This window comes from Empidonax traillii, unplaced genomic scaffold, assembly GCF_003031625.1.
Source record: "Empidonax traillii isolate 1590-97213 ecotype Southwest subspecies unplaced genomic scaffold, ASM303162v1 scaffold135:size1941959, whole genome shotgun sequence".
In the NCBI taxonomy this organism is placed as follows: domain Eukaryota; kingdom Metazoa; phylum Chordata; class Aves; order Passeriformes; family Tyrannidae; genus Empidonax; species Empidonax traillii.
The window spans coordinates 371521-491906 of NW_020955328.1; the positions used below are offsets into that span (position 1 = coordinate 371521).

Consider the following 120386-nt stretch of genomic DNA (forward strand, 5'->3'; position numbering starts at 1 on the left):
TGGGAAGAGATGACGTTTCAGCAGTTTCCCATAACAACACCATGGCCAGACACAGCTCCTGGCTGCTGGAATCTGCCTTTGTCACAAACAGCTTTGCAATAAAGGCACGTGGTATGGATGGGCACAGCCCTACGGATCAATCAGTAACCCAGGGAAGGCAAAAGGCAGCAGCAAATGGGAAAGTCGATGTCACAGCTATCACAAACAGTTCTTTGCAAGCTCACCCTGAGGGAGGTTGGAGGCAGTTTTCCCTGCTTTTGCAGGGCAGGCTTGGTTTTGATCTGCAGTCTGAATGCCCCGGTCATTTGGGCCTTGTGAATATTCAATTCTTCTTAATTGCTTCAGTGGCAAGGAGCTTTCTCTTGCTGCACTTCCTTCCCCGCTGAATCTGGTTAAAGAAGGAAAAAGGACGTCCTTTATCACCCAGAGACCGCAGAACATGGGCTGCTGGTTGGGATCCTACAGTGATATCTTGGGAAAGAGGGTTGAACCCTTGTATCTGTCTGCCTCCCATGTGTCTATCCAAGCCATTACTAGATCTGGGCAAATGATTATGCACAAACTTTTTATTTTTTTTTAATTAGTCTTGACCATTTTCTCACTCCTTTTACATGGGGTTTTCACTCCTGTGACTCAGTTCTACAAGCTCTGTTTACTATCAGAGTATTCACTGAAGCAGCAAATTGTACATGATTATTGGAAATTATTCATCAAGAGTGAAGTGATAAATGAATGATTAATTCTCATTATTAACACTGTTTTCCTGATGCCTGGAGGCTTCCCTGAAATCAGGATCCCATTTTTTTAGGTACTGTGCAAGCACATAGGGGCAGACAGTTCTTGCTACCAAAGGAACCCCAGTCTGGAGAGGCAACATAGCTCAGAGTAAAGAGCAAAGAGACAGGACAACTTGCTCAGAGCCCTCAGGAGTTCCAAACCACCTCCAGCAGACAGGCTCTCACCAGGCTGAAGGCACACACTACTTCCCTGCTGGGTAAAGGCTTCCTCTCTCCCCTCCCAAAAACCTTTACTCATCTTGCAGCTCCACAAGTAAGAATTGCCACAACTTCTTGGCTGCTCTTGGTACCAGTCACGTCACATCCTCCAGCTGAGGCAGTGCTGCTCTTCCACACAGAGCCTGGACCCCAAGCTGCTGGGAAACCACAGCTGCATTTGGGAGACCAGATGCAGCCTCATCAGACATTATCACATCACTGCCCCAAACTCAGCATCTGATGACAAAAATACAGCTGAACATCTAGAGCCAGACCTCTGGACCTGGGCTAAGGTTCATACCAGCCCTTGGTGACAGGCTCCAGCACAGCATGGTTACTGCTGCTGTGTCTCATCTCTGTGCCAGTATTCCTGACTGTTCCAGGTTCACAGAAACTCAAGTGCCTAAATGGAGGTGAAATTAAAGAGGGCCCTTCTGGGTAAGAGCTGCACCTGGGGGAGGAGAGCACCCAAGGTGGATCCTTTTCTGTGGCTCTGGGGTGACAGCAGCTCACATCCCCTGGGGGCAGGTGGGCAGCAGTGTCAGGTGAGTATTGATAGGATAAAACATGGTACAGTCACACTCTTTCTTCTTGAGAAATGCTGCATTAGCCATTAATTTTATATGAGTGCTTTCTAATATCGTATTGTTGAACTAAATTGAATCTGTCCACTGGCAAATGGCCTAAAACCAAAGCAAGTGGAGTGTGTGGGACCATTCCAAACTCCATCCACATTCCCAAGTGAAGATGTGCTGTGAAACAGGTCTAGATGCTTCATTTAGATTGACAGAAAGAGATCTGATAACAACAAAAAGGAGGAACAGAGTCTCCAAGCTGCTGTCTTTCTCTCTGTGGAAGACATGTTACTAGCCCCCAGAAGAAAATATTTTAATTCATACAAGTCTGCAAATACCCAAGTAGCTGCCAGACCCTCCTGCTGCCGTTTTGTGAACCCTCATTAGCACACTGCTCACTCCAAATTTGTGACAAGCTCTCTGCTGTGTTTTGTTCTGCCTCTCATGCCTATTGTAAATGCCCTGGCAGCCAAGGATTTCACATGTAAATCCCATTTTAAAATATCTTTTAGCCTAGAGCTATACCTAAGGCATAAACAGACCAATGAAATGCAGATGTTGATTTTCATCTGTGCTGCAAGTTTGCAGGTGTGAAGGATGTGAGTGCTTCAACCCTCACTGCAGGAACCAGCCCAGCACGAGCTCCGATACCCACGGCCACGCAGGTTTTCCTCACACAGAGCAACAACAAGAAAGGCACTATTCACCCACAGTATATCCTTATTATATGTAGTGCTGACTGATAGTAGGAATGACACTTCAATCAATATTAATAACATTTAACATCAGCACTAATAGGCCCCATTATTTTTCCAGCATAAAATGCTGTAAGAAATAAACATCCTTTTCCATCACATTTGCTGTTCTACACTCAACACAAGAGGGAAATAAAGTAAATCTCCAGACAAACCTAACAGAAGTTTATTCAGTCTTGAATTGAGTTCATGGTTTAGCTGCTCCCCACCATCTCTTGCTGAACAGACTAGATGTTTCTAACCTTTCTGGGTAAAAGCTTTGTGCCATATGTGCAGCTTCTGCTGAGATAGACATAAATCCTATGCAGGAAAAGCTTGCATGTTTTAGGAGGCCTGGGCTCTAATATCATTATCTGCAAACATAAGAAATTACACTTTTCCACTCCCTGGGGGCAAAAAGAAAAATGAACTAATGCCCCTGTACAACATGTGAGTGCCTTCAAAGCAGCACTGCCACTGAGCTGCACACACTCTGCTGAGGGCCAGCTGGCCTTTCCTCTACCACTGAACTTCAAACCAAACTCAGACTGGGTGTCTGCTCCTGTTCCACAGCCCTCAGACAGCTTCCTTCTGTGCCACAGGCAGGTCTGGGTTTGGGAAAGGTACTGCACCTTAAAAAGGTGCTGATAGGTGTTGTGCTGGGGCAGCCTGGTGGATTCTGCATTGAAGAGATGACCAGAGACTCCCTCATTTCTTTTGTCTGTTGGGTTGGAAGGATGCTTCCTGCTCCCCTGATGAGCTCATCACCCCTTATTCACACTCCTACAATGACAAACACCAGTGACTCTCAATGTCTTGTCACTAACCAGCACCTCCTGCAACTCTACTGATTTATCCGTGGCCATGTTATTTCTTTGGCCTGTTCTGATCTTGGGCTCAGAGGTTTTCTGAGCCTCAGCTCCAACTTACAAGTCAGGAAAGTGAAATGCAGGTGCTGAAGCTGCCAGAGAAAAGGCAGGAAGGAGGGAAATCCTCACAGGGAAAAGAGTTTCCCCCCTCCTGCTTGGGTTGCAGTTTGCAGAAGGTGATCAGTGTGATGTGTAACTGTGGAACGCCCCCAAAAGTACACAAATAAAACAGGGAGGGTACCCTGTAAAATATGTTGGGGGAGGAAAACAAATAATCTCTGTCAACTATTTAAAAGCAATCCAGTAATGTGAACAATCAGAAGTGAAGAAAAATCGATACACTTCTCATGGTGCAGAAATGGAAAACAAGTGGGATTTTACTCCTGCAAAATCCATGCAAACAGAACCCAACAAATTAATTCTGCTTGTCGATGAATATGGTCCTGTCTTCAGCAGCAGAACCACCTCCCTGAGCACTCTCTTCAGCCACAGCACTGTGTGAGTGATGTGGTGGAAATCCCCACTGGTGCCAGTGATACACAACGGAGTTTACACAAGAATTATGAACAATTGTGTGTTATTCCCAACACATTTCATTCGTCTAATAAACAATTCCTCCAGGAAGGCTTCAAGCAAAGCAAACAGAGAGATAACAGAGCACAGCAGACATAGCCCAGTTCCTACTCCTGCACCCAAAATGCAGACAGAGAAGCAGAGCAAAGCAGAGCAGCACAGTCTCTATTGGACAGGCAGAGGCATGACTGGAGTGTCCCTAAGTGGCCATTTCTACACTCCAAATCGTAGCCAACATCTGACTTCAGGTAACAAAAGGGAAGTAGGGTTGAGAGTAAAGGAAGAAGTTTCTGTAGCAGCTCAGAAGGTGTGGGGACCTTTCCCAGAAAGAACTTGATGGAAATTGGAATCTGAGAATGTGTACTGTGGGGAAGAATTCAAGGGGAGGTGGATCAGGGGGTAGAACACAGTCTTACAGCACTTCACTGAGCCCCGGAATTTTTCTTATAGGTCTCAGGATTAGGCATGCACAGGGACAGATCTATTAGTTTTCCTTTCCAAACTTTCCTCTCCTATCAAACACATGAAATAGAGCCAGAAACAGCCTGGAAATGAAAGACTGCGGCACCAGTTGTAAGACAGGGAACTGACAGTTGTTCAGCCAGCTCACAAACCTCGGCCAAACCTGTGCTTGGCATGACTGAAGTTCACAACCATTCAGCAACCTTCCCTATGTATCCCAGCAGCCAGGGCCATGACCAGCTCTACCTGAGATGGGACATGAAGTAACATAGGAAGGACTTCTGGCAAGCCTAATAAATTCCTTCTCATTAGGACAAAAATTCTTTTCAATTGTTGCATTTGGTAAAGTTGTAACAGAAGCAATAATAACACAATGAACACAAATGCACCTTTTGCAGCTGAGCTTCTCCCAACAGCAGCTGCTCTTGTCCCCAAGGGCTGCTGCAGGGCATGAATTTGAGGTGTCCTGCAGCACCTCCAACACTGCAAAAATAAGATTTTCCCATTTTAGTCAAGTATGTGAACACCAAGCTCCTACAACTACACATATTCATTTATTTTTAGGTTACCTTCAGAATCTATGTTCCGTGGCATGCTCAGCTCTTCTTTTCTGAGCCAGTGCATCTCTGCTGAGGCGATACTGCCACTCTGTGGCTCCCGCAGAGCTAACACATCACCGAGGCTCCAGGCACATCACCTTCCTCTGGTTTGCATGGCTCCCACCACCCACAGAGCTTCCATCAGCTGCAAGAGCTCACCCTGCCTGCGGTGAGCTGGCCTCAGGTCCTGCATGTTTGCTGGAGGGGCAGCTGTGAGGGGAACCTTCATCGAGGGATCCACATAGGGAGGAGGAGATGCCTCTTGGTCACTTGGCCAGGGACACCAGTGCACCCAGCACGCCCCTAATGCCAGTGCAGCCCCCCAGCAGCTTCCTCCTCAATAGCACCAAGAGGAACTGGGAAGGAGATGGTGCTTGTCAGCTCTCAGACTGTGTCTCACTGTCCTGAACTTTCAGGCTCTGACAATTCCCGGACCCCACTTCATCTCTGGGGCCCAGACACGTTTTCAGTATGTTCTGTGGTAACTTCCATCAGCATCTGTGGCTTGTTCAGAGCTCAGTGGGTACAGGCTGGACAAACCCTACACTGCACGGACCTGCCAGCCACAGCGCTGTTGGGCTGGGACCCAGAGCACACCCAGCACATCAGTAATTCCCTCCCAAGTCAGTGCTAGTCACCTGATAAATAAAGAGGCAGAATGGGACCTTTGTGACTGAGAAAGAGGGAACTTTCCTGTTCCTGAAGGTGAGACACCCTCTGACAAGGTGTTACCCTGACACAAGCCTGTTTGTAAAGGCAAGCAGAGGATTGTGCTTCATTCCTGCATTTCCAGTGCCACCTTCTGTACAAAACAAGGAAACCTCTGAGTTCAGTAGCTCCAAGGAATGAAACTGGAAAATTCTTTCCCACCCATGTGGGAACTCAAACACTACTGAAATTAAACAGTGAAGAAATTACATTATCAGTAGCTTAACAGCACACTGAGTAGTATGCTTGAGACACCCACAAGTGCCAAAACCTGCTAATTTTACAAAGTAAGTACATCAGCTCACTATGTGTTTGCCATAAATTCATGCAGCTTCTGTGATGGGATGTAATAGATGAGAGAAATAAACATCCATTATTATAAAAAAAAAAAAAGAGAAGCATAAGTCTGGCTATAAATATTAAAAGTATGCAACCAGGGAGTGCTGTTATTCTTCTCTATGTCATTCCAAGCTCTCACAGAGATTTTTAGTCCCAGACTGTTGGGGACCCACTGTGCCCTGACTGGGCCATGGGAATGTACACCTCATCCTCGAAAACTCCACTGCATCCAATCATACAGACAAATGACTCTGGTAAACAGTTGCTGTGAATAGTTTTCTCATATTGTATCGAGAGTTCACAGGCATAAAAAGAAAATCAGATTTTCTTGTTGCTAATCACAAATTTAAATATTAAGACTGAATCTGATTTTTATAGGGTACTTCAATTGGTTCAGCTGCACAGAACCATTGTCAGAGCTGGGGGTTGAGTAGCTGATCTTTAAACTTCCCTCCCAACCCAAAGCATTCTGTGATTTCATTCTTCATTCTACTCTCCTATACTGCCTAGAAAATTACTTGATAAATTACATCCAGGAAGTTTTCCACTGAGCAGTATTCAGCATGATTATCTGGTTCCTCCAGACTTTCATTAAAGAGACAGACAAGGTCTTATCAGCTTCCCTAATAGCTGTTTCACGGCTGCCCTGCCAGATCTGATAAGCTCTGAAGATGATTCGGAACAGCCTTAGAACATGCAACCACTTTTAATTGGGGTTGGTGTCTTCACATCTGCAGCTGCTCCTGTCACTGGATGATCAAATCACTCCCTTCTGTGATCAGGACCAGCAGTCTGTTGCAGAGTGAGCATACCTGCAGGAGGTGCTCAGGCAGTAAAATCATCCTCCTGTCATTCCCAACCTCCAAGCAAGATGAGTAACAAGCAGCAGCCACCCCGTCCTCAGCTCTGGCTCTGTACACATCTGCAATTCACTGGTAGAAGCAGTTGGGGGACTTTGCTCTTAGGGCTATGGAACACTGGAACCAAGTGAATGAAAGACTCCAAGCAAACTGGTAGTGTCTTGTAAAGCCCAGAGAAAGATCCTTTCCAGGTAGGAGAGTTGCTTTGAGCCTATAGGCAGTGGCATGTGCAAATAAACTATCTTAATTCAGTATGTAATCTAGGAATAAACCTCTAGTAGATAAATGCTGAAATGATTATTTACATTTGTCTCTTAAGCCTGGATTCAGGCTTGATTGGATCCTCTGTAGTTTGTAATAAAAGGGAAAGCAGCAGCGTTTCAAAGTGCCACTCATCATATGTGTCTGGATGTAGACAGACCTAAGAGAATTGGGATCCTGATTGGAGCATCTAAAGTTCAAAATGATGTGGAATAAGGCTGAGTTGTAAAATTGTGTACACAGCAGATTATAATTGCAGCTACTGCTGGAATAAATTATGACAAGTGTCTTAACTCCTCTAGTGCTGAGCTGAAGCAGGTTCCCCAGCTAAGATAAAAGAAATCATAAAATAACCCCAGACAGTGCTCTGTGACCTCTCAGGACCAGGATCTGCAGTTTGAGCTTGTGTTTCACCTAAAGAGTAACCATCACAGCAGCAGAGTGCTCTCAAGAACATTATTTAACAATTTAGTCCATCTCCGCTATAGAAGCAAAGAATTAACTCAATTGCCATCCCCAAATCCTCTAAAACCTGGATTTAGATGGTTATTTCCACAACACACAGTTTGTTTAAACGTAAGTGAAGCAATTCTGGCTGAGAGGCCTGTCTGGAATTGTTTTCCAGTTGTCTGAAGAATTTGAGTCTCCCTCCCACCAAATTTTAGATTCCAGATTCTTTGGGAAACTTTCCAAGTTCTGGTTGGAATACTTAATCATTAATTCCCAACTTGCCCATCTGCCAGGTCTAGAAAAGATTTCTGTTAAATCCTTTAAATCATATGTCTAAACTCCTTGTTTATCTGTCAACATTATCTGACGCTACTTAAAGCTGAACTTTTTAAACCTCTCACGGTTGATCCTGCTCTGAACACGAGGACCTGTCAGTAACTTTGCACCATGTAACTACTGCCTGTTGTACCAGACAGGCCATATTTGCTGTGCTATACCCACCAAACTGCTCAGATTCTCCCACAGAAGCGTTTTACACAAGGTCCTGTTAAAAAAAAAAAAAAAAAAAAAAAAAAAGAATGACTTACCACATCAGGAGCACTTTACTGGGGTGCCAGAGCCCTGCTACACCTAGACAGATAAAATGTGGCAGAAACCCAGCCTGAAAGCCAAGCAAAGGCCAGTCCTCCCCAAAATCCTCCTACCCAACCTCCCTGGGGTGCCCAGGGGCCTTTTATAGCCCTTGATAGCAGGTTAATTGGGCCACTTGGCTGACTTTCTTTTGCCCTCCAGAGCCTTGGGATGATCTTTAGCACTTCCCAGGGTTGAGGACACATGTACTCAGTCCCCTGTGTTTCCCACAACTTTTAGATTTGCAATGATTTCCAAAGCAACAGTCAGTGTGGTGGGAAGGAAATCATGGAATCACAGAATGGTGATTTAAAGATCACCCACTCCAACTGCTTGCCATGGGCAACACACACAGCCCTGCTGCTCGAGTCAGTCTGGGGAGCAGCAGCACACGTGTCCCTATTTACACCTCCCTGTGCTCTGATGCTCCTCTGCTTCCACTGCCTCAGTGTCTGACTCCATGTGAGCTCTGCCAGGCTCCCACTGGCCCCATGGCCTCACCTGCTTTTCATAGGAATGTTCTCAAAGAGCTCCTCTACAGCTGCCACTGTATAGACACACACACATGGAATACACATATGGACACAAAATATGTTATTTATTGTGAATTTTGCAAAGACACATTTAAGCAACAAAATATACATTTTTGAACCTTTAGTTTTATACATAACAAATACAATCTGCTACTATAGCAATAAATTAAATATACATTATTTACAACAGATAAGTCACCAGGAACTACAAAGCACCGCCTCTCTACATCAAAAATAAACTTTATCAGATACATTTCTTCAAGATTTATTTTCCCTCTATAAACTTTCTTCACATTCTCTGATACAAATCCAGCATTTCTCTGGGCAGGACATGCGCAGTGCTACATTCATTGAAGGTGATGAAAGCATGCTGGGGGGCTGGGGGCAGCCCCTGGCCAGCTCGGGGGGAGGCTGGAGCAGCATCAGCAGAGCAGTGAGTGTGCAGGTGGGACCCGCAGAGGTGCTGGGCTCTGCCCTGGTTTTGGGAGCTGCACCTCTCATAGCCAAGAGATCACAGCCCTGGGTACAGCCCATTCATGGCAGAGACGTATCTTGGCCCCTCATCTGCCATACCCTCAAATCTCCAGAAAGAAACTGAGTTTGTGCTTAGGTTCCCCCACTTCACCCAGGAGAAAGCACTTCTGTGTTGTGCTTAGGTGTGCACCCTGTGCTTGGCTCAGTGAGGTTCCAGAAGGATGCAAGTGCATGCCAAGTGCTCTCCTGAACAGAAGCCGAGCCAGAGTGGCAGCTCACTGCCAACCCTTAGCTGCACACAAGCTCCAGGGCTGATGCAGGTGATGCCGGTGGAGGGGAGAGGTTCCCCCCCTGCTCTGCATGAGGACCTGGAGATGGTGGCACCAGCGCTGGAGCTGTGGACCTGCACCTAACCTACTGCTGCCTCTCCCCGAGCCCAGGAGCTGGTCTGAGCCAGGCAGCAGCCCAGGGACAGCAGGAGCAAGTGGGGCACTGAAACTCCAGTGGGAAGGGGAGCAGACCCTGTGACAGGGGAGACCTCCCCACACAGTGAGAGCTCTCCCATCATCCCCCAACATGTTTCTGAGCCCCTTCTGCTCCCTCTGCAAAGTCACTTCCAAGTGTGGCAGAAGTTGTGTGCAAGGAAACAGTGGGATCAGAAAGGAAAATGCACTGCGCAGTAATTCTAGTGTCAGTTATGGATCCATTCTTTTATATATATATATATGTATGTATATATATATAAAAATCCCTTTTATATATGTATAGATGTGTATGTGTCACTTATAAGCACAAAACATTTTGCAAAATATATACAGGAACACCTTTACCCACTGCTGGAAGTGCAAAAGTCCCCGGGGTGTAACAAACCGCTGCTCAGACCCCAGAACCACAGGACAATCTGGGACATTCCAGGCTGGAAGGTGTGGGCCAGCACAGGCAGGAACCATGCCAAAGCCTGGCTGGGACAGGAGGGTCCAAAGCCCAGCTGCTGGGAAGGAGGTACAGCAGGTTTTACAGCCTATGGTGAGGAGTGAGTGCTGCTGAAAATGTCCCAGATCCCACAGGAGCTGCTGGTAAACCTCATGCCAGACCCCAGCTCCTGGCCCTGCTGCCATGCCAGCAGGCTGGCATGGAAGAGACAAGTCCAATACACTGCACGTCTCCCTAAGGCTTCACAATGTCCTGCCTGTTAGTCCCATTCCCAAATCAACCTAGATCAGAAAGGAAAGTCACAGTTTCAAGTGAAAAAAAACCACACCAACAAAATAACCAAGAATGACAAAAGAGCTGACAGTAGCCACTGAATCGTCTGCTGAAAGATCTCATGGAGATCAACACCCACAGGAATGACGTCTACAGAGCCAAGCGACTTCTCAGAGGAAAAAGCAAACCCAGCGCAGACCCTCGGAGCGAGTCATTGCATCAGTCAGCGTTTCACTGTGCAGCTTCAGGAAAGCAGACCAAAGCTTCCAAGAGAACTGGGGACGGGTTTGAAAGTGCGACTAAAGCATCATCAGACAAGTGCTGAACAGCAAAGTGTGTGATCCTGAGGCACCTACAGCTACGGCCTGGGCTGAACACACCACACACTTCTCTTCCAAAGGAAACTCAAGCTTTAAACTCTATTGAAATGCAACTGGCTGGGAGCAGGAGGGAGCATCCCCACGGGGGTTACTGGTATTTACTACTACACAGCGCTTAGTGCCAGTTAAACAGCCCCCTCCTTTTCACACATTCTCCTTCTTTAACCTGGCTCATGTCTCATCAGGGCTGCAGCCTTTCCACATGGATCCATTGCAGCACAAGGGGAGCACCTCTATGAACCGGATTGTAAGGCTGTTGGAGAGCATCTCCCTGTAGAGCCGGGGTAAGCAGAGCCGTTTCAGCTTGGCTGGGCTCCTCTCTGGCCTGGGGAGGTGATGGGGAGGAGGGGATGTGATGGTTGGATCCTACAAGCACTTGCCCCAGAGAGAGGGGAACAGGAGCAGCCACAGCCATGGCAGCTGCCCTGGGCTGCTCCAGGAGCACAATTCTGCCCCCGCCTCCTGACACACACTGTCAGGTACTTTGTTGCTCTTGGAGCACTGGCTGTGTGTAGATGACTTTGGCACTCAAAGTCCTATTTTCAGCAGGAATCACAAATTCTAAGATCTGTGTTCACTTGAGACTAAGAACCTGATTTCATGGGATTTTCCAAAGGTCACAGGCTGAGGGGGGCAGGGGAGCATCTCTGCAGCATCATGGCCTGTCTTCCAGAAAATGAGTAAGGGAAGTCCATGAGCAATGCAAAATTCATGGACAGGCTTCAGAAAACTTCAGAAGAAGTTCCATTAAAAAGAGCAAAAGGATTTCTTGGCATGTTGAGAGAGGTATTTTTGGGAAAGGGCATTACAGGAAACTCACCTTGCAGAATCCATAATCCTTATCTTTCAGAATAACAAGAACTCACTCAAAAGCAGCAGGACAGACTCTCCAAGGGCTGGAGCAGCCTAATGCCACCCAAATCACTGGAGTTTTATGCATTTGCTTGCCTGGTGATCCAAGCCACAGGGCAAAGCAGAGCCCACTGGGCAAATTCTCTCTGGTTTCAGTTTTAGTACTCAGGTACACCACAGCTTTAGTTTTGGGTCACCTTTTCCAGGCCTGTGCTCGGTGTCAGGCAGGGACAAAGCAGGGAGGCCAAAGCTGACAAGGGAGGATGAACTGGCCTTGGCCCCCAGCTCCGCTCCCTGGGCCAGTTTGCTCACCCACCTCTTGTGCAAGAAACTAAGTGTGGAGTCAGGGGCTGCCTCTGCCCTGAGGGTTTTGGGGTGTGGGTAGGAACTGGGGTGAGACAGCTGGGGGTGGCTGGAGAGACACTGCAAACCATGTGGTGGGGGATATTTTATCCTGTTGCCCCCAGAGAGGAGAGACAGAAAATGATGGCAGAAGGTCAACTGCCCTGGGGCCACTAACTCACTTTGCCCTGACCCCCTACCCCTCAAAAAACAAATATAAAACCTGCTTCCCCACTGATAACTGCAAATATAGCATGGAGGGAACTGAAGTGCATGGGGGTCTGTCCTGCTGCCCCCTCTGCCCAAGAAGAGCTGGCAGACAGACCAGGGAGGGGGGAGTGGACGGTGCCCACCAGCCACAGCACATGCAGGTGCCCACAGGGGGACCCAGCACAGCACCTGGAGGGGTCATGGCCCTGGCCAGACGTTAAGTTAAAGACACATCACCTCCTGCATGCAGAGCTGGGGGCACAGGGCATGTGCTGGACAGGGGTACGCCGGGTGGGAAGGTGGCTGCTCCCTGTCAGGGCAGGACTGTGGCAAGGTGAGAGCTCCTTCACAGGAGGGAGGCAGGTGTGGGCACCTCACTGCCCACGGCTGGGGCACACGTGGTCTTTGTGGGGTGTTGAAGAGTTTTCCCTTTGTTGAAACAAAAATTCTCTGCAAAGAAGAAAAGGATAAAAGTGTCAGAGACTCTGGAAGGAGAATATTCCCACCCCTGCAGTGATGGTTGTGCAGCACCTGTCCCAGGAAGAGAGCCAAAGCCAGGGCAGTGCCCATCCCTGAGGCACCAGGCATCCTGCCACTCCCAAGCTGGGGAAGAAGGAAACTCTGTGGTAGGGTGAAAATCCTGGCTTTTTGAGACCCATGCTTTCAGAAACAGAAATTCCTCTCATTTCAAATTCTATGGGCTCTTCTCAACTTGAGACTTCCTAATGATGCCCCTGATTTCATGACAGAAAAGGAGCCCAGGTGACTCCTGCTGCATTCCCTTCACCTCTGCCCACGAAACCCGCCTTGTGAATCTGCTGTTCCCCTCAGGGTTTTGGAATAGTAAGGACCTGCTCTGTTTTTCCACCCCCTGTGCCCAGAGGACAGTGCAGAAACCCTGTCGTCCCTGCGGAGATGAGCCTTTTTGCGCAGCATCGCAATATCAACACTCACCTGTGACAAGTTCATTACTTCCTCTTGCTAATGGCTCTGCATGAAAGAACAGAACACGGTGTGGGTTGCAAACGAAGGGGCAAGAAATCACAAAATCCCTTCCCTCCCTTTCAATCCCTCGTGGACCCCACAGCCTCTCCCAGAGCCCAGACTCCCCATGCCAGGCAGGGAGGACGTGCCCACAGTGTCCCATCAGCAAGAGCCCTGGCCCCTACCGTGTTGGAGCTGCCGTGGCTGAGCTTGTCAAAGCGAAACTTCAAGTTGGACCTTGGAGAGTTTCTGTTCTTTAGATCTGCTGGTAAGAGGGAAAAAACAAGAAACAAAAATAATAAACTGTGAACAAAAACATTTGCTATAGTGCTGGCTGCACTCACCCAGCCAGGCACTTCAATAGACTACCAGGAGTGCTACCAATGTTTAGTCTGCCTTGGCTGAATGTTTGGCAAAAACTGTACATTAAATGTTTGTGATGGAACAAATTGAGGCTTAATTATATTTCACAGTCTTCCTCCTGGAAATACCACTGAAAAGGCTACAAGGAATGACTGATCCGTTTAATGTATGGGTGGATTTTCATGTTCTTGGCAGGAAAAATACAAAATAAACAATTTAAACATTCAAAGGGTCTGATTTAAGAGTTCAGAAAATTACCAATGAAAACAAGGAGAAGGACCTGTGGGGTGCTGAGACATGAAAAGCCTGCCTATGCTCTGCAGCCTTGCTTTGCCAACAACACTCCCAGTTACGGAGCCGTTGGGCTGTATTTGTTTCACAAACAGCTCCTCAGCTGACAATGTTTTTCCATGTGAATGGTGGTGCCCTGTGGCAGGCTCTCTGTGGTTCAAGGAATCAGAGCCATGGGTATCTGCAGGTGAGGGGCGACTATGGCCATCCCCCAGCTCACCACACCATCATCATGCACTGGCAAAGGGCCATTCCTGCTGTTGAATTGCACCTCACTGTGCAAACTGTCCGACTGAAATGGATGGAGTTGGTGAGCAGGTTGGCAGGAGGGAAATGGAGCCAAGACCACGGGAAGCTGCTTGTTGATTAAATAACTGTGAGTCATGGCTCAGCCCCTGGAGACAGCGAGTTTCCACGACTACTGCACATGCCTGTCAGGGGACATGGAGGGAACAAAGCCACAGTAAGAGCCACCTCTGTGCTCTAATTGAGAGGGAAATAGTTCCCCACAGAAATACAGAACTAGAGCACATGGGACAATCTCTCCAGAACAGCCCTGTCAGGATGGGAGCTGCCCTGCACCCTGTGGATGCTCGTCCTGCCAGGGTGAGCGTGGCTGCTGCTTCGCCCTGGCACCTGAGCAAGGCCGGGAGAGGGCTTCTCCATCCCAGAGCCATGGACCCCATTCCAACCCACCATCACAGGAAGCTGGGGCTTCCAGGGGCTCCAGGGGCAGAGTCAGAGGCAGTGGCTCCTACCAGCCCTCCTGCAACCCACCTGTGGGGCTCCTGCTCATGATGACAGGGGTGGCCATGGCTCCCGCGCTGGGGCTCTCACCGCCAGATGAAGCACTGTAGACAAACACGTCCTGCTTGAATGGCGATGCAGTGGAGGGCTGGCTTCCCTGCTCAGAGAGATGGGAAACAACTTTTTCTCCAGCCAGCTCTTTTCCCCACACCCTGCTGATGCTTCACTGCCCCCCTGCCCGTCGGAGGCCCGCCACCAGCCGCTGGTGGGAAAGCTTGTCCTGATGGAGCAACCTCCCAGCCTGGGCACACTGAGCAGTGCCCAGGGCACGCCAAGGTTCACTGGGGTGTCACAGAATCACAGAATGGTTTGGGTTGGAAGGAACCTCAAAGACCATCTGGTCACATCCTCCCTGCCCCAGGCAAGAACACCTTCCACTAGACCAGGTTGCTCCAAGCCTTGCCCAGCCTGGCCTTGGACACTTCTGGGGTTGGGGCAGCCGTTACACCCTGATGTCCCACCAGGCACCCCAGCCCTCCTCCTCCCCACACCCAGAGATGGGATTAAGCCCCTCCAGTGCTAAGGAAGTATCTGGGGGCCTAGCAGACACTTCCCCCGCAGAGACCCCCCAGGGGTCAGGGGGCAGCAGGGAGCCAGGGACACGTGCGTCACGGGGTGGGTTTGGTACCTACCACACTGTCGTACTCCTCCAGGGTCTCGCTCTCCCCCGCTGTGCTGCTGAAGCTGCTGGTGCTGGAGGAGGAACGGGAGATGTTCGACCGCCCGTTCTCTTTCAGCTTGATAAATGGCCTGGGGAGAGGCGGAACGGAGGGAAGGGCGCAAGGCTGTCACTAGGGAAGCGTGTCCCTTGGACTGTGACAGTGGGACAGACCTTCCTGCCCCCTCGGAGCAAAGTGCTGCCGGAGGGATGAACCTTTAAGGTTGCTTCTCTACATAACCACATCAAAAGGTGTGGGATAAGGTGGTGGGTGGGTGGTCCAGCAGGAAGCCCAGGGTGCAGCTGACTTCCCCTTGGCAGAGAGGAATGGGTACTGCAGCCTCCCCAGCTCCTGTGCCCTGAGGATTTGGGCAGCCTCTGTCAAATACTGCTCCTGGCTCTTCTTTGTGAAGACCATAAGGGAGCTGTGTTTATGAGTCACGAGGATCTTTTCTCCCCTTAGTATCAAACTTATTTATAGTAAAACCCGGCGATGATTTTGTTTGACAAAGTCCCTGATGTCTGTAGGATGGACTCCTCCCGGCTCACCTGTCTTTGTTGGGGCATATTTCAGGGGAGCTAGGGTTGGATGAGGTTTCAGACTTCATCTCTTGGGAAGAATGTCCCAAATCTGGTGTCTTCTGGGCTCCAGAAACACTGTCACTGAAGGCACAAAGAGACAGGTTGCACGAGTTATACAAGAGACTTAAAAAGGATGGTCAAATTATACTCCCCAACACCAAATATAAACTGTGAGAGTGACAGATGCTCTATGGGTACCACCACTTTGATTTAAAACAGAGGGAAGGGATCCAAGGCGCAATTTCTCAAACATAGCAGAAGCAGCTCTTATTGCTGGTTCTGTGAAAAGGAGGGGCTGCATCCTGGCATAGATTTCTAGCACCCACCAACAGCTTTCCTCATGTTTAACACATGCAATAGGGTCCTTTAACCTTAGTGACAGGGCGATGACAAACTTACCACCTTGTCCTGCTCTCCACCTGGCTCTCCGACGTCGTGTGCAGGCGAGGGAACAGCCCTGACCGGCGCTTGATGGGGCTCCTGGACTGGTTCTTGGCAGCAGTGGCTGGTACAGGGGGCTGAAAGCAGAGAACAGTCTGGGTTGGAGAGCACAGCTCCCTCCTCAGAGCTCAGAAACTAAACAGCCTGCACAGAATTGTGCTGCCTGCGATTCCCAGCCTACACATCTAGAAAACATGCAATGTCAGAACTTCTATTCTATCTCCTTTGTACCTTGGGGCTGAAAATCTCAGAAAGCTCATCTTTGGTTCTTCCAAAAAACAAGCCAAACTTGAACAAGGCACCCAAACCCATGGTCTACTCAAGTGGTCCCCTCTCCTTTACCCTTGCTGCCCATGCAGGGGACTGCCAGACTGTCAGCACAGTGCCCCACTGAGCTGCAGTGGGCTGGACAGAGGAGGAACAGTGGGACAGAGGGACAGCAGGACAGAGGGACGTGTGGCTGCACTCACTGAGAAGGTGGTCTTGGTCACCTCGCCGCTGTTGTGTGCGATGCCCCCACTGAGGCTGCCCGGGATGCCACTGCCATGGTGCTTCTTCTGGCTGCCCACCATCGTCTCCATGGAGTGGCTGCGCACCCGGATGGCTCTCTGTGGCACAGGGGACAGCAGGTCATCACCACCCTGTGGGGTGCTGGCCCCAGAACCCCTCCCCAGCTCCAGGTCTCCCCCAGGCACATGGGAGAGCAACCTGTCTGGGCCTCCCCAAGAATCAGCACACCCCAACAACAACCCGACTGGTGACAGCAGCAGCCCTGGCAGGTGCCACCCTTGGGGAGCCCCACAGCCACCACAACATCAGATTTTTCCCCCCGTTGCTCCGTGATACCAAGGACTGCACCTATGGGACCAGGAGCAGCAGATACAAGCCCCACATCCAGCCTCCTGCCCGGTGCCTGACCAATGTTCCAGAACCCATCAGGAACGGGGAGCACAAGCGAATCGTAAGCCATGTTTGTGTGCACACCTCCCACGATTCTCCCTGGACTTGGAGAGGACAGATCCCACAGAGCCTCCAGCCCTGCCTGCACCTCTCCTGCACTGACAGACTTCTCCAGCCTGCCTCAGAACAGCTCCTGACCTGGAGGTTTCACAGCCACACGAAAGTGCTTCTGTTCTTCAGTGAGCTAATAGCTTGAGAATACATTCAACCTGAAGCTCTGCTGCAGGTTTGGTCCGTCCACCTCTGGAAGAGACCGGAGGTGAGCCTCCCAGCAGTGGCCCCACAGCAGCTGCAGACTCTCCCTGCTCCCTTTGATCTTCACATCTCCTCATCAAGCAGCCCCCTTCCCTCACTTTTCACAGCAGTCACCTTTCCCTGTTCCCTTTGCAGCTATTCCCTGTGCTGTGCCATCGCTGTGCCGTGGCTGCTGCTCCTCCAGCCCCTGAATCCCAGCCCAGTCCAAAGAGAAGAACTGAGCCATCACAGGCCAGATTGCTGAAGGTGCCAGCACTGCATCCACAGTGCACAGGCACCTGTTTACTGCTGGCCCTAGGGATCATGGAGCTGCAGGCAGACCCACACTGGGGTAAGTGGAAGCTGCAGCCCTGAGCTCTCACAGACCCCCCAGTGCTGGAGAGCACAGTCCCAACATTCCCTCCTACATATCCAATAACAAACACCAAGCCAGAGTCCATCAGACCAGATTTATTTGGGTTAGCAGCAATTCACACGTCATTTGACAGTGTTTGTAGGTAAAAGTGACCGGTTGCTTTGCTGCCAAGCAGTGCCTGTGGGTGTTCACACCCTGCAGGCTCCTGCCCTGAGCTGGAAAGCTCTGCAGGGTGCCCCAGCACCCTCTCCCTGCAGAGCAGTTCCTCTCCCTGCAGCAGAGGCAAAGGCACCTCTTGCTCCCTCCTGGCCCAGCAGAAATGTGCTCTGCTCACCTCTGAGAGCTGGTGCCCTGGTCGTCTGGCCAGGGGAATGGGGCTGCAAGCCGGGTTGTGGGTGTGAAGCATCGGGCAAAAAGGTATCACGAGGACCAGGTCTCACCCCTTCCAGCCCTCATCTACCGTCTGTATGTCCCTGGTCACTCCAACAACACACGGTGCAGGACATAAGCCAGCAGGCAGCCCAGCAGCGCGGGCCCAAGGCGGCCAGGCAGGTACAGCCCAGCACAGATCATGGGGCTCACCTCCCACCCCAGCACTCCCTGCAATGCCAAGAGAGCACAGTCTGTCTCCTCACACACACAAAGTGACTCAAAGCATGACTGTTTAACCTCAGTGCCAAGCCCCTGCTGTGAATGCTATGATGTACAACTGACTGCACAGAAGTTCCCTTCCTGTGTCTCACACTGAAACAGGACACACCTGAGCCTCCCCCCACTGCAGCAGGGTCTGGGGAGATGCACACTCCTCCTCCAGGTGCAGGATGAGGCGACTCATCTGCCAGTGCCCACTTCTCTGGGCTATAGATATCACTGTGCCTGTGAAGTAACTGCAGGAGCTGTCCCAGCAGAGCTGCAGCCAGGACAGCCCTCCTGTCCACACAGTGATGGCAGCTCTGCATCAGCCCCATCCCTGCTACGAGGCAGCTCCACCAGAGACACCTGCCAATGGCTCGTTACCCCAGACTCAGGTACTGCCTCTCCATCTCGAGGGATGTCCCCACTGCCCAGTCAATCACTGACCCTAAGGCCAATGGTTGCTCAGAGTTTCCTCCACAGCATTTTACCTCTCTTCCTTCTCCTCCAGCCCACACCATCTGCTCTACCTCACACTCACCCAGTCCCTCCAGCACACCCAGCACCCCTTCCCCTCTCTACCCCCCACCCAGTTTCATTCCACCTCCTCCTTTGAGCACAGTGACCACCACCTCCCCCTTGCTTGCCATGGTAGTCACCTCAGGAATCTCTCCTGCTCCCTGTCACATAACAGCATCCAGCAACTGGTGACAGGAGCAGGACATGCCATCACAGCAGAGCCCAGTGGCAGGCACAGCACGTGATGGGGTGTGGCCCTGGACTGACATCCCTCTGGACACATTAAAAATGCCACAGCACACCGGTGGAAGTGCTCAAGGGCTCCGGAGAGGTCACCACAATGGGGACACTCGCCACCAACAACAGAGATCACACCAGCCTGCATCTGCTCCCACTGGGGTCAGCTCAGGTGCTGGTGGACTGAGCAGGTGGTGGTGGCAGCAGCCTCCACCTCTTCCCACCACCCTATCCTCAGGGGATACCTCTTGTCCCCAACACTGCTCATCTGCGTCTCCCACCAACATGTGTTTTGCCAGCCCTGGATGCATTTTAGCTTTGCTCTTGGCAAGGGCAGGGCTTTACCTTGAAAGACTCCAGAAAGCCTCCATGACCCCCATTCTCCAGCTTGTCTTCCTCGGACCCCAGACCCAGCATGGTCTGTGTGTGCCCATGGAGCTCATCATGAAGGTTGTCCAACAAGGCAGCCCGTGTCCGGTCCTGCGAGAATGGGAAGGGACTCAGTCAGGGGCCCCGAGGGAGGAGCAGTGGCACTGACCCACTGCACAGTGGCACTGACCCACTGCACACTGCCCTCGAGGGCAGTGCCTGCCCCATGAGGCCTCAGGGCCGTCACGCTCCAGTCACTCATCCCTGCAAGCGCTGACCCATTTCAACAGGGAAAGGTGGCTTTGAGGAGGAATGGGGGAATTCCCCACACCTGCCACGGTGCTGGGAAGGGACACATGGGCAGCATTACCTCCAGCTTCGCAAACTTGTCAGACTTGCAGCAGGCGTTCTCGGCGTTGATGAGCTTGGTCAGCAGGAACTCTCGGAACTCAGGGCTCTGCAGGGACAGAGCCAAGGTGGGAAACACCTGCTATTGTAAGACTCTCCATATCCCTGGTGCTGTACCAACCCAAAACGTGAGCTCACAGCACCCTGAAGCCCCTCCAGATGTGGAAGCATTGGTGGAAAACCCCAGACAGGCTTGAGGTGCCCTTCTGCACCAACACAGATGCCCCGGCACCAGAGCCACCATTGCTGCCTTGTATGGGTGATGCCACGCACTGGAGCATGGCCACTCACCCTACCATAAACCCCAGGGCTTCACTGGAAACCAAGATCAATGCAGATCAGCTCCAGAAGTCACGTTTTCCCCAAGAAGGTGGAAATGCTTGGAAACATCTCGGACAAACACATCTACTTTTTTTATGTCTTGGAATGTGCTTCCCTCAGCTCCTACCTTCTGGAACACCGGCGGGTGCGGCAGGGGTGGGCCAAAGGAGGGCACATCTTCCCGGGCTGTGACTGACACCTGCAGAACCAAAAGACATGTTATGGGTGCAGCAGGATAACATGGTTTATGCTACCTACACCCAGGTGATGTGTCAGATGGATGTGAGCTGTTCCAAGGCACATTCAAACACCAAGGAGCATCAGAACTAACAAATGAGCTGTTACAGGAGCTGTTATACACACATGTATTTTATACACAGATGTCTGTACACACACATCACATAACAGTACATATGTAATACACCTGTGTGCATACACATGTGTGTTCAGCACAAGGTACGAGAGCCTGCCAGGCCTAACGCTGGTTGTGTCACTGAGCGTGGGGCAGGTGCTGGGCAGCTGCCTCCAGAACTCAGTCTGAGATCATCGATTTATGGAATGGGTTGGGTTGGAAGGGACATTAAAGACCATCTATTCACACACCCCTGCCACAGGCAGAGGTACTTTCCGCTAGCCCAGGTTGCTCCAAGCCGCATCCAACCTGGTCTTGAACAATTCCAGGGATGGGGCAGCCACAGCTTTTCTAGGCAACCTGTGCCAAGGCCTCACCACCCTCAGGGAAGAAGTTCCTTCTAATCTCTCTAATCTAACCCTGCTCTCTGTCAGTGGGAAGCCATTCCCCCTTGCCCTGTCACTCCATGCCCTTGTCAAAAGAAGCTGAAGAAAAAACAGGCACGTGCACGTTGGGATTGCCCTTACCCTGTACGTTGTGTTATCTGCCTCGGGGTTTTCCACCTGCACCACGATGTAGGCGTGCAGGAAGTTGGAGGCAATCATGTCTGGGACAAACGGCGTGTTCTCCTCTTGGAAGATAATTGCCACGATGTCATTGCCAATGTGCCTCTTCCTCTGGAGCTAAGCAGGAAGGAAGAACATCAGGTCGGTAATGCCAGGCGGTTCCACTCCCATGGAAGCAAATGCCAGCTTGGGCTGGGAAGCCAAACAACTGCTGCCACGGTGCTGTGGTGCTAGGGCTCGGCAGCACCCATGGCACCGGGCAGGGCAACGTCAGTGCATCCCCACCCAGACCCTTCTGTGCAAGGAAACTCATCTCTCTTACTTGTTGTGTGTCTCCTTCGGTAAAAGGCAGCTTTGTAGAGACATGAAACATTATCTCCCTGTCCCTGAACACCGTGTACACAGATTCTGCTCCCGTCTGCCCGTGGCTGACATCCAGGCCTCCTCGAAAACTGGAGATGAAGGGAAAGGCAGGGAGAAAGGAAGAAATATTAATTAAAAGCCCCAGAGAGAGTGCCAGCGGCTGTCAGGGGACAGGCTGATGGAACAGCCCAGCTCATTTATCTTTATCTAGAAGTGAGCAAACGGAAAGAACAAACCACGTCAACATGTTGTAACCAAGCATCGCCATCACCACCCTGAAATACAGGGTGTGCACAGAGCAAGGCCAGTCAGCCAGGGCTGACCATAGCTGTGGGTACCAGCTGTGGGACTGGTGGTCTCATTATCCCTCACCAGCAGCAGGGGTCTCTGCCCACACTGTGGCTGCTGCAGCAACCACCCTGGAGGCACCCACAGCTGAGCCACGACATTGGGCACAGCACAATTCCACACATAGTTCCTTCCATCTATGGCTGAACATAGCCAGATTTTATCACAACCTCAAAGCTGCAGGGAAATAAGTTTTTCTCTCTTGGCAGCTCCAATTTTTTTTTTTTTTTGAAAACTCCCCCAGCTTTGAAAAACAAGCCAAAGCTATATTTGCTTCTGCTCTGCATATCCCGCTCATGAGTGAGATGACTTCTGTTCTCGCACATAGATATTTTTACATATGACATAGTCTCTTGTTAATGTATTTGTAAAATCACTGTTTTTATCTAACTTACCCTTTGAAGTCCTGGAGTGTTATGGTGTCTCCCAGAAAACTTAGGAAGTTCTTGAAGGCAGTGCTCTCTTCATTATTGCCAAACAGCTCCTCCTCTTGGGTCTGCAAAACACAGGGTGCATCTGCTGACAGCCCCCATCTCCCTGCCTGTCCATCCCCTGCCACCTCCTGCTCCATCCACAGGGTCCCTGGGGTGTGACCAGCACCTTGTTCCAGGCCTCTCCCCACCTCTGCTCCCCAGCTGGCACCACCACACTAACCACTGGCCACCAGCACTGTGTGTGGGCTGTCACAGCCTGCTTGGCCCCCAGGACACTCCAGCGTAAAACTGCTGAGAGCTACTTCTGACCCGCAGCAAGGACCTTGGGATAACGTCCAGGAAATATCAAAACACAAGTGAATCCTCCACTGGAAAATCCAAGCCCTAATCACCCTCCACGTGCTGTATTTCAAACCAGTGAGACCCTAATTGTGGCCTTGCATGAGTCACTCAGTCAAATCCAAAATGCAATATGTAAGATAATTAGAGTGCCTGTCAGAATAATTCTTGGTGAGTTCTGAGGCTGAGCTGCCTCTGCACTCCCCATCCTGAGTCCCCCAGCTAATGACAGCGTTTTCAGCAAGTGCCTGTCTTCAGAGCCTACAGTCTCTCTAGACAAACATAGCTGTTTTGCTGTCTAAACATACATCTGATTAAAATACCACGCCTGCTAAAATCCATTTTTCACATCCGCTTTTCCCTACAGCAGCTTGTGGGCTGATTTCCATGCTGAGATTTTTCAGTCACATCATTTTTTAATGAGTAGGGAAAACATCCCAGCAACAAGAAACGCAGTCATTGAGGACACAGAGGTGCTGCATGTGGCAGAATTAACAACAGGGTGGAGTCTGTGCCCATGAAACACGGCTCCCTGGTGTGCAGGGACATGTTCCACGAGAGTGGCATTGAGGCAACTCACCTGCCTGAACTTCTGATAGATCACACCAAACTTGAATGTGTTGTTGACCTCATGTTCATCATACGACACTATCATCTGGGATGCCTGCAGGAAAGCAAAATAGCAATTCTTTCGCCAGGTAGTTCAAAAGGTGACAGCCAAAAGATCAAACCCACGGGCCGTGACACCACTCCTCATGGTGGAGGGTGGGGAGAGCCCACAGGAGCTGCAACAGGGTATGGCAATGGCTGGGCAGCACCAGGAGAGCAGAGAGGGGAAAGAAGTCAAATTCCCACATAATTAGGCCAAAGGTTTTCAACAGTGGCCCCAGGTGGGGTTCTCAACACCCCTGCTGGGCAGGTCACCTTACCTTGGGGTAGAGAACCGGGTTAAACTTCAGCCCAGAGGCATCATCACAGAAGGCCTGTGGGCAAAAGGAAAGAGCAGTCAGTGGTGGGTCCCTGGCCAAAACTTCACAGCAAGGCCATGAGTGTGTTATAAAGAAGCCAAAGCCAGCATCTGATTACAGGAGCTCCCTGCTTCACATCCTCTCGTTGGATGTCACCTGGCTGGCACCCAACTGAGGATGCAGCAAAACAAGTCTCAGGTCTCTCTGTGGGTCAAAGGTGGTGCCACTTTCTCATCTATTCTCCGAGATATCAACCAGTGACCTGCCTGGGATCAGCAGGAACTTAACAGCGGGGCCAGCATGTAGCACCACCCACGTGCCCCTTGACCTGAGAGCCAAGGCACTGCTGCCCAACGCTGTCCAACACATCCTCACACATCCCAACGCTGCCTGAGCTGCACTGGCACAGGCTTTGCTGCGGGTGCCCCAGCCCAGCTGGGCATTTTACCTTGGCAATCTGGGGGATGCTTGGAAGCTTGCTGAATCCTGCCAGTGGGATCCTTTCATGCAACGTCTTCACTTTAGACCTAGCAAAGAAGCAAGGAGCAGACAGATATCAGGGAATGCCCACAGCAAAGCCATGCCAGGTGTTGGGAAACTCCATTGCGCTCCATTTGTTGGCCTGGTTAGTGAGCAAAGGCTCAATTTGCCTTCTCATCTCTGCAGCTCTTCAAATATTCATAGTTTGGAGAGAAATGACAAAATGCTTCAGACATGCTGGGTCCTGTCAGCTTACAGAGGGATGGCGAGAGATGTGACTGGTGTTAGCACAGAGAGGATTAAACCTGCAGAGGTTTACACTCAGTTCCAGCGGGTTTAGCAACAGATCAAAGTCTCATGTTCATTATCAGGTTTGGGCAGTCCCAGCACAGAAACACAAGGACGCTGCCACTGCTTCCCATCCCACCCTGACCCCCTGCACGTTGCTGCCAGTCTGGCTCAAGCATTTGCTGTAGAAACCGGGGACTCCCAAAGAGAGAACATTTTGTTAAACAAGGCATTTTTTTCCATACCTGAGTATAACCCTTAAATATTCTGTGCCATCTGTCTCCTCACATTTAACAGAAAGGATCAGATTTCCAAGGCTGCTGGCTGTACAGTAGAAATTTAAATGATCCTAAAAATAGAAAAAAGCATGTTAGCAGCAGGGAAGCAGCTTACCGATGGCAAGGACGCTGCCCGGACACTCACCTGCCACCCTGCAACCCTCCCGACCCTAAGAGACACACACTCTCACCCCCTTGCCAGGACCAGGGCTGTAATCCCTCTGCCAGTGGACTTTAGCACCCTGCTCTCGGTGTGTTCAGAGGGCCAAAGAGGATTACAGGACTGTGAGCAAGAGGACAGGGGCTGCCATGCTGGGCCCGTGCAGCTGGTCAAGCCCAGGCTCCCCACAGCCAGGAGGCTCAGAGCCTGGTGTCCTGGGATCCCTGCAGCTGTGGGGCCAGGCTGAAGGCTCTGTGTGTGGCCATCACTGCAATGCTGGGAACCTTCTGGGGCCTTCACTCCTTGCAAAGGAGGAAGTTGCAAAATTTACCCATTTTGTTCACAACTGGAGAGTTTTTCTTGGGCAAGGGTGTGCCATTTTTAGCCCCGAGGGGTGGGGGCACCCACCTTCCCCAGGAAATGCTTGCGGTAGGCTCTGGCCTCTCCCTTGCACTCCAGCTTGTAGCCATAGGTGCTGGGGCTGAGGTTCTCCTCCTCCTCCTCACAGATGCTGCTGTCGGACGAAGTGGGCGTGCCAAGGTTTTCCGGGTCTTCGATCCAGTACCCCCCAAACTGGGGCAGGATGACCAATGGGTACGGCCTGCCCTTCTCTAGGATCTGGAGAGACATGTGCCATGACGGGTCAGACAGGACAGGGGCGTGGATGTGGGTGCAGAGCTCATTGCCCCACGTTCTTCCCCCTCCTGCAGCAGACCCTGGCACCGGGGAAAGGAGTCCAGCCCAGAAGGCATTTGGGGGGGTTCAGTGCACCCACCTCATCAATGCTGGGGTATGGGATGTAGTCTTCCTGGAAAAAACAACCAAAACACCATCTATGACCATATGTTCCCAACCAGCCATCTCTTCACCCCAGACTTGCACACACAACCTGGAGAGCATCTCCATCACCCACTGCTCTGGTCCCTCCCATCTTCCCAGTGCTGTGGCAAACCCCAACCCTTTGACATAGCTCAACACTGAAATGCTCTGGCCTGGACATAAAGCTGGATTAGGGATTTACAGGCACCGAATTCCCATCTTTGCAATTCAATCAGTGTCTTGTTTTCAGACAACATCTAAATCCTCTCCAGCCCTTTGAGTGACTGTCTTTGATGATCACATTAAACATCTAGGGGGGAGGGCACATGAAGAGATCCCCACAAGAAACAAAAATCAACCAACCTTGTGTTTCTGGCTTCCAGACCTCTGTTCTTCCAGTTTTGGTGCCTGTTTGGAACAAAATGAATGGATTCTATAACTGAGATGTTTTCAGCAACACAGGCAGTTGGCCCACCAACATGAGGGTATTTTGCCGCCTAGAGATAGCTCCGACCCAAGTGGCTGAAAGGGGAGCTTGTGCTCAGGATGAGCCTCCCAGCATGGTAATGTAGGAGATGCTGTGGGGCCTCTGCCCTCACAGGCTCTGCTGAGGGGAATATCCCACTATTCCTGGCATGCACACTGCTGCTCACCTGCATTTTTTCCAGCATTTCGAAGAATTCTGCCGACTGAAAAGAAAAGAAGGAAATTTCTTGTTTGATGAAGTGGACACAAGGCAAGCCAGCCCAAGCCACATCACAGCAGGGACACTGGATCCCCACCCCAGACCGGGCACCCTGGCTCTGGCCCTCGGCAGAAATGGGGAAGAGACTCCATCCATAACTGAGGGGGTGTGCCCTCAAGATACCCCGTCCAGTCCTGCTGCTGAGCAGAGCTGGGGCCTGCAGCATCCCACACACAGTGCCCCCCTGTACCACTGTGGACAGCACATGGATGAGTGAAGGGCAGCAGCTCCCTGACTACCCAAAGGCTCCTGCTCCACATTCCATTTCCAGGGAAGCCTGGGAAGAGGGGCTGAGCGAGGCCACGGCACTTGTCCTGCTCCCCATGCATGAGCAGGCAGCTGTGACCCCAGGAGCTCCTGTCCAGCCCAACTCAGAGGTCAGCATCACTGCTGGAGCTCCCTTTGCCAGCAGCCCTTGGCCCCTCAGCTCCCCAGTTGTGTGCATGATATGGTCAGTGATCTTGAGTCATTTCTTTTCCTAATCACAGCAGTGTTAGCGAAGCTGCTGCCAGCGGCACTGTGCTGCCTGGTGCGGGGTTAATCCCCACTCCCCTCTTGCCAGATGAACTAAAGAGATCAGTCAGCCTGACTCCAATTAGAAGTGCTGTGTGTGCCCTCTGCAGAGCACCAGTCCCACAGTCAGCCCATTCTGCTGCCTGGCTCAAGGGCTGTGGCTGCCCTGCCCGGCCAGTGCTGGGGGAGGACCCGCAGCCACCACACACACAGGGCACATGGCCCTGAGTCCTGGGTGATGTGTAGTGAGGGGGCCCAGGGACAAGAACCCAACCAGAGCTTGGACAGGCCATCATCACCTCTCCACGAGAGGTGCCAAAACCATGCTAGTCACTCAGCCACACTCTCACCCTTGGTGACAGGGTTCTTCAGGTAACCCCTTTCCCATGCTGATCTACCTGTGCTTCCCAGTGGGGCTCTGGTCCTGGTGGCAGCCACTGCGATGAGAAGCTACTCCAGGGCCACCCCTCCACCCCTTCAGCACAGCTGAACCTCAGCTAGACAATCCTTGCCCAGCTTTTCCTGCTCTCAGGTACACACAAATAAATTACCCACTCAAACTACAGCTGTAAATTGACAGGATTGCTCCCACAGGAAATGTTGTGGCACCCCCAGTAAAGCAGTAAGTGGCTTTTCTGGAGGTGTGACGCAGCAGCCCTGTCTCTCTATCATCCCTCCTCCCCTCTAACCCGTGTTTGCTCCTGGCCTCCCGCCCTGCTCCAGGTGCAGTAATCCCAGCTCACACGGCTGAGGAGAGGCTGGGCCATGGCAGACACTGCCAAGCTGGGTGGAGAGTAGAAAGCAGGATCAGCAGCTCCCATGCTACCAGCTATCAGAAAAGTCTGCAGGAGAGGGTTGTGCAATTTGGAGCAGAAGGGATCACGGTGAAAAGGGGGAAGGCCTGGGGGGTGATTTTTAGTGAACTCATAGAATGGACTGAATTTCTCAAAACACAAAAAAAAAAGAAGAAAAAAACAGAGGATGAGGTGAAAAAATAAAAATCAAAGGCCAAAGGAAAACCTGAGAGATGTTCCTTTAATAACTGTGGTGAGCGAAGGTCAAATTTACAGCAAGAGCAGTCTACAGCTGCTGGCACAGGTGGGGCAGCTGTGGCTCAGACACAGCCCTGGCCGTGTTCCCAGCTTAGACTAAGCCCACCCTTACCTACCACCCCTGCAGCAGTTAAAAAGAGCCTTGTCTCAGACAGCTCTGTGCCCACAGCTGGACACTCTTTAAAAAGGCTTTTTCTTAGTTTGAGCTTGGTTTGGATTTCATTTATCTCCAAGTTTAAATGTTCTTTGAGTCAATTTGGGTAGTTTCAGGTAGCCAGAGACAAGACCTGACCACCGTGGCACCAGATCCACCTGCTGCAGTGAGTCCCACAGAAAATGCCCACATGTACTGAACAAAACAGCAGCAGCCTGTGCTCTTCAGGGCATTGTGCATACTTGGCTTCACCAGGCCACAAACATTCTGGTAATTACAGTGTGTGCCTAATGACACCTTTGTGGTGCCGGCAAGAAGCCATGTCACCCACCGAGGGTACAGCCAGCACAAGGGATGACACTCACTGTGCTTGGGCTTTTGCTCCAAACTGAACCTGCACTGGCACCTGCAATGGCACCAAAGGCAGCCCAGAGCGTGCAGCACTGCCCTGCCACTTTCACAAGACAAACTTTGGCCTGTGTCCTGAGTTTAGTGGCGTATCCCTGTGAACAAGGAGCACTTGGAGAAGTTGCAGCTGGCAACTTCTGGCACTGGCAGTGGCCAGTAAGTGGTTGCTTCAGAGGTTTACAAATAAAATGATACCCAGAAAAACCCTGCATCAGGCAGGAGCTGCCACGGATGGAGGGCAGCGAGCAGAGCTGTGCCAGTACCCCTCCCCAGCACTCCCCCCCATATGTCCTAGCACTCACCAGCAATCCCAGAAGAAATTCATCACTTTCTCGGCATCAGCCCCCGCCTGCATCAGCCACGCAGCCACGACTGCTGCCGCAGCAAATCTTCCTCACGGGCACCCAGCAGGAGCGGCCGAGCACTAGCCCGGCCATCCCTGCCCAGCCCCACACCTCCCTTCGTTAATATTTCCCCAAGCCAAAGGCACGGCAGGACGGCTGCCTTGTTATTCCAAAGGGTGGCTCCCCTGGGAGGCAAAGTGCCTGGAACAGGTTGGGCAGGAAGCAGGGAGGGTTTGCAGAGGACGGGCAGGTGCCTGCTGGGATGCAATGCAAGGCTCCGCAGGCAGGATGTAAAGCCCCACGATGGGGATGCACGGCCCCACGGAGGGACTCATGGCCCTGCAGCAAGATGCACTGTGCCCCTCAGGTGGGCACTCTCCTGGGAGAGAGGCAGGAGAAACCAGGCACTGGACAAGAGCTAGAAAATCCCTCTCTTCCTGGAAATCTGTATGCACAAAAAAGCCAAAGCCATTCCAAACATGCTGAATGAATCCCAGATGTAAATCCATTCAGAGTCAGTGCAGGACAACCCATGCTGCTGGCTCAGGAGCTGCAGAATGGGCACCAGCACCAACAGGGCCTTCCCATCCCAGCAGCACCAGGGAGGAGGCAGAATGCAGCCTCTTTGGCCAGAATGCCTGCGTGGCTCTGACAAAGCACAAGCAGTCTCAGCTGGCAGTGATTTGCTCCTGTCCCAAAGCCCATGCCTATCCCCATCCCCCTCTGTGATACTAAGCCTTGCACAGATCTCTGGGAAGCACCTTAGAGTCTACCAAGAACAGAGCAGAGCAGGATGAGGACCAAGGACTTCAACTCAATGCATTCATGGTGTGCAGCATCTCATGGCAGGCTCAGCTTACGCCGGGGCCAAGTGACCACTCACATCCTCTGCACTGGCTGCCTCCACCAGAGAACCCAACCGACCCCTGAGAACCACATCTCCACTTCATAGTCACCTCAACTTTCCCTTCATCAAGCTGATGGCTCCTTAATCCCTGACATCTCCTGCCCCAGGCACCTTGAGGTCCAACTCTTAAATATCAGCAGATGCGTCCCACACACTGCCTGCCTTGAGCCAGTGGCAGGGAGACCAAAGTGGCAGCAGAGGCACTAGGAACCTCCAAACAAGGAGACACGCAAACAAACCCAGAGGCCCACAGACAACTCCCAGCCTGGAAAACACACGGCTTTATTTCTGTTTGGCATCTCTGGAGTTCCCTATGCCCGGCACAGCTTAGCAGTGGCCGAGTGGTCCCTGGCAGGAGGGAGCGGTAGGTTGGCCCCTGCAGCAGCGCCCACCTGCCAGGGACACACTGTCTGCCTCGTGCTGGCACAGAACCTCCCACCACGGTGCTTGGGGAGGGTTACTGGAAAGAAAACAGCACTGGAACTCAGCACCCTGCTTGGCATCGCTGCTCCCGATTGCATAATGTGAGCGGCAGCGCAGGATGGGCCGCTGGCATACATGCCCTGCCGCCACGGATGGGTAGATGGATGGTGTTGGAACAGGCTGCCGGCTGAATTCCAGAAACCACCTACTGCTGCTCCCGCGGGAACAGCCCTAATCCGTACAGCTGCTGCGTTGGAAGTGCCGTTCCTCACCAGCCTGGCTTTCCAAAAGCGGTGCCTCGGCTGGACTGCGCCCACGGCCCGGCCCGGCCCCGCGGGGCTGTGCACTCACCTTCATGGTCGGGGGGGCCGTCAGGGGGGGTGACAGCGGCCGCTCCGGGACGGTCACATCCGCACTGTTCAGCAGCTCCTGCTTCCTGGAAAACCAAACACAGGCGTGTCAGCTCTCCCCTGCCTGAGTCAGCATGCAAGGCAGGAGATAAGGGTTATCTCCCTTGGCAAAGCCATGGCATGTGGCTGCCTTTACAGTAATAGCTGGAATCTGAGAATAAACCCAACAGACAGCGTTAGAAAGGGATAAAAGGAACCAGAAAAGCCCCGTGCCCAGGGCGGGCTGTGAGCCCTCACTGCCCCTGTGTGGTGCTGGTGGTGCAGGGACAGCAAGGCTGGGTTCCTGTGACAGCCCATGCCTTCTGGCAGCAGAGGAACCCAGCTTGGTGACGCCCAGGGACACCCCAACGCGGGTTTGGAGGCACCCAGCCAAGGGCCCCTTTGACAACAGGGCACCTGGCACAGGCACTGTATTTGGAGGCAGCAAGAAGCATCAGGAAGATGCAAGACCACAGGGAAGCAGGGAGCAGACACCGTGCTACGGACAAAAGCCCCCTAAACCTCAGAAAGGCACGGCCTCAACCCTCCACTCAACAAAATCTCCATCCCTCTCACCCGGCAGTTCCTGGGCAGGCAGCCACTCTGTCACACAGCAGCACTGCCAGATGCTCCTCGGGGAGTCAGAAAATCAGAGATTTAATTTAGTTTCCTCTCGTCCCTGCCAGGTTAGTCCTGCAGAAACCGGGCCAAAATGTCCAACTGTTTATCTCACCATAACGAGGTTTGGTTCCCATGGCAGCCTGCCCTGGGATGGCTCCTCACAGCACAGTGTGCACAGCAGCGGGCACTGATGCCCGCTGAGGCCCCCTCCAAAACACGTAGTTCCTGCCAGAGGGTGCAGGAAACACTTGCCCTCACCACCAGCCCCACCATCCTGGGCCCTGCCCTCCCACTCACAATGTCCTCTCCTCCCAAGTCCCATCACTTGTGACAACAGGTGACAATCACCTGCCGGTCATGGGAGAAGCTCAGGTGGCTCCAGCCCCTCCTTGGCAAGGCCCTGTGTCACAGAGAAGCTGAGGAATGCTAAGGGGATGAAGTGGGGATGAAGCAGGGAGGCAGTGGGGATGCTGGGAAGGCAAAGTGGGACCAGCAACAGTGCCCCTCACAGCCACAAGGTACCAGGGGCTGCAGCACCACTTGGGCTGTGCCAGCAGTGCAGCCACAGCCAGAGCAACTGAGAGAAACACCCATCAGGTTGTGTCCAAACGTGAATCCAGACCAAGGACTGATGTTTCCCATTATATGAAACCAAAATACATCATCTTTTTTTTTTTTTTTTTTTTTGTCTCAAAGTAGGTTAAATTTACATTGTTATATCTCTTTTGAGCTCTTGGCAATTTTTCCATGCAAAAAATGAATTGAAGCAATGTGGGGCAATGGCAGAATTCCTCTCCTGCCCACCATACTGTTTATCTAGCTCCTTCCCTCTCTGCTCTCCTCAATCTCACCATGACTCCACTGCTGAAAAATGCCGAGGATGACAGATTTTCCCTGTTTGCTCTTTGACTTTCTAGGACACTAAAGCACACTCTGATCTGGAGCAAACCACTCATCCTCTGCTCTCCTTGCTTTGAACCCTGAGCTCTGCCTGATTGCACTCAGCTGCACAGCAGCCTCAAAGGCATAAAATGGATACGACTTTGCAAAGATTAAAGTTATAGGGATGTGCACAAATAATTTGATTTGATCTGGGATTTGTAGTGGGTTGCTATAGTATCGTATTCTAAGTATCATAAAATCACCCAACTTAACAACACGTTCCTCTGTCACATGCTGCTTCTTTGGGGCCAAACTGATGGAACTGCTCCTGCAGTTCTGGGAGAGCAAAACAAGCCCATCCCCAACCACCACTTGGAACAAGCCTCCACGCTGGGAACCTGTTACGCTGAAGCCCAATCACAGATGCCAGTGATTCAATCTGCCATCAGCGCTGGGGTCAAGGGCTAGTGGTCGATTTCCCAAACAGATTACCCTCAGAGGATGACAAATGAATCATGAGGAAGATCAGCACGTCTTTGTCTGTGCACCAGGGTACAATCCAAGGATCCCCTTGAAGTGACCCCAGAGCCAGCAGGGGCTCTTGGCAGCCCCACACTGAGACACAGCGCCCAGCTGGCACTGAGAACACAAGTGTGCAGAGCCCAAACCACAGCAAAGGTCACAGGTGCCCCTGCCAGCAAAGAATGAGGCTGGGGATGCAGAGCTCACCCTGCAGCTCGCCCTGCACTCACCTCTCGCTGGCACCACGGGAGATGTGCGGCTCCAGCATCCACAGTGCAACCAAAGGTCACAGCATTGTGCTCGCTTCCCAAGGGGGCACCTGGTGCCCAGCAGGCTCTGGCAGCCCCCAGTGCCCCTGCACCCACCCTGGCCATGGCCACAGCTGGGCACCAGCACACAGGATGGGTGAGAGCAGCCTCCAGAGCCGCAGGGCTGGACACTGGTCTCTCCAGAAGGAAGCACAGGCATCGCTTTAGTCATTTGATTTCTTTGTTTTTCTCATTAGGCAAATTAAGAAAGAAGGAAAAGAAAGAATTAGAATCCTGCATACTTAGTAAATCTAATTAAGGAAATACCTTAATGCAGTTATGCAGGGCTGACTGCAGGGTTTCCTAATGGAGACTGAGATCAGCTCTGCCATCCTGACGTGGTCCCATCCAGGACCCAGCTGTTGCCAGCTCCCAGGGAGGCAGAGCCCACCAGGCCAGGGCTGCTCCCCTGGCTTCTCCCAAAGTGGGAGAAAATGGGCATTTTTAACCCCATTTTGAATGCATGGGCATTGGTGAGCTCCCAGCAGAGTGAGGGTAGGTGAGGTCTTTCTCTTTAAAGCATCCCTGATCACATCCCGAAAGTACCTTTAAATTTATACACTAAATTTGGTAAACTCCACTGACATACTGAAATTCTGATTAAAAAGTCCTGTTGAGAAGAGAGCCAGAGCTGCCCGGACCCCCAAAGTGTTCCCAGACAGACTCTGACTCCAAGTACACACTTCCCTCCTGCTCTCTCAGCCCAAACCCTAATGAAAAACTCCTAATGTATCCCACCTTCTCATTTTGTCCATCTGATTTCCCAGATGGGCTCCAAATTGACACATTCATAGAAATCACACGTTGGAAGGGGAGATGTCAACATATTACCTGACACAGCAAAGTTCTCCACACTGAACAGTTGGCTCTACCTCTGTCACACTGTGGAAATGAGACAGGGGCATCCCAGGTTACCCTTATGCCTACACTTAATTCCACAGATCAAACCTGGCCTAAGGAGGTGCCAAACTCCTACAGCAACAAGTTCCGCCTGTCAGATGTTGCATCTTTGAGAAGGTCAGCAATGACTGTCCTGTAAATTAACAGCCTCTATTTCTGGACTCATCATTTTTTATCCTTGATGGGAATTACCTTGCCAGCTGCTTCTTTTTTAGTTTATTTAATATTCTGTGCCCAGTCTGTTAAGTTTTCAGAGGGGACCATGCTTCCACATTGCTTTCCATCCTCCCCCTCCCTGAGCTCAGCCCTGTCCGTGGCAGGCAGTGGGAGTGGGGAGCAGGCTGCTCACCCTCCCTCTACGAGGGCTCCTCTCCATCCCCCACACGGCTGGGACTGACCCCTGGCTCCCAGGACACAAGCACCTGCCGATACCCCAGGCAGAGCAGCAGTGGCCCAGGAACCCTCGGCAGCTGCTCACAAATTGCACAAAAATCATCCAACCAACACTGTGGATTTTTTGCAACATGGACAAGGGCACCTTGATGAGGGTTTACACCTGGAAATCTGCAGTGAGTGCCTGAACAAAGCACCTTGCCCTGACTTTGATCAGCTCTCCACCCAATCCCGGGATGCCAGGCAAGCAAGATCTCGCTGCATCATCACTCATCCCAGGGAGGACATAAGCAGAGGACACACACTGCTGCAGGCTTCCACCAAAGTCAGACAGACCCAAGGCCCTAGAAACCCCCCAGACCCGGGCTCCAGAGCCCCCCAAGACCTGGACTCCTGCCCGAGCAGCCAGTGCTGCAGAGCTGCCAGAGCACTGGGCAGAGCCCCTGCCACGGAACATCTTCCCTAAAAACTGATTTACCTTGCTATGTCCTGGCTCAGGATGGCCCTGCAGCATTACCTTCTCACACAGAAGCCTCAAGTCAGGGAAAAAAAAAAAAAAAAAAAAAAAGGTGCAGCATTTTCTGGTCCACATTTCTCTCAATAAATTACGTATTTGCAAACTGCCAGCCTGCACCTGCACACACACAGCATCACCAGTGCACCACCCCCAAACGGGCTCACCGCCAGGCTCGGAGCTAGGTGACATTTATCTGCCAATGGGGTTGGCTTTAATTACCCCTCGGAACAGAGAATAAACATTGTTGAAGAGTTCGGAGCGTCCCGCCCTTGTGCAGGCAGTGGATCCTTGCTGCCTGCACTGGCCATGGGAGTCCCAGCTGCCTCTGCTGGCCATGGGGGTCCCCTGCCCACACTGGCTGCGGGGTCCCAGCTGCCTCTGCTGGCCGTGGGGGTCCCTGCTGCACCACGGTGCTGCCCGTCCTGCTCGGGGTATGGTGAGGAGCTGACTCCTGCTTGGCCTGCACCCCTACAGCTACTGGAATCTTTCCAAGTGGCCAAGGACTTCTCACTGGGCCAAACCAGGACAGTAAAGCTTGATATGCAAGTAATGGTAGGAACAAGTTTTTATCTTTTACAAAATGTGCTGTCTGCTTTCCCTCGTAGGAGCAGAGAAAGTGGAGATTTTCTGTAGATCTGAGTAAATCAGCCAAGGCACATGCAGACGTTTTCAGAGCAGAAGGCTCGTCTGATCCTATTCCTGCCAAACCCGAGCCAGAAGCCTCGGGCAGCCGTTTCCAAGCTGATTCAATAATTTGCAAATTGCAGAGAACAGCTCCCAGAAACCTGCGTCTCTGAGCACCACGGGACTGATGCCAAAGGGCAAAGGGAGACTGTGAACGGAGGGGTGCCCCACACCGAGGCACCCACCCACCAGCTTTACTCCACAGACACCACTGCATCACCTCACTTGCACACAGGACATTCAGGAAAATTCGTTTAGATAGAAATACAGTCCAAATTCCAGATTTCCAGAGCAGAACAGGAGCCAGGAGGAGCCCACAGTAGCAGCCACCCCCCAGGGCTCCCTGCTGCTCCCCTCCCCTCAGCAGGGGAGGCACAGGTGGCAGATTGCAGGTGAAGGGGCAGGTAAGCATCACCCAGCTCTGTGAGGGGAGCCTGGTGAAGGTGGTGTGTTGAGCTGCACTTTGCTGGGTTGCTAACAAGAAAGGGACATGGGCCACCAGGGACTCTGCAGCTGCCACAGATCCTGCCAGGCTTGCATATGGCTCATGGAAAGCAAAATTCAATTGCAAATGCAGAACAAAGACTGAATGTAGGAGGGAAAAAAAAGCAAATAGGAGCAGGTGGAGGAACTGAGTCCCTTTTGACGATGCCGCTAGCAGTCCCTTCCTTTTCCTGCAGATTATGTCACTTTGATGACCCTGGCAGCTTGCATAAGATGAAGCAACCACCATAAAGCACTGCTTGAATTCTTGCAGTCACTCCCATGGAGGTTCCTCAGGCCACAGCAGACAGGAAAAAACCTCCTCAGGGTCTTGTTCTCCCCTTGAGATGTCTGTGTGATTCTTGCTGTGCTCACTAAACCCCACAGCAAGAACTGCACTGAGACAGTTTGTGCACAACATGATGCTGGAGAAAAAAATAAAAATAAAAACCAGACTTGCACATTGCAGGGCAGATTCCTGCGCAGAGTTCAGAGCCAGGTTTTTTCTCAGCCCTCCAGTGTCATGCTGAGCCCATTCATAGAAACCTGGTACCTGGGGGAAAGACAAGTCTGGGAAAGACTTTCTTGATGTGACTGGTAAGGCAGTCACTGGCCTCAAGGCAAACGCAGGACAGCCAACAGGTTGCAGTGGGGACAACATCCAGAGGAGCATTTGGACACTTGTGGCAGCACACACCTCCCTGGCACTCTGACACTCCACACACACAGCACATGAAAGTGGGAGAAGAGACTGCAGGCTGCCTCTGCAACCAGTCAGCCCCCCAAAACTTGCTGGCCCACAGCCAGAGCCCACGGTCCACGGACAGAACTATGGCAAGGGTGGGCCTGGGCTAAGACAAAACCCAAGGGAGCAACAGCAGGGACAGGAATGGTCAAGCCCACCAGTGAGCCCCAGTGCAGCCTCCACACCCCATCTCCCAGTCTGTGAAGGAGAGAGGTATAGGGATCCCAGCCATGGCTCAGCTTAGGTGCTAATCCATCACTGCTGCTCAGTCAGGGAAGTCAGGACCTGTAGGTTGTTCTTTTCCATCTGTTCAGCTTTGATGATCTACCTAAAACCCCAGAAAGAGAGAAAATATCCCAAAACAACAGTAACACATGAACTCCCTGGGAAGGCCACTGTTCAATCATTCAAGTATCACTGAAATCCTGCTCTCAAGGGCACCAGCTGTCCAAGGCAAAGTCCCTACGGCAGAAGCACCGAAAAATGGGGTACAGACCTGCAACCCACAACTGGGGATGGACAAAAAGCTTCCCTCCCAGCTGCCTTACTCTGATTTTTCATGTTCATAGATTAGGGAGTGGGAGGATACTTTACAATAACAGTTCTAAATAATCGATTCTTCATTCATATAGGTTTGATATAACATCACAAACTGAACCAAGAAAAAATAAACAAACAAAAGACGCCCTCAGTCTGCAGGAGTGCCCACATCACTTTCACCCCAAACTAGAGGTACACACACTCTGAGGTTTGGGTATATATTTCTGACTACGTTTAACACCGGAGTCGCCAGAGTAGCAGAGTCCTGGAGGAGAGAACTGCCTGCCCGAGGCAGCCCGCACAGATCAGCACGGGGTCAATCTCTGATGCCAACAGCAACTCCCGTGCAAAGCGGGGGGAGCGGAGCCCGCGGAGCAGATGCCAGCTCGCACAGTACTGCAAACAGGCCATTTCCTACGGCACAAAGTTGAACACGAAGTACAGCCCGTGGCTTCGGCAATGAAAGATGAAACCATTTGTCAGCTGTTCCCGGAGCAGACAAAGCTGCGGAGCCGAGTCACAGCAGTTCTGCCTGCACGGGCGCCCTGAGGACCGAGCGGGTCCTCCGGGGTGTGCGGCAGCAGTGGCAGCGGCAGTGGGTGCCGGGGCTCCCCTGGCTCGAGGAGGCTGGAACGCAGCCCCGCACACACGCACGGGCACGCGTCCCAAACGGGTCCCGGTTATCCCGGTGGCCGGCTCCCGGTTATCCCGGTGTCCGGCTCCCGGTACCGCTGCCGGCACACGGCGCACACCGTGAGCGGGTCACGGTTATCCCGCTGCCTGTTTTTCAGCTCCCGGTATCGCCGCCGGCACCCACCGCCCAGAAGCTCCATCCGCCGCTCCCGCCGCCGGCCCCGAGCCCCCACGCAGCCCCCGGTACCCAGCTCTCCCCGGTTCCACGCGTGTCACCTTCTCTCGCTGCTCTGCCGGGAGCGGTGCAGCAGCCCGATCAGCACCACGGCCGCCCGCACCCCCGCGCGCCGGGACCGCGTCCTGCCGCCCGCCCGGGACATCGCCGCTGTCACCGCCGCCACCGACCGAGCCCGAGCCCGGCACCGGCGCGTCCACGGCCGCGACCGCCCCCGCCCCGCGCGCCCGCGCGCGCCCCGCGCCGCCGGTAACGAGCGGAGCCCGCGGGGAGCGGCTGCGGAACAGATCGGCTCCCCTTCCCCTCGGGCCGTGCGTGTGTCCCCGCAGACCCCCGGACCGGCTGCCGGCGCTCCTAAGGGATGAAATGCCAGCACCGCCCCTTCAACCTGCACAGCAGGAGGACTTTCTCCTGCCCCCCAGATGTGTCCCTTACCGCAGCAAACCCCCCACGGGACACTTCCCCCCCCCAACGCTGGTCCCAGCCTGACCCTGCCATCCATCTGCAGGGCTGACCCTCTCTCCCCCCTGAGCCCAGGCTACAGCAGCAGGGCAGCACAGGCCCTTCAGCCTGTCCCTCACACCAGGAGCTGGCACGCAGCTCCCTCCAGGAAATGAGAGTTATTTCTTTTATTAAGTAAACTGTAAATGATCTACTTCTCACCTCAGAACCTTTCCCTGGAAGCCTGTGTTGCTGTGGTGATAAAACACTCGGGTCCCTTTGCCCCCCCTTGTCTCACCTTCCTCCTCTGCCAGTTTAATTTTCACAGAAATTAGGCACAGCACAAACTATAGCGCTTTGAGCAAGCTCCTTGTCTGAGGGATGAAAGCACCATCCATGCTGCCAGCATGTGTGGGAACACACATGAGAACATCCCCCCCAGCCCAGGACAGGACACTGGCCCTGCCCAAACCCCACTGGTGCTCCACATCCCTGCAGCCACCCAGATATAGTCGAAACAATCCTCCTGCATTTGGTCAAGCCCATGGAAGCATTCCCCGTGGGCGGGTTGAATCAGCCTGGTCTTAGAGCAGGGAGGGCAGAATCCTGCTGGCAGCAGGGCACCAGGGCACTTAGGCAATGATGGGGAGAACAGCCCCCTGCTCCCCACCCACAGAGCAACAGCCCGGCATGGAGCAGGAGCTGCCTGGAAACCCCCAGCTGGGGCAGTCAATCATTAACAGTGCATGGGGCTCCCCTGGCAAAGTCTGTAATTAATGTGTTTGCTCAGGAGAAACAGCTCACTAGAGGCCACAGACCACATCTGGCAGGGAGCAGCCGCTCGCTCCTGCTGCCTCCTCCTGCCTGTCACCCTCCTTCCTACCACTCCCCTCCCCTGCCAGCCATCCTTAAGGAGATCAACATAACCTCAGTTCTGACCATCTCTATCTAAGTGTTTCAGCACAATCTCCAATCAGATGGATTCTTTAAATTCAACAACAACCCCCCCATCATCACCGTAATCTCTTTCTGCATCATACTGTAAGTCAGATAAAAACAGGCGTGATGTTATTTTTGTCAACACAGTACACGAATTCACCCCAGATAAACCAGACAGCGGTTCAGTGTCACCACAGCACCCAGCCCAACCTACACTGTGCATGTAGAGCTCTCCAGAGAGTCAAGATCCAAACATAAACCCAAGATCAATATTTTTGTGTTTCACCAGATCCCGAGGTCCCTGGGGAGGCTGAGGCAGCACCACTTCCAGCAGACAGTTGTCAAGGTTCCCACTTCCCCACAGGGAAAAACCCAGCCCATTCTCCAAACACTCCAAAATGCATTTCTGCCCTTCAGAACAACATTAAATGATGCCCAACTGCGAGTAGCGGTGAGACAATGCGAGTGGGTAAGAGGATTAAACCTGGGTGCTACCTGCACCCTATGGCAGGGAAGAGCCCTTCACTCCCCTGCCAAGCCTCTCAGTAAAGTTTTTGGTGGATCAACAGATCTCTTCCTGCAGAAAATATCTGTCTGCTTCCTTTCAAGCAGAAACTATCAGTCTGTCAAATCTCTCAGGCACAAAAAAGAGAAAGAAAAAGAAATTAGGTCCCATTTCCCTGCCAAATTACACCAATTCTCCAGCACCTCATTAGCTTCCAGTTAATGGAGGGGGAGGGGGTTAATTTTAAACCTTTTACCTCTCACATTAAACAGGCAGATTCAAATTTCATTGAGTCTCTCTCTCTCTGGAGACATTTTCCACATCTCTCCTCCCCTTTTCCAGACAAGTTAAGTATTAATGTCCTCTTGGTTTATGCTGAAGTGGCTTTGTATTGATTTTTAAAGATGTTCAATTCTCTCCTATTTGGAAATAGAGAAACACTTTGAGCAGACACTCAGCCAGGTTCCCTCTCCACTCAAATGCTGTCCAGCCTGCGCTGGAAGCAATTGGTTCTGGACTCCTTGCAGCTGAGGGCAAGATAATAAATGGTGAGGGGCTGGAGGTGGGCTGGGCAGGGGGGAGGTGGTCATGGGTTCTCCTCCAAGGGCTGGATGCTCAGCCACTGGGCACACAGGTGAAAGGAAACCAAGGACACTGCCTGCAGCTGTGACAAGCCCTGCAGAAGCTGCCTTGTATTTCTTAGGTTCTGCTATCTGATGGCTGCTCCGGGATGGAGCAGGGCAGGGCCACAGTGAGGCCTGGGGAGGCAGACAAGGTGTCAGGGCTGGTGCACCTGAAAGCCCCCACCTCTGCCCTGTCAGTGCCAGCACTCCTGAAAGCCCTCCAGACATGCCAAAGGACATCTCCTCAGACAGAACATTACAGCTCAAGAGGCTCCAAGTCTTCATCTTTCCTTTAAAAAATTCAGTATCACCCCTTCAGTGACTAAATGATCTCCAGGGTAAGCAGCTGTCCCTGTTTTATGAAGAAATAAATACATCTCTAAAAATGCCCTGACATGTTTTTCCTCACAGAAACAGTTTGGCAGCAAAGGAGGAAGCCTGAGGGGCTGGAGGGAGCAGGTCAGGACAGTGACACATCACCTGGCTCGCTTGTGCAGAGCTCGACACTTTCTGCTGGACACTCTGCTAAGAAAGAATGATCTGAAAACACCAGATTGGGACAAGATTGAGCCTTCATCCCTGAGAGTACTGAATCTGCCACGAACAAATGACACAATTATAATGAAGCCATACATTTAGGTAACAACTGTGGCTTTTGTGCTGATGCTGCAATGACACGAAACCCCCCGTGTGTGAGTAGCACGCTGACCTTCCTCAGCTACCAGCAGGGCATTTCCACCCGTGGGGGACCCAGCCCCACTGTTCACACCTGAGCTGCAGGCGCAGCTGACCCCAGCTCCTCAGGAGTCCTTCAGCCAGAACCACAGTGCTGCCTCGTTAGATGACGCAGGATACGTCCCTGTCACCCTCTGTGCCTCCCTGTGCAGGAGATATTTCTGGTTCCCTCGCTCACGAGGGACAGCACCAAAAATACATGAGCTATGCCAGGCATTTGCCACAGCCTGGCTGGAGGCAGGCCAGCCCATCCCTGCAGTGGCTCACAGGAGCCCCGAGATCTGGCTGGGACCCTTCCCCACTACCCCAGGCATTCAGGCAGAGTCCCCCTAGGTGCTAACTACTACCTGAGCGTGGACATCTGCACTGCCCAGGTGGGAGAGCTGGGATGGGGCAGCTAGACCAGCACTGGGAACTGGGAGCCAGCGAGAAACAAAAGGAGACGATGCAACATGGACCAAAACCCAAAAATAGTAACCATTTCTCTGCAAAGGAGCAGTCACATCCCCATTTCCCTGGCATAGCAGAAACAGATTTGGGAGCTTGCAAACGAGGGAGAAAGCGATTATAGCATTTCAATCAGCACTGCAGGAAGAGGATAAGAGAGCATCCAGTTTTAGAGAAGTATCACAAGAAATAGAGCTTTAGATTATGTTACATTCAGCCCCAAGTAATCTGATTAGAAATTTATTTTATGCCTTCAGTTAGAAAGACACGGAGGAAATCCCAGGCAAACACAAAGCCGGCTCCTCCATGCAGGCAACGAGAGACAGAACACAAGTTTTTCTCCCTAGAAATAGTGTCAGACAGGTGACACTGCAGCAGCCACCCTGGCACCGTGACAATCCCCAGCGATCAGGCTGATGTGTGCAGCCCCAGGTTCCCAACCCCCACCCCACGCAGTCGGCAAGGCTCCCCCCACGCCGCAGTGCCCAGTGCTGGCAGCTCGCTGTGCCCCAGCACGGGGGCTCCCATATGGAAGGACAGCTTGAAGTGCAAGGAGAAATTGGCCTGTTGAGCTCAAGCAGGAGCCCAGGCCACAGGCTCAGCCCTGGCCAGAGCCCATCCCTATCACAGCCTTCTACCTGAGCTGGGGCTGAGCAGAGCCCACAGTGCCCAGCCCACAGAGCCCAGCACGACTCCCAGCCCTCACACGTGATAAGCAGAGCGAGCAGTCAAAGCCACAATGGAAGAACAAAAATGAAAGAACTTTCGCTGCAGGAGGGAGCTGAGGTCAGCCAGGTCCTGTCACCCTTCCCTGGGCAGGCAGAGCAGATGCCCAGGAACACAGCTAAGGAAGGTGCAGCAAGCAGCTCCTCCCTGCAGACCCCACACTGTCCCTGTTCAAGGCCACACAGAATTTGGAGCATCCCAATGAAATGGCTGATGGTTGAAGAGTGTGCAAGCGATGCCAAGCACCACATGTGATGGACACACTTAACCAGACCAACAACACTTTGGTACCAGCTCCAAAGGGGGTAGGGCCTGAGCCGTAGCCAGGAAAGCCACCAAGTTTCAGTGACTCAGGAGCATCAGCAACAGAAGCCTGGAACACTGACCATGCAATTAACACATGAATAGCAGGTGGTTTTCCAAGACTCATTTATCAAGGAACAAAGCAAGCTGTGGGTACAAGGAGTCTCCTACACACCTCTCCCATCCACCGTGTGCCATTTGGCTCCAGGCCAACCACCATCCCATAATTCCAACAGCTGAGTAAGACACCTCTGAGCCCTCCCTGCCCAGCAGTGTAGCTGCACAATGGCAACGGGGGCAGCATCAGCAGCTCCTTGGGGTAACTGTATAATTTCTGATGGGATAACAAGAACAAGGTAATCATGGCAATGACAGCAGCACGATTACAGGGAAATTGTATTCCTGATAATTTGGGGTATTTCTCCCTGTGAATGCAGGCATCCCGAAGAGATGAGCTCCAAGATTTCAGCATCCAATTAAATTAGATCAAATCAGAAGAGGAAATTAGTCTCTACAGCAGGAGCAGATCCTCTGAATTTCACTAGTAAATCAGTGAACTAAATGTCACCCTTCATCATTAAAATTACTAATACAGCCAGATTTGAGATGCACAGTCAGTGACATGCCCAACTCTTCCAGCACCACCAGCACCCTGTTCAGCCCCTGGTCCTTCCTCCGCTCCCCATGCAGAGCAGAGGTCATTCCTGAAATCATTATTCCAATTATCACCACTGGAATCCTGCTGGGAAGCTCAGGCTTAGGCACAGACTTTAACCTCAACCAAGCAATGCCCTCCCCAAGGATGCTGCGAGGGATGTGGGAGGAGGGGGCTGACCTCAGGCAGAGGCAGGGAAGAGCAGAGTGGGCTCAGGCAGGAGGCTCAGGCTGCCAGGCACTGCTGCTGAGACCAGCGTTCCAGGGGGATCTGCCCTCTGCCCTGCACTGGCTCTGATCAGCCACAGGCAGGGGGATGCGGGGAGAGGTGCGGGGCCAGCAGCTGCAGGCGGTGCTGACCTGTGTCTCGGAATCCTGTGGTTAAAGCCACCACCTCAGCCCCATCCCAGCGAGAACCAGCCTCAGAATAAACATCCCAAAGCACTCAGAGACAGCATGGGATGCAGCATGGTGGTACCAGTCCCACGCTGCACAGCTGAAACCCAGGCTTGGGTTTTGCTAACCCGGCCCCAGGAGCCACAGCTTCGCTGGGCATGACAGTGCCAGGCAGGGGTCCAGCGCAGATGGACTGCAGCGAGCCCTCCCACGAGCAGAGCAAGCAGGACTGATGGCTGCAAAGGCAGGTCCTGGTGGCAATGCTGGACACACAGCCAGGAGGGCTGCTCCTGCTCTGGAGAAGCACTAATCCCATTCCACAAAGAGGAGCCCAGCCGAGCATGCGCCTGGGCCTCTCTAATCCCCCTCCCAGCGGCTCTGCCGTCGCTCCTCTCCTGAGCCTCCACTGCCACAGTGGCACCCCTCGGCCCACCGTGGAGAGATGCCACGTAGGGAGAAACACCTTTTGCCTCCAGTCACCCCGAGGGGGCATGAGCAGTGATGGGGAGCACCAGGGGGTCATCAGCACGCGCAGGAACACGCCCTGGTGCCGCAGGGGGTGGCAGCTGGAGCGGCAGTGCCGGAGTCCCAGCGACTCCCCCAGGAGACGACACCGTCTGGATTACTCGCCTCCCTCAGACACCTTGTTTGATGTGAGAGCATCAATAGACATATAATTTGTGGAGCTAAAACATGGGTATTATCTCTGACACATCCATACCACAGGGAACATGCTGAAGTCAATCACATCCAGAAAGAGGTTTTTGTTGCTCTACAGCTTTTTTCTTGCCTCTTGCTCCAGATCAAAAAAAGATGGAAAATGAAGACGTTTTTAGCTGCAAACCCACGATCTTCCCCATCCAATCACCTCATGCTGTGCAACCTCATCAATGATCAGGAACAAGAGACCTGGATCAGCATGTCGGGATTTTGGGAAGTGCGCTCTGCATTCCAAACTGGAGAGGATTAACACCATACTGCTTGTAGGAAGAAGGAGCTGTTGTGGTCTCTGCTGTGACATCAGTACCATTTGAGAAGAATGAGACAGGACAGTGCCTGAAAGGACTGACCTTTTAGTCTCCACAGAGACTCAAAATGTAGCTCTGACCTATTCAAGTACCTGTCAAGCCTCTACGTCACTCCTGGGTGGGAGCCTGAGATGAGCCATGTTTTTACAACAGGCTTTGGAAGATGTGAGTTCCCTGGATATTGTATGGGTCCAATGCCAGTGTTTGCTCACCACGTGCAAAACCAGCATCACAAGTCACACCAGAAATAAAAGAGTAGAGATGGAGAGGGGCATTTCTAGCCCAGGTCCATGGGCCCTGCTAGCACCAAACCTTCCCAAGGCATAAGAATGCTGCTGGGTGCCAGCAGCTGCCCATCTCTGCCAGACCATAGGGCTCACCGGCACTGGAGGCAGCAGGAGGACAGGACCCCGCTGACTAACAGGAGAAGCGACAGCCGGCAGCAGCAGTACAGCAATTAACGAAATTATCATCAGGAACAAACCACAGGCTTTGGCAGAGTGCCTGCACGGCCACGCCGGCACTGCCTGCCCTGCTCCAGGCTGCTCACACTGCCCAGATCGCTCCCCAGTGGCGAGCAGGCACGTGGCCATGGCTGGGGGCAGCCAGTGGGCACGCCAAGCAAGGCAAGAGCTTCTCCAAGCCCTGCCTGGGTGAGATTTGTGACTCCTGCAGACAGGCCCGATCTCCTGCACCCGGACACAGGTAGATGGGACCACAATCACCGCAGCCATCACGTCTCCCTCCACCCATCATAACCATATTTACTCTCAGAGGGCGGTTGTTCTCTGAAGCAGCCACCCTTCAACTATCTGCAAACAGCTCCCAGCCTGACAGGCTGTAAATATGGCAGGAGGAAAGATGTATAAACCATCCCATTTTATTAGTTCTGAGACAGAGCTAAAAATAGACCCACGTGGGGCTGCTCAATCTTCTGGGCAGATGTAATTGTGGATAATCTAGCTTTAAATATGGGGAGGCTGTCTAACAGCAACAACAACATTTTAACATATGGACGGGGCGGCACACACGAGAACGCACCGCTGCGCCACCTCCAACGTCACCAGGAAGCAGCACTTGCATTGCCAGGTCCCAGCCCACCACTTCTACTCCATAACTGGGCCTTCTGCAGGAAGAAACCCTCCCATAAACCCAAATATACACAGTGAGACACTAATAGGAAAGCACGGAGTCAAATACCAAGGGGGAGCATCAGTGAAGCTGTGCCAGCACACATTTCCCCACCCTGAAATTTTATATAGCCAAGGCTTACCAGAATAAATGGCTGAAACACTGCAAGTCCTCAGAACTGACAGCACCTTCCTCCTCCTGGGAAAGTTTCCTCTGTCCCAAGCAGACTGTGGGCTGTGCTGGGAGGATGCTGCATCGGCGCAGGGCTGGGTGTCTGCGGGCAGCCAGGACGATAACCGCCCTTCCACGAAAGAGGGAAGTGCTCCTGCCTGCTCACCAGAGATAGCAGGGAGACGTTGGGACTGGCTGGATTTTATAAATCCCCCACCAGTCCTTGGGCTGGCCAGGGTAGGATGGACTGTGCCCCTGCCACTGTCCCAACAGGCAGCTCAGGCAGCAGAGGGGATGGTGGCAGACAGCGCCTGCAGCAGCAGCAGGAATGTGTCACCATCCTTGGCCACATGCCTGCAGTTCCTTGGCACTGTGAGGGGTTTCATCCTAGCAGGGACCCAGCACAAAACCTGCTGCCAACACAAGGACTCATTTTGCCCGGGATGCCATGCCCAGCCATGACTCTCCAAGCTGCCACAGCCCTGCACTCCTCTGGGTACCTGACAAACACCCACCCAGCACAGACCCATTGAGAGAGACAGCCTGGTTTTGCTCTGGCCCTCCAGCCCAGCACTGCTTTAACAGGGTTTAAAGTTTGCTCCAAGTCCCTGGGCACCCCTCCCACCCCAGCCCCACATGCTCAGTCCTTCCCTGGCATTTCTGCATCAGAGCTGGGATAACCCACCCCCCCAGGCTCTGGGAGGGGGTCACTGCCAAGGGTCCCACCAGGCTCCAGAACTGGGATAACCATCCCTAGGCACGTTGGCAGGCAGGGGTCACTGCTGGGGTTTCCACTGGGCTGGCCCCAGGCTCAGCAGCCTTGGAGAGAAGCAGTTCCAAAGCAAGGCAGATGGGAAGCCCACCTGCCTCCCTGTGTGCTGCACTGGTTTTAACCGTGTTTCCTTTGCATGTGCTACTCCAGCTAAGTATAATTGCAAAACATATATTTTCATGCAATTATCCATTTATAAAGTGCTAATAAGTCAAAGGAATTTACTTAGATGCAATCTGCTCGCCAGACCTTGTCCTCACAGGACCCAAATGCAAACCTCCAAGATTAGTGCAATAGTCAGAGCAGCCATTGCCAAGAAGCTAAATTATTCCCACATCTTCCCATTAACTCAGCTCCAGCCCATCAAATATTAAAGAGCCCTAAGCCTGGACACAGCTCATTTTATGAAGGTCAAGTAAATCTTTCATCTCTTCCCACCTTTATCTTCTTGATCCCATCAGCAGAGGAGCATCACATGCTCTTTCATGTGAGTTCTGACTGCACACACACTGACTCCCAGTAATTGCTGTAGAGGGCTCCTCCATTCCACGGAGACATGATTATTTCAGTGCTATTTTTGCTTTATAAGGCTAAAGGAAGAGGTGACTCTTTGCCTGAAGGAGGGAATTTTTTTACTGATTTTTTTTTGTTGTTGTTAAATATTCCAGGGTTTCTCAGTATATCCCACCAATACCAACGAGAAAATAACCAGTGTGCAGAGGCTGAAGAGCTCTCACCCAGCAGAGGGCTGGTAAACCCCCTCCAGGACACCACTCTGCCAGCTTGTTCCTGAGATGAGGAGGAAGGTCCTCACACGTTCGTCCTCATCAGAGGAAGGTCCCCATGGGTTTGTCCCCATTGCACCTTTTCACCTCCAGCATCCCCAATACAAGAATTTCCCAAGGCCTCGGGGGCCCAGGGGCCCCTGACTGCTCCTTTGGGAGCCCCTGCACCTGCTGAGCTGTCTGAGGTTAGCACAGGGCAGCTGTGAGAGGCAAACAAACCCACCTGGCTGGCTCACCTGGTATTTGACATGCACAGATCCTTTGCAGGGCTGATGTTTCCCTCCAGGGTGACCTTCCTGCTTGGGAAGTGGCTTTAGCTGCCATCTGGCTCAGCTCTTCCCTTCCCAGCAGCACAAGCTGACCTGAAGCCCCCCATGTTTGGCAAAGTCTGCAATGGAGCTGTTCCCCAAGGAGCACCCTGCGAACCCACGGATGCTGCCAGCTCCCTGCAGAGATTGCATGTGACACAAGAAAACACCAGCACCAATCAAAGGCTGGGGGGTTGCTTCTGGCTGTGATGCCCCTTTTGCCAGCTCAGGGGGTTCAGGTGCCCTCAGTGCTTTCACACGAAGTGTGTAAGGAATAAACAGATGTAACAGCAAAATGACAATGGAATTGGTCCAAACCAAAACCCAAAGTCCGCACGTGCCAAATCCCATTTACTGCCCAAGTGCCTCAGTCTCCATCCCGCAGCTCCCTGGGGCTGGCCCTGGTCCCAGTGGCTCTCAACAGCCCCAGCACAGCAGCACCAATGCCTGCTGCCACCCCTGGTGTCAGGTACCCCCAAAACCAGCAAGCAGGGTATCCCTAAGCCCTTTCCCCGACTCTCCATCCCCCATAGGCTGTCTTTGGTCTTTGTGAGACTCCCCCAGAGCAGCCCCTGCCCTGTGAGGGGGGAGCACGTCCCAGCTCCCCACAGCAGCCAGAGGCTCAGCTCCCTCTTGCCCCAGGACACTGGCTTCCAGAGCCAGGGCTGGCCCATGGCCAGGGCATCTTCAAACCCGAGTGGTGGGACAGGGCATGCCAGCTCCTGGCTGGGTGCCCATGGTCTCAGGTTCCTCTGCCCAGCAGTCACAGGCACAGCACAGCTCCTGGGGGAAAACCAGACCCAAAGTCACCAGAGCTTCCTGGGCATTTCAGAGTCCAAGTAGAGAGCGTGGCTGTTCAGCAGCAGACACCCATGGCTGCTTGAGTCATTGACAGCACCTTCCCTGCCCAAGTGCAGCACTGGCACCTCTGTCAGCACCCGTGACCAGAGGGGTCAGCCAAGGCCCTGCCCACGATGCCAGGGCTCCCCACCCATCATGTCCTCCAACACTCCCATTCTGCAGTGTCTACTGATGCTCTCCAGTCCCTCAGACATGCTCATGGTTACCATAGGAACTAATGAAACCCAAACTGAAGAAGAAAAAGGAGAGACAGTCAGAGAGAAAACTGCTTTGATGCTCCACCTGCATGGGTGAGTTCACCCTGACCCTGTGTGCTCGAGTTTATCCTGACAGAGGACAGGCAGGGATTGCCCTGCATCCTAGAGCCTCACTCAGCCCTCCTGCTGCCACGTTCTGTCCCTACAAACACCAGATTTGAGAGGCCACATCCACCACTGCACGCTGGTGTCCCCCCTGCCGTATTTCTGCGAGTCAGTGTTGATTATCTGCAGCAGCATGAGGCTCCCTGAGGTGCTCAGATTTTTGCTAGTAACTTATACAGGGAAAGAAAACTGCCCATGCTTGGTGCCTCTGTGCCGTGGGTTAAGCCATGACACTCAGGCAGCAGCTGCAGCAATAACAAGAGGGTGCTAGAAAACCAAAACTTTGGGTTTACTATATTTTTATAATTTTAAAAGCTTTTACAAATGTGGCTGGGCCACAATTGCAGAACCACTTAATGAAGCAAACTGCCCACAGATTAGAAGCATTATAGGTCTGTGGGAAGTATTAGCTGCAAAGAGCAGTGGATGTTCATCAAAAGCTCCAAGGAAACTCTTTTCACTGGCCAGGGCAGGAGGAGGCAGAGGGAGAGAAAAACATGGACACAGACCCTCACCCTGCCCAGGTGGGAGCGTGGCAAGCATGCCCACAGCACTTCCACGGCATTCCCAGTGCGGCACTAGTTGCCTGGCACAGTTAGGAGAGAAGGGTACACAGGGTTTCTGCAGCAGAACTGCTGCACCAGCCCTGGAAAAAAATCAGGGCACAGTGTATGGCAGAGTAGAAGCAGCAGCTCAGTCCTTCTCAGCTTCACAGGAAAAGGAAAGTCTGCAGAGAATTCCCTCCACTCCCCAAAGCGGTAAACATTGATTTAAACTTCTCATTAGTTGAGCACAACCAAGGATTCTGCTGTGCCATTTACAACAGGCATTTGCCAGCTCGTTCAGGCAGCAGCTCCCCCAGGCTTTCCAGATACTTTTCCATTAATGAATAATTTGCCCAAGTAATGATAATAAAGGGAAACCGCATGAGCTGTCACCCCACACACTGCCCGGAGCCCAGGGGAGGTTTGGGCAGAATGTCTGTATCAACACGGGGTGAAGCTGATAGCACTGGGGTCAGTGTGCTCACAGTGGGGAACCCCCGACCTGGGGAAGCTGATCCGGAACTCAGGAGAGGGGAGGATGCTCTGCAGTGGAAGGGAAGGAATTGGTGCCCCCAGTCTGGGAGGACAGAGCTGGTGGGAACAGGAAGCAGGTCCCAACAGCCATGAGTGCTGGGGGAGCAGAGAGCATCAGCACCACCATTCCCAGACCTTCCTCACCTGCTCTTCCCCATCAGCTGATGACATATCCCAGCAGGGGTGGTGACCCCACATGTCCTGCTCCATCACAGCACAGGACCTGGCCCAGCAACCGCCTTGCCAGAGCACCACAGTCCACACCACCAGTGCCCAACAAGTCTGTGGCAAATCCGAGATGGACCCACCAAGCGACACTGCCAGTCCAGAGACTCTCTTGGGCCCAAGCAACACCTCCACCCCCCCCAAAGTAGTGCCCAGAGTCCCCCAGCAGCACGGGAGAGGAGCTAGGTCACAAGCACTCACTCTCCCACTGACACCCAGCCCCTCCCCAGACTGCAAGATTGAAAAACAAAATATGAAACCCCCAGACTTCACTGGATTTACACCCAGAAGCTCAGTGCTGGCCCGTCCTGCCAATTCCCACCCCTACTACCCCCAAGGCAGAGTTGGTGCCCTGTGAGCTGGCCAGTGGCACACCTCAGCCCACTGATGTTACAGTGATCGTGCCACTGTATTTGTTATAATCTCCCAGTGTCTGATTCACCTTAGACTTTCAGAACAGGCTATGGGACATGCACAAATGTATGCCCTGGAATGGGTGAACATGGCTGGACTCCACTGAACCAGCTGAACCCATCTCCCAGGAAAGCATCCTCCACACACAGAGCCAGCTCCCAGCACCACGCAGGAACTCACGACGTGAGAGAAGAGTCAGGTACTCACTTGATCTTCAGGCTGGCCAGCATGGTCTTGTCAATCCTGGGGAGAGAGCAGAGGAGGGCATTAGTGAGGGCACAGGGGCTGCAGATGTAGCAGGAGGGGTTGGGTGCTGGGGTCTCCTGCCAAACAAAACCTCAGCATCTACTTCAGATGTGCCAGTGCTCTGGCTGACATGACAATCACCACAGAAGGACTTCATTAGAAAACAAATTCAGCCAAAGTTTAACCCAAAGTGAAAGCTGGCAGCAAGCAAGACAAAATCCCCCCAGTTCTTTCCTTGTGGTGACCAGTGCAGAACTGCTGCCTCCCCACCTGGAATGCCAGAGGTGGGTGAGCTGGGCAGCAAAGGAGAACATCACCCATGTCCTGGCTATCTCCAAAGCACAGCTCCCCTGAAACATGTATTTACACATGATAGACCCATGACAGCCCTGACGTGCTGGGAGGATCCCACCAAACCCCACAGACATGACCCTCCCTGGGGCACACAGGATACAGAGTGGCCACATTGATCCCAGCCCCACTGGCTCACGTGGAACCAGGAGCCCCAGTTCATTCATTCATTTCCTTGGCACCGTTAATGAGTGCCCATCTCCACAGAATCTTTATGGTTAAAGTCATATTAATATTAATTAATGCAAATCATAGTGGTCTCAAAATGCAAAACAATGTCTTTTGGCAGTCACTGCAAATGCTCTGTTATCTGCCACATGGAATCACTTCCACATCTCAAAAAAGACCAAACCGAAAAAAGAGCACGCTCAGCCCCCTCTTGTTTCGTGCTCTGATCACTGAGGGCACAGCACAGCCACAGAAACACAGCTTCCCCTCTGCTCACAGCTTTACCTTCCCCGCCCCTGGCTGGGCTCTGCTCTCAAGAGGTGACTGCACCCGAGGGTGAACCTGCACCCAAGGGTGAACCTGCACCCAAGGGTGAACCTGCACCCGAGGGTGAACCTGCACCCGAGGGTGACACAGCAGGGCCAGGTCCCCAGCACGCCGTGCCACAGGCTGAGCCTGACAGGGACCAGGGCAGAGGCACCATCACCCTTCCCAGGGTCCCTCTCTAGCACCATCACTGCACTCACAAAACCCCACAGCCACAGGAGCTCCATTCCAGGCACTTCCTCAAACATCAGCTCCCATGCTCTGCCCTGAAGAGCCAGGGCACTGCTGCTCCTAAAAATAGACCCAGGGCACCTGCTATTGTCACTTAATACCTAACAAGCCTGCCAGATCTTGTTGATCATTAAATCAGATTGAACATCAGAGAATTCTAGGTGGCAGAGCTGTTCCCTGACTTGGTGGTCGGTGCAAAGGAGCTCAGGGAGAGTGGGTGGCAGGGGCAGCGCCCGTGGGACCCGTGCCTGAGTGGAGGCTGCACAAGTGGCTCCATCTGGAACCACGGGAAGAAAAAACAGTTGTTATTTGGCCTCTTAGAGAGAGAAGAAAGAAAAAAAATCAAAACAAAAAAAGAAATACACAGGAAAGAAACTCCTCTGCTTGGGAAACCACAGTTGCACTATGACTACGAGAGCCGTTTGTCTGCCCTGCCCTGCTCCCAAGGAGGCAAAGTGAATCAGCCCGTGCCCGTGCTCTGGTACAGCCCTGGGGCTCCAGGGCCCTGGCAGCACCAGTGCCAGGGCAGCGCTCCCAATGGCTTTGCTCGCCATGTGCATCCCTACAGTCAATGTGGGGCACTACATCTGCCCCCCAAGACAAGCACGCTGCTCCAGGACCTCACCAGTAGCAGATGAAGCCAGTAGAGAGAAACAAAAAAGACATTTCCAGCCCAGCAGAGGTTGGAAATAGCAAGTGCAGCCACAGCGAGCAGCGGTTGGGCGTGCCCGGCCACCTCACACACGGTCCCACAGGAAGGGTGGGTCGGCTGGGGCCGTGAGAAGATGCAGGGGCAGGTACAGGGCTGGAGCAGGTCCCTATTTTCCCATACACGCCCAGGGAAAGGTTCTCCTGGCTCTGCACAGGAGCGTCTTCCCCAGGGACCCAGGAAGATGTGCAGCAACCCCCTTGGGAGCTCCCCTCAAACACACGGACAATGAGGCTCCTCCCCTGCACTCCCAGCCTGTACCTCTCACCATGCAGACACCAACACTGGTGTTTAAAGGAAAGCCCATGTCCTGTTCCCCCCAGCCCTGTGATGGTGGCACAGCTCAGCTGAACTCAGAGACCTGTGATGCTCTGCTAAGGACAGCCAAAGCAGCAAGAGAAAGGTGCAGGGACATAGAAGCTCTTGCAGGTGATGTGCCCACAGGAGCTCCCAAGGAGGTTTCCTCACTGCCTGGTGCCCACAGGGCACACAAGGCTTTGCTGGGTTGAAGCTGTGCTGGGCTTCCCATGGGCACAGAGGGAAGCAGGTCCTTCCCAACACCCACACACTCGTGTTGGCACAGGGCTATGGGAAAGGCTCTGCTATGAGGGCACAGCCACCACGTTCTGCAGCGTGTGGTGCTTCCTCCTTCGAAGCCACAGAAGGAAGAAAAGCTCCTCACATGGCTCCCAGCAGGGAGGGAGGGAAAGGGAAGGCACTCACCAGCCGTAGCCGCCGAAGGAGACGCTGCGCTTCCTCTGGAACATGACGATGGCTCAGCGCTGCCTGGGCACTGTGGGGGCAGCGGGGATGGGGCAGTGGCACTCACGTACCAGCTGTGCCAGGCATGGCCACAGCAGTGCTTCCTGCCAGGGTGAGGGAGCTGTGCTGGGGCGGGGGCACTCCAGCACCTCCTGGTCAGCTGCCCCCAGCACAGCAGCGCATGCACACACAGACACCACAAAAAAAGTCATTTCCTCTTCTTTTCGTGGCCACAGGCTTTTCGCAACCTCACACTGCAAATATCGTATTTCTCCTAATGGCAGGAGCCGCTGTGTGGGCCCCGGGGCTCAGCCACAGACATGTGGCACCCACAAACATGCCCTGGGCTGCCCCAGCCACCGAGGCCCAATCCGGAGGGTCCTGGTGGCAGCACCATTATCTGCCTCTTCCTCTCTGTCCCTGAAATGGTAGGGCTGCACTCACAGCACAAGGCTGGCTCCCTGGCAGGGGAACCTCCACCTGTCCCTCCAGTGCCCATCTGGGGACATCCTACTGGAGGCATCCAACCTCAGTAAGCAAAAATCCCATCACCTCATCTCTCATGGCACAGATCCCACTACCCAAGAGCCCAGCGAGCCATCTCCCACCAACTCCCACGCAGCTGCCTACAGCACACGTTTTCCCTTCTCTGGTTCCCCAGCAGCTCTGTAAAGCTGGAGTGGCATCTACAGCCTGATCACCACACAAACCCCCCATCAGCCGTGCTTCAGAAATCTCATGGAAATGGAAATGCTGACCTCTAGCTGGGTATGAGCTCCCATCCACCTCAAATCCCAAGAAAACAGAAACTGTTCCCGGCACCAGGCTTTGGGCATTGCAGGGCCCAGCGGAGCTGTGGGGAGGTGAGCCAAGTTCCAGAGGTGAGCATAGTGCCCAGGTGTCCTCACAACTTCCACTTCCCCAAACCAGCCAAGAGTGCCTGCCTGCATCCACTCGGGGCTGGGCTACACTGGGGGATCACCCTCCACCAGTCAAAAAGAAAGGGTGGAAATCCTGAGCACCCCTCAGCAGTCAAGGGGCAAGGGGAGCTTTCCTGAGGCCACAGCATGACACCAGAGCAGAGCCTGGCACCGCAGCCAGGAGGGGGGGAGCTGCTTGCCAGCGCATCAGCCACTCTGCTCACGGGAGCCAGGAGCCCAGAGCTCATGTCCCAAAGCTGCAGCAGCTCAAAGACCAGAGAAAGCCTCTCACTGCCAAGGTCTGACCAGGTCGGCGACGGAACAGTCACCTCCTACCCTGGTGATCCGAACAAACGTCTGGTGCAGACACAGAGCATCCCCTTGTCCTGGCACTCCAGGCAGTGCTGGCTCCAGGGGCTGAGGCAGCTCTAGCCCAATGCTCTCATCCAAGCACCCAAAAGCTTTAAATTGAGAGACATTTGAATTCTGTCTGATGTGTAAAAGGGGCGGGGTAGGGGGGGAACGACAGTATAGAGAGTTGGAGAGAGAAATCACTCAACTCCAGGGAAAAAACTTGGATTGAAATCCAGCTATTTCAACTCCTACTTTTCTGCCCACAGCCTTAAAGGGATGAAAGGATGGAAATACTTTGCATTTTGGAGCTCTTAAGGACGTTATTAAAAAAACAAAAAACAAGCCCAAAAAAATACAAAACAAAAAACCAAACAAAAACAAAACAAAACAAACAAAATCCCAAAACCAACCAACCAAACAAAAAAAAACCCAGGCTGCAGGCTTTGCATGGCTTTGCCATAATTCAGGTACTACAAAGCATCTGGAGCAGACATTTGCTTGCAGCACGTTTGCTCCTGCATGATCCTTGTCAAAGCTCTGCATCAACTGCAGTGTGACGCTATTCTCTCACTTCATCTTCCCCCAGGTCTCATATTCCTTACACTCAACCCAGCTGATTTCTGCCCAGCTCTACTGAGCTGCTCACAGTTTAAACATGCCTGAAAATAAAAGAAGGGAGCTTCCTGCACAGCCAGGCTCTGCCACACACGGGAATAACACCCAACATATCCACTTCAGTGCAGCCCTGCACACAGAGCTTTGGGACAGGGAGGGACAGCAGCCGAGGGAAGCACTGACCTTAGCTGGCACTATATTGAGAACAACTTGGAGAGTCCCAGGGAAACAGCCAGCTCTCCATTTAAACCTTTCCCATTGCAGCACCATCAGCACCAGCTACTACATCTTGTTCTGCCATTTCAGCCCCGTGTGAACTCGGGGTTGCTGGAGGTGACATGGAAGCAGGGAGGGCGACAGGGACACACACAGCAAGGCAGGGCCCAACTCCCCTCTGCTAGGAGGTCACCACAGTCAGTAGGTCAGAATCACTCCAACAGCTCTTCCTCATGTCTCATCTGTCCTAAATTATAGAGTAATCACACACCTCTCCCAGGATTTTGGAGCGCAGGACCCTGGTATGGCCTTAAGAACACATCTCCCTTTCCCACTGCCCAAAAGGGTGTGGGGCAGCCCCCACAGAAACCACCTCACCCCACACCAGTGCCCAGGGAAGGGTGGAAGCCTGCTCCCCATCCCCACATGTCTGGCAGCCCCCCAGGGCCATGTCAGCCACCACAGATACGGGTGACAAAGTACATTTGTACCAGGCAAAGGTTAAAAATACACTAAGGACCCAACCCCAGCTCCTCCAAAGCCAGCAGTCTCCCTTGCTCACAGGTACCACATCATCCCTTGCTCCTGGGTACCACAGCACCACCTGCCCAGCACCACCTGCCCAGCCTGCATGGGAGTGCATCCTGAAATAGTCTCTGCAATGACATTTTCTCACCTCCCCTCTTCCCCCTGAGGTATTTCACACAGTTGGGCTCAAAAACAAAAGGAAAAACAATCCCTCCCCCTTTCAGAGCAGGCATAGCCAAATCATAACCGAGCAGCCAAAATTAGGGAACAAAAGCCCTGGGGGAGGACAGCTCCTCAATACCATCTGCACCAGTCTAAATTAACATCTCTCAGGGACCTCTGCCAGAACCAGGATCCCATCACTCCAGCCCAAGCCAGTGAACAGCCTCAGCCCCCTGGGAACACTGGGTATGGGGCTGCTGCACCGCTGGTAACACCTCAGAGCAGGATGGTGCCCAGGAAGGGCAGCACAATCCTTTTTGTTACTGGGGTAAGAGACTGATTTCATCATTAGTGCTTTAATATCACCTGCAGCACTCTGAGGGCATTCAGCTTGCTATTATGATTCTAAGGAAGGTTGCGGGCACCCAGAAATATTAGATTTTGTCCTGGCAGGAAGAACACGCTGTGCACATCATCAGAGCAAAGGGAAACAGTGTCCAAATTAACTCTGACTCAGTCCATGGAATATTTTTAATGCTATTTTCTCCCCTTTATGGTGCTGCTAAAGTGAAAAGAGTAACTCAGTGTCTTAAATGCAGCTTCCCACAAACCCCAGCTTGCTCTCAGAGGCGGCTCTTTGCTGATCAACAGCATCATGTCAGCAGAACTCACTGGCCATCACAGGGCTCCCTCAGCCACCACGCTTGGGAGGGGACACTGTGTGTCACCCAAGAGGAGAGCTACAGCTAAAGGACAGGAAAGCCAAAGACAGCTTCTAGACAGACCTTCCTGAGACCAAGGTTGTGCACAGCCCACTCTGCAAACCACGCTCCAGCTCCTCTTCCACATCCTTGAGGAGCCACTGATGTCTCATGGACTCATCCCTACATCCAAAGCGATCTGATCCTGAAAAATGCCACTTCTCAGACAGTGGTACAGAGGGGTACACCCATGCAGGTGTGGCACCACCAGCATTCCCAGCAGCCTAGGGAGCACCCAGTACAGAGGAGGTCCTCACACACTGGGGACCACAGCATGGAGGAGGGGAACCCAGGAAAGCAACAGGTGCCAGCAGAGCCACCCCAGCATTGGCCTGTGCCCCCCAAAACCCTGCTGGTTTCTCTCAGCATCACATGATCCAGCTCTTTGCTGCAGAGGGACACAGATCGTGTCTCATCACAGCCCTGCGTGTAGAAACTCATCATACAGGCTCATTGAATTCTTCTCTGCACATTGTGAATTTAACATACAGAGTCGTTTGTTTTCTCACGTCCACCCATTTTAGAGCCCTCCCTTGCTAGTGAGGGCATGAAATTCTCTGGACAAGCTTTCTCTAGGAAAAGCCTGTTCAAGCACACAAATTTTCTCGTCCCCACCTCTTCCAACCATCCACTCCCTAAGCAAGTGGAGCCCAAGAGAGGATGCTTCAGGAGAGCAGCAGAGGCCTGCATCCACATGCACGGTGCCTCCCCAGAATCCAGCAGGAAGGTTGCTCTGTGCTCCATACGGTGCCCACGTGGGTGCCTTGCTCAGGATGATCCAGAGACAGGGCAGGCATCGCTGCTCCCACCCCGCTCCTCACTGTGCTGGGAGGCATCCCTGCTGCAGGCAGGCAAGCAGCTGCCACGCCAGCGCCAGGTCCCTGGGCACTGTCACCATGGCTACCTGCACATCCACTGCGCATCCCACACCACAGGCAGTCCTCGGTCCCACTGCATGGGGGGAGCTCGTTGCCTGCCTGCCCGGGGCTCGTGGAGGAAGGATGCTTTGGGGCAACCCCCTCAAGAGCCCATTCCCCATGGCAGGCTGGCACTGGCAGCAGCACTGGGAACTAGAGAGCATTTGGCCCAATTGGCACAACAAATATGGGGGCAGGGTGGAGTGGGGGAGGGTGACTGCAGCCAATGAAGAAATCGTGGAGAGACAGAAAAAGAACAGCCTAAACTAAAAACCAGGGCTGGAAAAACATGGGGGCGGGAGGAAAGCATGGGAATGAGAGAGCCCTGAACAAGCTTTGGCTGGAAATTAGGAGGTTTCTAATCTTCAATACAAACAGTCTCTGGAACAGTTTCCTAATAACCGAAGTAAAGGAACCAAAAAAACCCAAAAACTTAACTGAGGCTCAGCATGTTTGTGAAGACATTACACGAGATGGTAAAGTGTAGTGGAAGGTGTCCCTGTCCACAGCAGGGGGGTTAGAACTGGATGATCTTTAAGGTCCCTTCAACCCAAACCATTCAGCAGCAGGGCACAGGGCTCAATGACCTGGTGTGTACCCTCACACCTTCATCTGACAGGGGCTGCTCCTCCCAGCCACCCCTGCCCTGCAGCCCAGCCTTGGCAACAGGCAGGGACGCCACAGCTGCCCGAGGCCAAGCTGCGCTGGTGCAGGGCCAGACCTCAGCAGCCAGGACTCGGGTTCAAGGCCAAACACACGGTTCCCTCTAAATGTTGCAAACAAGGCACACAGGGCTTGGACTTGAGCTTTTCCAAATCCTGGTACTTCTTGCTAACATCACCTATATATATTCCACCATTTTGGGTCGTTTTTGCAAGAGCCAAGTTGATTCAAATCCGAGTTAAGAAACAGTCTTTCTGTTTTGGCATCCAACTTGGAGACAGATGTTAACTTGAAGCAGGGATTCATCTACCCCCATGAAACTGCAAAGAGGTCTGGGGAGAATGAGCCGTTTTTAGCTCCTGGAAAAAATGTCTCTCCTCCTGTTGCTGCTGAAGTCCTGTTCCTGTTTCCACAGCAGCCACTAACAACACTCAGAGCATCTGACCAGGTACACAGCAGGCAGCAGCAGGACGAGGACCCTTCGAGCAGCCCCCAGAACTCTGCTACCATACAGATATGTTTAGGGATGAAGGGAAGGAAGGATGATAAAACAAGCAAGCAAAGAAAAAGGCAGTTTTGCTGCTGTGGTTATCATCCCCTGTGGGAGGAACCAGCAGCAGAGGGAGAATGCAGTATCTGTGAAACGTGGTGTGTGCAAGCGCGAGCCTGCTGCCTGCAATCACGATGCATCTTGGTTCTGAATTTAGACTCTTTGGCATGATTCCAACCCTCAATAAGTCGTGCCGTGTGGACAGATATTATGTCCCTTCTGCTACTAAAACAACAAGCAGTCTTAAATAAAACAGCAGAGCCTGGAGCGTGCAGAAAACACTAGCACCTGGCAGGATCCATCTCACGCTCTGCATTCACCAGGGATGCAGGCGACATCTCACACAGCCCTCACAGGCTCTGTGGAGCTCCACACGGGGAACACCGGTGCTCTGTCCGCGGGGATGAGCAGGTTGAAGGGAAATGCTCGGCCTGATGAGCAGACATTGCGCTGCTTCCCCAGCAGGGATGAGCTGCAGCATCGCTCGGGGACAGTGAGAGGGAGGGTCATCCCAGTAGACTGGCGTGGAGTGCCCAGGGAGGCTCAGACGGCCCTTTTCTGTGTGAACACCTGGGACTCCCCAGCCAAGGAGGTGCCCCCGGGAGGCAGGATCGAGCCCCCCGCACCCCACCGGGCTCCACCACCAGTATTGCCGGGGACAGCGGGCAGAGCCCCGCACGGACCGGTGGACGACTCCTCCTTGAACAGTCAATATTTAAGAGCAGCGCCGGTAGCCACCTCGCCATCACCCCACACACGGGTCCCGCTTCCAGTCCCCGGCCCCCAAGCTCCCGAAAAGCCCCCGGGTTCTGGGTCCCGATGCCGACCCCGGTCCCCAAGCTCCCGAAAAGCCCCCGGGTTCTGGGTCCCGATGCCGACCCTGGCCCCCAAGCTCCCGCACAGCCATCGCGGCTCCGAACGCAGACAGAGAATCCGAGAGCCGTGGGCACCTCCGCTGCGGGTCCGCCCGCGCTCAGCCGAGACCCCCGGGGCTCCCGCCAGGAACGCGTACGTACCGCTGAGGATGGAGCCCGCAGCCCCGCACCGTCCCTGCCGCTGCCGCCTGCGGATCCCGCCGCGCTCCCGGAGCCGGCCCCGCGCGGGGCGGGGGGGGCGGGCAGGGCGGGGCGGAGCCGTGCGGGGCGGTGCGGGGCGGGGCGGGGCGGGGCGGGGCGGGGCGGGGCGGAGCCGTGCGGGGCGGGGCGGAGGGGGCAGAGCTGTTCCTGCCCTGCCCTGCCCTGCCCTGCCCTGCCCTGCCCTGCCCTGCCCTGTCTACAGGGGCTCAGAGGCAGCAACACGTCCTCGACGTGCGCCCCTCCTCACTCCCATCCCAAGGAGCAGAGGCTGGAGCGAGCGGCCCGGCTCGGCCCCCAACAGCTCTGTGCCCCAGCAGGGCCAGCAGCTCCATTCCCCGGCCGCAGGCAGTGCTATCCTGCTCCCCTGCCTGCCGGCACAGCCAGAGCCTGGCAAACCCGGGACCTGCCGAGCCAGAGTTTGCTTTAGGGCTGCCCTGGGCGACGGCCCCAGTCTGAGTAAACATTTTATCCCCATAAGACAGGTGTAGGTGCTGCTCATAACTGGCCGCTGGCGTCTCACAGACTCTCCAGACTGCTCCACGCAACTTCCCATCTCTCTGGGAAATCAAACGAATCCACTGAAATTAACCCCATCGGGAAATCAAATTAATCTAGTGAAATTAACCCCAACAGCACTTAACATTAATTATAAATGATGTTACACACATTTCAGTTGCACACGCCAAATGATACACGTGCATCAGGGGTGAGGTTAACACAGTCTCTGACAGCAATTTGCAAAAATTAGTTAAAATCAATAACCAGCACAGTCATTTCAGTTTCTAGAAAGCCTCTCCAGCAGCAGGCAGAGGAATTACCCTCACGGGAAGCAGCTGGCAGCAGCAGGCATGTATGCCATGGCTCCTGCTGAGGACAGCAGGCCCTTACACTCCTAGAAGTCTCTTCCAGGTGTGGCTGTCACTTCCCTCCCTCCCCACCCTGCTTCAGGGGCTCTGCAAGAGACCCCTTGCCCTGCAGGAAGAGCACTCACACTCCTTCCTACCCTGGGAAAGCTAAGCCTTTTGGGGTCCCCCTCCCTCCACAACCACTCTCCCACTGTTGGTCTTGTCCATATGATTCTGGGCAGATAAATACTTTAGGGCTTTAAGGGCTCTTGGAGCAAAACTACTGCTGAAATGGAGAGAGAAAAGCTTTTAGTGTGGCAGCCACTTGGGGACTCAGCATGTTCCAGAGCTCTTTGCAGGCCAGAGAACAGACGCTGTGCTCTCTGTGTCTGGAGGCCCATGAGGCTTTTATGTTAATGGTGTTTTATCATCAAACACAGGATGGGAACAGACAGCGATGCATATGTATCAGCAGGGAGAGCCACAGCATATGCCTGGGATGCAGCTCCCAAGGGAAGAATTTAAGCATTGAACAAAATCAAAATATCAGAACATATATTTTCCAGTGATCACTGATGGCTGGGCCCTGGCTCCCATTTGGTTTTTAAGTAAATATGAAGTGTGCTGCATGCATAAAACAGATCCTCAACAAGTTTGTGCTTGACCAAAAGCGCAGGGAACTTAAAAGGACAGTTTGGGTGGACAGTCCCTTCCACTGCTTTAAAAACCTAATGGCATGTGCATGGTGTTTGCAGCTCCTGGTACAACTACTGCACCTGGAATTTAATTTTAAAGCAAAGCCCAAGATGTTCAGGTGTCCCAGGGCTCCCAGACAGGCTGGGCTTAGGTGGCCCATGTCAAAATAATGAGGGTTGGTGACAGAGCAAGCGGCACTGGCAGGTGATGTGCCCGTGCTCCCCCCAGCCCTGCACCCACTGGCCCCCCTTACCTGCTGGGAGAGCCCAGGTCCGCCCGGCTGACGATGCGGTGCTGGTGGGGCGAGTAGAGCCACTGGAAAGCTGTCAGCGTCCTCTCCTCGATGCGAAAGCGGCCTTCTCGCACGTACCTAAAAATAACATCCAGAGAGACTGAAATATTCATTAGTGCTGGATTGCGGGGAGGGAGCGGCAGGACTCAGGGAGTGGCTGGCTCAGCAGTGCCACTCGGACCTGCAGGTCCAACACCACCACATTCTTCAGGGGAAGCAGAAAATGACATTACAGACTGTCTGCCTACATCCCTGCACCATCCCTGTCCCCCACTGCCCATCAACCAACCCTCCCACAGGCACATGGCCATGGCTGGGACAGGGCATTCCTTGAAGGTGACCCCCAGAGAGGGGGTCCCTGCACCCTCTAGATGGGCATCTGTGGGACCCTGCCAGCTGTAGCCCCTGTACAGCCCCAAACCAACTGGGGGACCCCTGGGCCAAACCCATGAGCACCCGTAACTGCCATGTGCAAACATTTCCAAAGCAGCACAGGATATTCCTCTGTAAAGGCCCGGGGGACAGAGGCACAGCACTGTCATCCTGGGTCACAGCCTGCCCCCGATACCCACCCAGCCCTGTCCCTAGGCCAGCACTAGCTTCAAGGCCAAGATGATGCCTTTCTAGCATCATTTCAAATGTCAGGCCAGATGTTGAGGCTTATTAAGTAATATTCAAGTGATGAATCAATGGTTATGAATTCAATTAAAGAAGTACAGATTCTCTGTCAAGTGAGCAAAAGCCTGGTAACCACAGTTCCCATCTTTTAGAATAAAATCCTGCTGCCTGCCTCCATCCCAGCAGCCAGCTGCACTTCACACACCCTGCTCTGAACATGAAATTTCATCAGCAAGCAATTAATAATTGAAAGCCTCTGTGGTACTGGTTGGAGACACGCACACACAGCTGCAGCGCCCATGAACCTCAACCAGGGCCAGGGCGAGCTCATGTCCTCTCCTCTGCATGTGGATGCTCCAGGAGTTTCATTCCCAACATTAATTACAAGGATCCATCCATTCCCTTTGATGGGGCAAAGGGGATGTACCACAGTGCCATGAGCTCCACGCAGCCCTGATGAGCCGCTTGCTGCTGCTCTTCCACCTGCCTGAACCCACCCTGCCTACCCCAGCACTGGGGGGTCCTGTGGAGCAGGGGGTGAGGAACCTGGATCTCCTGTTGCAGCTAAAGGAAAGGCTTCTTGAGCATCCCCAGCACAGAGTGACCTGCCAATTTTCTTGGTAAAAGCAACCAAGCATGGTGCAGTCCCAGTGCTCCCTGCAGCTCTGGTATATGATAACCCTGCACAGAGCAGAGGCAGGGAGTCCTCTGGGAAGTGGGGGGTGAGGCAGTGGAGATGCAGAACAGCCAGCCCAAGCAGCCACTATAACAGTTTGGGTCTAAGTGTGCAAAAAAAAAAAAAAAAAAAGTGTCTTTTTCTGCACAGAGGGGGAAGAAGGGAGAGGGGAAAAAAAAAAAAAAAAAGCTTCAGTGACTCCCACTCTGCCTACTCTCCCGGGATTGCGGGGCTCCCACCCACAGCTGGGGCTCCGGTACCCAGCTCCGGCCTGGCTCAGGCTCTGACCCCACACGAGAGCCGCTGGGAGCAGCCTGGGCCCCATCCCGGAGCTTCCATCAGTATCCCTGTGGAGTCACCCAGCCACAGCTTGGCATCGCCGCAGCGCCCTGCTCAAAAGTCACAAGCTTCGGACGTCACAAACTGCACAATTCAACATAAAAGAACACAGAGAAAGCTTGTTCCCAATGTCAGCCCGTCCCGGTTGCTCCGGGCACGGCCAGCGCCCTGTTCCCAGCCCCATCACTGCACGCCAGAGCTCGGAGCAGCCTCAGCACCCCACGCGTGTCCCAGGGACTCCCCCCGAGTGGGGGGACCCCGGCATCCCCGGCACGCTGCCGCTTCCACGCTTCCTTCTGCGCGGGCAGGAACCTTTCCCAGGTGCAGGAAGTCTTTGGGATCCGACTCTTTTCTGCCTCTGCAGGACGCCAAATGCCAGCAATCCCCCTCCAAGCACGGATCCGCCCTCTCCCTGCACCCCAACGTGTCCGCCCCCCCCAGCTGGAGCAGGCGCCCCGCCGGGAATCCCCGCGCCCACGACAACCCCCCTACAGTCGGGACCACGCGGCGCCCCTTGCAGTGTCCGAGATCCGGGGAGAGGTCCCGTGTCCCCCCAACCCCACTCAGGGCTCCCCCGCGAGGGTTCCTCTCCTCTCCCGGGCTGGGAGCACCCCCCACGATAGAGCCCAAACCGCTCGGGTCCCCCTTCCCGAGTGTGCCGGGCCCCCCCGCCGCACTCACCAGCGCACCAGCTCCCAGCGCCGCTCTCCTGCCGCTTTGCCCGAGGCCATCCCGGGGGTCCCGCCGAGCGGGGGGTGGGGAGGGGGGGCCCTGCAGACCCCACTCGGAGCCGTGGCGGCTCCTCAGCACCGGCCCCGGGCTGAGCCGGCTGCGTCTGCTCCGGCGCTCCCGCCCCCTCTGGCGCCCGGGGGGACCCGGGACAGGAGGGGGGGCCTCGGCCCCGGGCAGGTGCGGGGGGGCCGCACCGCCCTGCCCGCTTATGTAAAGCGTTATGCAATGCCCCCCACCAGGGCAGCCCCGAGGGACGGCCGGGACGGCTGCGGGGGCGGGAAGGGCACACAACGCCCCCGGTACCCCTCTGCGGACCCCGGAGTCTCCCACCGACCAGCTGGATCCCGTCCGGGGCTTCAGGGAAACGTTCGTTTTCCTACCTTTCAGACGCTTAGGGCAAATCCGCACCGAGCATCCCAAAGGACCTCGGGAACAGCCACCGGGGTAAAGAAACCCTGAAACGAGCCCCCCGCCAGCCTGGCCCTCCCCAAGCCCCCCACTCACTCCACTCCTCACAACCAGTGTGCAGGGGTAAGTGGGGCCCCCCCCCCTGATTCTGTCACGGTCCTTGCTCGCCGTGAGTACCCATCCAACTCACTTGGTAGATCTATTCTTCCATAGGTTCAAAGGAACCCTGAGCCAGAGGTTCCCTCCAGGAGCCCCTGGGTGCTGTGAGGGGCTCAAGAAGTAAATCAGGACCCCAGTGTTCCTTCAAGGAGCTTCAACTAACACTGAAAGCTGTTTCTCAAAAGTGGTGTTCTGGTACTAAATCCTCACTTTTCTGGTCTTTGAGAACTTAACTCACAGCTCAGCAAACCCGGGTGCTGCATCCATAATCCAACAACTTCATTTAAACTAAATGGCATTAATTACTCAAGAAAATACCTATTACTGGTAATTATGGAGTCCTTGGGTCCAAACACATCTGAAGAGCATTGGTGTCTTCTCGCAGCTGGGCAGCAGAGGGTGCTTTGCTGTGTCAGCTGGAGAGGCTGTGCCTTGCCTGGGCCACAGAAAGGGAATCAGATGGGGGTCTTTGGAATCTGGGCAGTGACCTGCCCTCTGGAGGGGCTCTCACCTCCTATAAGTTACAGGCTAAAGGCTGGAGGGAACAGCCTGCCCAGACAGACCATGTCCATGCACCAGATGGGCAGCTGGCAGCTGCTCTGCCACAGGGGCCCAGCACCTTGGCCCTCAGCTGGATGTGTCAGCTGAAATGGTAGCCAGGAAATCACTGGTATATCATATTTGGTGAGCAGGCAGTACAGGGCTCACTGCTTGGCAAGGCCCCACTCTGCAGAGCCCCAAAGCTGGGCTGGCATCGTGTTTGTACACACAGAGAGAGCCCCAGGGGAACGACTGAGCTGGTCCCACTGCTCCAACCACTTGTGCTGTCCCCCAGCAGGGTAGAGCCAAGGCTGACCCTTCACTGACCCTCACTCCAGCCTTGGCTTCTTTCTCTAGTCCCTGTACCACACTTCAGGAGGTCATGGGCAGGGGAGCAGTGATGGGATGGGGGGAGGAATGAGAGGAGGCTGAAACTCACCCTCCTGCCCCTGGACCCCAGGAGCTGCCCCACCCCTACTTCAGCACAAAGATCCCTGCAGACCTCAGAGATTTAAAAGTAAAAACAACTTTTATTATAAAACATTTGAAAATTGAAAAGAAATTCTAAAATAATGAGAAAAATAAAAAATTGGAGTGTTCACATATTACATACATGCTAACGTGGAGGGACAAATTGCATTGCTTAGCTCAAGCAAATATCCTTATGAGTAGATATTTTACGGTCCCTGTGGAAATGTTAAGCTAATGTTAAATTTATTAAAACCCTCCAGCTTTTAGCCTTTAGACTTTAAAGGAGCCTCTTATTAGGTTCTTCAAAGCAATTAAAAGACACACACACACTATGTTTCAATTAGGCTGAAAAACAGTATTTGAGGCGAAGTTAAACTCATTTTTAAATTAAATGCAAAAATCCCCCTAATAATTAACTCGGGGATAGGGAGGGTGACGTTCTGATCTCAAAGCACTCCCATTGTCAGTCCGGAAGGGTGCAGGATTCAGGTTTAACTCCAGTGCACACAGGATGATTCCTGTTGGGAGTCAGCTGTTTGGTCCAGGAATCCGGTCACTGCCGAGGGGATCTGTGCTCACCCAGCGCAGGACCTTGGCCACATCCAGACTCGCAGTCAGAAGCTCCATCCCTCAGCTCCTCCAGCAGTCCAGGAAGGAGGGATGTGTGGGCAGGAGCAGCCCCAGGTGCTCCCCGGGGCTGTCTCTGTCCACTGACTGCGGCGCCGAGCAGGATCTCTGCCGTCCTTACCCATCCTCCCGGGACAGGTATCTTGGCTAAGACGGCATCCACCAGACCTCAGTGTCAGAGCGAGACTCAGAGGCCTCTGAAGGCAGAGCGAGGCCGTGGTGCACGGCACACCTTGTCCCCGCAGGGCAGCACGGTCGCGACCCCCGCCCCGGCCCTCCCGACTGCCCAGCGCCAGGCGCGGGGGGTCAGCTCAGCCCCAGCAGGAAGCCCCGGCAGCACCGGGGCTGCAGCCCGACGGGACCGTGCCCAGTGCCAGCCAGGGCTGCAGGGGCGCTACCCGCACTGGTGCCGGTGCCGGCACCGCTGTCCTTCCCGCTGTCGGTACCGCTGTCTGCGCCGGTGCCGGTGCCGGTGCCGGTACCACTAGAGGTCAGTGCCGGCACGGAGCGACGGTCGCTGCAGCGGCCGAGCCCAGCCCCTCTGGCAGAGCTGCCTCCCACAGCCCCACCCACAGTGCTCACATCCCGCATCCCTCATCCACACATCCTCGCATCCTGACGTCCTCGCATCCCAGATCCCCACATTCCACATCCCCACAGTCTGCATCCCTGCATCTTCACATCCCTGCATCTTCACAACCCTGCATCTTCACATCCCTGCATCTTCACATCCCTGCATCTTCACATCCCTGCATCTTCACATCCCTGCATCCTGCATTCCCACATTCTGCATCCCCTCAATCTCCACCAGTCTCGCTCCAGGGGACAAATCACATCGCTGGAGCAGAACACGGGGCCGAGGTGCACAGTGGGTCCCCCCATGTCTGCTGTCCCCATTGCCACACTGCTGAACGCCGGGGTCACCGTGAGCAGGGGCTGCCAGCGCCCTCAGTGAGGCACATGGCAGTGAGATGTCTCCCAGCTGGTATACAATGGGCAAGGAGCTGACTGGCTCTGCCCAACAGCCTCCATAGCTCAGTCACGTACCTGGGCTGGAAGCAGGGACCTCGCAATTCCTCCTGAAATGGCATTCCTGCCATTTTTGCCTCATTATGTTGATCTCAAACAACCTCAGATCTGTTCAAGAAGCAGCTCCTGTCTCGGAGCAAGGGAGTGGGGAAGGATCACAGCATAACTGCGGTGCAGGACATCACAGTGGCTGGAGGCATCAGCCTGGCTGCTGGCTAGCTGGCTAGCCAGGTAGCAACCTGGCTACCCGTGAAACTGTGGCACTGGTGATGGGAAACATGAACAGAGTGTGTGCATCAGGTTGACCCCAATCTGCCAGGTGGTCGCTGTGGAGGTAGCTGACATTATCCTGTGCCATGCTGGGTGCAGAGGATGCGTGGTGCTCTGCTGCCATCCGGCGTGGCAGGCTGCATCCTGGAGCGATGACCTCATTTACAGAGCAGCTCTCTGTCCCTGAGTACCCGACCTTGACTGTTTTATCCAGTGGAAAATCAATGAAAATCATTCAAACCTCATAAAACATGATGCACTCAGACAACCCTCTCCCCTCCTCCCATCTGTAGCTCACTGCTACTCAAGTTATCACCCAAGTTAGGGGAAGACACAACACGACATTAAAAACACCCACACACCCTAAACTTGGCACACTGCCCTGAGAGGGACAAGTGACACCTGCCCTACAGCTCCTCTGTGTGCTGGTTGCACTCTGGCATAAGCAGAATTGCAGTAGTTTTAATGTGAGGATGGCAGCACAACTCAGCTGAGCATCAGAGCAGGAACACTGCACTCCCTGTGGCACATTTGGGTTTAAGGGAACGGGGATCAGCAGACTGTCAGCTGATGGGGAGGACGCTACCATTTCTCTGCGCCGTCACTGCCGTGCGGCATGGAACAGGCCACCGCATCCCAGCTTCCCCACCAGAGAGGCACAGAGGATTGAGTCATCTTTGAATGTGGAGCCCCAGCTGGTCTGGTCAGCGCAAACAAAAGGCATGAAGAATCAGTTACCACATGAGTAAACAACCTTTTTGTGCTATCTCTATGACCGCAGCTTTGCTGGTTCAACCCACTGGTGTCCTGGCTGCAGGCGGCCCACATTTGACTCACATCCCCCCGACTGGCGGTAACGCTGCGGCCCCCACAGGGACACACCGCCGCTGCCTCCCCCGCAGAGCTCGAGCCCCCCGCTCTGGTCCCCTGGGGCTGCTCGGGGGGTCCCCGCGCCCGGGGCTGGGCGGGCCCGCCGAGGCTTCAGCACCGCGGACAGCGGCGGGAGCGGCGGCGCCCCCGGGGCCGGGGCAGCGGCGACCGCTGGGTCTCGGGGAGCGGGGACACGAGAGTCCCTGGGGACCGGGAGAGGAGACACGGGGGTCCCCCGGGACAGCAGCCCCGCCTCACCGGAGGTCCCTGAGACCAGGGTCCCGACAGTCCAGGGGAGCGGGACCCAGCCCTACCGAAGGTCCTGAGAAGCGGGAGAGGGGCCCGAGGGGTCCGGGGAGCGGCGCCCCCACCTCACCGAGGGTCCCGGGGAGCGGCGCCCCCACCTCACCGAGGGTCTCGGGGAGCGGCGGCCCGTTCCCGATGCGGCTCCCCCTTCAGCAGTTCCCCCGGCCCGGGCCCGGGGCAGTGTCCCCGGCGCGGGGGTCTCTCCCCGGTGCCCGTGGCCGCCCTCCCCGGCGGAGCTCCCCAGTTCCGGTCACGTTGCCGCCTGTTTACGGGCGGCGGGGCCGGGCCGGGCGAGGCGGGGCCGCCGCAGGCAGCGCGGGCAGCGCGGGAGCCGCCGCGGCCCCGGCCCCGGCCCCGGCGCCCCATGACGCCCAGCGGGCGCCCCGCGGGGCCCCGCCGCTCCCCCCAGGTAAGGACCGGGCGCGGGGCCGGGGGGCGCGGGGCCGGGGGGCGCGGGGCTGGGGAGCGCGGGGCCGGGCTGCGGAGCGGGCGGGGTCCCCAGGCTGCGGGGGCGGCCCCGCAGAAGTTCCCCGCAGCCCCGCCGTGCCGGTTCTAGGAGTTGCTTCTCCCGGTACGCGACCCCAGCGGCGGCGTCGCTCCCCCCGGTAGCGCCGGTGCCCGCCCCGCCGCCGGGCTGTCCCCGCTGTCCCCCCGAGCCTGCCGGGCTCTGCCGCCCGCTGCGGAGCTCAGCGCCGGCACCGGGCAGTGTCGCTGCCAAACCGCGGCGGCACCGCGGGAGCCCCCCGGGAAGGAGGATTGGCCCGGAGCGGCGGTGACGGGCCCGGTTCGGCTCCCGGCACAGAGCTCCATCCATAGCGAATTCCCCCGGAGACGGGAGGAGAAAGCACGGCCTTGCCTTCAGAATCCGCAGCACCCTGACAAGCCTCGCTGGGGCTGTTCTTCAGGCAGTTGTGCTCAGAGAATTGAGAGAAAACACAATAATTTATAATCAACGTCTGTATTGATTTTATCTGTAAATAGATACTGACAGATAATGAATAGCAAACAGCACTCTGAGTGTAATTCTGCCTCTGCTGAGATCAGGGAAGGCTTCCCACTGACTTTTCCAAGGCCGGGATTTCACCTCTGGTTTCTATTCCTGGCATTGCTACTGCCTCTGTGACCTTCTGCAAGTTTCTGAGCTTCCTGCTGTCCAATTTCCCTACATTAAAGATACACTGGCTTCATGGCATTGCTGCTAAGTTTTTCTTTGTATTCTTTGAGCTGTAAATACTAAGCACTATGGATTTCTAGTGTGTATCAGTGTTTATTCCTGTATATGTTTTAATGTGATGGAGGGGGGTTGCTGGCAAGCACAGCAGGATAAATTATCGACCTATTCCTGCAAACCTCATTTGTGCCCTCTGACTCCAAGCTACTTTGCCATTTATGGGCAATAATGATCCCATGGATAAGGGCTGGACCTTACTGTGGTGGTGTGTGTGCAGGGGTACACGGACATGCAACACTGCATCTGCCTTTCAGATGCATCATTGAGATGGAGGGTTTTCCTTGGGTCAAAATCTTGGGATTCTGATTTGCACTGATCAACAGACTTCAGTAGACTTTTGCCCTGAAAGCAAATTCTCAACCAAAGCATATCAACCCGGGCAAAGGAAATCAACTCCTGCAACTGATTCGGTCATTGTAGCTACTCCAAGAGGCTGCTTCAGTCATTGTGGTTTGTGAAATAAGAATTTGATAAACTAGGGTGAAATTGCAAATCTCACTGGGGTTTTCCAACAGTGCTTTGAAACAACCAGCTGAGATTAGGACTCTCAATGTGCTTGTCCCAAAGTTTGTGGTTGCATGGTGAAAGGATAAGGAGTGGGGGAAAAATGTGGTTTAGAGGCAGGGGCAGGCCCACAGGAAAGCTCAGCAGTCGAGACTGTGCCCATGGTCATCCCATGGGGATAATTGCAGGGGGCTGAGCCCAGCACTGCCTCAGCAGTCCTATGCTCAAAGTCTTGGATGATCAGCAGGGGAACCCTGTTTCTGGAAAGCTCTCAGTGATGGATCAAAGCTCCCTGGATGTCTGGTCTCCAAAACTGGGGAGAGCTGTTCAGCCCGAGCTGAGCAGGGGCCAGCTCAGGCTGTAGGTGTCAACTTTGAATAGGGGCAAACCCCACCACTCAGCTGATTGCTGCCTCCTTTCCTTCTGTGTGTGTACATGTACAACTCTCAGAAGCACAAGGGCACAGAGTATCCTTCAAGCTAAAGAGAACTATCGCTTACCCTTGGCTTTTGTTATGAACGACGTTGTTTTCTAGAGTTGTAACCTAATATCTAACTCCTCAAAGCCGCCGAGTGCATGGTCACTCTGAGAGCTTCCACCACCAGTTGCCTTGGCAAGTTAGAACTGGTCTGGAAAAGAGAAGTAAGCAGCAAGGCAGGGATCAGAGCAGGGGCATCCAACCTCATTCCTCCTCACTGCAGGACAAGAATCCTTCTGGGAGCTACACTTGCCCAGTTGGGGCAGGGGGAGCTGATGGGAGGGGCAGCTTCAGTCACTGCTTCGATTCTCATGTCTGTGGCACAGGGTGAAGGTTTCTGCCCTAGTTCACTGCACAGACATGCTCATCACCACTGTGGGTGCTCTGAAGCCCTCGGCATGGGGAGCTTTGGCATTACTAAATGGGAGCTGCACTGGCCCTGTAAGCGCTGAATCAGCCAACAGCAGCCAATCTTTATTAACTCCCAACACTGCCCAAGGATCGTGCTGTGTGAAAGGACTGAAGGTGTGCATCAAACTAAAGGCTCAGGATGCTGCTGCAATGCCCACTTGATTTTAGAAGCAATGCAGGGAAGGTACCAACTGCTGAGAGGTTGGTTCTGAAACCCTTTGGGGTAACAGGTGAACAGCACCTTGGTGAGGCAAGCACTTATCCACTGCCCTCATAACATTAGGGACACTCCAATGCCTCACTGATACTACTGAAACCTCAGGACGAGACTGCAGCTTCATTATCAGCTCTGGCTCTTGCATCACCACCTGTGAGGCAGAGCTGTGTGACTTGCAGAGGGGACAGCACACTCCTCCTGTCACCCATGGGGCTGTAAGTGGTGAACAGCAGCAGCCTCAGGTCCCCAGAGCCCCAGGAGAGCTCTCCCCATCTCTGCTTTAGGGCAGCAGCACTACTGTTTGCAGCACTGCCCCCATTTCCAATGAAGGCAGCTCCTGCCCTGCCTGTTTGTGTCCTGCCCTGCCTGCCCCTGGGTCCTGCCCCTGGGTCCTGCCCCTGTGTCCTGCCCCTGCCTCCCTTAGTGCTGGTGGGAGGTTCAAGGCTAGACAAAACAAGCTGCTCTCTCCTCAACAGCAATTTTGGAGACAGACTTCTTTTGATCCCATATACAGGTAAATTATGAAGACTCTTCAGCTTCCAAGTCAGAGACAATAAATAGATCTCAATTCCAAATTTGTTTTCTTTGAAAACAATTTTTTCTTCCTTTACAGCTTGATATTTATCAGCTATTTATTTTTAAAGGAAAACATTTTCATTGGCTAAAAAAAAGAGTAATTTCCTACTTAGAGGGAGAAGGGAAAGTTCAATGGAAAATTTGCAGCCATTTCTACTGAAGACATTTCAACTAAACAGAACAAAGTGCTTGAAAATAGCGCTATGTGTCCCCTGGGCTTTGGCCAACCTACTTTCTGATGTTTCCCAAGATGAAGTACCACAACTCCCATCAAGAAGCTGCTCCAGAGCCCAGCCCATCGCAGCCAGGGCTGGCAGGAGGGTGTATCCATGGTATGGTTTGCATCCCTGGTGTCTTGCAGATGCCAGTTAACTCCCATAATTGTTTCACTGGCATGAGGACGTAGAGCCCTCCTAGGGGCCAGGCCAGTCCCAGCCCCTGGCACAGGTGGGCCTGACCCCTCTGGTAGGGACAACCAGAGCAGAACACAATTTGGATCATTTTTATTCCTATACCTGCCAAGCTGCAGCTTCCCTCCTGCTGGGCTGGGTGTGGGGAGCAAGGACAGATTCCACACACCACTAAATGTTATTTCCCAGGATTAATGGTTCTTTCAGGGGTTATTTTTATCTCTCTGTGCAGCAGCACAGGTGGGTGGCTCACGCAGCTGCTTTGCTGAAGCCATTGATGACACGTGGAGCTGGACCCCCAGCCCAGCTCAGACGCCAGCAGCTCTTGTTTGCCAGGCAAGTCACCAGGGGAGACATTTCTTCTCCTGGAAGACAACACGACTCCTCTCGCCACACAGCGCTGATCGGGTTAGACGGAGCAGATTGTATTTTTCATGTGCTGGATCGCTCGCTGCAGTTGCTGCTGCGTAATGTGTGTCTTGTCAAGTGAGAGCCAAAATCATCTCTGGTGCAGCTCCCACCTGGGGACGGTGGGGAGCAATCCTGTCCCAAATGCATCCTGCTCGGCGATAAAATATTTCCTGGGGCCAAATTCAGAACAGAAAGGGCTGCTGCGATGTCAGGGTCCACGCAGCAGCATTTTCTGCCCATGCAGTCTCTGAGCAGGCAGGATGGGACCTGGCCCCACAGGCAGTGGGTGATGAGAGGTCTGGGGCCATTCCCTGGGGATCAGCTAAGCAGGGCTGCTTCCCCCACAGCCACATCCCTGTGGAAAGGATAGAGGAGAGCGGGCACCACCCTGCACCCACAGGCTCTGGCCCTCACAAGGGCTCTGGGGCTCACAAGCCCTGTGTGCTGCTGCACCTTCGATCACCAGCCGTCTCCACTCCCCACAGGCCTGGACCGTGAATTTGGTTACGATGGAGACGGTGTCCCTGGAGCACCAGATCCAGAGCGTGCAGCGGCACATCGCTTTCCTAAAGAAGGAGCAGATGGAGCTGCTTCATGACCTGCACCTGGAGATCCTCCGCTTGCAGAAGCACTGCTCAGGTGAGCGCTGGGAGGGCCACAGCGTGTGGGAGCTGCCTGCTCACAGAGCACGTCGGGCAGGAAGGCTCCTGCTGGCACCCCGGGGTGCTCACGCAGGCACCGGGCAGGATGCAGGGAAGGCAAGCCCCAAACTGCAGCACGGGGCGTGGGGCTCTGCCTGGCTGTGGCTGCTGGCCCCCACCCACAGCCCCACTGCAGCAGTGTCACTGTCCCCTCCAGCCATCCCCACAGGAGTGACAGCTGCCCAGCCTCCTGCAACCTCTGAAACTCATTCCAACTTGTGCCACTGCTCTCATCAATAATTCAGCTGTAGCTAATTATGCCTTGTCTTCCAGCCTCTCATCCTCATGGATTCCTGGGAAACAAAGACATGTCTGCACTGATAAAATTGGCTATTTTCCCCACTCTTTCTGAGCTTTTGCTATTCTGTTTCATTGTTTTAATGGCTTCATTTATGGCCTCTCCAGACAAGCAAGGCAGTGGGGTTTTCCTGCCTAAATCAGACTGCGGGGGTCTGCCCCCAGGGGATGAAATGAGCCTGCTGCACAGTTGGTTATCAGTGATCTCCCCTTCCCAGTGTGACCCATGGACAGCCCTGTCTGACTGGAGAGGTCCTGTCCTGGAGGTGAGGTGTGTGGTTCTGCACTGCCTGTTCTGCCGAGAGTGATGGGGGCAACACGTGGGTAGTTTTAAGGTGACTTTGCTGACATTTGAATGCCATTATCTGGGGGGTTGTTTGCAGAAGAGTGGGGGCAGTCTGTCAGTTCTTCCTGACTGTGGCCCTGCTGCCCTGGCACTGTTGTTTCTGACTTTTTCACTGCTCCTTTGGTCTCTTCGAGGCATCCCTGTGGGAAGGGCTCTCCCTCCTACAGAGCTGGTTCTAATCTGCCCCTCAGGGATCACAGAGATAGTACTGGGGCAGGTCCCTACCAGACCCCATGGCTCCAGCACAGAAGCTTAGACCCCAGGCTGTATGTGTGTCATCCCTGCACTAGTTCAGCAGGGCGGTGTCTTTGGAAATAGGCAACTGCTTTGGTTTTCATGTGGAATATATCTGAAATTCCAAACCTATTATTTTAGCTTCAGAAAAATAGCACAATGGCCACTGATTCCCACTGGGGCAGTTGGGAACACTGAATGCTTTCCAGAAACTGCAATACGTTCTCAGGTACTTCTGCCTTCTCACTACAGATTTGTTTTCCAAAACAGGCAGAGCAGCCTGAGCCAAGCGTTCCGTTTCAGGAGGATGGCAGTGATGAGGATTAGAGTCAGCATGCAAGCAGATTAAAAGAAGAATGTAGGGCAAAGATTAACCATTTGAACTCATTTTCAGGGGGGAAAAAAGCCCCCAAACAGATGAATGCTGCTGCTGCCCCTCTCCTCCTCTGCTCAGGGCTGTTGGTGGTTGGGCGGGCTGGGATAATTAATTCAAAAGGGACGGTCTGTAAGAGTGTGCAGGGTAAAGTGAACTCCAGAAGGTCCCTGAGCTGCCCTCTGTGAGCTGGTATTGTAGCCTGGGACTAAGGCTACAGGCAGAGAGCAGGCAGCATGGCAGGGCTGAGCAGGCAGGGAGGGGCTGCAGCTCGTGGGATTTGGAAGCTCCACGTTGCAATGGAGCAGGGCAGCATCCTTCTGCAAGCACACTGTGCCGGGATGAGGCAGTCCCGCTTGCGTCACACACAGAGGCAGCGATCAGCCTGGAGCAGTAAATTATGAAATGCTTCGGGTGGCAACTTACACTTTGATCTATTTTCAGTCCATTACTCTGCTCTTTGCCCTGATTTAAAGCACTGAAAATGGTTTAGCAACTCTCTTAGAAAAAAGAAAGACATTGCCAGAGGAATGGAGCCTCCCACTCTGCTGTGGGATAGGACCCACGGATGCTGCCTTGGCCACCAGGCTGCTTAATAACATAAATTGCCAGAATTAGCTCAGTCTGATGGCCACGCTCCCACATGGGCCTGGCAGAGGCAGCGCTGCAGCCTCAGTAATGTCCAGTGCCCCTGAGGGAGCAGAGGAAGACACAGGGAGTGCAGGATGGGTGGGATGCCCCTCCTCAGTCCTGTTCCATTTCTCTTCCAGAGCTCACCCATGACCTGGAAATGAAAGAGCTGGAGGCCCGGCAGCAAGGTAAGAGCACAGCTCTGGGCACAGGGGAAGGGGGAGCGTGTGGGGGTGAAAAACCTGGGCCGGAGGGGACCCATTGGGGCTGCCCAGGGAGGGGACATGGACTTTGTCTGAGGGGACAGAGGGGCTGAGGGCAGGGCTGGGAAGGCAGCATGCAGATCACAGGCTGCTGGCAGCACAGTAAATGCTGGTGTCGCCCAGGAACCCCACAGCTGGCAGAGGATGCTCTGTGAGCAGCCTGGTTCCTCTCCCTCCTCCATCCCAGGGATGAAGCTGAAACTCCTCCCTGGTGCTGCCTGGGCACAGTCCCTGGCACTGAGCCCCGCTGTGTCCTCGGCACCAGGGCTGGCCATGCCAGAGTAGGTGCAGGCTGCTTTCACTGGGGCTGTTGGGGTCCTTGCCCTTGGCACCCTTACACAGTGCCATGGCTGGCTCCAGGGGGATTCTACTCTCCCAGCTCCTCCCGTGGAGCCAGGGGCCCTTCCGTGCACCAGTGGGCTCTCTGATGGTGAAGGATCTGGCGCCCAGCCCACCAGGTGCCATCAGGGTGTCATCAGCCTTAACGCAGCGAGTCCCACCCACGGTCCCTGCCCCTCCTTTAGCCTTTTAGAGCTGACAAAGAGCACGATCATTTTGCCACGTTTATGGGGCAGCACCTCCTTTACCATGCCATCAAATGATTGCTCTTCTAATGCCATTCATGGAATAATTACTGCATGCAACTGCCTCCCTGGGACCTCATTATAAAGCATTTTCCCTCTGCAGCAGCTCTTAGGAGCTGAGGCTGTGAGGGACTGCCAATCGTGTAGTAAAAAGCAGAGTATTGCAGAGGGCAGGAGCAGGTCTGGGCAGGCCAGGGAGTGTGGGCGGGTGCCAGCCAGCGCCCTGCCAGGGGCTGGGTGTCGGAGTGGGTGGCTGGGGCTGCTGGGGGCAGGAGTCCAGCCCAGCCCTCCTGCTGCCCACCGAGCTCAGCCCATCCACCCAAGGTGCGAATCTCCCTGGCTGCCTGACCATCCTGTGCCAGGATGGGGTTCCCCAGAGCCCAGTCCTCCCTCCTGGCACGGCAGCTCCTCCTCTGCTGAGCACAGCCCAGCTCTTCTGTAATCCTGGATTAACATCACCATCCTTGTTAACCAGGCTGTGGAGTCCCAGGGCTTGAGGCCAAAGCCGAGCTGATGATTTCCCTGAACCATTTCCTTTTCTCTCCCAGCCCATGTAAGCCTCCATGTCCTCTGCACACACTCAGAGTCACTTTTAGGGTGAAAACTTAGTTACCTAGGGAAATTTTAAAACTCTGATTTAAAGGTAGAGATGGCAGGTTCCATGGCAACAACATCCTCCACTGAAACTGCCTTTGCTGTCACCCCACATTTGGGTGTTACACGTGGCACTGTGCCAGCGGCACCGTGGCTCAGCGCTGACAGGGTTCCTGTGCCTGTGCTGGCAGCAAGCCCATGCTCCAGCGGCTCATGGGAAGTTTTGGAGCCCCAGCTCCAAGAACCCGCACAGCCTCGATGGCACTGGTGGGACATGCTGGTACCATGGAGTGGTCAATAGCCATACCCACACTGGGAGCACGCACCCGGCAGGAGCAGCGGACGGAGCCACTGCTGCCTGACCCCTCTCTGTGCTTTGACTCGCAGATGTCCTGGACCGGGAGCTAGAGGAGAAGTGCCGGGCGATGGAGGCCCAGCTGCAGGAGAAGGAGAAGGACAACCTGGAGCTGCGCAAGGAGCTGCAGCACAAGGAGACGCTGGTGGCTGCGCTGCGCTCCAGCCTCCGCAGCAAGGAGCGCCGGTTCCTGGAGGAGCTGAAGCGTCGGAGCCACCGCGTCACCATCCTCGACACCGAGCTGCAGAAGCAGACGGAGGCGGCCGCCTACCTCTCCCTGCAGCTGCACGCCACGGCCCAGCGCCTGCCGGGCCCCCGGGCGTGCGGGCGGCCGCCCCTCGAGCAGCCCCCGGCCGAGGGCAGGCCCCGGCGTCGCGGCCACAGGGCCCCTGCCCGGCGCCCGCCCGGGGACGGCGGCCGCCCCAGGGACCTCGTGCAGGAGGAGCACGAGGCCATGCCCGACCCAGCCCTCTTCCTCTACACGTCGCGGCCACACGCCCCGCAGCGCCCGTCCCCGGAGCCCCCGGCCCAGCCCCGCGGCTCCACCGGCACCGCCGCCCGGGGGCAGAGGCCGCCACGGCAGCCCCCGCAGGACCCGGTGGCCAGGGCCAGATCGGCCACGGGCGAGCCCGGAAAGAGGCAGGGGGCCAGTGCCCACGGTGCCCACCGGGCCCAGGAATAGGCAGCGAGGGACAGCGTGGCCCGACCGGCCGGGAAGGCCTGAGCCTGGCAGCACTGGGGCGGGCACCGGCCAAGGTTCTTTTTCCCCATCCTCTGGTGGGGGTGAGGGGGCAACAGAAAACGGATGCCCTGCATGCACCTCCCACCCACAGGCAACCGGGGGGACTCCTCTGCCTGAAGGGTCTGAGCCGAGGGTGTCACCGGCGGGACAGGGGAGCACCCACCACCTGGGCTGTGGAGGGGACATGGTCCAGTGCCTGTCCAGAGCTTCCAAGGAAAGAAGGAGAGAGAGGAAGGAAGAAAGAAAAGAAAGAAAGAAAGAAAGAAAGAAAAGCAAGAAAGCATTTCTGCAATGAGGAGATCTTCCTGCTGCTGCTGCCCTCGGAGTGGACACCAGCTGTGTTTTCCCCAGCCAGGGGTGCTGGGAGGTGTGTGTGCAGCAGCAACAGGCTGTGCAGCGGGTGGCTTGGCCCAGTGGGATGAGCTCAGCCAGGCCTCCAACCCTGGGCATCACCAACACTGGGCTGGCCTGGAGAGGGCCCAGGACATCATCAGGAAGGTTCTCCAGGATGTAGGCAGCTGAACAACAGTCCATCCTGTGGGTGACAGAAGGATCCCGTTTCACAGGGACGGTGCCGCCGTGCCAGCCAGCTCCCATCCTGCACTCTCCTGTGCAGCGGTTTGGCTGTCTCTGAACTCTGTCTCCACATGGATTTCCCCCACGTTACATTCACACACAAGACTCAGACAAGGTGGCTGGACAAGAGCTGGGAGCACCAGTCCCCCCAGTCCCCCCACGGCTCCTTGCCCGCCACAGCCGGGCTCCATGTGCTGCTGGAGCAGGGCTGTGCCCCCCGCACAGGGCTCTCGGCACCAGCATTTCGGTTCTTAGGCACATCTAACAGCCAGGTCTGGGGTTGCCGCTGAGGGCTGAGCTGCCTCCCTGTCCTCCCTCGACGCCTCCCGTCCGTCCCAGCACAGCAGTCATGGGCAGCTGCCTTCCCCCTGCTGGGGCAGCCTTGCCCGATCTGCAGCCAAACCCTCAGCTTTACAATCCGTTCCCTGGGTGTTGTGAAACACCCTTAGGAGGGGAGGGCTGCAGCGGCCAGGCAGGGCAAAGGTCTCACTGCTTGGGCACCCACAGGGCCTGTGCTGCTCGGGGCAATCCGAGGGGCAGGTTTTGCCCCAGCACACGGGCTGCCAGCCCTGGCTGGCCCAGCTGTGCTGGGGCAGCAATGCCCAGTGCCCTGCCTGCCTGGTGGGCAGCAGCCTCCCACAGGACCCTCACTGCCTCCAGGGCTGGCGCAGGCAGGAAGGAGCTGCAGGGGGCCATCAGACCCCATTTCCTTCCAGTTCAGTTTGAAACCTCTTCAAAGACGTCACCATCATAGACTAGTGAGGCTTGGCCTGCCCCCGCTCAGCCACAGTGTGCCCGTACAGTCAGAGCTGTCTATTTTTGTAGTTCAATATTTATATACTCTATTAAAATGCTTTTATGAGATTTGCAGCAGCAGTCCCCAGGCCAGCTCTTTGGTAAAAACGAACCCCGAAGCATGTGAGCTGCACTAGCAGGGCAGAAATTAGCAGCTTTTGTACATTTTCTTTGGCTGTAATGTGAATAGTCAGGCTTTGGAGGGCAAGACCCCTCTTGTTCCCCCAGGACACCTCTGAGGGCTTGGCCCCTGCACTCTCCAGCTGCTCCCATGGTCCCTAACACAGCCCTGGGTTTGGGAAGAAGCGCAGCAAAGCCACGCTGGACAGGACCCCCGTGCAGGACCCAGGCAGCAGCCGCCCTGGCTGAAGGCCAGCCAAGGTGTGCAGCTCCTGGGGCACAAAAGTTCTAGCAGGAAAATTTTGAAGCCCCTGACGTGTCTGGAACTGCTGCCTCAGGAGCACAGAGCCCCCACCAGCCCCCACCTGCCTCCCAGATTGTCACCCCTGCAGGAGGCTGCACAGAGCACGTCCAGGGCACTCACACGCCCTGGCACAGCACTGTGTGCCCGGGCTGCCTGGGCACCTCATTCCCGTGAGGTGCCCTTGGCCTCTGGAAACTGCTGTTTCTCTCAGGTTCTGAGAGGTTCTGCTGAGGATTTGTCTCTCTGTTAAGGTGAAAGAGGCCAGTGAGTGTCCCTGCGTGCTCAGCTGTTCCTGCAGCTGTGGTGCACACAGCTGCTTCTCCCGTCCTTCCTAGACAATCCCAATAGACACAACATGATGCATTTTTATTACCAACTCCTTGATGAGATCATGGAGTTCATGACTGACCCAAGCATTGAAAAGGGGAGGGAGAGGTATGATCCTTCTTCTATGTAAATACCTTCCTAACAATCATCATCCATAGTGCCTAGTATGTAAATGAAGCAACCCTATCTGAGCTGCAGGATCCTTTCCTCTCCACCACTAATTAGCAGCTTGCTCAAGGAGTTGATCTCATTCCCAGTCCTCTGGTGTCTCTTCCTCCTCCCAGTGCTCCCGGTGCGGGTGGGCAGCTGGGCAGGTCTGGAGCCCCAGAGCCACCTGCAGCAAGGGGAGTGTTTCCCAAGGGGATGAAGAGGGAGCACCCCAATTCCCCCTTCCCTCCAATGTAATGTGCTTGGAAATGAGTTGTCAGGGTGAGCCCTGTGCTTTTCCCTGAGTACATTTGCCTCAGAGCAGGAAGGATGAGCTCCTGCGTGCTGTGCCTGCTTCAGTCACTGCTGCTTTTCTGGGGGAGAGGATAGCTCTAGAGATACTATATATACACTTATATATATATATATATATAAATACACATACAGGCACTTGTTTTGAAGGGAATACACTGTATGATTGTAATAGAAATTATGTTGAGATAAATTATTTTAATCTTTGTATTTATATAAAATGATCAAAGAGGTCAAAATTATGAAAAAAAAAATCAAAAAGACAGCATTCCTATTTTTTACTGAGAAGGCTGCTGGAGATACTCCGAGTCCAGGAGCTGCTGGAGCACAGGCAGGGCCTGCCCTCCCCTCCTTGGGCTGGGGACTCAAACAGACCCGCCCCCACTCACACTGTAAGTGAGCCCTTGGCCTGCAGGGTGTAACAGCGATCTGTAGGTGCATTTAGTCTGTGCTCTGGACTCCTTGGGAATCCAAAGGGTGCACACAGCTTTGACCTGCGCCACACACCTGAGAGCACAGACCGAGGAGTGCAACCACCAACACCTACGTGCTCTGTATGGAACGGGCAGTGTTTGATGGTGATTTGTAAAGCTTAATGATTAGACTGGAAATGGAAGCATAGCAATAACACTCGGTTGTTAAACAACGTCTTGTGTGTAAACCATCACGTGCTGAGAGCTGTCTACAGACTAACAGCCGGGCTCCTCTCCTCTGCTCCCCCTTTTATTCTGCAGCTCTGCCAAGGCTCATGGATTTGATGCGTTGGGTTTGCTAATCTCTCTTTTCATCATTATAGTTATTATTATTATTATTAATATTATTATTATTGCTAATGCTGTCTAAGAAAGTGATGTTGCAAATGCACCTTGCAGCAGGTGGGGGGGTGAGTGGTGGATGGGTGAGATGTGCCTGCTGCACTTGCTGCAGCAGAGCCAGTTCTGGCGAGGGGTGCACACTCCCCTGGACTTATTTTAACCCCGTACAGATCAGCCAGGGCGTTCTCCCTCTTGACCCCATTAACTAAAAAGCCATATTTTCTGAATGTGTTTGCTGGGACTAATCTAAGTGCTTCCGGCTGCATCCTTCCTATCTGTGCTGGCCTCCTAACCCTCCCACTGCTGCATCTGCATGGCTCTGTGCAGACACTCTGCACTGGGGCCCCACTGCCTGGGCAAGCTGTGCCCAAGGCAGAGCCCAAGGCTTTCTGGGAACTGCCTTATGGCATGTGTAGCCGGGTTAAGGGCCCAGTGAGGGGTGCTCTGGAGGGGTGAGGGGTGGTCTCTCCAGGTGCCCAGGAAAGCCGGTAGCGACACAGCAAGAAGCAGCTCGAGCTGGTGGTGTGCAGGGAGTGCTCTGCTCTGCACAGTACCTCTCTATGCACAGGTTCCCTAAAACAAGCTCCCAGAAGGCAGAGGAGCAGCAGCATTGCAGTGCTGGCCATCCCTTCCCAAGTTCTCCCCAAGCTCTCCCCACCGGGAAGGTGAATCAGCAGCATGATGAGGGACTTTCATTTTTGGGGCTTAGGTGAACCTTCCTGAGTCCTTGTGTGCAGCCTTGTGAACTGGCTCCTGCTGCCCAAATGAAGCCACACCACCTGCCTTTTTCCTAGAACATCAGCCCTCATGTCCCAGCAGCCCCATCGAGCCAGTCTGGCTGTGCTGGCACTACAGCTGCCTCGGTGCACGCCTGTTCTTGTCACTCTCTTGCTCTGTCGCTGCCTGGCTGCCAAGTCCTACAGGGAATGCAACAGGAGGGGAGAGAACTCCCTTATGCCCGTGGGTTGCCTCACGCTGTGGATAAGATCAGCAGTGCCAGTGTGCCAGGCTGGGTGAGCAGGAGGAGCCCGGGATCGATGAGCACAGCGGCCGCGGAGGAGCTGCCAGACACTGCGGCCCGGAAAAGCACAAAGATCGCGCCGTGTCCTCTTGCTGTCAGAGGTGCCCTTTGCTCCCCAGGGCCTTGTTTCTGCCTCTGTCTCCTCTCCTCCTGCCCTGCAGAGATGCTGCTGCCCCAGCCACAGGAAGGGATGGTGCCTCCAGACAGAAGGACCTGGAGGGGGACATCCAGTAGTGCCACTATATCCGATCCCTTCATCTCACCCTCCCTCCCCTTGCCCCTTCAGGCAGGAACAGGGTCACAAAGCTGCCAGTGTGCAAGATGTGCACCCAACCCACACCCAAGTGGTGCCTGGTCCTCCCTGGACAGGGTGTGGTGATGCCTCCCAGCTCTTCCTGATAGATTCCCCGATCTTGCAACTTCCAAAAATCTTCCCCTTTCTCATCATTGCAATTATTGCAGGACTTAGGCTATTGGGCCATGGGAATCCCCCAAATCTTTGCATGTCTGAAGCATCAGACTCTTTCTGCAGCCCTGTGGGGACAAGCACTGTCTACATGTTTCAAAGTCACTGTCACCCCAGTCTGTGCAGAGGGTCTAACCCTCACAGTGTGGTGACATCACCCCTTCCTGGCTGGAGCTGTGCCGGGCCCCTGGGGAGGGCTCTGACAGGGGGAGGAGGAGGGCAGCACCCGTGGTACCTGCTCCCCTGGTCCCAGAGCAGCTGCAGTTTTTTTGGAGCAAAAATGTTGTCCTTGGCTGAGTTTGCTAAGCTCAGTGAGAACAATAAACGCCTGTGCCTCATGCTGGGGAGCGCCGTGGAGGGACAGATGCCAAAGGTTTGACACTGCTCTGCTTTATTTGAATGTTCATCTTGCTACATGTCACCCTTATTTGCCAGGACGATGTTCACATTGACTTTGCTTTTTAACCAAGTGCTTTTCAAAATGTGTTAACACCCAGAGACTAGAGTATGGAGCTGTAATTTAGGAATTGTTGTAATATGCCTTTTTCTTAATAAAGAGATTGAAATCTGCAGAGGGTTGTACTGCCCTGCCCCAGCACCGAGGACCTCCAGCCACAAACCATGAGCATCTCTGCCTCCGTCCCAGAATTGGCTCCTACCTCACCACCCAGAGCCCCTTCAGAGCTCTGGTGAGAACTCAGAGTGGCCCCCCAGTCCTTACAGGGGGCCTGCAGGTAAATGGGGGGGATCATTATCAGGGTCTGGAGTGACAGGACAAGGGGGAATGGCTTCAAACAGAAAGAGGGCAGGGTTAGATGAGATATCTGGAAGAAATTCTTCCCTGGGAGGGTGGTGAGGCCCCAGCACGGGCTGTCCAGAGAAGCTGTGGCTGCCCCATCCCTGGAAGTGTTCAGGGCCAGGCTGACACCAAAACCTGGAAGATAAACTCTCCAAACAGGAGATTTTTGTGTTAGGTTAGAAAGCCAACATTACTTTATTCAGCACTGGGTATGTGGGGATGGCTCCTTCAAACATGTATGCCAATTATCAAAACTTTTAACTATTTATGCATTTTAGCAAACAAAGGAGTTAGTGTTCATTGGCTACAAGTTACCTAGTTCCTTTATTAATTAGTATTCTATCTTCTCTTGGGTAATGATTCTCTTGCTTCTCATGCTAATTAGTCCACACGCTCCGTTTCTCTCTTTTCTCTCTTCTTTTGGGCCTGTGAGTTTCTTGGGCTGGCGGTTGCAGATCCTGCCAGAATTGCCATTTACCCACTTGGACCTAATTTCAGATGAGTTGGTTTTATTAGTTTCTTCCTTATCTTGGGAGTCCTGCCAAATGTCCTTGTGGCCCATAAATTTAGCATTCTTTGTGTCCACTACCAGTGCTACATCCTTCTTCCCAAGCTATATTAACTTCCTCCCCCGAGTCTGAGATCACTGAAGCATGTGAAGCCCTAAACTTTGTTTTTCTAACACATGTACATCACTTAGAGCTTTCTTGTTAGCTGCTCTCTGTTTCACAGATTTAATCTCCCTTCTTGTTGATTACTTGGAAGTTACAAAAATCAAACAGATCTTTGTTTAAAAGAACATTTGAAGAACATCCTTTCTTAAGGAAGTTTGGTGGTTTGGTTTGTTTTGTTTTGGGTTTTGTTTTTTTTACATACTACTAAGCCCTATGTGTTACAAATAAAGATTTTCCCAACGTTTCTCCCCACTGCGACATAGACTCCTTTTTAATGAGCTATAACCTGGTCGGTAACAACGGGGCTTGGAGCAACCCGGTCTAGTGGAAGGTGTCCCGACTCATGGCAGGGGGTGGCATGGAAGGTCCCTTCCAGCCCAAACCGCGCTCCCTCCTGTTCCACGAAGGGCTGGAGGCCGGAGCTGCCGGGCCCGGGGACAGCGCCGGGGTCGCCCCAGGGCCGCGATGGCTCCGCCGGGCCACTCTGCCAGGGCCGGCCCCGGGGCTGTGAGGCCGGGACCCCCGCGGCTCCCCGGGCCCGGCCGGGCGCGGTGTCACCCCCGTGCCCCCCGGCGACCTTGCGGCCTCCGGGAACATCGCAGGCAGCCGATGACCTTCACCGGGGCCTGCGGGGCCTCCTCGGCCGTGCCCCCGCTTGGCGCGGGGCCGGGAAGCGGGGCCGTGCGGGGTCTGTCCGGAGCCGTGCGGGGTCTGTCGGGGGCCGTGCGGGGCCCACGCGGGGCCGCCCGAAGCCGCGCGGGGCCGGTCCCGGCGGGGCGCGCGGCCCCTTTAAGGCGCTGCGGGCGCGGGGGTTGGGCCGTGGCGGGCGCCGTAGCGGCGGCGGGGCCGCACCACGTGGGGCGGGCGGACGGCGCTGTCCTTCGCGGGCCCATGGTCATCCGAGCGGGCGAGATGCCGCCGGCCGCCGTGCCGGCCGCGCAGGGCGCCGACCAGCAGCACGCGGCACCCCGTGCCAGCCGGCCCGCGGACACGCAGCAGCGCCCCGGTAAGGGCCCGGGCCGGGGCCTGCGGCGGGAGCGCGGACCGGCCCCGCGGGGCCGGCGGTGCGAACGCACCACGTTCTGTCCGGCTCCGGGACTCCCGGGGCCCGTCGGCAAAGTCGCGGGGGGCCGGGGCCGCGCTGGGGACCCGGGGCGGTTCCGCCGAGCCGGGCGGCTCGTCCCGCCCGGGGACACCTCGGCGGAGCAGCCCGGGCGCCGTCCGAGCCCCCGGCCCGGGGGGCTCCGTTCGTCGGGGAAGCCGTGCCGGGCCCGGCGGCCCCGCCGCGTCTCGGGGAGGCTCCGCGCAGCCCCGGGGCCGCGCTGGCTGCCGGGGCCCGAGGCCGCAGGGGGGCCGGGCCGCGCGGTTCGCGGAGCCCGCCCGTGGCGCGGCAGGGCCGGGGCCGGGGCCCGGGGCAGCCGCGGGGGCAGGCGGTGCCCCCGGCCCGGGCGGGCCCGTCCCGGCGGAGCGGGAGCCCCGGGCCCGGTGAAGGTCACCTTCAAGGGGCCGCTCCACCGCGCGGCCGCGGGGGGGCCCGGCCGGGAGCGGCCCCGTTCCCCCGGGCCGGGGGCCGAGCCGGGCCAGGGTGGGCACCGCCGGGGCTGCGAGCGCCGTGTTTGCTCCGGGCACCGCGTGGGGCTGCCCGAGCACGGACAGGGGTGTCCCGGAGGTGGCGGGCAGGAGAGGGCTGAATCCTCCTGGAAGTTCGGCATGTGGGAGCCACTGACACGTTAGGAAATACTCAGAAGCAATCAGAAGCAAGAATTTTTCTGGGAAGGGCAGAGGCTTGTTTGAGACCTCAGCTGAAAATTGCAGATTTTAACTAGTTATTTGCTGACTGTTCTTGATTTGTATCGGAGCCTGAGTGGCTCAGGCCAGGGACGAGGTGCAGCCCCGTTTCCTGACTGTCCTCAGTGCCAGCTGCAGTTTGTTGCGTTATGTTTTCAAGAACTTACATCCTTGAGTGCTGATCTCAGGCTTGGCTTTTTTCTCTGATCTCTAAAGCACAAGCAGCGTGGCTTGTGGCTGGCCTTCGTCCTGAGGCACGTGAATCCGCTGAGTGACCTCCCTGCTGCTTCCTTCCCCCCCTCCCCCCAGTTTTATGGTGTGGAGGTGGATTTTTGAAGTTTGTCACCTAAAGCAAAGTTCACTGGCATTTGGTGGTGGAGCAAGTTGGATGCAGTTCAAGAGTGGGGAGCTCAGTGCTGAGAGCCTCCCCCTCTCCCGCACGTGCCAGATTTTGAAGCAGGCATCACGCCTGCAGTGCCAGCAACTGGGTTAAAAAGTTACGTGGTGTAATCCCTGTCTCTTTGGGTGCAATTGATTGCTGAGGGAGGATGGAAGGTGGAAAAATCTTCCACGTGTTTCAGCACTGCACAATTGCTCAGGCACCTCTTGGATCTGGGGAGGAGGGGGGAAGGTCTTGTCAGGGAGTCGGGGGCTGTTTTGGGATAAGGTACCTTTCTTATAAGCTAGTGTGAGGTCAGAGACAGTCGATGTGTGCAGCATCTCTTGGATTCTTGTACCTATATGGTTTTCACTGCCCTTAGAAGAAGTCTCTCACGTGCAAGTTTATCAGTGCTTCTGGCTACCATAAAATGCCTTTCAACCTTGTCTTGCCCAGATGTGTTTTTTTCTAGCTCAGTCCCTCCATCTGTCAGCGTCCTGGCCACCCAATGCCTTCAGCCACCTCTTCTGTTAGAGCAGCAGAGAATGCAGGTGTTAATGGAAAACTGCTGGGGAAGCAAGTGTTGCTGTGCATTAGCAACAAGGTCAGAAGGCTGATTCTTAATCTTGGGATCTGCTGTTGCTGTCTGCCCGACCTTGGAGGTTCACTGGTGTTTCGGAAAGGCCTGAATTGCTGGCACTCGGGGTTTTTTAATATGCAGCTCTAACAGACTTTCAGGGGAGAATCAGAGGAAAGTTGTGCAAGAGAAATGTGATCACCACTACAAGGATAAGAAGAAAGGAGCATGGTAACACAGCATCCGTGCAGCGAGATGAGGGATGGGAACCCGAGGGGATCATGTTCAGGGTGGTTCTGCCAGTGGGATAAGAGCTGAACTCCTGCTGGAAGGTTGCTACTCTGTTTGAGCAGCCTTGCTTCTGGGTTTCCCAGCTGAAAAGTGGAAATAAGTAGGTCAGGAACATGCACTGAGATAAATCCACCTGCAGACACAGAACTGCCCCTTGCACAGTAAAACCAGTGCCATGTGTTTGCCTTCGTTGTCTGTACATGACTAAACTTGGCAGCACACCCCTCTCCTGGCACAGCTTCCCAGCACCCGCTTTGCTTTCCTGCATTGTGCTCCATTGGTTGTGCTGGAAAGTTGTTATTTCTAGAAGCTTTAAAGGTCTGAAGTTCATGCATTTTTTTATTTGTATTTGAGAAGCAAAGCCAGTCCATGGGGCAGTGCTTGGACAGCATGCCAGAGATGAAAACCAACATATGGCTCCTGCCATGGTGGCAGTGGCTATCACTTTTGGCAGCAGGTCAGATTTTTGCTGTAGTAGCAAGGCTGTCTCAGGGTTAGCGTCTGGTTCTCACATCTTGATGCAGCTGAGCTCGTGCATTCCCCTTTGCCAGCGGAGCTTTCTGTTGCATTCTACCTCTCTAAAATTATTGAGTGCAGGACATTTTCCTGACAGTGTGGCATAGAGGCACTTACACAGGGGATAACTTTCCCTCTTTGGGTGGGAAAATAGATGCACGCTTGCAGAAGTGCAGGCTCTTTTCTCCAGCTGAAGGGATCGCTGCTGTCGGGTCCCCAGGGCCGTGTGTGGACACAGGAGGGCAGTGGGAACTGCCGAGGACAACAGCTCAGCTGTCAGATCTCCCCTCCAAACCCTGCCCAGAGCTCCCTGCCACCCCCTCTGGGGGTCCTGGTGGCTCGTGGCCACACTGAGGTTTATATGGGACTCTCAGGACAGGCAAAGTCGATCCTTCCAGACTCGAGCTGCATGTAGTTTTACCCAGAGCTGCTGTGGCTGTGGTGGCAGGTGCCGGTGGTAGCATGGGATGAAGCTGGAGTCTTCCCTGCAGCACTGTGGAGCTGTAGCTGTTGCTACAGTGCTGCTGCTTCTGTGTGCAGGCCTGATGTTCTGCCAGTCCCACTGCACACAGACCAGCAGGTTGATTCCATGCCTTGGGCTCCTGTTGTCCCAGTGGCTTTCTGAAACTAAGGTATGTGCCCGAGTTAAGCACAGAGACGAGAAGAATTATCGGCTGTTTCACAGTGTCTGTCTAAAATGTGATTCCTTCCTTCAGCTCTTTTGCAATTTGGGAAACATGCTCTCTCTGACACAGCTGATGTTTTTGTTGGTGCTGATCTTTGCTCTTTGCCTTAGTCGTACTCTTTGCTCCTGATTTCTGTGATGTTTGAATTGCACATTGTTGTAGCAGGGTCACCCAGTTGTAGCAGGGTTAACCAGTTTCAGGGCTAAGTTTCCAAAGTTTTGGCCAGATGGAAAGTTTACAAATGGGTTCAAATGTAGTTCCCAGATGTGGAGAGTACAGTGTGGGTTAAGTCAGAGTGCCAGATGCAAAGCACAGGCGCTTGTGAGTACCTGAGCCAGCAGCTGTGGGATCCCATGGATGTCCTGGGGCTTGACCCTGCTGAGAAATAAATGGAGGTCTTGTACCTCTGCCCACAGATGGGCTAGAACCAATTTGAGTTTAATGATGGCAATAGAGCAGCTCTAATGTTTTACTGTGGGCCCTTATTAAAAGAAGTCCTTGTTGCACCTAAAGTGCTGGAAGTTCCTGGGAAGCTGTGGTTTCTGCAGGGGAGACAGATGGAGGCACCTCTGCATGTCTCCTGCCTCCCCTGATGGGATGTCCTGCAGTCACATTTCCATTAGGGCCATCTCTGGAGCTAATGCCTGTTCATTTAGTCAATTTATTTGGATTCATTAAGCTATTTATTTATTTTAATTACTTATTCAGCTAAAATTTAATTTGCATTTGCTGTACTGACACCAGCCTTCGGATGTTAAAGCTGACACATACCACGCTGCTCTTGAGCTTGCTTTGGCTGGAGTCAAAGAAATGTGGCTCCAGCTTCATGGGCCCTGACCAGGTACTTCTCCAGGGGGAGATTTTTTTTTCCAGAGGTCTCGGTAAGTAAGAAGAGTTGAAACTGTCAGTACAGCTTCTTCCAAAATCATCAGAAAAACATAAGTTAGCAATACCGATGTGATCTGAAAGTTGGTCCTGGCTCACGAGGCTGAGGGGTACCCAGTCTTGGGGCTCCAAGGCCCATCAGCTCCTGCCCAGAAGGAGCAGCTGTGGAGGTCCTGAGGGTTCTTTGCTTGCTGCTTACAGGAGATGAAACAAGTTGGATTGGGAGAGACTTCTCTTCTGATTCCTCTTCCATTTAAAAGGACAACAGAAGCTGTTCTGTGGAGAGCTGCTAGTGTGTTTCTCAGCCCCGTTCTCCCGGCAGGTGGCTGGCACAGACACTCCGGGGGCTGCTCCTGGCCTTCCCAGGGCTGCTGTTGCAGAGGAGATTGCCCTGCTCTGTGTGTGTTGTGTTGGCCTTGAGCAGGGACCGCGTGACCTGTGTGGTCCTGGCTTTGTTTTAGTTCTGATGTTTTTGTACTAGAGTTGTGGTGTTTATGTTTCTTCTGCTTGGTGCAGAGTTGTGTCCCTTCCTGTCCGTGTAGCCGCGTCCAGTGCTTGCGAAGGCTTTCCCAGGCAGGTCCAAGGCTGCCTGGTTTAGGCTGCAGCTCTTGCATGTCACATCACGTGTTTGAAAGATCTGGCTCTCTACATGTGTCCCAGGAAACCTGGAGCACTGAAGGGACCCACACAGCTGAGTGTGGAGCAGCATGCCTGCCAGCACAGGGTGTGTGCAGAGGGGCTGTGATGCCCAGCTGGTGCTGTGGAGGGAGAGAGGAGCAGGCGTTTGCAGCGTGGCCTCGCTGGCAGCCAGCGGTGTCCTGCGTGGTTACAGCCTCCCCAGGGCACCTGGTGCTTGGAGAAATCTCCAGCTCCATAATCCCTGCTTCAGTTGCTGTGATTTTCTTAACGTAGCATGGAGAGAGGAGAGGTGTTAGGGGGTTGTGTGTGTAGTTTTGTGGTTTATTTGTGTTTGATATGGCAGAGCAGGGTGAGAGGAGAGAAAACTTGTCTGGAAACTGTTTACTGGTTCACTGCCTGCCTGCTTTGTGCTCGCCTGCTTAGTATGGATGGCTGTGCTGGGCCCGGGTGTGCCATAGTAACTGGCTCGCCTTGTAATTCAATGCATCTCACTCGCTCGGGTTTGGCAGCGCTGGGGCACAAGCACTCATCCCATGCTGCACTGGTGTGGCACTCGAGATCGGGCTATTTATAACCGCCTGGGCCAGGGTGATTGGGCCGGCATCCTCCCGGGAGTGCCTGGAGAACCTGTCAGAGCCCGCCTGTGCCCCAGCACGGCAGGGAGAGGAGAGAAGAGGAGAGAAGAGAAGAGGAGAGGAGAGTCGCCGCTGTGGAAGCTGCTCCGGGGCCTGGTGGTATCGTGGTGTGAGCGTGGCAGTCGGGGAGAGGGGCGAGGGTGTGCTGGTGGATGAAGGTCGCTGGGCAGCACTTTGGGAGAACTGCTGCGTGTCCAGCATCCAGTTCCAGCGAGCACGTGGGATCCTGTGCGGAGCCGGCTGCTGGTTCTCTGCATCCTGCTACCCTAGGGCCAAGAAGGAATCCTCTTTGGAGAAGGCGGCTGACAGCGTGAGAAGGCGGCAGAGGGCACGGGCTGTGTGTGGGAGTGTGCCTCGTAGGGACTTCAGTGTATGTGTGAAACACAGCTGACTGTTGTGACCCGGTGCTGCATGACCCACGCTGCCAGTGGTCATGGGGAACGGCCTTTTTGCAAACTGCTGCAGGCAATTCACCGATCTCCTCTTTCAGCCGCACAGCTCTGACTCGCCTGACGAGAGGTCTCCCCTCTTGCCAAAGTCTCCCACAAGCTGTGCTGTCTGCCCAGAGATGCCAGAAGCTGCCCAGTGTGCTGGGCTATATCCAGACATCATCCCCAGTGAGGCGGTGACTGGAAATCTGCAGAAGGGCACCGAATACATCCAAGACCCGTCTGAGACCAAGGACAAAGAAGGAACGGTGACAGTTTGCGATAAGAGGGGTTTGAGACCCGGTGTCGGCACTGCTGGCCTGCTCCAATGTGCAGAGGTATCCCCTGAGGTGACTGTCCTTCCAGCTGACCTTGGGGACAGGCTGGCAGGGCTGGTTGATCATGCTCAGTTGCCTGAGGCCTGCCAGAGCTGTGTGAAACTTGAGGACAGCGGCTTAGCCCACAGATCCTGCTGCCGGGAGGAGCACGTGGCAGCAGCTGATGGGGGGGATACGGGCCCTGGAGCACATCCCACCAGCCAGGGCCACGGCGAGGGATGGGCAGCCGTGCCTTTAGACACAGCCGTGGTGGGTCTGGACTCTGGGCTGGAGCACAGAGGTTCTGCTCCCTCCTGGGGGAGCCCTGGGACACCGTCCTCTGCTCTGCCAGCACGTGTGCGGAAAACCCCACAGGCCCAAAGTGCAGTTGTGCTGCCTGTACCCCCTGGCAAAGTGTCGCCTAAGGCTTGGGACACAAGTGCTGGTTTTGTAGTGACAGAGCCCACTACCTGTCCTGGTGGCAGGTCAAACTGTGATCCTGACTCCCAGGGACAGGTTCTGTCCTCAAACCAGCAGCAGCAGAAGAAGAAGAGGAAAAAAAAGAAGCTCTCTCTCCCAGGTGCTCAACTCTGTCCCAGGGGCTCTGTCATGCTGTGTGGAGCCAAAACACTGTATCCCCCTAATGGGGGTGGGTGGCTGCCTGTGCCTGCAAGATGGGGTAGCACAGAGAAGGGGGGAGGGAAGCAGAGGTGACATTTTAACTTCACGGCAGAAGGTGGAGGAGGAAGGTGGCGAGATATCCCACCTGGGTGTGTACCATGGAGGGACCTGTCTGTGCCTTGTCTGTGTGAGCAAAGCAAACATAAAAGCATTTTGCTTAGATTTTTAATTCATAAGGCAAATCCCTCTTTTGTTTGTGCCTGCAAACATGGTCCTTGTGGAGGATGGGAGTGGATCTCTGGCCCAGCCTGCAGCAGTGCAGATGGGAGTGTGGGGCCAAAAGGGTCTGGGGGACTTTGGCTCCCCTGAGCTGCATGTGGCTAGAGGAGAGGCCTGACCTGCAGAGATGGAGCAGCTCTGCAGCTGTGCTGAGAAGGGGATGTTTCTTCTGGTGCATCATTCCAGTGCTGTGGGGACAGTGGGCGCCAGCCAGTTGTTGCAGCGTGGGAGGGAAGCAGCCACCCACTCGGCCACATCTGACTTTCCTCCTCTCCCACTTTTCCACAAACTGGCACAGCACAGTTGGAGTTCACACCAGTTGCTCCAGTGTGGCACCAAGTGGTAACTCAGAGAGGCTTTTTTCCACGCCAGGACTTCTAGGATATGAGAAACAGATTATTTTTTAAGTCTCAAGATCAAATTTTGCCTTTCTATCACTTTGTTTTTTGTTCGGGCCCTGCACAGTGGCTGAATTTTGGTCTCAAATCCTGTCTTGTGGTGTACCTGCTGGCATGAGGGGATGTATAGTGTGACTGACTTGAGCTGGTAGCTTAGTTTGTGATTTAGCTTTCCCTATGCCCACTGGCATGCTAGTGGCAGGTGTTGAGGCTGCAGCTGCTTGGGAAACCGCAGAAACTGTGTTACATTGCTTGGAATTTGAAATAACTTTGAAGAGGGAAAGGCAGAATTTGGTCCCTCAGAATGGCAGTGGAGCTGGTAAGAAATGCATTCCAAAACTCAGTGCTGGAAAAAGTAAGGGTTTAAGTTACAGGTTTGTGCCTCTGACAATCTCTGTGGTTACTAAATGTAGGGAAGGAAACTCATCACCAACAGAGCAGTCCCTGCAGACCAGGCTAGCTCACAGAAATGTCATGTCGCTGACTTTTTGATCTGATAATCTTGGAAAAGGATTAGTGACTGCCCTTGGGTTAGAAGATTTGCTTGAACAATTATTAGTTATTAACTAACACTTCCAGGATCTGTGCTGTCAATGGCTGTGTGCAGCCAGCAATATTCAGGCTCAGGTGTGCACCTTCCATCACGCCAGGATCCCATCTGCTTGGATTCGCCAGGTGCCCGCCACCACTGCAGCCTGGCTGTAAATAGGAAGCGTGATTAAAGCAGGGCTGTCACCTTAGCGTGTGAACTCCTCGTCCAGGCGCAAAGATGAAACCTAATCCTCGGTCTGATCCTGTCTGCCAGGTGTGACCGCAGACAGGGAGCGCGGGTCGATTCCCCCGCTGAGGTGGTGCCCTGGCGCTCTGCTCTCGCGTGTGCTGTCACTGTTCACGCTGCTCGGAGCAGCGATCAGAACATCCTGTCACGGCTCAGCCAGTGCGAGCCAGAGCTCGGCAGCCTCTGCCACACCTCTGGGTACAAACTGGGGGCTGAGAGGAGGAGGAAGGTCCTTGCTGGGACAGTGGCACAGCCCTTAGAATGACAGGGGATGTCAGAGGTCACAGCCTTCAGTCAAGACCACAAACCTGTGTCTCAAGGGCAGTGTGACCTGGAGAAGGGATTTCCTTGCTCCGTCTCCAGCAGCGAGCAGGGCGGTAAGCAGGAGGAATGGCCGGGTTTGCCCCCGGAGTGGGTGGGACAGCTTCTCCATGACTCAGAGCCTTGTGCCAGCCGTCGGGGTGCAGCACACGGCAGCGAGAGCCAGCAGCCAGACACAGCTGCTGGCCAACTTGGGGCTTGAAGTGAGAGTGAGGAACAGGAGAGATCTCTGCAGGTGTGTTTCAGGTGTCCCTGTTGCTCCTCATGCCACGTCAAGTGGGCTGAAATCAAGTGCCCCGAGATCTGCCTCCCTCTCTGTGCTGGTGCTGCGGAGGCTGTGGCACAGCAGCGGGTGGGAGGAACCGGTGACCCACTTTAGGCAGGTGGGTGCAGCTCTTCTTCCCCTGGGGAGCACATCTGGTGAGTCAGCAGCCAGGAGGCAGCACGGCCTCCAGGCCAGCTTGTGCTCCATTTAAACATCCCCATTGTGAACAGACCCCACTGGAAAGCCTTGGCTGGCTCACATCCAGGGGTTAACCTGCTGCACAGCAGGTCTTTCTCAGTCCAGGCTTAACTTTTGTTTCTAAACTTAAGACAGTACTGGCTGGAGCTGGATCCTCTGGCGTAAGGAGACGTGAAGGTGCTGCCTATACATGTTTCTTGTCGCAAAGTGCAGAGCTGTGCCAGCCCTGTCTTCACTTGAGTAGGGAAATAGAGATGGAAAGGCCAAATATCTTGTATTTCTGCAGTCAAGAAACAATCTTCTGATTTCTGAAACACTCGTTAGTTTGGGAATCCGACACCACTGAAGGGTGAAAAGCACAAGCATGGTCCTGGCTGGTGACTTTCTCTTGCTGCGTGCAGAATTCTCTGTCTTGCTTTGCTTTGCCACTGAAGGCATTTGTTGTGCTCCACACCAGCATGTGCATGGGTTGTAATGCCAACCTTCATCATAGCCACATTCTGCCTCCCCTTCCTGGCTGCCACAGCAGGAGCAGAAGTTCAGTGATCCTGCCCTGCTTGGGTGGGCAGGGGCTGGGCCGGTCTGGCTCAGGTGCCTGGTGGGCCATCCTCTCTGCAGTACTGGTAGCCCCAGGTGCAGCATTTCTGTGGTGGCTTTTCTGTGCTCTCTCCACATCCCCACGTGTTGAGGCAGTCCAGGAGCATGGCTGTGCTGGCTGTAGGGTGTGACAAGGGGCTCTCCCCAGCCCTCTGGGCATAGTGTGGTTTTTCTGAAACCACATCTCTTGCGGCACTCGTGTGTGGAGCTTTTCTTCCTCCTTTCTAGCATGACTGCAGCTTGCTGGAGCCAGAGCCAGGCCTCTTGTTTGGCTCGCCCTTGGCTTCATCTGTCAGAGGAATGAGCAGCTTGTGCTGGGGACGTACGCATGGTGACAGGGAACATGAGCAGCAGCTGCCAAGCTGCTGAAGGCAGCAGAGGCTGTGTGAGGTAGCTCTGCTACCTGCTGCCTTTGGGAAAGGATGTGCTCTCATTGCATTTCTTGCCCTTTCACCGTGTCCTAATTCAGCCTTGACAGTTGTCTCTGAGGGTTCTGTGTTGGCAGTCGGTGTCTGAAGCGGGTATGACCCTGGGGGACTCTTCAGCAGGGCCTGTTGCTGCAGCTCGTGTTGTGCTCCAGGGGCGCACAGGGGGCTGTGGCGTTTCCATTCCTGGTCTGGGTCATGGTGAAGGCTGGATGACTTCTCTGGACTGCAGGAGCACTTGGGGCCGAGGGGAAGGACTGTCTGTGACACCTGTAGGTGTCAAGCCACAGTGCCAGTCTGAGGTGAGGGAAGCTGAGCTGCCATCTCCCCTGGAGATGGGTGCCTTGCTGGGAGGTGAGGAGGAGGAGGAGGAGAGAGACCTGCCAGATGGAGCTGGCTGCGGGGCTGCAGCCTCAGGGCATTGGCCTGGCTTGGAGCTGCCCTGACCCCGTGCAGCCTTTCAGAAAGGCTGTTTCTGCTGCCTGGGAAAGACCCCCACCCACTCTGTCTGTGCTGCCTGCAAGTGGGTATCTGGGAGCACCGAGCTGGAACAGCCATGTGTGACCTCGTGGGTCCAGCTGAGTGTGCCAGGACAGCCCTGCTGGGAACTCGCCCTACAGGGCACGATGTCTGCTCCCCTCCCCGGGTGTGTGGGTTGGTGTGGTGCCCTGCTCTGTCCTATCCCCAAGTTGCCATCAGTGGCTCTTTCCACTCTTCCAGCACCTTGGTCCTCTCTAGTGTGGTCCCCAGCCTGGTTCACAGGGTGTAGGCAGCTCTAGGAGACTGGCAGCCTCCTAGATCTTATCGGCTCTCTGACACTATCCACCTTATTGGAAAAGAAAACAAACCATTGCAGAGTGGTGAGGTATGTGCAGAGAGCTCCCCAGCCCTGTGATGCATCTGTCTAAATGGGCACTTTAAATGTCGTCACCTTCTTCTTGAATAAAATTGCTTAGGGAGAGCCTCACCCTGGCACCATGGGATCTCTGTGAAGTATTTTGGCAATGCAGAGGGTGGCCAGATGCGGGCAGGGGCGTGGGAGCTGTTTGTGTGGCGGTGGAGTAACCAGGCTGCCACGTGACGTGCAGCAGAGCAGTGCCACTGCAGCTCCTCGCCTCCCTCTCTCTGCTGAGCAGCAACGTCACAGCGGGGCTGTGGGGAGCTGTTTAACGTGTTGGTGCACAGGTTACAGCTGCCTCCAGGCCGCAGAGCACCACACACCCATTTCTTTTAATTAAGAGGCTTCTTAAGACATCTCAGTGTGGTTTACGCTGACCCATCCTTCCTGCCCTCCTTCCCTCCTCTCTCCACACAGTTTGTGGAAGATGCAAACCCCACAGGCAAGTGAGAGCACATTAATTATGCTCTGAGGGAAGGGAGGGAAGGGCCTGGCACACCTCTGTCTAGTAAACAGCAAGTGCAGAATAAAACCTTTCCTGCCTTTTAACCTCTGGTTTGCTCAGACTGGCCAGAGGACAGGAGTGGTGTCCAGGCCAGTCTCTGCAGCCACTCAGAGAGGACTGTCCCTTAGCTCAGACCTTGTCTAAATCCCTCTCTTCTCATCCAGAGCACCCATCTGGTGTGGCACTGATGAATGGCAGTGGCCCGCACGACAGCCTCAAGGGCGAGAAGGATGCCAGACAGAATGGCCACGAGGAGGCTGACCCGGGAGAAGATGGGAACGACCAGGAGGTCATCGTCATCCAGGACACGGGATTTACTGTCAAGATCTGTGCACCGGGGATAGAGCCCTTTTCCCTTCAGGTACCTGCCCTTGCCAGCTGGGGAGGGGAACAGAGGCAGCAGGAAGGATTTGAGCCAGGTCCATCCTTTCAGCCAGGCAGGCAGGGAAGGGGGTGCAGGACTGTGCCCAGGAAGGTTCCTGGTAGCCCCTACAGTCACAGTCTGGCAGTACCTTCAGGCTGCTCACAGCTCCCTGACCTGTCCATCCTCTGATGGGACTAAGTGGGAAACAAGGCAGCAAAGGATGGAGGTTGTGGGAGAGAGGCTGCCTGGCCAGTGCCTTTGAGACAAAAAGGAAGAGATGATGTGAGCAAGAGGCTGTCTGGCCCAGGCCTGCCTGGACATTGCAAGGACAGGGAGGTAGAGTCTGCTTTTCTGAGCTTGGAGAGGTCAAGAGTTGTTCAATTCTGCAGCAGAGGGACAAAGTTTGGGAAGAGCACAAGTGAAGTTAAAAAATAACTGGGTTCTTCCCTTCTTAAGGTTTCTCCTCAAGAGATGGTGCAAGAGATCCACCAAGTTTTGATGGACCGGGAGGATACTTGCCATCGGACTTGCTTCTCCCTGCAGCTGGATGGCAACGTCCTCGATAACTTTGCTGAGCTGAAAACTATTGAAGGACTGCAGGAGGGCTCACTGCTGAAAGTGGTGGAAGGTAAGTTCCTTCAGACTTGGGAGGGAATGAATGAGGGTTTTTATAGGGAGTGGTTTTGGCCACCCAGCAGCCCTTTCCCGTGGCTGTTTTGAGACCTGTGTGCCAAAGGATTAGGCAAATGTGTAATTCCAGGTTTTTTCCTCACTTTTTGCTCCTCAGAGCCATACACAGTGCGAGAAGCCAGGATACATGTGCGTCACATTCGGGACCTTCTGAAGAGTCTTGACCCATCAGATGCTTTCAATGGTGTGGACTGTAACTCATTATCCTTCCTGAGTGTCTTCACTGAAGGAGACCTGGGAGGTATGGGGGCAAAAAGACTTCTCTGGTGTGGTCAGGGGTTTCATTCCCTGACTCCTTGCTTAGTTAAACACACAGTGATAGTCACCTGTCCCGTGTCACTTGGGAGTGCAGAGGAACACTCGGAGCACTTCTGCATCCCTCCTTGAATGATGACTGGAGGAGGGAATGCTGCACTTTCCAGAACTGACTTTCTGTCTCTGTCCATTCTAGACAGTGGAAAACGGAAGAAGAAAGGTACCGAAATGGAACAAATTGACTGCACCCCTCCTGAACATATCCTGCCAGGTAGCAAAGAGAGGCCCCTGTGTGCCCTTCAGCCCCAGAACAGAGACTGGAAGGTAGAGTTCTCCTGTGTCATTGAAACAGCTGTTGGCACATTCCTCACAGCAAACTGGTGGTCAGGGATTGAAAGCTGAGCTGAAGTGGACTTTGGGATTTGCTCTGCTTCGTGCTTAACAAATGCTGGGATAGCTCTGCTTAGCTAAAAGAATAAAGTCCAGGAGCTGGTGTGCAACACATTGGACATGGAGTCTGAACGAAGCTGCAGTGTGCAAGGGCCAGGCTTGCTGGGAGGGGTGGCAGGGAAGGGAGAATTCCCCTGCAAAGTCCTGGAGACAGGACAGGATCTGCAGATCACTACAGATTGCCCTTAGCTTTCCCATCCCCTCCCACTTGGATTCCGGTTTAGAAGCTGCCATTTGAAAACCAGTACAGCAAGAAATCCGTGCCCTGTGCAGCCCAAAGGCCCAGGGTGTCTGTTTTCACCCGTGCCTTGCGGTGTGAAAGGCAAACTAGTGGACTGCAGGGGGCTCAGGAAGGCTGTGCTCTGGAGACCAGGTGGGTTTGTAAGCTCCACTTCTGGAATCAAGCAGGTATAAGGGATCTGCCTTGTACATTGAATGACTCTAAGTCAAAGAAATTAATTCCTGCTGACAGGAGGTGTTCTGTTGTGTTCTTCTGTAGCCTTTGCAGTGCCTAAAGGTATTGACAATGAGTGGCTGGAACCCTCCGCCTGGTAACCGCAAGATGCACGGGGACCTCATGTATCTGTATGTCATCACGGTGGAGGATCGGCACGTCAGTATCACTGCGTCCACTCGGGGATTTTACTTGAATCAGTGAGTAACTGAGATTCTTCCTGTCCTGCCCTGCAGCAGCCAACTGGAAAAGAACCCACAAACAAACAGTTGATGCCTTTTTTTTTTTTTTTCTTTGGCAGAAAGCAGCCTGTTTTAATTCGCTGCTCACGTGGGTTTGTGGGAGTTGCTGTACTGGATTGGGCTGTTCAGTTATGCCTGGTATCACTTCCCCACAGTGGCTAAGTGCCTGGTGCTTTAGGGAAAGTTTAAACATCCCATAATGTCATCAACTAATTAGAGTGTTTTGAGTCGGGAGGAAATTCCTTCCCGACCATTGCAACTATCTCATTTTGCCCTAAAGCAAAAGCACAGCCTGTCAGAACTCCCTGAGCTGGGCACAAATTTGACTAGAAATTATTATTTTTTTAACAATGACTGTGAGAGACTGTTGTGGTTGTGCCTGTTGGAGTGGCTTTGCTGAGGGGGTTCTCTGTTAAGCATCGGCTCTTTTGGTGTGTTTGGGAAGCTCCATGAAATCAGTCCTTCCCAGCTATAAAAACAGAAGCCTCTCTTGAGCCTGAGGGTGGCTGAATATCTAAATTAAATAACCCATCAGGGCCAGGTACAGGGTTACTGGCTGTGTCTCATGTGGGGAGACTGGAGAGGGCCCTTGCAGCGCAGCTTCCCGGGTGTGCCCCATGGTCTCTGTCTTGCAGGCAAGGGCATGTGGGGCAGCACTGGATACTGTGCATGTATGGAGAGCTCTTGGTCATGTCCCACGTTCCCAGGGTATGGGAAGTATCAGATATGACAGTGGCTTGTGACTGTTTCTTTTTTTTCTTGCAGGTCTACTGCATACAACTTCAATCCCAAACCTGCAAACCCCAGTTTTCTCAGTCATTCCTTGGTGGAACTACTTAACCAGATCAGCCCTACCTTCAAAAAAAACTTCTCTGCCCTGCAGAAGAAACGGTAGCAGTGCTTCTTCCTCTCTAATTCCTTGAGCAGTCTGTGTGAAACTGGGGAAGCTCAGCTGTGTGGCTGGTCCTGGGGAGCTGGATGCCACTAGTGCAGCAGGATTTGCAGTGCCTGCTTCTCTGAGCTCAGAGAGTGGTGGGTGGTTGGGACACGTGACTGTAAGCTGCAAGGACCAAAGAGCACCTGACTGAACGTCACAGCAAGCACCCTGAGGTAGCTGGCTTTCCCTCACTTGAAACATGAGCTGTCAGAGCTGATGTGCCTGCCTGTGGCGCTCAGCACAGCGGTGACAGGGGCTGGGGGAAGCCCAGATGGTTCCTCTCTGGCTGCAGCTCTCCAGTGACTCTTGCTTACAGCATGTTGATTTGCCTGAAGCAAAGGGTGTGGGTATGACAGCATTCCATTGCCATGGCAATATCACTTGGGGGGCTTATCTGGAATTCGGGTGTCCCTGCTGGGAAACTGAACACACAGGACAAATCTGCACAGTGGGAGAGCGAGCCTGGAGGTGACTGCAGTGTTCACACAAGGGACACGGGGGGTGTGCTGACCAGCTCCTGAGGTGTGGGTCTCCTCACTGCAGCTCTGTTGGCCACGTGCCCCGTGGGAGGCTTGGTGGCTGCCCAGTTACCCAGGCAGCAGAGTCTCAGTGTGGAGCATGGCCACGGGCTGCAGCAGCACTGGTAACCTGATCAGTAGGTACTTCTTCTCTGGTCCAAAAAAGAGACTAAAACATAAATATCAGTGAAAGTAACACTCAAGGGCTTTGTGTAGGCTTATGGTAGAAAGAGAATGGTTATTTTAAACTTGCCTGTGCATGTTAATTTTCTCTAATTTCCTCTAGCTCCTATAATAATAAACCAACAATAAGGCATTGTTTGATTCTCCCGTCCTTGCTGCAGGGACCATTTGTTCTGCTCCTGGACAGTGGGTCCTGTGCAAAAGCCTGTCATTCTTCAGTCACTTAATGAACTGCCTCAGCTCAGCAGGGTGCAGATTGACAGGCACATTGTGTGGCTTTCGGGAGCTCTGCTCCTGCTTCATTTAGGAGATGAAAGTGACACTAGACAAGGGCTGAAATCAGCAGTGGCCTCCAGCCACCACTGTGACTATCTGGCCATTTAAAAATGATTATACTGTATTGCTTCTTGGGCCAGAAGTAACGATAGATGAGCCCCCAGCCCCTGCTGAGAGCAGACAGATTACACAGGAGGCCTTTCGGCAAGGCTTGAGTTTCCACTGTGGGCTCAAACGTCACCCATTTGGACTAGTGTGAAAGCACAGGGGAAATTCTCTTCAAATAGGAGGAAATATTTCTTTGAAAAATGTCTCATTGTTTTCCCTCTCAAACTAGGGTTCAGAGACACCCTTTTGAGAGGATAGCCACTCCTTTCCAAGTGTACAGCTGGACAGCTCCGCAAGCAGAGCACGTCATGGACTGCGTCCGGGCCGAAGATGCTTACACTTCCAGACTGGGCTATGAGGAGCACATACCTGGACAGGTATTGGTCTTGCTTTACCTGACAATGCTGGCAAGAGTTTTGCAGCCAGCTGTGCTGGGAACCAGTTAGCTTTCAACAAGTAACCTTTGGTATTTGTGGAATGGTCTTGCTCATCAAGGGGAAACTTATTCACGGGGCCCTTGACTATAGGGGCTGTGCTGCTGAGGCTGCAGCAACTTGAGTGTGGAAGGGTCTGAGAGGAGCAGCTTGGTCTTGGGTGTTTCTAAATTCCCCATCCCTGCTCCGATGAGGGTCACTGCACAGGAGGCAGAGCGTTCCTCCATGCCAGTCAGGTGTGGAACAGCTCCTGTGTCTCTGACCAGACTATTCCAAATGCCTCAGCTGCAGCTTTGTAGCACAGAATGGTGCAGGGCTGGCTGTGGGCAGGTGTGTGCCTGCAGCATGACCACAGCGCTGGCTGATGAGCTGATAACAGTTGCACTGTGCTGCTCCTTCTGGTACTGCCCTGTGTTAGCTCGGCTGATGAGAGATCTGTCCTAGACTGCTGTTGAATAAAGTCCACTGTGGAAGTGTGTTCATTCCTGCTGCTAATTCGTTTCCTCTGAGCTCCACTGCAGCCTGAATTCTTGCCCCTTTCTCTCCCAAAATGCCTGTGAAGCAGGAATGCTGCCTTGCCAGTCCCTTCCCACACAATGCATTGCTTCCCCAAAGGCTTTTCTTCCCTTTTCAGACCAGAGACTGGAATGAGGAGCTGCAGACCACACGGGAGCTGCCACGCAAGAACCTGCCTGAGAGGCTGCTGAGAGAACGAGCCATTTTTAAGGTAACTTTGGGATGTGCTGATAGCTCCTCACATATCCCCATCTCTGCTGCCTATGTACTGGCTCCTGGGGCTTGTATCCAAGCCACTAACCAGGCTCAGAAGTAAAAGCCAGTGGACCTGCCTGCCTGCTGGAAGGCTATCAGGAGGAGAGGAGCAAAGGAAAAATTTGCAGGGATCTTTGAGAGCAGGGTGCTGGGAGTCCATCCTGATCCGGCTTTCTTTCCACCTGCCTCCAGGTTCACAGTGACTTCACTGCAGCAGCAACACGGGGTGCTATGGCCGTCATCGATGGCAATGTCATGGCCATTAACCCTAGCGAGGAGACCAAGATGCAGATGTTCATCTGGAACAACATCTTCTTCAGCCTGGGCTTTGACGTCCGTGACCACTACAAGGACTTCGGTGGAGACGTGGCCGCTTATGTAGCTCCTACCAATGATCTGAATGGTGTGCGGACCTACAACGCTGTGGATGTGGAAGGGCTGTACACGCTGGGCACTGTCGTGGTGGATTACAGAGGTTACAGGGTGACAGCTCAGTCGATTATTCCTGGCATCTTGGAGCGGGAGCAGGAACAGAGCGTCATCTATGGGTCAATAGACTTTGGCAAGACAGTTGTCTCACACCCCAAGTACCTGGAGCTGCTGGAGAAGACCAGCAGGCCGCTGAAGATCCAGAAGCACAAAGTTCTCAACGACAAGAATGAGGAGGTGGAGCTGTGCTCCTCGGTGGAGTGCAAAGGCATTATTGGCAACGATGGGCGTCACTACATCCTGGACCTGCTCCGCACTTTCCCTCCAGATCTAAATTTCCTGCCTGTTGAAGGGGAGGAGATGCCAGAGGAATGTAAGAAAATGGGGTTCCCCAAGCAGCACAGACACAAGCTTTGCTGTCTCCGGCAAGAGCTTGTTGATGCCTTTGTAGAACACAGGTGAGCAGAGCTCCCCCCTTCCTCCACCTGCAACTGGTCACGGTCTGAGTCAGGACCGTGCTGCACTGTCCTGGGAGCACCGCAGCAGAGCTCTCAGGAGTGGGCAACTAATTGCCCCATTGCTTGGCCGTGCAAGTGCAATTCTAGAAACTTAAATAACGAGAGGTGAGAACAATAGGGATTTGGACAGGTGTCCAGGGAACCAGGGCTTGTGTTTTAGTCTCCAGATCTATTTTTGTTGGTCCCTCTCCAAACATTAAGAAGTTCTTTTTTCCCTGCAGGTATTCTGTGCACCTGATTGCTAGGGAATGGGAAGAATTTATGCTCCTTTTTAAGGCTCTCCACGTCCTGAATGTTACTTTTGTTTCCCAGAGGCTGAAAAAAATCCTGTGGGAAGTGCTGTAGGCACGTTTGTGGTGGGATTTGTGGGTTGCTCTGTGCTGGCGAGGCAGTGGGAACTTGGGGAGTGGGACACGTCGCAGTCATGCGGTGCAGCCCTGGGGTGTTGTGATGTCAATGTTCCTGCTCCCGATGGGAAGGGCTGGGGGTGCTCTGCTGACACAGGTGACCAGAGCCTGTGCTCTGGCTGCCAGGAAGATGAGCCCTCCCACTGCTGGCAGAGGAGCATGTCCAGTGCCTGCCCCAGCTCTGCCCTGTGCCCGCAGCCGGCTCTGCTGCTCCCAGCACAGCTTCCAGACAGCAGCCAGCAGGACTGTGGCTGCTGCTCCGTGGCTGGCAGAGCCTGGACCTCTCTCTGCTGAGCTCTCCTGGCCAAACTGCTGCTGGTTTGTGTGTCAGTGGTCCTGTGCATCTGGCAATGAGTCTTCCTGAGCTGGCTGCGAATGCTGCCTATGGACGCAGCAAGGAGATCACTTCCCATTTGGGTGGGGAATGAAAAGCCAGTTTTGTGCTGCTTCTGACAATGTGTATTCCTTAGATTTTTGGAAAGCTGATGGGAAGAGGGTGTATAGCCAGCATTTCCACAGGGAAACTGTGGTCTGTAATGGTAATTTGGTGAGGTTTTTTCCTTGCAGAGCAGTGGTGATCCTCGGGGATTCTTCTGCTGAGCTGAATTTCCCTTTCCCTTTGCTGCAGGTATCTCTTATTCATGAAGCTGGCTGCGCTGCAGCTGATGCAGCAGAAAGCCAACAAGCAGGAGAGCTCAGGTGCACTGGAAAATGGTGCCTCTCCAGAGAATGGCGCCGCAGACAGCGAGAGGCCTGAGTCAGAGGATGGCAAAATAGACGATAACGTGACTGGACTTGATCAGGTGAAGGAGCTCGCTGAGACCATCGCGTCTGATGATGGAACAGGTATTTCATCCTCAGCACCAGCTCAGCCCAGGCCTCCTGCCCTGGCTGGTGGGCTGTCACTGGTGGGAGCGGTGCCAGACTGGGGGTGGTTGGGGTGACTGATGATTGTTAAACAGGACAAGCACTGGCTGCCTGTCAGTAGTGCCTGAACTCTTTGTTAGTTCTGCTCACACCCCGATGGATGAGTCGCCTCGGGAGGCTGGGTGAGTGAATGTGTCTGAACCCAGCAAGCCCATCAGCCCCTCGGCTCTGCCAGGAGCAATAGCCTGGCCAGGCTGGCCTGTGGGGGTGCAGGAGAGTGCTGGGGCTGGGCAGGAGGCAAGCAATGCATGGGCACCTTTGGGAACCCCAGGCTTTAGAGTTCTGAGTGTCTATGCTTGGAGGTGCAGAGGTCTATGGGATTTTTTGGGGTTATTTTACATGCTCTTCTTCAGACTTTGCAGCCATTCTCCTTTCCAAATATCTTACAGTTGATTGTTTTTATAATGGATTTCTGCAGAATGGACCATCATTGCTGTTTCTAGTAGCAAAACTTCCATCATCATAGCTAGGTTTGTAATTTCTTGAACTCCACATTCATTTGTAGTCTGTTTTTCTTCCTGCTCCAGTGGATCCCAAAAGTAGAGAAGTGATTCGGAATGCGTGCAAGGCTGTCGGCTCCATCAGTGACACGTCGTTTGACATTCGCTTTAACCCGGATATTTTCTCCCCAGGTATGTGTACCCAGAGCTGGGCTCAGTCCTCCTTCAGAAGGGCACTGTGTCCAGCCAGCTGCAGACAAGCACTGTGTTCTGGAGCCAAGAATGTTGCTGGCTGTTGGCTCACTGGGCATGGTGCAGGGCTCTCTCTGAAGCACAGAGAGAGAGCAGTGCAATGGATTGCAGTGCTGGAGCTGCCACGTGCAGGCACTGAGTGTCTCCCGCCACTGCGCTCGGGGGAGGGCTGCAGGTTGTTGCCAAGAATCTTCCTGTGATTCTCCAGCATCCCAGCTGCTAGACCACATGAAGAGAAGCAGAGGGAAGAAAAAAAATAAATTTGATCCTAATATAGTAGTTTACACAAAAAGCAGTTGTAGTTTAACAACTGATGTTGGGCCCTCAGTGAAGGACAGGGTTTACATTTTGGTAAGCAGTCACAGTGCCCTTTCACATGCACAGTTGGGCACAGGCATCACAAGTAGCTTTCCAGGGCTAGGAGCATATTTTTTATTTGGAAATAGAGAAAAGATTCCAGAGTGTTTCTGGGGGTGAATATCAGGGTGGTGTGCAGGCACAGTCATACTGCTGAGCTCCAACAGCCCAGCTGCTACCTGAGCACAGCCACCACTGCTCTTCCCATCAAAACAAGTTGTAGAGTTTGAGATGAGTTTTTGAAGCATCTTTCATTCCAGGGAGACAGAATTACTTTAACTTTCTACCTGCTCTTACTATACACTTTATGTAGAGGATTTGTTTCTGTGAGTTGCTGTGGTTCATGTTTTTTCTCTTTTCCCCTCCCAGGTGTTCGCTTCCCTGAGTCAAGCAAAGAGGAGGTGCAGGATCAGAAGCAGCTGCTGAAGGATGCTGCTGCATTCCTCTTGTCGTGCCAGATCCCAGGCTTGGTAAGGAACTGAGGGCCAGCAGTGATGTGCTCTGTGAGCAGTGACACTGGTGACCTCTGGGACACCAGCTCTGCTCCAAGCAAGCACCAGTGGGGGAGCACAGGGAGCAGTGCAAGCGTCTCGTGCAAGGCATTTCCATTCCCCATCTTACATCATGGCACAATTTTCCCACCTCAATTAAACAAATAATTTTTGGCACTGATATTTAACAGCTCTTGCTAAGAGTTAGGGACAATAGAGACCATGTAAGCCATCCTCCCTAGCCCTGGGCATCCTGCACAACTTATTGTGTTACTGACCCTGGTCGTGACTCAGTCGGTGACTTATCATTTGAAGTGAACTGGGAAATTGTTCTTACTAATAGCTGTCATAAAAACTCCCTCTGTAAGTCTTATGCATTTTGGATATCACCCATGAACCTGGCCAGATAAGGAATCCCAGTTTCTCCCTTCTCCAGACACTTGCTAAATTGACAGCTAATGCGCCTGTTGGAGAAGGCTCTGGAGCTGGGAGGGGAGAACTCATGAGCTCCAGTCCAAGAGGCCCAGGAGTTATTGGTCTTGTGCAGGAGAGGGTTTTCCTTGCTGGAACGTTTCTTCTGAACTCTAAATTCACTAGTTCTGTAGTCAGCATAATCTTTAGAATTGCCTATTCAGTCTTTAAATAAAAAAGAGAGTGAGAGAATCAGAAAAGGGCTTGGTGATTGTTGATTACAAGGTAGTTGACATTCCAGTATATAAACTCACAGCACTGCACAGCTGTGTGAGGGGAGGCTGCAGATCAGCTGTTGTAGTAGGTAGTCCTCTGCATATCAGAGAGGAACTGGTGTTACCCCGTGATGTGAATTAGACTGTTTATCAGCACTGCAACACAGCTTAAAACGTAAGTGCCATTTCTCCTTATCAGCTGTGAATGCACAGCTCCACATACGCATTTAATTGGAAAAGTTTTTACTTGGTGACTGTGAGGCCCTAAAGAAGGGTCAGCCTGCTAGTTCCACACGTAGGAGTTGTTTTGCCTCTGCCTGTCGTGAGTGTGTAGTGCTGCTCCTTCCCCACCAAGACAGAAGAGTAGAACTGGCCCCAAGGAGCTTGCCCAGACTGGGCTGGCTGCTGTGAGTGTCCCACTGCCCACACTCCATTGTGGTCTCTGGTGTTACAGCACTCTACCCACCAAAAGAGCCTTGCTTGGGATCAGTGTCAGCCTTTGGGGTGACCCAGGTAATGAGGTGTGTGCAGTGACACTGTGCAACCCCGGTCCTGCTCCTTAGTTTGTTTGTTTTTTAATTCTTTTTAAATTGAAATTCTTCCCTTCACGTTTGCCCTCAGCAACCAAAGTCTGTACATACCCTGCAGGTCAAGGACTGCCTGGATCACACAGTGCTCCCGATGGATGGAGCGACCTTGGCTGAGGCCATGCACCAGAGGGGCATCAACATGCGTTACCTGGGCAAAGTGATCAGCTTCATCACCAAGACCCCTGGCCGGGCACAGCTGGATCACATCTTTGTAAGCATCAGGCCTAACATGGGACTCGGTTCAAACATCCTCTGGTGTTGTTTGCCCTGAGGAGATCCCCACTTGCCCAGTTGTTTTCGCTAAAATAAACAGCTTCAAAATCAGGGGAGGAGGGAGAAGAACCTGTAAGTGGTGGATGGGGAGTTTTGTTCCCAAATCCTTAATGGCTTCCATAATGTGAGGGAGTATAAGGCTCGGCTTCTCTGGGTGCTTCAGGGATTCCCAAGTGTAATAGTGGGTAACAGCTGGATTTTAAGCCATATGTTTTTTTTAAGCCTCTAAGATCCATCCAGCTTTGGATCAAACTGTGAAGTGCTGTGAGCATGGCTGCCTGGGAACAGGCGAGGGCTGGGCTGTGGCAGCCCCTGGCAGCACTGCTGGAGCTGTGCTGAGCATGGCTTGTGGGCACGGAGGTGCCAGGGGCTCCTCACTGGGTCCAGAAGGGCTGTCAGATGCCAAACACTTCTGTGCTGCAGGGAGAATAGTGTGTCTTCTGCAGATCTTGATAAAAGGCCATTTCAAAAGCCCAGTGTGTTTTTTCATGTTCTTGCCAACTGACTTGGTCTGTTCTTTATTCCTTTGGGTAGAAAATTGGAATCAGTGAATTGATAACTCGATCAGCCAAACACATCTTCAAGACGTACCTCCAGGTATGACCTGCAGTCTGACCTCTTGGCTTCTGTGTCCTCTCTAATTACTTTTTTCCACAAACAGAGCTGTTTGGGGCTCTCCTCTCATTAGGCAGTTCCTGGAGGTTGTGTGGCAACGGGAAGTACAAGCTCATTAGCACTGAAATAGGTACAGGCTTGTGTCTAAGAGAAATCAAGTTCTCACTTGAAGGAAGTTTTCCCAGAGAGTAATCATTCATGCTTTTCCTCCCCAGACCCTCAGTCATTATGTTGGAGGCTTTTAAAAGTGAAATCACAGCTTGTTTTCCTTGTAATACCTTTTCCTCTTAAACAGTGTTGCTTTTGCCCTTCTAAGAAGCCTTTTTACTTGGCTGAACACTGCATATCTTGTCCTTGTCCACACACAGTACAGCAATACCCCTGGCTTGGTTCCAGTGCCAAGTCTTCTTTACATTCTCTGCTCTTTCTGTCCCAGGTAGCAGTTCGAAATGGAACTACATGTTTGTGTGTGTAGGCATAGAGTTACTCTTACATCTACCTAATTCTGTCTGTGCTAGTTCCACTTGCAAATATTGCCTTACTCTCCCTGTCCTGGAAGATCTCCCTGTTTCTGGTAGGAGTGGATGTGTGTGAGGCTGGGGGTCGGAGCAGTATCTGCCATGACTGACTCTGGTGTCTCACTGTAGGGTGTGGAGCTGTCAGGTTTATCCGCCGCCATCAGCCACTTCCTCAATTGCTTTCTGAGCTCCTTCCCAAATCCCATTGCCCATCTTCCAGCTGATGAGCTGGTCTCCAAGAAAAAGAATAAGAAAAGGAAAAACAGGAACCTTGGAAATGCTGATAACACCGCATGGGCCAGCATGACCCCTCAGGAGCTATGGAAGAATATTTGTTCAGAAGCAAAGAACTACTTTGATTTCAGTCTTGAATGGTAAGCAGAGCAGTGACCCTGGCTTGTGCCTGGACTCACCAAACACCTGTAGCTCTTGTTCTTTAACAGGACTTCCCTCTCTGACTTGTTTTCTATTTGAATAAAATTTGTACCCTTGAGAGACTTTTATGGATTTTTAATGGAAAGAAATTGGGCAAAGAGCAGGAGGGGCAAGTGTAAGTGAAATGTGGAATGAGATTAAACTTAGGAGGCAAAGGCAGCCAGGAAAAACAGAGGAGGAAGGGAAAACTTTTCTGAGGGTGCAGAGGGGAGCAGAAGGCGAGAAGCTGAAGAGGTATAGTCAAAAGATATTCGTCTATATCAGTGATAGTTTAGGCTGAAGGGAGCTTCTGTTCCAAGAACAAGGACAGCTGCTCCTATACCTGAGCAGAGGTGGGGAACAAGGCTGCTGCAATTGTGAGGGTTAAACTAGAAGCACCAGCTAAGTGGACCCAGAGGAAAACCATAGTTAGTTGGATAAACCAACTTTGGATAGTCAGATAAGGATCATCCCTTCATGTCAGGGACTGCTCACTCCTCACGAAGAGCTGAAGGCATTCAGCCCAAACGCTGCAGTGAGCTCTGAGGAGAACATGTGGAGGATTTTGGTAAAAGCACTGCTGTGCTCTGTAGGCTTTCAGATACCGTGGGCAAGTTCTGCAGTGTTAGTCATTGGTTTCAGTTAGCACCTGGCTGTAGAGGGACCTGTGCCACAGGTACCCATGGTGGAGGGATGTGCTTGAGCAGAAACTCACCCAAAAGCTGAAGCTTGTACGTGCTTTCTGCAGTGAGAATGCTGACCAAGCAGCTGAAGTGTATAATCTACAGAAAATCACCCTACTCCGTGAAATCTCCCTCAAAACTGGGGTCCAGGTAAGATCCACATCCCCTCTCCCTTCCCATCATGTTCTGTAATGAGTAACACGAAGAGTAAATGTGACTGTGCTTGCAGGCACAGTGTGAGCCCTGAAAGGTCTTTGTGATGTTTGTGGTAGAATACAGGTCCCAGCCCTGGGAAAGAGATTTCTAATCCAGTTCCCTGTTAGGGTAAGGTTGCTGGCATCTCCCTTGGGAGAAGAGCCAGCCTCAGTACAATTGCTGTAGCTTGCTCTGGCTGGCTCAGCTTCAGTTCATGCACACACAGGTTCCACATATCCCCAGAGAGGCAGCTCTTCTCCTGGGCAGAGCAGGACTTTGGGGCCTTGTTTGGAGAACAAGGGTTTCCTTCCCCACAGGACTGCTTTTTCACTCCTCTGTGGGCACTGCTACTGCGGTGCCATTTTGCTGTGCCCACGCAGTGGTCCACACCTACATCTGGCCACCTTTGAGAGCTCTGTCCTAGCTCATGGTACTGGAGATGTGTTGCCTGTGAATCCACACACAGAATTTCTTCCTTTTCTTGCCAAGTACCTATGGAAGTGGTGACCGTGCTCTCCCCTCTTTTTGATTGCTCCAGATCCTGCTGAAGGAGTACAACTTCGACAACAGGCACAAGCCCACCTTCACAGAAGAGGATATTCTCAACATCTTCCCCGTAGTGAAACACGTAAACCCCAAAGCTTCCGATGCTTTCCACTTCTTCCAGAGCGGGCAAGCAAAGGTTCAGCAAGGTACAGACACACCCTGGGTATCTCTGCCTCTCGGGGCAGCCGCTGATAATGGGAGGAGCAGGATTTGTGAGGCGTGGCCACCAGTACACCCCTGCCCACCCCGGTTTGGTAGAGAATCCTGGTCTCCAAGACCATCTGAAAGGCTCTTGCTGTAAAGCCCCCAGCAGTGAGCAAGGATGGGTCAGGGCAGTGATCTCCTTCTCCCAGGTTCTGGTCCTTGCACAGGCAGTGACCTAGGGCTGTGTATCCCACTGCTGTTCTCACTTCACGGGCAGCAGCTCTCCAGCAGCGTTGGGGGTTATTTAACATACATATCTATGTGGATACACCTTCTTTCAGGTTTCTTAAAGGAGGGCTGTGAGCTCATCAACGAAGCCTTAAACCTGTTCAACAATGTGTATGGTGCTATGCATGTAGAAATCTGTGCCTGCCTGAGGCTGCTAGCTCGGCTCAACTATATCATGGGAGATTATTCAGAGGTAAGCAGGGGCTCCCAGGGGGTCTCCTCAGTCCTCTCATTCCTTCCTTATGCTTGTTCAGGCTCCTGGCACAGTGTGACCTGCTCTGGGTTCTGTTCTGTTCAGGCCTTAAGCAATCAGCAGAAAGCGGTGCTAATGAGCGAGAGGGTCCTGGGCATCGAACACCCCAACACCATTCAAGAATACGTGAGTATGGGGAGCTGGGGGGGGCAGCAGTACCTCAGGGCTCTGGCTGCAGTCTGTGAGCCTCGTGTCTGCAGCTGGAAAACACCTGCAGTTCTCCTCCCTTCTGCAGTGTTCTTCCCAGAGCCCTCCACTTCCTTCTTCTCTTAGGATCCTGAAAGCTGAATAGCTGAGTGTGTGCATTATAAATATTCTGTATGCTCAGTAATTGTCCTGCTGAACCTGGGGGTTTAGTGTTTTTCTGCTGAATCTTTATTTAGATTCATTAATTCTGCTGCTTTGGCTCTGGGCTTATGTCAAGAAAAAGAATCCCCCCAAAGCACAGTCAGAATATCACATACACACAGGTCAGGCTGGAAATATTCCGCAAGGGGTGTTAATAGAAATTGAGATAAAACACTCAACAGACAACTTCCTCGGTGCTGTGTCCTCTGTGACACCTCAGTGAGGCTGTGGGTCAGCCAGCAGACCTGGACTTTTTGAACTGGCTGATGTCTTTTTATTCATGTGCAGCTGAGGAAAGGAGACATTAGGTTCCTTTACAGTAATGCTGGATCCCTTTTCTTGTCCTAGATGCACCTGGCTCTGTACTGCTTTGCAAACAGCCAACTCTCAACAGCGCTGAACCTGCTGTACCGTGCACGCTACCTCATGCTGTTGGTATTTGGGGAGGATCACCCAGAAATGGCACTCTTGGATGTAAGTAATCTGTTAATAGTCTTCAAGTTCCTAATCTCTAAGAAACCTCTTGGTGTTTAAGATGCCCTTTAAGATGACTGTTCAAAACAAACATTCAGGCAGTGCTTTTCCTCCCTGGGTTGTTACCAGTTGGTTCCATCAGATGAAGGAAAAAAGGAGTTAGGCCCTTTAGCTTCTGTTGCTGGAGCTCTGTGCTGGGATACTGCAGATGGGGGTTTCAGCACCTGTAATCCTTGGGAAAATTCCTTAATTTAGTATGTTCTTGTTGCCCTGGCATAAACTGGAGGGTTCCTTACCTCCTTTGGGCCTGGCTTGCTTGGGTTGAGTTCCCATGGGGATGGATGGTCCCTGTCACGTGTTAGTGCTGTAGGGACGTTGCTGGGGGCTGTAGCCTTTCTGGCAGGGACATACCTGGGTGGTCCTGCTGTTCAGAGAGCAGGAACTGTCGAGTGAATGTGCCTTTCCCAATGCCTGCTTGGCTCCTCTGTGCAGAACAACATCGGCCTGGTGCTCCATGGGGTCATGGAATATGACCTGTCCCTCCGGTTCCTGGAGAACGCATTGGCCATCAGCTCCAAGTATCATGGCTCCAAGTCTCTGAAGGTTGCACTAAGGTGAGGCAGGGTGGGGTGCTGGGCTGGGTCACTGCTGTCACCGAGTGCTCATGTGGGAGGGTCTGATCCTGTCAATTGGAGATTCAGTCTCATCCCAGTGCCAAGGTCATGGTGCAGCATCCAAGTTTGTAGTTTTGAAAGATGGAGATCCCTTGTTCTTCAGGTTAATTGTGGCATCTGCTGTGATACTGTTTGCCAAAAAAATCTGTCAAGATGACAGTCTTTACCTCTGCAGGTCACTCCTCAGCATTCCAAGGAAAATCCAACCCAAATGAGTGTAGCATATGAATCCCTAGCTGGGGTGGGGAGAAGTACCTTCCAGAGCACTACATTCAGTCTCTTTTTACACTTGTGTTAAGACTTCTAGCCCAAACACTGTGATGTTACAGTCGTGCTTGCTGCAGCACAGAAATGTTTCTCCTTTGTGGAAGTGCCTCTAAACCCTTTTCCTTCCCTCAGCCACCACTTGGTTGCCCGAGTGTATGAGAGCAAAGCGGAATTCCGGTCGGCTCTGCAGCACGAGAAGGAAGGCTACACCATCTACAAGAACCAGGTGACAAGCAGCCACACCGTGCACTTGAGTCCTGTCACGGCAGGGCCAGAATTGAGCAGTTCCACTGCAAACCAGTGCCCAGGTGGGCCTCAGGGAGGCCTTTCCCTGGCATCTGCTCAGAACTATATGTAGGAATCCCTGTAGGGTGGGGGCAGACCTGCTGTCCTGTGCAGTAACTGCCTGCTGCTATGCCAGGAATCTTTGCTCAGCTTCCTGCAAGTGCATCTGTGCTGTACCTGTCAGTGGACAGACACTTCTATCATGGCACAGCCCAATGTTCTGGTGGGGCTTGGAAAGAATTGGCCTGTTCTTCTCATGTTTTGCACCACCAGTCTTTTAAAATACCAGCTCCAAACTGGTTTGGTAGTGGAGCTGTCTCATGGGCAGTGCCTGCTCCCACTCACAGCCCAACTGCTGCTCAGCGAAACTCCTGCCCCAGCCCAGGGCTGTCTGAGCACGTCTGGAGCTGCAGGTGGTGACTCAGCGCTGCTCAGCTGGCTGAAGGCACAGCCCGGTGTGGGGAATGCTGGAATACTGCTCCTGGAAGCACAGCTCCATGCTGGGAATGCCGCTCACCCAGCCAATGTTTTCCCCTTGATGGAAGTGTGGAATGTCGATAATAAGGCTCCCAGAACTGTTTGGTTGATTTTTGAATGCCAAGACAGGTGAAATCTTGTTCCACTGAGTTTCTGTGGGGATGCTGAGCTGGCAGCACCCAGGATTGTACCATGGGTTGGGTCCTGCTCTCATTTGTCATGTTGAACTGGTTCTTTCCCCCTTTTCTGTCAGCTCGGTGAACACCATGAAAAGACCAAAGAGAGCTCTGAGTACTTGAAATACCTGACGCAGCAAGCGGTCGCTCTGCAGCGCACAATGAACGAGATCTACAAGAACGGCTCCAATGCCAACATCATGCCACTGAAGGTACCCTGGGAGCAGTGGGCAGTGGGCTGTGCCAGCAGGGATTTGTGTCCAGCTGCTTGTGAGGGGGACAGAGTGTCAGGAGCGTGCAGTGGCTGTGCCAGGTTAGATCCCTCCTGGGGATCCCTCCTGGGCAGGAGCTCAGACACAGTGTGGTATCACCAGTGTGGATGGAGCATCTGTCCCCTCTGAGAGCAAGTTCCTGAGCTCTGGCTCTTTCTCCTGAGCTTGGGCAGTCGGACGCAGGTGATGGCATCACAGGGTGCCCCAGGAAGTGGTGGGGATGCAGGGACAGCTCTGGGGCGAGAGCCTGGCACACCTCTGCACAACCCTGTCCCGCTGCTGACTCACTGCCTGGGGGCAGGTTGCTCAATGCAGAAGTACTTCAGTTTCCTCATGTTAACAAATGCTGTCATCCTTCACCAGGCGCTTTGTTCTCCTTCCAGGGATGTTGTGGTTGGAGGGGCTGGGCAGGGAGCGTGGGGGTGGAGGTGCTGCGGGGGCTGCCTTGCCTGACATGGAGCAGAAGTGACTGGCCCTCCTGGGTCAAATCCTGCTGCTCCTACCCCAGCCCTGGAATAGGTGACCAGTGCAGTGGGCACCCTCCCTGCTAGGCTGTACTCCAGCAGGTTGGGAAAGAAGGTCCCAGCTACAGATCCTCCCTCCTGCCGGAAGGGCAGAGTGGCACAGTGCTCTGTGGGTCGGTTCTCTTCCTGGGGAGAACTGGAACAGACCTGAGGGGTTCATGGCAGCGAAGGGAGCACAAGGACCTCGAACTGAGTAAAGAGTCAAGTCCAGGGAATGGGGGAATGGGGGCCAGCAGAGGCCCAAGCCCATAAAAACAACACTAAAGGTTCTACCCTTGTTGCAGTACTTGAAGGAGGGTAGAGAACCCCAACACACTTTGGAAGTGTCTCTGTATTTAACTGAAGTCACACAGGGTTCAGCAGGAGGTTCCTGCAGGGACTGGTGGGGAGCTCTAGATCCTCCTATTCAGCTTACTGATGTGAAGATGTAGATAACATAAATGATGCCACTTTGCAGCTATTTGGGTGTCACATGAGCCTGAGGTTTTTCTCAGCTGTTAGTTAATGGTGTCTGGACTTGCTCAGAGTCCTTCCTGGATTTCCTAAAACTTCTTTTCTCTTGTGGTGTAGTTCACAGCTCCCAGTATGGCCAGTGTCCTGGAGCAGCTCAACATTATCAATGGAATTCTCTTCATTCCACTAAGGTAAAGTGATTCTTCTGGGTTGTACCGTTAGAAAGCAAGTAATCTTTTTGTATTGTCTTTGTTCATGAGAGAGCAGACACCAGCTTCACAGGATTTATTCTAGCCAAGATCACAATGCAGGCCCTGATTAGCATCATCAAAACACTTAATAGCAGGACTCTTATTTTTTTTTAATTATTCTAAATTGTCTCGTAGACTTCTAGTTAAAAATTTGATTGGGGTGGTGGTGGAAATAGATGACCTGAGCTGAGACTGTGTTATTCTAAGGCTGTAAATAATCACTGATGGTAAAAATGCAGAGGCAGGAGGCTGCCTGGCCATCACTGAGATGAACCCCAAGCCCCACTGATGGGGTACATCCTGCTGCCTCTTGGTTCAAACCCAGACAGTGCTCAGGTGTGGCTGAGCTGTGGAGGAGGGCAGGTGCAAAGGAGTATTCCCTCCTTGTTGAACATGACCTAGTCCCTGTGCTTCACCATTTCTAAGGCCAGTCTAATGTCTGCTCCCCTTCTTGCTTTCTCCTTCAGCCAAAAAGACTTGGAGAACCTTAAAGCCGAGGTGCAGCGACGCCAGCAGCTTCAGGAAAGCATGAAAAGTGGGGAACAGCTGGAAGCAGAGGATAAAGCTGTGGAGGAGAAAGAGGCTGAGCCAAGCATGCCTTCTGCTGCCATCCCCTTAACACAGAGCTCTGCTTAACATGTACCTCGCTTGGAAAAAAAAAAAAAAGTTTAAACCACCCTTTTCTGAATCTGGCCCGGGGCTTCAGCTGTCCCTGGAGCAGCTCCTCCTTTTTGACAATGTTATTGCACTGGTACAATTAATACACAATGCAAAGAACTAATCTGAGCAATGTAATCTGTCTGCCCCAGCTTGTGTCTGCCACGCGAGGGGAAGTGGCCGGAGGCAGCACAGACCCGTCCTGGCGTGCGCGGGGCCCTCCTGCCATGTGTGTGTCCGTGTTGTGTGTGTGCGCAGCAGTTATTTCTACTTTGTACATATGGATTCCAAATGAACTGTCTGGAGGGATGTAACATTTCTCAGGTCATTTTTATGTTGACTAAGGACACTGCTTTGCTAAACCAGTACAGAACCAGCCCCATTATTGCTCCGCGTTCTTGTAAAACGTGGATTCCAAGCCAAAAGATTGATTCCCCACCCCCCTCACCAGTCACTATCCCAGTCTGTGCTAAGAACAGCCATATTTGTGTCACTCAGATGACTGAAGCCTGTGACGTGTGGAAGTGGGGAATGTACAGCATTTTCTACATCAGGATATAGCCATGGGATTCCTTTAACCATTTTTTCTACATTTGGTTGGCAGTTTAGCAATTCAGTGGGATTTTGTAACATTCACATTCTAATTTTCAAGGTAAAGATATAGATATATACATAGATATATATAGATATATATATATATATGATATTCACCGTTCCACCTCTGCTCTAATTGCCGCTGAGTAACTTGGGATACTGTATCCAAAGAGTGAGGGCTTGATGTTTAAAAAAGCGCACAAAATTCCATTGCAGTGGAAACCCCAGTGCCTCAGAGAGGTGGGAATGCAGCAGATGAGGGCTGAGCTAAGGGGAGTGAGGAGGGAATCATGGCTCTATTATGAGGTGGGGGAGAGGGGAGGAATAGTCAGACCTGGTCTCATTTGCAGCAACATCTGTGACAGAGCTGAGGGCCCTGAGCCTGATGGCGTAACCACCAGAAAGTACCAGGCTTAAGGGAGGGGACTTAAATAAAACCTGAAGTTCCCCCAGCACTGAAACCTCTGGCAAACACCTCCTTCTGTGGAGTTTTTTGCACACTGGTTTTGGGACTGGCACCAGGAGCTCCCATTGCTGGCAATGGATAGTACTGAAGGGCAAGGTGCCACTAAAGACATCTTCCTCTCCCCTCCCCTCACACACACGCATCCCGTGGGGTTGTCACTGTCCCCAAGCAAGAAGCCTGTGGCCGCTGCAGGCCCTGGGATGCCGACAGTTGAATGTCCTGTTTTCCAAGCAGATGAAGCTGCAGAACAAGGGCGGGCCCGCCGCAGCCCCACGCTGCTGGTGCCCAGCCTCTCCCTCCCTCGCATTGTCTGTCCTGGATCGTGCCCCGTGCTAATCCGCGCTGCTTTTTACTGACCTGTGGAGCCAAGTGCTGTCCCTGTGCTCTGTACCCTCGGTTTCCTGCCCGACCTTACAGGTATTTGTAATTCATGGGGGGGGGGGGAGAATGGAGCAGCCTCTGAGGTGTTGGAGGCAACAAAGCAGAGTCTTCACTGCAAATGAACTTGCTCCTATTAGAAAAATTCTGAATTTCCTGGAAAGCAATCAATAAATGACTACAGTGCATCTTTCCTACAAGATTTTTCTTTTACTAGTGTCTTTCAGTCCATTAAAAGCTTTTTAAACTGTAGTAGGTACTTTATTGTTTCTTTTCAATTTGGTGCAAGGTATTGGTACCAGCACTGGAGCCAGAACTCCTGTTTCCCTTGAGCAGAAGTGAGGGAGAGAACAGGTCCAGGTGAGCTGGAGGCTATAAAACCTGTAAACCAGTACCTGAGTCGCAGCCCCAGCACCTCCAGCCCATAGGGGCAGGACCTGCCCTCTGCTGTCAGAATCCATCTGTGTTCATGGGGAGAAGTCACTCCTCCCTCTTTCTTGCTCTAGGGAAGAAGGGGGAGCAGGGACAGGGGGGCTCTGGGGATGTTGTGGCCATGCAAAATGAAGCTGGACACAAGTCCTGGCTACTGATGCTCCAGGGCCAAGCAGCTCGGAGAGTGGTGCAGGCTGGTAAATAACTGCACTTACCAACATCTGTCTGTACCTCTCTTTACCTCTTTTGGGGTCGATGTTCTCATTGCTCTGTTCACAAGTTCTTAAACAAATGTAAAAACTGGCTCAAATGAACCCTGGGCCACAGCTGGACCAGAGGTGGGCAGATGTTTGCCAAGCACCTTTGCTCCTAGTTCATACTAGGTGTGTGTAGCCCACCTCACTCAGGTCTAGCCCAGGCAGTCACCCAACCACATCACACCCACCAATGCCCCACACCCCTACATGTGTCATTTCATATTCAGCCCTGTCTGCTGAAGAATGTTTTCATGTCCATCAGAGTATTATCGGGACTGGAAACATGAAAACAACCTCACACACCTACAGAGCTGCTGTCGCACTGCATGAGCAACAACTCACCAAGCTAAGGGGGGAAGATTCTTCAACTGCCCAGATTGCTCTTGGCAACTCACACCTGAACCTCCCTCAGGCTCCCTGTGACAAGCTGACTGCTTGCAGACACGAGGCCTTTCTTCTACCCCTCTCCTCAAAAACTGCCTGCGCCAGCCACCCTGTCACCCCAGCCAGGATGGATCATGCACACACTGGCTCTGGCAGAGCCCGAATTCAGTTGTTTTTCTCAAATGCGAGTGCATCTCCTCCCACTGTCCATCCTGGGCCTGTTCCCACTGATGAGTACCACCATGCAAGCTGCTTGCACAGACCTCAGCTGGTGGGAGTGCCCTTTCATGTTCTCCCCACATCAAGCCCAAGGGCACATCCATGCTCTTCCACTGATGAAGATGGGCACGTTCCAGTTCAGGTCACTGACCCATCTCTAAGCAGTATTTCAGACAATTAAGGCCAAATCACAGAGAAAAAAATCAAACCAAAGCACACACCAGCTGCAAGACCCGAGTAGCAGAACAAACGTTTCCAGAACTATCCAGTGCCTTGGCTTTCCAGGTACCCACCTCCCCTGCCTCAGGAAAGCTGAGAGTGATCGCTCCGGGGATTCGCAGCAGTGCACGACCACCAGCCTCAACAGCTCCAGCACCAAGTGGTAGAGCAGTCAAAGGCAGCTCCTGTTGGGTCTGCAGTAAACAGAGGGTCAAGGTAAGGGAAAAAACCCAACCAAACCCAACCCAACCAGAGGGCAGTGCTGGGACAGCCCCAAGGAGGGGTCCCCCGTGGCACAGGCAAGCCAGGGTCCCACAAGGCTCTCCTGACCGCCTGTGAGACCAGCTTAGCCCACACAGAGCACT

At 53.6% G+C, this 120386-nt stretch overlaps 3 protein-coding genes and 1 long non-coding RNA gene across 11 annotated transcripts; 2 read left to right on the top strand and 2 right to left on the bottom strand.

The window, feature by feature from the left end:
- Window positions 1-8634: 8634 nt before the first annotated feature.
- On the bottom strand, window positions 8635-64749 carry RAP1GAP2 (RAP1 GTPase activating protein 2). 7 transcript variants are annotated; one of them, XM_027883792.1, is made up of 26 exons: window positions 64637-64749; window positions 62284-62400; window positions 51141-51176; window positions 30528-30612; window positions 26284-26319; window positions 25994-26038; window positions 25587-25619; window positions 25220-25429; window positions 24619-24722; window positions 24054-24132; window positions 23567-23620; window positions 23218-23301; window positions 22260-22360; window positions 21476-21605; window positions 21115-21270; window positions 20363-20434; window positions 19877-19963; window positions 19483-19617; window positions 16649-16786; window positions 16137-16255; window positions 15705-15818; window positions 15130-15190; window positions 14468-14594; window positions 13222-13301; window positions 13007-13042; window positions 8635-12502 (listed from the first exon to the last, which is right to left on the bottom strand). In XM_027883792.1, exons 1-25 carry the CDS (start codon window positions 64684-64686, stop codon window positions 13034-13036), a joined length of 2262 nt encoding a protein of 753 aa, XP_027739593.1. In that variant the 5' UTR covers window positions 64687-64749; the 3' UTR covers window positions 8635-12502; window positions 13007-13033. The 7 variants fall into 7 exon arrangements, with proteins under 7 accessions (XP_027739593.1, XP_027739591.1, XP_027739590.1 ...); XM_027883790.1 differs by having other exon boundaries at window positions 13222-13298; window positions 15130-15247; XM_027883789.1 differs by having other exon boundaries at window positions 15130-15247.
- Window positions 64750-66599: 1850 nt separating this feature from the next.
- Window positions 66600-67427, bottom strand: LOC114057496. The gene is made up of 2 exons (XR_003571230.1): window positions 67315-67427; window positions 66600-67039 (listed from the first exon to the last, which is right to left on the bottom strand). It is a non-coding gene; the product is annotated as an uncharacterized LOC114057496 (long non-coding RNA).
- Window positions 67428-69731: 2304 nt separating this feature from the next.
- On the top strand, window positions 69732-78995 carry CCDC92B (coiled-coil domain containing 92B). The gene is made up of 4 exons (XM_027883849.1): window positions 69732-69776; window positions 74091-74244; window positions 76327-76374; window positions 78015-78995. Exons 1-4 carry the CDS (start codon window positions 69732-69734, stop codon window positions 78662-78664), a joined length of 897 nt encoding a protein of 298 aa, XP_027739650.1. The 3' UTR covers window positions 78665-78995.
- A 6972-nt stretch (window positions 78996-85967) lies between these two features.
- On the top strand, window positions 85968-118712 carry CLUH (clustered mitochondria homolog). Of its 2 annotated transcripts, none has more exons than XM_027883848.1 (26): window positions 85968-86086; window positions 97671-97867; window positions 98327-98498; window positions 98658-98801; window positions 99012-99139; window positions 99765-99919; window positions 100727-100852; window positions 102213-102360; window positions 103052-103144; window positions 103381-104075; window positions 105171-105388; window positions 105997-106101; window positions 106888-106988; window positions 108344-108496; window positions 109093-109155; window positions 109821-110065; window positions 110854-110938; window positions 111522-111675; window positions 112015-112154; window positions 112260-112340; window positions 112911-113036; window positions 113529-113650; window positions 114110-114203; window positions 114993-115127; window positions 116282-116355; window positions 116883-117065. In XM_027883848.1, exons 1-26 carry the CDS (start codon window positions 85972-85974, stop codon window positions 117049-117051), a joined length of 4038 nt encoding a protein of 1345 aa, XP_027739649.1. In that variant the 5' UTR covers window positions 85968-85971; the 3' UTR covers window positions 117052-117065. The 2 variants fall into 2 exon arrangements, with proteins under 2 accessions (XP_027739649.1, XP_027739647.1); XM_027883846.1 differs by lacking the exon at window positions 85968-86086 and adding an exon at window positions 91910-92801 and having other exon boundaries at window positions 116883-118712.
- The last annotated feature ends 1674 nt before the right edge of the window (window positions 118713-120386 follow it).

What these genes read in the sequence shown, in the direction of transcription:
- RAP1GAP2 (XM_027883789.1), bottom strand. Translation starts at nt 64,686, where the DNA reads ATGGCCTCGGGCAAAGCGGCAGGAGAGCGGCGCTGGGAGCTGGTGCGC. An exon ending in GCTTTCTGGAGTCTTTCAAG is followed by an intron (nt 16,787 to 19,482) that starts GTAAAGCCCTGC and finishes CCTGTGCCACAG; the next exon opens with AGAGCCATCCGGGTGCGCAG. An exon ending in TGGAGGAGTACGACAGTGTG is followed by an intron (nt 14,595 to 15,129) that starts GTAGGTACCAAA and finishes CTCTCTGAGCAG; the next exon opens with GGAAGCCAGCCCTCCACTGC.
- CLUH (XM_027883846.1), top strand. Translation starts at nt 91,910, where the DNA reads ATGGGGAACGGCCTTTTTGCAAACTGCTGCAGGCAATTCACCGATCTC. An exon ending in CGCGTCTGATGATGGAACAG is followed by an intron (nt 105,389 to 105,996) that starts GTATTTCATCCT and finishes TTCCTGCTCCAG; the next exon opens with TGGATCCCAAAAGTAGAGAA. An exon ending in TCATGGGAGATTATTCAGAG is followed by an intron (nt 112,155 to 112,259) that starts GTAAGCAGGGGC and finishes TGTTCTGTTCAG; the next exon opens with GCCTTAAGCAATCAGCAGAA.
- CCDC92B (XM_027883849.1), top strand. Translation starts at nt 69,732, where the DNA reads ATGACGCCCAGCGGGCGCCCCGCGGGGCCCCGCCGCTCCCCCCAG. An exon ending in CTTGCAGAAGCACTGCTCAG is followed by an intron (nt 74,245 to 76,326) that starts GTGAGCGCTGGG and finishes TTTCTCTTCCAG; the next exon opens with AGCTCACCCATGACCTGGAA. An exon ending in GCTGGAGGCCCGGCAGCAAG is followed by an intron (nt 76,375 to 78,014) that starts GTAAGAGCACAG and finishes TTTGACTCGCAG; the next exon opens with ATGTCCTGGACCGGGAGCTA.